The sequence below is a fragment of the Lepisosteus oculatus genome, chromosome 7 (genome assembly GCF_040954835.1).
Source record: "Lepisosteus oculatus isolate fLepOcu1 chromosome 7, fLepOcu1.hap2, whole genome shotgun sequence".
Lineage (NCBI taxonomy): Eukaryota > Metazoa > Chordata > Actinopteri > Semionotiformes > Lepisosteidae > Lepisosteus > Lepisosteus oculatus.
This window is the reverse complement of record NC_090702.1, coordinates 16,773,196-16,917,374: the sequence shown is the minus strand read 5'-3', so window position 1 is coordinate 16,917,374 and position 144,179 is coordinate 16,773,196. Positions and strand designations below refer to the sequence as shown.

General features: G+C 36.2%; 2 protein-coding genes across 8 annotated transcripts in view; both read right to left on the bottom strand.

Annotated features, from left to right (window-relative positions):
- The window catches only part of poc1b (POC1 centriolar protein B), a 44,594-nt gene extending 1,125 nt beyond the window's left edge, over nt 1-43,469 (bottom strand). The window contains exons 1-12 of the mRNA XM_006633554.3: nt 43,341-43,469; nt 41,978-42,062; nt 39,768-39,939; nt 38,867-39,046; nt 37,061-37,168; nt 36,417-36,535; nt 35,470-35,603; nt 34,517-34,585; nt 31,381-31,533; nt 30,837-30,914; nt 777-986; nt 1-57 (exon numbers count right to left, since the gene is read on the bottom strand). The exon at nt 1-57 is cut by the window's left edge and continues 1,125 nt beyond it. Coding sequence (XP_006633617.2) covers nt 1-57; nt 777-986; nt 30,837-30,914; nt 31,381-31,533; nt 34,517-34,585; nt 35,470-35,603; nt 36,417-36,535; nt 37,061-37,168; nt 38,867-39,046; nt 39,768-39,939; nt 41,978-42,062; nt 43,341-43,355 — 1,380 coding nt within the window. The 5' untranslated portion in view covers nt 43,356-43,469. The remainder of the gene's footprint in view (nt 58-776; nt 987-30,836; nt 30,915-31,380; nt 31,534-34,516; nt 34,586-35,469; nt 35,604-36,416; nt 36,536-37,060; nt 37,169-38,866; nt 39,047-39,767; nt 39,940-41,977; nt 42,063-43,340) is intronic.
- Nucleotides 43,470-51,098: 7,629 nt separating this feature from the next.
- On the bottom strand, nt 51,099-133,672 carry atp2b1a (ATPase plasma membrane Ca2+ transporting 1a). Of its 7 annotated transcripts, XM_069192222.1 has the most exons (23): nt 129,447-129,614; nt 128,567-128,645; nt 108,641-109,077; nt 93,459-93,656; nt 82,639-82,896; nt 82,048-82,173; nt 80,285-80,437; nt 79,261-79,299; nt 78,452-78,616; nt 78,097-78,311; nt 76,387-76,629; nt 70,910-71,151; nt 68,780-69,017; nt 67,518-67,697; nt 67,346-67,433; nt 65,062-65,168; nt 64,311-64,502; nt 63,755-63,968; nt 60,362-60,573; nt 60,018-60,125; nt 58,464-58,646; nt 57,777-57,863; nt 51,099-53,688 (listed from the first exon to the last, which is right to left on the bottom strand). In XM_069192222.1, exons 3-23 carry the CDS (start codon nt 108,837-108,839, stop codon nt 53,359-53,361), a joined length of 3,777 nt encoding a protein of 1,258 aa, XP_069048323.1. In that variant the 5' UTR covers nt 108,840-109,077; nt 128,567-128,645; nt 129,447-129,614; the 3' UTR covers nt 51,099-53,358. The 7 variants fall into 7 exon arrangements, with proteins under 7 accessions (XP_069048323.1, XP_015208302.1, XP_015208299.1 ...); XM_015352816.2 differs by lacking the exons at nt 128,567-128,645; nt 129,447-129,614 and adding an exon at nt 133,589-133,672; XM_015352813.2 differs by lacking the exon at nt 128,567-128,645.
- Between the last annotated feature and the right edge of the window lie 10,507 nt (nt 133,673-144,179).

Sequence of the window (144,179 nt, the reverse complement as noted above, 5' to 3'; positions counted from 1 at the left end):
GCATTCCTTCAGCTTGTCCTCTGTCAGTGTCAGCCGTTTTTCCAGCACAGCTACAGTCTGAAAAGGAAGACGTTTCTGTTGTCAGAAAGCACAGTACAAGGCCTGTTGCAGGCCTTTACATTTTTTTTTACTCTGCTTGGAACCATCTCAACATGCATGCCTTGAAATCAGGAAATATGGATGTTTAAAAGGCTTAAAACCGCATCAAGGTTGGCTCATCTTATGTGGGAATAACAGCTTCTTGAAATGATCGGAAGTTGAAGGCTGCCTTAATGTTGTTCAAGACAGTAATTTACTTATTTGGGGATTTCAGTCAACTACACTTTGGTTCAAAACAAGGTTCTGAAGGTTTTAGTGTTATCAAAGTTTGAAGCATGAAAATAGTTTTAATAATGATATGTAAGAGCACTCAGGAGTGTCACTTTGAAGGGGATACTGAGCAGAAAAATGGATTTACTTAGAAATGCAAGTTGGTGGTACGAACGGCAGCATTATTGCATAGAAAATGTACAGAATTTAGAGTAATAAAACAGCACCAAGTAAATTCAGTTGCTCAATTATGACCTGATTCATGTTCCTTGAACAAACAAGATGAAAAAAGTTTTTTGGACATTTGTAATTGGTATCTCTACTTTTGAAATTTGTAGTTAAAATACATTCCAAAGAACATTGACTCCCAGTAACACTTTTTGAACAACACAAAAACTTTTTCCATCCAGTAATGAATCCCCTGCCACCCAATTTCTGCTTCCCCTCTCATGGAAGTCACAACAGACCTGTGTCAAGACATCCAGTTGCTCCACAATGTGCTCCAGGGTGCTGGCAAAATTCGAAGGGAAGCCGGTGTGCTCCTCCAAGGGAAAGGTCACAGCACATGTCTCCCCTTCTTCCTCCTGCCCTCCGCTAGACCTGTGAGGCGGCTGGAAACTTCTGCCACCAGGCCAGCCCCTGCTGGCTGGTACTCCGTTCTCATGACTGCTTCCTCCCTGTAGCAGTAGAACAGAGAAGATGCATCTGAGCTGTTTTTCAGAACGGAAAGGCTAACAGAACAGACACATTTCCTCCAATTCTTCACTTCCATATGGATAAAATTCAAATTACTTCGGCCTTTTCGAATTATGATTTACTGATTATGAATCTACAGAATTTTTTCCATTTTTCTTATACTTTTGAGAGTAGGCAAACCCTACTTTCAAGAGCAAAAACCATCATAGCTTCAAAGCATCAGATCTAGAAAATCTCTCCTTGTTTAATCTTATTTGGGAACACATTTATTAAACATATTTTATGATCTTATCACGACACGCAAAACTCCATATTTACACAACGAAGCATTTAAAGTACCCATTTAAAAATAAGTAGCCTATATTATAATTACACAATGTAGAATTTGATTCTAAATTAATATGCATTTTATTTAATGTTATTATTCTTGCAATGACCTTTTTCCTTCTCAGAGCTGATATTCTCAAAATAATCATGTGATTATATGAGGTCCTTTTTCCGTTTCTGAAAATTTGATTACACACATTCACTTTGCTCCTCCCATATCAATTCAATTTGTTATATGAGTAAAAGGTACATTTTACTACCTACTGGAAAATATTCACAGTTTGGTGACAGTTTGATCAGACTGAATAAATAGCTGAAGCAATTGGAGGTTGCTTGGCCTGTTTAAACTTGCACTTCAAGGGATCCATTTTGTTACCAGGACTGGTTTGTCCAAGGCCTCAATGATATGATAGACCAAAAACAACATAAAATACAGCTTTTCACACTAAACAAAACATAACCTGGGAAAATTGGGGGGAAAAATCACTCCATACTACACGGAGAGGGAAACATTAAAACCACAGAGATACAGAGTTTGTTAAACATCAAGTATGTAGGAATACAGAAAATGCCACAAAAAATGCATTTGATAAAAATATAAGCGCACACACTCAAAAACAGTTACTGGAATTGGAATTAAAACTTAATTTATTTATTTTAGCACTCAAACTTCCTGAATTGAAACTTTATATTTACAAAAAAGCAAACCCATTCTAAATAATATTATATGACATGTTAAGATATTGATAATTTTAGGAAACAAATATTTTTTTTGAGAACAATTATTTGATTCATAACTCCTCTTACATTGATCAAGAAATACATTTTTTACTTTCCAATACATGAGTCAACCTGGCAGACCAGCAAATGCATTTGAGGAAATATCTTATTAAATGTATTAGCGCATTATGAGGTGATTTATTAACTGAGAAATTATGTTATTTATGCTATTTAAAAATGAGCAAAATTTGAATTGACTAGAACAATGGCTTAAGTCATGTCATTTACCAAACTGCTTTATGCCATACAGTGTCGTGGGAATCCGGAGCCTACCCAGCATGCAATGAGTGCAAGGCAGGGTGCACCCTGGACAGGACGCCAGTCCACTGCAGGGCAAGTGCAAGCCAATCACACATGGGGACAATTCGGAGGCCATGGTAAAGGGCGAGGGGAGAAATTTGGCCCGGATACCGAAATAACTCCCTACTCTTCTCGAGAATGCCCGGGGATCTTTAATGATCACTGAGAGTCAGGACCTCAGTTTAATGTCTCATCCGAAAAATGGTTCATCTGGTTATATATTACTTATTTTCCCATTATGTGTCATTACTTATTTTGGAAAGATAAGATTTATTGTCCCTGAGGGCAATGTTTTTGTGGACACACAGCACCTCTGTACATTTAAATATAATGCACACACCCCCCCAAAAAACAACAACATTGCACATCAGTCTATTGCACATGTATAACACATAACAACATATAACATTTATAACACATCCTTATATCCTTTCGTCTTCATCCGAAAGACAGCAATGGCTTAAGTTTAGATCTGAATTTCCAGAGATCAGGTGTCCTACCAAAACTGTTCCAATCTCCTTGAAGAATATGCATCTTATACCTTGTGTTTCCAGCCCCTTAACTTACTTGCCTAGGAGATCTGGAAAGGATGAGTAACTGGATATCAACTCTCATCCCTAAATTCTAAAGTGCACTGACACAAAACAGAATTGTACATCGTAGTCTTTTAAGATTTCTGAGAGTGCTGAAGTATGCCTTTTTTAAACAAAATCGTGCATTCCCACATAATGTGTGCAAAAATCAATTCCACTTTGGCTTCCTGTGCAATGTCTAAAGTTCAAAGTCACTTCAAACATCTATCGCAATCTGGAAAAGGCCAGCTCTGAGGTGAACAAAGCTGTTAGTGTGTGAATGGCGTCTCGCTGGGGCCAGCAGTGACTGTCCCGGCACATAGACCACATCTGGAAAACATCTGTTATAGCATTTACTGTCAATGGACCTGTGCAATTGCAGTCTTAAAGTTGAAATAAAATCATGCCATTTAAAGGATCTTACTTGTCATCATGACAATCAGAAAGGCATTCTAATTGTTTTTAATTCAGAAAACCATATGAACTAACCTGCTGTTCCTGAACCTTTGAGATCAAAATAATATTTGGAGACATGTAAAAGTTTGAACCTAGTGATATTTTTACAGGTTGTATTTTGCAGTTACTATTAAATTTTGGGCTAAGCTACTGACCAAAAACAGCCTAACCATGCATTTAAATAGCATATTTAAAAACCAAATACAGTTTTACTTAGACTAATTATTCCATATAGATTTGTAGCTATACACTTTAGCGAGATAGTCATAGGTATAAAAGGCAAGGTGATACTGTGGTGTAAATTTCCAAAAAAAGTTATCCAAAGAAAATTCTGCAATGTTTCACAGCCATATAAGGCAATATGTTTAGTAATATGAAATGTATTCAGTCAGTGAACCACATTGTTTCCACCTTATTTTCAAGTAGTCTCAGGCAGGTCATTAAAGCTTTAACAAATTCACCTAACTCAGGCCCATGGAAAACCTCATTATGCCAGCACTTTGTAATTTATTTCAACAGGCATCAGGGCTGCTAAGCATGCTCGCTGTCTCATTTGTGCAATTAAGAATATTTATGAGCTTCTTCTGCAGTTCGAAAAGAAAAAATAATCTTTGAACTTTTTGTTCTCTTATTATGAGCAAAGGAAATAAAGCATGTAAATCAGCTGCAAAGGAAGATCAGAGGGTTCTTGTATCGCTTTTGAGGCATGAGGAGTACTTCAGGTTCTGCACAGTAATGGGACACGCGGTCCTCTATTATCACTTCAAATCACAGATCCTTGGAACAAGCCATGGAGGCCCTGAAAACACTGCACACATACTCGATTCACAAAATGGCAGCAAAGTTTCCCATTTATTTCATCTGCGTAAACACATTATGACATTAAACCATATCATCTTGTCTTGTGACACTGAGCCACATTTCCTTGTCACAGGATCCTATGTAATGCTATTAAGTTAGTTCTCAGTACAAGGAAATCATTATTTAAATTTAAAAAAAAATCAGGACTACTGCATTTGTTTGCTTTTCTGTGCCTTTGTGCTGGGCTCACCACAGTGACTTTTGTAGTTCTGCCTCCTATCTATGCAAGTCTTTCAATTTATTATACTACAGTTAATTATCACATAGATGTTTCTAGCTTATAATATGACTGTATTTCTACTTTTTTAGGTAAAACAGTAATTATTCACCACTTTCTATTCTTCTGTTTATCTGTATGTCCATTCACCCTTTATTCAGTGTATGTGTAACCTAATCAGGGCACAAGAGCCAAATTGCAAGCTGAGCTCTCCTGAAAAGCATTTGCACAGCCTTCCCAGATCAAAGTGCAATAAAGCTTTCAAAAGCAAAATAGATACAGACACTAAGATAAAAGTCAAGGTAAGCCACAGTCCAAAAAAAAAGCATTGGGATAGCAAAGTCAAAACTCTTATTATTGCATTACAGTCAATCCTACTATGAATAATACATTTTGGACGGCTCTGTATGTGACCATGAATGATAATTACCATTTCCATCTTGAGGTATGAGTATGGTCAATATGGAATACCCATATGTATGACTGTCAATGGAAAACAGAAGACTAACTTAACCAATCCCAGAAGCACCCTACAATCAGTGGCTATCAGAAATAGTCACTCCCCTGGACTTTTTCACATTCTATCGAGCTACAATATGGAATCATGATGTATTTAATTGGCATTTTTGTCATTGATTGACATAAAGCACTCTGTGTCAAAATGAAAACAAAATTCTACAGATCATCATAAATTAATTATAAATATGAAAATAACTGAACAAGAATTCAAACACAAGTATTGAGTCAATATTTGGTAGTGGTTCCTTTGGCAGAAATTACAGTCTTCTTGGATAAATCTCTACCAGTTTTGCACATTGGAACAATTTACTTTGCAAAATTGTTCAAGCTCTCTCAAGTTGGATGCGAGGATTGTTAGAGAACAGCTTTTCAACAATTGTCAACTCCTGTCACAGATTCTAGATCAGATTGAGGTTTGGGCTTTGACTGAGCCAATTCAGAACACTGACCTGTTTGTTTTTAAACTACTCCAGGGTGGAGTATTCCCTGGCTGTACGTTTTGGGTCATTGTCCTCCTGGAAAATGGATCTCCTCCCAAGTCCCTTGTCTCTTGTAGACTGCAACAGATTTTCCCTCCAGGATTTCTCTGTACTTTGCTGCATCAATTTCTATCTTTTACCTTCAAAAGTCTTCTTGGCCCTGATGCAGTGAAGCATCCCCAGAGCATGATGCTGCCATTTCCATGCTGGGCAATAAAGATGGTATTCTCAGGATGATGTGCTATATTGCACTTGCTCCAAAAATGCTTAGAATTGAGGCGCAAAAGGTCAATTCTGGCCTCATCAGACCACAGAATCTTTTTCCAGTTTGTTTCAATATCTGCCATATGTGAATTATTTTGAGCAATGTTTTTTTTTTTGTTTTGCCACTCTCCAATGAATCCCAGTGAAGCACCTAAGCAATTGCAGTCGTTTCTCCCATGTTAGCCGTGGTTGACCGTAATTCCTTTAGTTGTCACGAGCCTCTTACTGGCCTCCCTGACTACTGCTCTTCTCACGCAGATGTTCAGTTTTTCTGAACGTCCTGTTCTACACAGATTAATAGTGTCATATTTTCACAATTTGTGCTTTATGGGATATTCAGTGCCTTGGAAATTTCCTTATACCATTCCCCTAATTGGTGATTTTCAATAATCCTATCCCAGATTTGCTGTGAATGTTCCCTTGTCCTCATGATGTAGTGTTTGTTGGGAGCTGTACTTATTAACAGTAGGGACTGTTTTACCTCAGTTTTACATCTGAAGGATGATGCCTTTTTACAGTATAGTGTCCCCATCACCTTAAGTGAACACAGGTGGACTCCATTCAACTAATGATTTGACTTCTAAAGACAAATGGTTGCACCAGAGCTATTTAGAGTCAAAGAGGTGAATACTTGTGCAATCATTTTGTTGATTACTTGTATACTTGTAATTCATTTAGGAGGGTCTGTACACTTTTGTTTTCATTTTTTGTTCCATAATTGAATAAATCCCAATTAAATATATTATGATTCCATATCTTAACACAATAAAATGTGAAAAAATCCTAGAGTGGTGAATACTTTTTGTAACCACTGCACTTTGTTTTTTTTTCACTTTAAGCACATTTTCATACTAGGTTAAAGGCTCGTTCCCAAAGACTTCTGACCAGCAATGAACCACATTAGTTTTTCCAGTTGCTATTAAAAAACAGAAAAAATAAGACAGGCAACATCTATGTTTAGCGGAAAATAAATGTATTATCTTACACTATTACTCTCACTGAAACCAAATAAGCCGACAATCCACTGTTAAGGTGCAAAACTTACATGCAAAACCGTAATGTAAATCAAATGCTTTACAGTTTACTCTGGCAATGGCTTGATATGTTTTTTTTTTTACATGTGAAAACATAATAATACAGTCAAACATTTAAGAATTAGTATTATTATGGTTAAAGGCAACAAAGACACAGAATGTTAAAGGGGAACTGCAGTCCCAAGTTCTCAGACTGGGTATGAAATCTCGATAACAAAATATCTCGATAACATTTGCCACATTCCAAATTAAGCACAAAACCCCAAACTTTGTGAAAGTAATTTATGGTCGCCATATTGTCACAAACCCTTGGTCTTGCCATTCCTACTCACTAGTCAGTTTAATGACTAATGTAATGTGATGTAGAACACTGCAGAATGTACCAAAGTGATCTGCATGTAGAGTTAACAAGTAAATTGTATTTTTATATTTATCCAGACTGTATGTTACATTTTCAAGAATGTCAACTACATTAACTGATAATATATAATAAAATGTCAAAACAGCTGATAAACAGAAATTCGATTAATATGAAAAACATAAAATAAGAGCTAAAAGCTGTTAAAGAAAATGAAGATCTGAGGGTCTGAAACTTACACTGTGATTTGAATGTAAAAATCAAATGTCTGTTTAAATGAATGATAAAACCAAATGGAATCTAACTGGGGAAATAACAAAAACACATTTTCTATATAATTAGAATACAAAAGGTAACCATATTGCTGGAATTAATAATTAAATCATGATCTTGCTATTTCTTTATATTTTAAACAGTTTTAGTCCTAACACCATCTACTGATTTAATCAAATCAGGAAATAGATGCATATCGTTTGATAAATTATATCACATTATTACAAAGAGGAGGTGGTTATTAAATCTAACCCTCATTTTCTGCACATCCTTAACTTGCAGTTAAATGAAACATGCAAGCTTTAAACAGGTCACTAATAAATTACAAACAGTTAAGTGCTGAAATGTATGGGATTGTTAAAAGGTTTAAATGAAAAAAAATTGAATAGTAACAGTTTGGATTAAATGTCAGCTATTTTATTATATTAATTTGAGTACATCTAAATTACAACCAAGCCTAATTACAACTCCTGTAAAAAAAAATCTACACAACAGCTTTCTGCTAATGTACTATTAATTTAATTATTTTTCCAATTAAATTCCAGTTAAATACAAAATTGCCAGTTATCTTTTCTTTTTATGCCCTTCAAATAAGAATAATCATTTTTTTTGGGAAATCATCAATATGGAACTTATTAACCAACTGAAAACACTTCTTGAAGGAGCTGTAGGGATGTAACGACGGTACGCAGTTTCCTCAGGAACTCTACACTTGTCAGAGCCATCTGCTATTTTTCAAGCTGCCCACAGTGCCCACATAAGATTGTTAAAACAAAACTGGAGAACCAATGAGGCTCATACTGAAACCATGACAAGTTCACAGGTGTCTGGAAAGTCCCAAGGGTTATACAGCAAAACGAGGGCACTTTGACGGCCTCATGGCCCACTGCTCCTAGCAATGCTTGGCCTGTTGCACGCATCTTACAAGGAATGCTGGTCACAGCTGGTTTATGACCCAGCCCAGACCGGGAGTAGCAAAGTCTGGGCTGTAGGACCCCTGTAGCTATACTGCTTACAGTTCCAGTACCACTGCAGTTCAAAGTTTTAATAGCTCCAAACAGGGGTACTTGTTTGGTCCCTTTTTACAGCAGCTAAAGAGAATGAACATAAATTAGTGAGACAATAGGCAGCTTAGATAAAAAGTGAAAAGTATTTTAAGTTTAGGACATAAAAGGAAAATTCGGAAACAAGGTGAGGAAGTGAGATCTATCAAGTGTGCTCCCGAATAGATTCAAAATAACATCAGAAATGAATAAGAAAAGAATGTTGGAATATTGATTTTATACAGCAGGAGTAGCATGTTAGAAAACTGCTGTTAACCACAGATTTCTGTTCAGATTCTTGTTGAACACAGAAGCTCTACGAAGAAAGTCCACTGAAGCACTGATTTTGTGAGCACCGATCTAACAGAAACAGACCAGCATTGATTGTAGGAAAGAGACTCCAGCGTATTTGGCAGGTCAGCATGTGATAACAGTTCATGGCAGATATAAATTACCAAACAGAGTGTATGCTTAATGCATCAATACAGGAAACTATTAGCATGGCATTATGAGGCGGATGTAGGGCAGGAAATTAAATTTTGTAGCCTCAGAAAATGATGTCACAGTCATCCTTGTCAGTAATTGATTATTATTGCTTCCTGTCAGAGAGGACAGATGAGGCTAGCTAGGCAGTAAGTGGCACAGTAGCCAGAATGGAAGACAGAAGATCAAAAATAATCCCCTTTTCACAACATTGCAGAAGGAGAAATGCTGTTTCAAGCTTGGCTCCCTGCTTCTACTCCTGCTTTTGTATTTTAAAACTCCAGGTTTTATTTGCTACAGGTCACAAACTCAGAGAATTTCTCAATTTTACTAATACGCAGGGAGCTACTCTTATTTTTAACTCCCTGTGCTCACTGAATCTGTTAGTACTTTATAGCCTTCCCAGATAATGGCAACATATACCTTTCACCTCTCTGAAATCCATGTCTGATTTACACTAACAATGGGGTTTTGCTATACAATGTAAGGAAACAATAATTGAGACACTTGTAAATGTAGTCTGCCTTCAATATTCCTGCAGTGAATCTGTTGCTTTAACAGTGTGAAACTAAACACTCAGCAGATCACAGTGAATCAAGCGCCTTCTCAGAAGATAACTGTTTTTAAGTGCAAGCCCGTAACAAATCACATTCTCAAATACAACAGGCACGCTGCAAACCACTGAACTATTATTATGCAAAAACGAAAGACAGTTAACACTGAAAAAAGGTTCATTAAACAATGGCACATCAGTGTTTTTTCTTTAATAAAACATTATTTGTTGCAGTTAAGTGTTTTCTTTTTCCTTTTTGAGAGCTTGAGACTAAAGGATTTTTGGTTCATGTACTACTGTTAAAACGACTTGAAAAATGCCCCAGGCTCCTTTTTTTTACTAAGAATTCTCCATTTGTGTCCTAAAAATATAGCAAACACCTCAGCAAAAACTCAGCAAGCCCTTACATCTGATCCTTGATTTGTAGCAACAACACACAATGTCTTTTTCTACACTGATCACTAACATGATACACTAGATGCCTACAAATATCCGCAAGCACAAAGGATACAAAGGAATGAGAAAATCTAAGCATGTCTGGTTAATTGGTAAACCCAAGAGAAAGTAGGCAAATCAATTCCATCTATAACAATAAAGTGATTCTGGAACTGCAGCATTTGTGCAGAAAGAAATGCAAAACTGAAAAAAAACTGCAGTTTTTTGGGATCAATGACTTCTTTATCCAAGTACTGTATGTAGTTATTTCAGAACTGAGCCCTTATTTACATTCTCATCGCATCTGTATTCATTTTTATTTTTATTCTGTATTTATTCTGTACTTTCCCTGTGCTTATCCTTCACTCCACACCTGCCAGCCCCCGAGCTTTTTTCATCTTTCCTGTATCCACTCCATTCAGTCTCACTCGGTACAATTTTGTTTTCTCTTTTTAAATTTAGATTCTTGAATTCACCAACTTCCCCTCATTCTGTTTTTATTTTGCAACTTTCTGTTCCTTTCTTCTCATGCCTTTCCGTGAATTGTGAAATATATTCAGCAGTCTCACTTCCTAGTGTTCTTCACTTTTGGTTCCATATTTTTCTTCTTCCTTCCCTGACAGGCTCGTGCTTTCTCTTCTTATATATAAATTCAAACACTCAATGTATGGTGCTGTTGTGTTGGGTGAAATGCAAAAGAATAAACAAAAATGTGCTTTGCACTCAGAAAATGTATAATTAGTGCAGGAATGAAATATCTAAAATACAAAAAAAGATTAGATGCCCTAAACATTTTACAGGTCTATCTATGCTGGTAACCATACCATTTAAGATATAGTTGTATATAACAACAACAACTTCCAACAGCTAGGGCAGGTCAATTCTTGTGTATCAATCCTATATGACACAAGCGCATTGTTCAATAGGTAAGTAAAGGCAGATAATACAGAACAGTAATAATAAGGGAGGTACTTCTTAGTTTCAATTGCACTCGAGTGGAATGTTTACAGAGAAACAAAGAATAACGATGATAATAACTGGGCGAAATTTTCCAGGCACTTCTCTTTTGTATTTCAAGTGAATCTGCAGATGGAGTGGGTTAGAGTAACGAAGCCCCAGTATTCAGTTACAACACAATAAAGAATTAAAATCAGGATGATTAGAGGTCTGTAGATTACCCAGTTTTTTTCAGTAAAGCTTGCATCAGTGTTTTTCATGTTTCACTGAGCCATCACTTAAATGGTTTCACCTCAGTCATGAATTCCAACCTTTAAAATAATTTAAATTACTAAGAGATGCTACTGCAAAGGAGGAGTGACACCTGGCTTGATAATTGGAGAGGAGTTTGAAAATAAACAGCTTAATACAAGGCCTATGAAATATAAATTGATATACTGTAAAACCTTAAGCAAAACTAGAAAAGGGCAAATAGGTTTGTGTTCTATGACAAAAAACTCTCTGAAGGCCTAAGCAATTACTTATCTTGGTTAGTGATAGCCAATAGTTAGTGACAGTGATACTGTATTATATTTAATTTGTATAACATATTTAACAATTCTTTCTTGTTCATCATAATTATCAGAGATGTGCTGGATGTGCATGCTGCCAAAAGGGTCTGAAAGCACAATTGTGTACTTTTCAAAGTGCAACAATGGAGATAAATTATGTCTAAAATAGACTTTTGACTATTGACTTTCGGGCAGTAAGGTGTTAAAAATCACAGCATATATTCATAAAGAACGGATTAGAAAAAACAAACAAACACAGGTTTCTGGACTAAGCTATTAAGTAGGTCCCTACTTTAATTTCTTAATTCATATAAAATAATACATTTTCAGTGTGACTAAATCAGATATGCTCAATCCACTTATCCAAAAGAATTAGAAAACTTTGAAAATGCCTTTAAAACAATAATAATGCTAAACCCAAATGATAAGAGTACTGGGTTTGCATATCTTGCAGTGATGGATACTGTGTGCCAGATGGGTTTTGTACTTATATGTATGTATATGTAAAAAGTGATTTATGATCCTTTGGGATTAAAAGCACTAAATACATATACATTTTTTTAAATTATCAGTAGTAGTGACATTCACTGATGCCAGTGTTACACTTGTGCACTGTTGTAAGTAAAGTCAATTTTTAAATAACTTACGAAATTGGCAATCAGATTGGATATATCATATCTTGGACACATTTACTGGACGTTTAGAGGATACATCTAACCCGGACAACAGGCCAAGCCTTGGGATCAATTAAAAAACAAATGATTGGCTATTGCTATTATCTGGATTTACCTTCAATGAAATTCAATTTAATTTACGTTTAACCACAAAACATTGTGCAGCATCACATTTTGTTACTTAAGAAGAGATGCAAGAGTACAAACTAGCTGACACAGACATCTGTCTCGCTGTCAGCTGACAGTGAAGTATTTTACTCAGTATATTACAATACTGTATTAAGAACAGAAAATATCTGCACTTGTAACAAGTATGCCTCAAACCCACCGTACAGTGGTCTACATAAAAAATCAGCTCGCACTTGTACAATAAACAAGTAAAACTTACCAAAAAAAGCATATGGTACACTAACTAATGTTTGAGACCATGGTTGTAATGTAGAGATGTTAACATTTGTAAATGTTTACTGCTAGATCTTTCATTCTCCAGGTGTCCCAGAAAAGCTATTGAACATGCATTAACACCAGTAACTTGCTCAAAGTCTGGGGTATCGACTGGCAGTGACAGTGTGAGATGGCGAATGGCAGAAATCTCACACTGTGTTTATATCTTCCTGCACATGCAGGGACACTGACCTTCAGGGAAGTAACGGGGCCTTTGAAAAGACTTGAGTGTTTCAGTATGTACTTTATCTGCCATACAGAGAACAAGAACAGAAAGAAAAGTGTTCTTTTTTTAACCACAGCAGATTACCAGCTCTCAGATAACAGTTACTTTAAAGGAAGGTGATTAGTTAATTTATGGGTTTAAAAAACTGAGTTTTGGAAGAAAACAACTATAGCTTTATTTTTTTTCTCTGTGACTCAATCTCAGGTCCATGCTATCCGTTATGTTTATTACATTCCTTTGCTACCTTTCAAGTGGACACCTCAGAAAAATCACAACTTACTGAACAATTACTTATTTTTTCACTGTACCATGTGGGGTTTTCTAGCTTCGGCATATAGCACAAACTTATGGATCCAAGTCAAATGACTGGAAAACCAGATTATAGGTAACTATAAATCTGACCCTGTATCCAAAAGAGGCATCCGGTTAACATATAAATACTAAAAAGAAAAATGTAAGGCTGTCTTTCTAGCTTTCTTGCCATATGAAGTCAAAACCTAGACATTGTAGACTCCACACTAAAGAGCTAAAAAGGGCTGACATCCGCTGCCTAAGATCTCTGACATCAAACAGCAGGATATGGATGTCAAGCACTGTGCATTCCCTGAACTAAAAGGCATGACCAGATCTGAGGCAGTGTGTACTGATGCATGATTCAGATGGAAAAGATAGATACATTTGTCTTTCTAAACTGAACAAGTAAAATATCACTAAACGTCTACAATACGAGAATAAGCATTATCCAGCTATACAGATAGTATAGTGGTAGGCAACTGAGCATTTGGTAGTGTATGTTTGGGGGCTAAATTAAAAACAAATAATCATTGCACAAAAAACTGCATAATAAATCTAATAACTAGCTTCAAAAATGTTCACAGAGTAATCAGGGATGGAGAGGGAAGAGGTGTAGAAAAGGCCAGAATAATTATTGAGTTCATACTATTTATATGGCACAAAGAATAGAAAGTAAAAGTAAAGTCAAAGTTAGTTGTATAACTAAAAAAGTCTTAAATATTAAAGTACACTGCCGTTAATATAGCCACCTTGAATTACTACGAAGTGAGCAGTGTACAGCCAAGCACAATGACTGGTGCTAAACAGACATAGTTCTATCAGTGATATCAAGCTGCGAAATGCTATATTTACTGTAACTATACAACTGGGAAACAACTTAAACAATGCTTTTGATGGTCTTATGATATAATACTCTAGATTAATGTCATAATAAGACATTAAGTAAATAATCTTTGGTATCAAAGAATCTTTTACTATATCCAGGATACATATTTCAAGACCATTAGGCAATCTGGACTGGCAGAGTTAACTAAAGCTCACAGCAGTTGTGAAAAAAGTTAAAAGAATCAAGTATAACAGTATAACAGATAAAAGAATCAAGTATAATCACAAAAGCAAATGACATTAGATATTACAATGGCTATGCATACTGGGTAGACTTCCTTCATTTTGATGATTCAGCATAACACTCTGATTTCAGAGTTTTGAACCTACATAAAGATGGATTTTGTTGTTTTGTTTATTGTTTTGGAAGGTGAAATAGCTTGTTACAAGCCTTGTATGTTTAACAAGTCAAACCATGTTGTCTTTAAAAACACTAAATAACTCTACAGGCGATAGGGGTGTAAGAATGCTTATTCATAAAAAAATTATTCAGTTCTCAGTTTTACTTGTACATTTGACACTGATTTAAAAAAAAGCAGCTCAGAGTATGACTTTTGGCAAGGAGACATATTCTAAACTGTCTTGAAATCCACTTTTCAGAGAAGTAAAACACATAATGTAACAACTCACCAGCACCATTTTAGAAACCCACCCTCAACACCAAATACCAGCCTAAAAGCCTCTGGCTATCAAATATGCCTCTGACTTGAAAAGGTGAGAAATTACCCCTATGGAGGGACTAATAATAGGTCTCCAAGAGGGATCAGCTTCACACACACTGTCGTAAATAACTGAGATACTGAGCAATCGGCAGGAGACGGAAAATAACAGGAAGAGGCCTACAGTAACAGTGTGGCATCCCAGGCATGTGGTAAAACATCAGCATGATGCCCGACACACAACTCCTCAGCTGACACATGGGACACCCGGTTACCTCTGTGATTGACAGGGGAGGGGAAAAGCACTGGACTCTGTCTTTTGGTTAACCATCAGTTTCTGCCTGTTCTCAAAAGAATTCCACAAATTCCTGAGGATTTGCTTTGAAAAGGACTGTTCATGCGGAGGATGGCCGGTTATTCAAGGTTACTTGCAGAAGGGGTGTCTGAGGAATGAAGAGGCCACTATCACAGAAGTCAGGATGCCTGGCGTGACCTGAAAATAATAATGATCTGTTCGCCGAGGAGTGAGAGGACTCTTTTCAGGTTGTAACAAATTCATCAAATCACTGGAGAAAATGAAAAGAAAAAAAGACACCCGTTGCTTTTCTGTACTTATCCTCCTCCACTAACAAACAGAATTTAATCAGCAAAATACTGAAGGTTGCATGACATTGTTCACCACAACGCACAAGTGAAAAAAGGAACAGTTCCTCACTTCTTGCAATACAGAAGTCTTTTTGTTTTGGGGTCAGAGCAGGTTATTTGTTATCATTGATGGTGCATTCAAAAGTATTATGTGATTTCAAAGGAATCAATTAATTCTCAGCTCTAGCTAACCTCACATCAGTAATAGCTATTTTCAATTACAAATAAATTCAAATGTCATTTTAGTTACGACTACATCCAAAACATACATCATCTAACACCAAATCAAGAAAATATGAAAAAGTGTGCATTGTATATGCTATTTCTTATCCCTGAAGGGTCAGAACCATCTGTCATGGCCAAAGTCATAAAATTTGACCATCACCAAAGTCATGTAGTTTTGATATGATACATTGAATTCAACACTCTATTAATTCCATCCAGTGACCTTCCACAATTTAAATTATATTTATATTCTCTGTAAAGGAAACAAGAAAAAAAATACAAAAAATAGCAAGGTTTAACTTTTCAGATTAACTTGTATGCTATCTGGGAAACATTTCTCTGTTGTTCTTTTGCTATTTATTGGCAATGCAATAATAAGTTTAACATGCAAGACAGAGTTTCCACTGCAATGCAAAGAAATATATACAGTATATCCAGTCTAACACGTATCGACAGCTAATCTAATAAGGCCTATCAATACCTGTTGGATTGGGAACAGAGTTCTCTCAGTTGGGTGAAAGGAACTAATATATACAAATGACCCAGACCTTCTAAGAATTCTCCATATCTCAGTATTTTAATACTGAAGCATAGAAATTGGCCTAATTTCATTGTACTTGAACATCAAGTAAAAGCAAGCAACCCTGTCTTTAAAATGATGTTTTCGTACTTTATGTGAAAGGTGATATAGGGAGTTAATATACAGTATGTAGCTTGGTGAGCTAAACACAATGACAAATAAGTGCTATGCACACCCAACCTTATGAATCAATTTGACTCTGTAATGTCAAAGCATATGAGAAATTTCTCTGAAATCACGACCTAAAATCACCTGAACTGAAAAGTGCCACACAATAATTTTGGAAGTATTTAATTCTATATAAGCAGACAAAATATTTCTGTCAACAACAGAATTAAGTCTGCTGTTGCCATCACTAGTTACAGTATGTCACTGATAAAAATGAGCCAATTCCAGAGGCTGCGGTTTTCTCCACCATGCTTCACAGGTGAGCTTGGTTCTTTGGAGCATCTGCATTTTCTTTCTTTAACCTTTCCAATCCTCTCCTGGTTCATCCTTGCACTTCTGAGGAAAGGGTACTAGTCTGGCTTTTCTGTTCTTGGTTTTGATGAGAGATTTAAATCTTGCAGTGCAGCCTTCATAATCCCCCTGTCTCAGTCTTCTGCGGACTGAGGATTTAGATACCTTTATCACTGTACTCCGGAGGTTAGTGATTTCTCTAACAGTTATATTTCGGTTTCCTTGACAGCTCTGACAATATTACGGTCATGAACTTTTTTGTTTTACCAAAATGATCTCAGCTGATTGATTATAACTGTTTTATAATCGATTTACTATGAATGCACAGTATCAATATCACAAGACAGCTATGTTGTACAGTTATGGATTTTATTCTGTCTTTGCCTTTACATGATCTATACACTAAGTAAATAATTTTTGTACAGTAAGATATTTTGATTAGTTCATTGTTCATTTGTACAATAGAGATTATGCTAATTTTATTTCTCCACATAACTGCTTCATAATACATTAAATCATAACATCTTGCCTTAAAAAAGCACTGTTGGTAAATTCTGCTCATTGTAGCATATACTTAGCAATATGCCAAACTATTCAAATAGATCAGGAAAGTACCTAAACTCAACTTGTTTATCCCCAGTTACAAGTACTTGGAATGAATCAGACTTTTACATGTATTTTAATTGAATTTTAGTGTCACTTTTCACCTACGAGCAGAAATTTTGGAATCAAATAGCAAAGGATGAGTACATTCTAAATTGCTGATAACTGATGGTATGACCGATTTCTATGCTTTTGTTCTTATCTGATTTTATTTCAGCTTCTGAAATGACTTTTTTAACCAAAAGGTCTTTGGTTTTTAACTAAATCATTCAGTCAAGTGAGACAGATTGATAGAATGTTCACAGCTATTATGAGCATTTTATTACCCAACAACAAGAGAGATCTCTCAGTCAATTGTTCCATTATTTGTACTTCTTCAAAATAAAGAGGTTCAACACAATCAAGGTGTTTAGTTGACCTATGACTGTAAAACTGAACGGACATTTTAACAAATTAAATATTTAGGAGTGGTACTTATCAGTCATTTTTATTAAAAATGTTTTTATTACTACAGTTCATAATTAAAATCCCAGTTTATACTTCACTGCCCTAAAAATTTAATGGCACTGCATTTTTCCTATAAAACCCTGCAAGTTTAAATAAGTAAACAGATGAATTCCAAATAAAAATAAATCCATGGGATAGGAGTGCCTGAAGAAGAACCATTCTTTGTGAAACACGAAGAAAGAGTCCAAGCAATGTAGCAATGCAAAATCTTATTTGATTTTTGCTGCTGATCTGATGAATCAATTATAGCATCTTTTATAAAAACATAAAAAATTCAAGCATAAAACACTACCTGTGGTAAAGTAAGATGTACAAAGAACTGTGAGAATCACAATCAAGCTCCGGTCAATAAAACCAAAAAATCTGCTGCATAAAACAAGGTTAATCTCAATGCACGATGTCTGCCAATAATTTCTGAACAGTGCATCAACTGTTTGGAGGCCTGTGCTGTAGATCAGACACAAACCTAAACCTTTTACATGTCAAGAGGTTATTTGAATTTAAGTGTTTTTTGTGAAGTACAATTTTTGTCTAGACCATCTGAATATAAACCTGTTCTCTAGTTATGTAAACAATGCAATGAGTCACGCTCTCCTTTGCACATACTGTACAGTTTAAACTAGATTTTTCAGCACCATCATTAATGCTATATGCCTTTTTCATGTTTGAACTGGAATTAAACAATTCAAAACCTTCAAAGGGAGAAGGCATGGGAAATAATCATAAATAATTATATGCCTACAAATAGTTATGAGTATAAGTATTAAAACCCTCTACGTCTAAAATGTTGAATTAAGTAATGGTATTTAACCAACACTTATGGTATCTCTTTTAGGTTTACCTAACAAAACCTAAGAAGATTATTCCACACAAAAATTAGGAAGGCCAATCTAGTTTGTCTTGTTGCTAGTAATGAACTAATACAAAGGATCAATTACTAGCGAGACATTTTATTGAAAAAAAGTCAACATATCATATTTACCAGAATGGTTAAATCACTGGACATCCACAACACTCTGTGTGAAAACTGACAACAGAAGGCATTTTCCCCTAGTTTCCCTATGCCTCCTCGTTTGTGTTTCACTGTTGATTCTGACTGGGCTGATTCTGTCACCGTCTTTGAGAATTTTGAATACATGAATCAGGTCAGCTTCTAATTTTCTCTGTTAAGGAGTAAAAAGACTTATTTCAGTATGTCAGCGAAGGCCATTCTGTTAAGCCCAGTAATGTGGTTTGTTACTCCTTTCTGAAATGATTGCAGAGTAGGAGTATTTTTTGTAGTGCTACCTTGCTACCTCTGCTTACACCGTGAAGAAGAATTGGATGCAGTGGAAATGTTTTGGGCGGCCCCTACAACAACCCCAGAAGGAGTGAAGTGTGAGAGTCGTGAGGAGAAGGTCATGAGATCATAAGTACAGGTACAAACAAGAGGAGGCCACTTGTGCCACCTTGCCTTGTGAAAAGGATCTTACCCAGCTGAAAGATGCCAGGGTTTCTGCTTTAACAATAGGCTGGGATGCTTGTTTCATTCTCTCACAATCATTTAGGTGAAGTACCTTATGCTCAGAAGTTTCCCCTTTTGTCCTTGTGTTTGAGTCCCACTGTTCATTCTGAAGACGTCTTCTAAGTGGATCCTGTTTTTCAGGATTTTGAATTCTTGTATCACGGCCACTCATAATTGTCTCTAATCAAGACTAAAAAGACTTACTCCATACGCTCCGTCAGTGTACAACATTCCTTTTAGCCTGGAATTGATTATGGTTGCTATTCTCTAGATTGAGCATCTCTGATATCTCTGTAATATTTTTTCTATTATATGGTGACCAAAATTCAATACAATATTCTATATGAGGCCTTTCTAGTGCATTACACAACTTCAACATATGATCCCTTTATTTGAATTTCATGTTTTTAATTATATATCCTGACATTGTGCCTTGTAATTGTTTCCTCATAATAACAGTGTGTAAACACAAATGCCCAAGACTTTTTCATCAGTAGTTTATGCTAGCTCAGTGTTTCAAATTTAGCATTTGTGATACAAGCATGCAAAAACCTGCACTTGTATACATTAAATGTAATCTGTCAGGTGTTGCTCCAGTCTTGAGTTATGTCTCCTGCATTTTATTTTTTTCTTCTGCTGCTTCCATAGTGTTTGCTAATCTTCCTGTTTTGGTATCATCTGTAAACCTGACTTGTTTACTACCTATACTAGATATTGATATACTGTAAATAAGAAGGTGTAACAGTCCTAGTACAGATCCCTGTGGCACTCCACTAATGGAACCCCAACAATCTTGGGGTTCAATTATCCTTGACCAAAAGGGATATCTAATGAAAGACAATTTTAGCACAATATCCTTTGATTGAAAAATATATTGAATCTGTAGAGTCCAGAGCAATGGTTTATAATTATAGGAAACCAGACTATGAAGAAATGAGATGGGAGTTTAGGAGCAGTAGAATAAAACATGATAGATACAGAAACAGCAGAAAATGAATGACAGAGGATTATCGTATGAAAAGAAGTTTTTCAAAATCTAAATCCTCCAGGATGGGCATATCAATCTTTCTTGGGATCTCCTAAAGTTTCAATTCCAAAATGAAATTAAAAAAAAATAAAGATTTAGTTAGGTATCAACTTGTACAAGAATGTAAAGGATTGGTGATACACAGTTCACACGATACTTTCCACATACATGTATAATAATCTGCTTTAAACTTGAGATAATACCACGTTAATTCTAAAGTAACTGTGGGAACTAGCTTAAGGCAGCAAACGTACTGCTAATCGCACCACAAATGAACAATGGAAGTCTAAAAGAGCTCCATTCTTTGGGATGAAAGATCAGCGTTCCCAGCTCAGTATTTAACTTGGTGGTTTTACAAGACAACACAACAAACAACTGATTTATGGACAAGATTTATGGACTCCTTCTAAATCCACCAGCACTTTTTAAAATGGGTCATTTTAATGTATTACAAGGAATCAGAATTTGTAAATACATTTTTAATCATTGTTTTAATCTGAACACCAGATGACAAGCCAGATATTTTACGGAGTGAAAAAAACATTAAAATTAATATAATAAAAAATAATAAACATTCAAATAAATTAAGTGTTTCAATAATTTAATTTAATAGCTGGTCTATATTTCCTGATTTTCACAACCTCAGGGCATACTGATGAAAATGTCTCTCTAAAACAAATTTGAACAAGAAAACTCATAGCGAATAAACAGAATTTCTATCTTTACAAATACTGTACACCAAAGGAGTTGAACAAATTATCAATAGTATAAAAATGCCAATTCAAATTCCACCTCATTCTAAAGAAGATTCAGAAGCATGATCCATTTATAACCATCTTCCAATCTGCTGTGACCTACAGAATTCATAACCATGGGATATGGGTATGGGATAATTAGTCCCAGCTATTCAACAACCCTCCGTTCAGCTCTGCCTTACACGTACTGAGACCCAGAGACAGGAAGGAAAGGGCTGTCTGGTTGTTTTCTGATGGATGTGGGATGATGGCTATGGGCATTCCCCTCATGCCTTCCTATCAGCTGTGGGGAACAACTGACGCCAAATGTTCTTTGGTCTCCATGGAAACAGGAAGCATGAGGTGCTTCAATGGGAAGCAGTGGGGAAGGAGCAAGAATTCCAGAAACATTGGCGCTAGCAGCTTCCGATGTTATAAGAAGCGGAAAAGGAGGCTGGGGACAAGGTACATTGAAACTAATAATAAAATTAAACCAATAACAATAACCTCAGAGAATCTACATAGTCTGTGCCTAGGATATTTATACCTTCCTACCTAACAGGTGGGCTGACCAGTGTGAGACCGATATGTCTGTCCCCTTTTTATATATCAAAATATTTTTTTTCTTTCATGCATCACGAAAACAACTCTCCATTCTCAACAAAGAGATCTCAGGAAGCCTGTCTGAACTTCATTGTCTCTTCACTTCACAGTAATATATACAAACATATATTAAACTTGTGTAAGAAGGGCTAAAAAATGTTGAATTCATTTTTCATAGCTTTCTAAATATACCCAAACTTAAGAACATGGCCACAAAACCATAACACAAAAGATAACAAAAAAGATCAAAGTTCACCTCAAACCATAACCTCCATTTATCTCGAACGTTCATTAACTCTACAGGAAAAAAAAAATGTTTCTCAAACGGAAAACTTAAATGGAGAAATCAAGAAAGATATATTTATTCTACATTCTATTTGGTTAAGGTCTTCAAAAGTGCAAGTGCCAAATACCACAATGTCCAAAACCCAGAGATCTCCCCTCTGCATTTGAAGAACCTGTGCAGGGGTCCAGAACTATGCTGTAAGGAGCAAAACCTAAATACTGTAATACAGCGTCCAATTCATTATAATTATTATTTAATCTTTTTTCCAAGTTAAACCAGGGCACAACTGTAGAGTGACAATGAGGCTTGAGTGCCATGGGCTGCAAGTTGTAGCTCCAGTTTCAGATTTGGGTTGTTATTGACTTATTTATGCATTTAAAAACTAGGCCTCTCTCGTGCATCAGCTATCATAGTCTAAGCCACACAATGTCTGTGCTGCCTAGCAACAAGGCTATGAACACTACCTTCCCTGCAGTTCAAAGCATATTTGCTGCTGCTTTGTGATGCCTGGAACCAGGTAATACAATGCAGTAGTGTGCTTTAGTAGGTAAAACAATCATTAAGGTTTGGAACATCTATTGAACAATAAATAACACGGGACTGTTGAGCAGTAGCTATGATTGAAAGGACACATATGTATTTCTGCACTTTCAAGATCTTTTGTTAAAACTGGTGTCGTCATTGTTTTTTTTCCCAATACCAAAAAAATGAAAAATATCCTATGAATGAGTTGAGCCTGCTCTAAGCTCCTCTTAGCCCTTAAAGGTCTGCATTTATGTTTTTGAGGGAAAAACAAGTAAAAACTCCTAAAATATTGTAAGCAACTATTCACTTCCGTGTCTCTCTTGATTCTGCAGTTTAATGTTATTATTCACTAAAGACCTTCTCTTTCTCTTATTTTTAATCCAGATTCAGTTTGTCATTGTTTTTTTTTACTAGTCCCAATGGATCATAAAGAGTTAAAACACCTAATACATTACACAATGACCAGCCATTGCAGAACATCTAATTCAAACTTCACTGAAAAGGTTTAAACAAATCACTTTCCTTCTCATTTAAGTGCAATTACCCTGTACTCTAACATGGGCAGCACAGTGGCAAAATGTTTAGCATAGTGGCTAGCACTGCTGCATCAAAACTCCAAAGTACTAGTTGTTTCCCAACTTTGGTGTCTGTCTGTGTGGAGTCTGCATGTCCTTTCTCGGTTTGTGTAGGCTTTTACCATGTACTCTGTTTATGCCCTCCTCATGAAGACAGGTTCTGCTGGCTTTATTGTTCACTGTAAATGGTTCCCCTGCAGATCATCCCCAGGAAAAAGATGTCTGAGCTCTCTCACTACTTGAGAAGAGAGGCTTCAGTACCTTTCTTCCTTACAAGTACTACACACGCAGATCTTATCATTTCCAATGTCATTTTTCATTAGCCGGCGAATTATATCTTCAAGGTTTCTAGGTCTTTCACTACATTGTGCTGGTTATATGTTTGTATGTAGGGGGAGTGAGAATGACTTGACTTCTTACTTATTCAATATTTACAGAAAAATTTAACTGTTCTTGCCTTGCACCAAAGACAGCCATCAAACAGTTGTTTCTTAGAACCATTATTTTTGTGTCTGATGCTATATATTCAGAACATCGAGGAGGCTCGCAGATAAAAAAAGAATGCACACTGTTTGCCTGTGAGGTGTCCCCATTCCTGTAACATACTGCAAAGTTATTTTTAGCTACTGTGTCAACTCTCTGTCAGTCTGTTCTTAGCTTCTCACAAAACCAGTATCCTTGAAAAGAACAAATAATAATCATCAGATGAAAATATCGAGTCACACACATTTTGCTGCTGAAACACAGTAAAATAAAAAGAGTAATAAAGGCCTACTTTTTGTACTGGGATTTGCACATATACTGTATACCCTGCTGAGGAAGAAAGACTATATCTAGCAACCAGGAAACAAACTAGCATGACTTTTGGGTTTTTCAGTCTTTGATTAGCTTTATGAAAAAAAGTTTGATAAACAGCTTATTTTTTACAGCTGTTTCCATCACTAGAATCTTCATCATGCCAAGTGCAGGCCACCAATGAACAAAAGGTTGCAATAAAATGAATTGCAAGGTCCTAAATTATGGGCACTCACAGTGACATTATACTGAAGAATGTAGCTAACAATGCAGCTTTAAAATTGTTAATATGAGATTCATCCTTCACATATCATTTTAAATAATCAATATGTAGACTATATGGAGTTTAGGAATATATATGGCTTTCTTGATGACAGAGAATGTGTCCACTGCACCTTATTTATCCTGTAGTAAAAATTAATTTTGCTGGCCAGATGCTATGATGAGACAGACTACAACTTCCACATGTAACTTCTGAACATTCCTGGTTTCTTTGAAGTAGTCCCTTCTTATTGCAGTCCATTTGGCTGTCTTATCTAATAGTATAGAATGAGAATCCAAATCACCCGTCTCAGGACAGAACAGTATTGGAGCACCAGATGTAAGATAAAAGGATAAACGAGTTCTATGCTGAAGTCAAAGCATAGCTACCATTAAAGACTTCATACAAACAAGCATAAATAATATCTGCTGTAGAGAACTGCATATCCCTGTCTACAAGCTATCTCTCAGCCATTACCTCCCAGTAAGGAAATATTGCACGTTAAGGTTGAACATGAAAAAGAATACCCCTAGAGGTTCTATCTTTAGAGATTTCTGTCATGTCTTGTCACATCAGCCTGCATGGGCACTTGAACCTGGTATCCACACCTCGAGGCCATTCAATATCCTGTACTTCACTTTACAGGAACTGACCATTTCCTTACATATGTTATTATATAAATTCCTGCTAAATTTATAGGCCAGACAGAGTGAACAGAGACATGTGGGTCAGAAACACAGATATAGCTTCCGTCATGACAGAGCTGCACCGTGTACCAAGAAGTAATAAATTAGTGGTGCTGTCAAAAAAGAAAGGAAATGAGAGATTCCAGGTTTGTCTTTTACATTCATATAAAAATTAAAGAAAAAGAGCTCTTAAAAATAGCTCTTAAAGATGAATTAATCTTTGAAAGATTATTATTTATACATACTCTCTTTAACAAGATGGACAATCAATAAATCTGGGAAAACTAAATGTGAACCATTTTATAATGACGAAAGGCCAGTTTTCTCATTCATCAAGAACAGTGTTAGACGGCATGGTATAAAATGAACGAAAAAGTGCATCCAAATGGAAGGAAAATTACAATTGTCTCTAGTACAGTAGCAGAAAATAGAAGTGCACCAGAATACCAATACAAAACACAAAATGCAGCATTTTGAAACAATGATATTAATAATTGCTTACACTTATATAGCACTTTTCTGGACACTCCACTCAAAGCGCTTTACATGTAACGGGGACTCTCCTCCACCACCACCAATGTGCAGCATCCACCTGGATGATGCGACGGCAGCCATAGTGCGCCAGAACGCTCACCACACACCAGCTATCAGTGGGGAGGAGAGCAGAGTAATGAAGCCAATTCATAGATGGGGATTATCAGGAGGCCATGATTGGTAAGGGCCAATGGGAAATTTGGACAGGACACCGGGGTTACACCCCTATTCTTTTTGAGAAACGCCCTGGGATTTTTATTGACCACAGAGAGTCAGGACTTCAGTTTTACATCCCATCCGAAGGACGGCGCCTTTTTACAACATACTGTCCCCATCACTACACTGGGGCATTAGGACCCACTCAGACTGCAGGGTGAGCGCCCCCTGCAGGCCCCACTAACACCTCTTCTAGCAGCAACCTTAGTTTTTCCCAGGTCTCCTATCCAGGTACCAGACTCACACCTGCTTAGCTTCAGTGGGCTGCCAGTTGTGAGTTGCAGGGTGAAATGGCTGCTGGCAAAAATGCTTATGAGTGACCTCATGGTGCATCGTCAATGGATTACTTCAAGTTCAAAACCAATATGAACACTTTTAAGGTCAAAATCAAATCTAAGTGTTTTATTCAGAACTGAAACAGGAGCTAGTTTTAATACCAAGAATGATACAAGGCTGAGCAAATTGCCTAACACTGTTGCAACAAGTGATTTTCAAGGATTCTTCACGAATCAGCTTGGATCAATAGGTTACGTGCAATTAAATAAACAAACATCAGAGAGACTACTTACTACTAAATGTGCCTTATACTCTCACTTTATGTCAACAGGTTCTCAAAATACCAGGAATTATAATGGAGAAAGCAACTCACAGGCAGACAAAAAGTACCTCATTCATGAATGGGCTCCACAATGGGAAAGCCATTCCAAAACCAGGATTTTACAGAGTGAAAATTGCATTTGCTGAAGGTCATACAGCAGTTTCATGTCACAAAAAGTTGAATGGCCAGTGGCACCTTGAAGAGATGATTGCTCTTGTGGTGCATAACTATATCTAGACAGATTACAGGCGTACGGTATTCTGCAGAAAAAGGTTTTCCTGTTAGCTTTCATCCCTAAGCAGATGAAGAAAGAAAGCTGTTATTGGACCCAAGATAGCACAGGTTCATTTCTGTCACATTACAGCAACACTTATAGTCAACTCTGATACAAGTGTTCTGATTGTAGAACTACTACAGCGTAGGAAAGCCCAAATGTAACAGATATTCTTCTGCAGAGAGGTTAAGCATTTGGCAGCAGTTTTAGGTTTTCAAAGGTATCTTTGAAATATCTAAGTGTTTCTGAAATCTGTCTGAAATATCTAGAGGCTAAACCGAAATGCTGGTCTTTTCTTTGTATACACTCAGTGCATTGTAAATCTAATGTTTTAGATGCTGAAGTATCCATTCATTTTTGAAAAATTGAAATTATTGTCCTCCTTAGTTTGAGGTATACATTTATGACATCATTAATGAAGATTTGGGGGTATTTAAAGAGTACAGTGAGCTTTATGACCTTTTTGTCATATATAAATTTTAGGAGAGAAATGTCTATGGGTCATCGGTATACTCCGCTAGTTAATTATCCTTTATAAGATTGCTTTATTTCAAGATTAGCTATGACAGCCTTTAATGCTGAAATCTACATTTCCCTACAGGTTGGGAGAAAAAATAAGAAAACTTCCCCTATAAAACATTTGATTCCTGTCAGTTAAACAGTTATTTGTATAAACAGAGACTGGTGAAAAAACATTTTCTTAGTATCTGCCTATAAATATGTATTCCAAAAATGCAACAAATTGGAATTATTCATAACCTGCATCTGGCTTATACCTGCAACGTTTAACAGTACTATTTTATCTGAATAATATCGGTTTCCATGTGATTTGAGAAAACATGAGACTCTCAAAAGGTAACATTTAAAACTAAAATTGATACTCAAATACTAGTTAAAGACTAAAAAAAGCTTCACTATAGCTATGTTCTCAAGGGTAAATTTCCACCCTTGTTCATGACAAGTAAATACTGCCCTGAAGTCAGTGTAAGTGTAAGCCGGACATTTCTGTGTAGCTCCTGTAATAGGATGTGACAGCCTACGGCTTTAACTGCACCAAACTAGGTTAGCTGTTAGAGTAACACTGGGCTGAGGAATAGCAGGCTAGAAGCAAGCATGCTTTAGGAAGACACCATGCTAAGGTATCTATAAATAGGAAAAGCTCTGTCTTTCTGAAGTCACTAATGCTCACTCAAGCACGTGCCTTCCTGCTTTCTGCAGGGAATCAGCTGATTGCAGAACTGTTGAAGCAGGATTTTGTATGAAGATGTGAAACAAATCAAATAATGCATATTTATACTGCACGAATGCATTAGAAGATATATATTACTTTCAACAAGAGTCCTAATTTCTCTAACCTAATTGTAGGCTACCATATGCTTTCCAGAAAGACATGCTTTAATTACGGTGTTCATTATTAAATTCTAAATTAAAAGCATGTCACGTGCCACAGTGTATATATGGAAAACACTTCATTATTAAGAATTCAATGAAGGGTTATAGGAACCAGTACGTCTTATTAAACCTTTGCAACATGTTATGCTTCTACTTCTTTTAAGCTGGTGGTGGAGGAGAGTCCCCATTACCTGTAAAGCGCTTTGAGTGGAGTGTCCAGAAAAGCGCTATATAAGTGTAAGCAATTATTATTATTATTATTATTATTATTATTATTATTATTATTATTAAGCTGTGCTTAATGAAATTTTACATAACTGAAAACTAAATCTGTCCTTCCCTGTACTGTAATTCAGGATTTGGAACCTAGAGTCTGTAGAACTGTATTGCTATGATTGCTTATTCCAAGATTTTCCTGTATTGTGTATCTGAAGGACATACAGGTACACAGAAAATTCCAAATATTATTTAGGGACAGACTGTATACTATATCATTGGTATACAAACCCAAACTTTTAGGGCCAAAGATTTCCATTCTATCTGGCATCTCAACAAGCGGATGCTTGAACTGCAAGATTAATAGGGAACAATTTAATATTTCTCTAAGGTCTAAAAATGGTGATAATTTACAGAGGTTGCAGAACTGCAGGTATGGATAACTTACATACACCACATCACCTGTCATGAAAGTTATGCAGACATGCTTATGGTGTACGTACATCTTCATGAACTCATCTTTTTTCTTAAATGTAGAAGAAAAGTGGGACTTTGTCTTTAACTGATGTCCAAGATCAAAACAATCAATGATCATTTACATTCAGAAAACTATTAGAGCACTGTAAAAAGGTATGCAAAGTTCCATTATGCTAAGTGGTAAAACAAACACAAACAATGTAATAATCTGCATTAAGCAGAGGTCACAGACTGGGTCCAGTGAAGATTATTAAATGGAGTTCATTTGTAATGTGTGGGAGAACATTCACCAAGGTGTTTTCTAGAAAATGTAATAAGATTTTTAAAATAAAAAAGTAAATCACTGATATGATGTTCTAGAAAACATACCTATGTTTTTTTAGTGTTAGCTGCCAAAGCTGTATTACTTTCTAAATTATTGCAAGCTTACACAAATAGGATAAATGAGGCCAAGAAGTAAAAAAAAAATCTTATCATCAATAATAATAATAATCAAATGCTTTTTTCAATATTACAGAAAAAGAACAGTACACCTTGATTTAAAGCATCTCAGAGATAACAATGGGAAACAATTACAAGTGGGTAACATATTAAATGAAAATTTCCCTCAGGGGTACCCTCACCAAGGAAGAAAACGCCAGCATACCTTAGGCTGAGCAAAGACAAAAGCTATGTTTTATTAGCAGAGAAGAAGTGTTTGAAGTATTAGAAGCACAGAAGATAAATCTTCAAAGCCTAATTAAGAAAAGAAGCAATGTTATTATTAGTTATACCTTTTCCAGCATCCAAAGGGTAATATTCCATTTGATGAAAAATGCCAACTGATCAAAAGCAAACACAAACCGAAACCAGGTGACCATATGCCATTAAATTTTACTTTGATTACATGTAAGGCACAGAAACAATAATTAGACCAAAATTAGTGGATAATCTCTGTAGAAATAAAGTTCTAGGGAACATTAAGATGATAATTAGAAAATGTATGTCTTAAACTTTTTTGAATAAGGAAAAGCAGTAATTGAAACACAGTATATAACAAAGTATATTTAGATTTTCACAAAGTATATTAAGATTTTTATAAGGAACATTTTCAAATATTAATCCTCAAATTGCAGGCATTAGACATCCAAGGCAATGTATGTCTTTGGATTGACAATAGGTAATTTTTAGATAACGATACAGAAAATAATAATAATAAAGTAGTAAATACAGCTCAAGCTGGGGTGATGTACTTAGTGTACTAGAGAGATCTGTATTAAAACCACTGCTTTTCTTAATATGCATATATATTAATGATATACTGTACATTGTGGTGCCATTTGTAATGCACAGCAAAGCCAATTGCAACCATGTAGGAAAAATTCAAGATGGGGCAAACACCTAGCAAATAACACGTAATGTAGACAAGTGAAGAATGTTTCATGCCGGTAACAGAAACATGAACTGCTAAAAGAAAATAGGAAACACTGGGCTTAAAAAAGCTACTCAAGGAAAAGACTCGGAACCACAAATACTAGTCACTCAGACAGCAGAGAGGGATACAGTCAGCACAAAAACCTGCAATTAACAAAACATTCATAGGTTCAAATCAGGAGTTATGTTCGTGTACAAGCTGCAAAGTCACATATGGAACCTAATTCCGGGCTGAAAGGAAAGAAAGAAGAAAGACAGTCGTTCTACAGCTGTGGAGCATTCTTCAGGTGAGTTTATGCATCATATTACAAAGTATAACTTTAAGGATTGTGCCGCCCTCTGCTGTTGTTTCTTATATTTTTCAGTAACACAGCAGAATTACAACTAAGCAGCGGTATGGCTTTCTGTGTTTTTCTTGTGTTATTCCTAAATCAATCCAGACTGTGCTCAGGAAGACCTCATTTTCCAAACATGACAGTATATGAAAACAAAGAGGAAAAATGAGATGTTAGTCACCACTTATTTTATTTTGGGGGGAATTCATTTCTAACGGCATCCAGGTCTTGTACTTTGTATTTATTAATCCAACTAAGGTTTTGCACTACTCATTAACTGTTACTAATCCTACACCAGCACATCAGAAACTATGCGTTTGAGGGCACCCCATTTTGTCCTAACCAGTAACTCTTCATAGATCATCATAGATGGTCAATACTGCCTAACAATAAGGTCAATGTTAGAAATAGGTAGAAGTTGGTGAGTTGGCGAAATTGCAAAGTACCTTAGGCTTCTTTTTTAAACCAAATTAATTGAAGCAGTTAAGAAAGACTTTAATAAGTTTAAGAATAAAGTCAGATCTCCATAACAAGAATAATAAATACATTTCTACATTTATTCTGAATAGATAAATAAATGTTCTCATTAACAACACACATTTTTCTCAAATCTAAAATAACCAATACTACCCCTAAAATATTTAAAGAAGAGTACATCTTAAAATAGTGCACTGCAACATCATATTTGTGTCACAAAATACAAATGTTCAACTTACCATCTTTGGATAAAGAGATTGTCCTATTTCAACAACATGTGGATCTACAGTCTGTGTATCTGCCACAGAAGGATTGACCTATATAAGAAAGAGAAGAAAAGCAAATTATAGAAGACTAAAATGTGTGCAAAAGCTTCAGACCAGCAGTTTTAATTATTTTATGTTTTCTCAGGGTCTTCTCATAAGCTTGGTAATTAGGGTAACATACTTGAGAAATGACAGAAGGCAATTGAGTGTTCATTTATGTAATTTCATAATCACTTCGATATAATTCCACTAAAATCAGAAAAGCTTTTCATTTTACACTAAACAGCACTTTCCGTAAATGTCACACAATCTCCTTATTCTGACTAGACCAAAAGAAATATATTAACAATTCTCCCCGACATTAAGAAGAACCAATCAGTGCAGTCTTGTGGATGAAGATCCCTGAGAATCCAATGTGAAAACAGTATTGAATTTCTTTCTTATTTAATTGGGCACGCAGTGTTCTTTATTCAAACACTGCGTGAGTGCAGCAGGGGAATTGGGGTGAGTTGTGCACCTGGATGGATGAAGGAGACACGGTATGCGAGTGGGGCGACCTGGGGTAGATGTTCGTCAGGTGTGGAGGGGGGTCTGGGTTGACACGGCTTCTGTTGTGCTTTAGAACGTCCTTGTAGTTAAACGCATCAAAGTTCGTTTTCCACACCAGAACCTGTGGGCAATAATTGCCAGGGGAAAAAAACAACAATGCTTTTACAGGTATATTTTTTTTTAATATACAGGGGTTGCGAAACCTAAGTACACCTCCTTTAAGAGTTTGTGGTTCAACGTATTTACACATCTTTGACCTCTTCTTAGTCCTCACTGTCTTGACTTTCATTCAGGTACTGTTTTGCAAACTTAGGCTGTACAGCAATGTTATTCTTGGAGAGCCAGGGTTTTGAATTTTCTCCTTTTGTAGATTCTCTTTCTTACCTCTTGGTGGAATCATGGACTTCATATTGTTCGGAAATGGCTTTGTTACCGTTCCCAGGCTAATATGCAACAACAACTATTTCTTTAAGAGTGTCACCGATTTCTTTTGATCATGATAATAATGATAATTAATGATTAATTAACGATAATGATCATGATCAGGTTAACCTGAGTGCTTCAGACCAGACTGACAAACTTTCTAATTTTATATACAGGTAGAATGACTGTATATAAATGACTCAGAGGGAAGGGGGGAGAAAAATGAGAAACCAGGATGACTGGTATCCTAAGCGATACTTCCAGCCTTCCTGAGACAGTGAGTTGTAAAAATCTCTGTAATAGACGGGAGCTGTAATCCAGTGATGGACTGGGCTGACCTGATCACCCTCTGTAACACCTTCCGGTCAGACAACAAGCTGCTGTCAAACCACACTGTAATACCACATGTGAGCTAGAGGTCTGCTACCCGAAGTATTCTCTTCCAACTGCGGGCTCGGGCCAGGTTTGGATTTGTTTTCTAATAAGTGAAAATGAATTATTATTATTTCATTTTTTAAATTAATTTTTAGTAGAAAAAATATGTATGTGTATGTGTGTAACAGAGCCACCTAGATAACTGTTCGCAATGGATGAAATAAAACAAAAACTCAAAAAGGGAGAACTACTCAAAATGCCAAATGAGTTGGGGACGGCTTAGTTATGGAAACATTATGACTTTGTGGTAACAACAGATAAAAAGCTCACTGGTCACAGTATAATAATGTAGGGCTTGCAATGCTATTTTGACTTCCAATAGACAAATGGTTTATTATACTCTGCTGTGCTGTGCTCATGGGCCACAGTGCCTTGTTAAGCTGTGTAGGTAGGCTGCTGTTTATTATCCCATATGTAAATAAAGTACAGCCTATTGCAGTATAATTATTGCCAGGAAGGATCATCAACTCCACAAAAATGTATAATAATAATGTGTGCTGGTGTTTTGGCTTGAATGACGTTACGACACGGAAGGTAGCTGGAACCAGTAATGCCTGCGAGCATATTCACTTTGCTTATAGCGCTAGCTTTTTAGTAGGCCTATTATGGTTATCAGCCATTCCCCACTTTCAAAAGTATTACAGATTTATAAAATACCAGTTTTTCTCAGCGCACAGCATTTTCTGTCTATCAACTCAAGCGCATAGCAGCCAAGCAAAGCACTGTAAAACCGTGTCTGTGACATTCCGTCTCCGTGTGTGCGTGTGTCCTCTCGCTCTGAGAGTAAAAGAGAGTGACTGATTTCGGGTTCAGGTTTCAAATTTGGCAGTACCAGTCGGGCTCAGTCGGGTCGGGTCTTAAAGTCTCGGGTACAGGCTTCAATTTCATGCCCGTGCAGACCTCTAATGTGAGCACACTCTCAATAGCGCACATGTAAAATGTGGTAAGGACAGTTGAAGACAGACCAAATTTTTTCAACTGTCTGAGGAAGTAAAGACATTGTTGTGCCTTCTCTGTAGCTCCAGTTACATGCTGGGACCACATTAAATAATTAGCGATGAAGGTACCCAGGAACTCAACAGCCACCCCATTGATGTGAATAGGGGTGTGGTCCCCACTCTGCTTTCTAAAATCAATGACCAGCTCCTTGGTTTTGCTGACATTGAGGGAGAGATTATTGTTAAGGCACCAGGTTCTTGACTCATCCCTGTAGGCTGTGTCATCGTTAGCAGTGTTTCAATGGCCAATGATGGTCGTGTCATCAGCATATTTGTAGATGGAATTGGAGCTGTGTCTGGCCACACAATCGTGGGTGAACAAGGAGAACAGCAGGGGGCTAAGCACACAGCCCTGAGGGCTATTGATGGTCAGCATGGAAGAAAGCTTTCCATCTAACCTCACAGTCTGTAGTCTGCTAGTCAGGAAATCCATAATCCACCTGCACAGAGAGGTGTTGATGCCCAGGTCATTAAGATTCCTGACTAGTCTGGAAGGAGCTATATGTTAAATGCAGAGCTGTTATCAATCAATAGCATTCTGACGTATGTGTCTTTATCATCCAAAAGAGCCAGGACAGTGTGAAGAGCCAGGGAAACAGCATTGTCAGTGGACCTGTTACGCCGGTATGCAAACTGCAGGGGGTCTAAGCATTCAGGTACCATTGTGTTAATGTGCCTCATGACCAAAGCATTTCATTATGGTGGATGTGAGTGCTACCGGACTGTAATCATTAAAACAGGTCACAGTATTTTTCTTTGCCAGTGGAATAATGGTACCCACATTCAAAGTTAAAATGGAATTTTTGCAAAGACAAAAAGAAAATGAATGAAATTTGAAGAACTGTAAAGAATGAAAAAGGCTCACTCCAGACTACCTGATAAGTTTGGTTAGATAGTGTGTATAGCAGAAATTCTATTTTGGATCTGCAGTGCATAAATAAGCAGTCAGCTTGACAGCTAGTCTCAGACAGCTCATGCATATGGCTCTGGTTTTCCTTGAGCTGAAGCGAATGGGACTTTGGCAAATTTACACAGAGGTACATACCAGGGGAGGGGATTTAAACAAGATATTTTAATGATTACAATAATTACACACATATTGGTTAGTCAATCTCTAATTTGCAGCGTATGTAACTTTTCTCTGAATGTAGGGACACATTAATTAAATACAGTGCAGCCTCATTGTAATGAGAGTTTTCATCCCTGAGGCAACTGTTTTACCTCATGACAAAAAATAATTCAACAAACCTGAGAATCAGTGCCACCAGAAGCAAAGTAGTCCCCTCCACGAGAAAAGGCTACAGCTAGAATAGGCCCCTAAGTCAAAAAGAAGAAAATGTTTATACATAACATCATCACTTTATTAGCCCAATACAATTTCTTGTATTAGGAATTTGTCTTTTTGGATACTCTCTCTCCATGAGACATAGACAGGGAGAGAGAAGCTTGGGGTCAGAGCTCAGGGTCAGCCATTGTACAGTGCCCCTGGAGCAGTTGGGGTTAAGGGCCTTGCTCAGGGGCCCAAAGGAGTAGGATTCCTCTGCTGGCTGTGGGATTTGAACCGGCAACCTTCCAGCCACAGGCGCAGATCCTTAGCCACAGAGCCACCGCTCCGCCCCATACAAAAAATCTAAAAGACTTAATGTTCAAGTTAAGCACCTTTCTTAAGCAAGTTGGAATTTCTTATACAGGGAAAACTGAATCAGTAACTGCACTAGCTATTTGGCATTTTCAAAATTGATTCTCTGTTAAAATAGTTTTGCTGAACATTAAATCTAGAGCCCTACTTTCTTACGAACAGAAAGCAGCACATTTGTGGATATGTATGTTTTCATGGACAAAGAAAAGAACACACATCACGGCTGATCCAACCTTCAGACCTGCCTATGCAATGTGAATCTCTTAATTAATCCCAGTGTGTCTATTTACAATCGTAGAGGCTCTTAACGGTCTCTAGTGGCAGGTAGGATGTTAAATAGTTCCCTCAAAACCGTCGTACCACAGCATGCATTTAAAAAATTGACTCTGCAAGTAGGGCAAACTAGCTCTGCTTGTTGTGATTTATCTACAGCAATTCTATTAAAAGTAAATCTAATGTTTCATTCTGAACAATCTGAATTTTTTTACATGGAGTCTTTTATACAGAATAAAACACCTTTTCGTTATTTGATATCTGTGAGTTAATGATTGGCTCTTCCAACCTGATGTCCATGTAGGGTGTAAATGAGTCTTCCTTCCAGAAGATCCACAATCTTCACAGTGCTGTCACTAGATGCGGTGATGAGGTAGTTACCAGAAGGATGGAAGGAAAAGCAATTGATCCCAGCGCTGTGAACTGCCGTAAATCAAATAAGCACAAACAATATAACTTGCAACGGCTCTTTTTTTTTCCTATACTGAGCATCACTCCATTACTGAAGAACATGATTGTAGTTTCATGTTGTTTCAAGATAGACAACATCTGCATTAAAAAAATAAGAAAGAATACAGATTTAGCCCAGATGTCTCCACATTCAACACTAACCTGAGCCATGTTACTAACTGAATGTGACTGGGATTGCCCAAGCAGTATAGCACCACTTGATGAGACGTGCAGGAGTAGATTGGCCATTAGGCTTCTTGGCTTTAATCTAAATGGAAACTCCTGGGATTTGCTCGATGCCAGCAAACTTGCAATAATGTTTTGGAGAGATACACTGTTACTCCAGTGTAGCTATCTCTCCAGAAACACACTGTGGAGCTTGCTTCAGCTAAAACGCTCCAATATATGGGAGTGTAGAAGGAGCGTGCCTACAGGTCTGCTTTTACCCTGTGTAGCCAAATGATGAGTTGCAGATCCTACTAACGATTCCAAATTGTGAATATATATAGTAAAAAATGGCAATTCCAAATTCAAATTCAATTTAAAAAATAACAATGATAACTCCCTTAACCTTTTTTTAAATAAAAATAACTTGCTTTGTCTCAACATGAAGAAAAGTTCTGTTTGATCTCTATCCTGTATGGCAGTAAAACAATTACAAAAAAGTAACAAATTAGAAAAGGAGCATACATTTTTTTTAATTGGATTTGTATTTCAGAACAGAATTTTTCATTTCTGTTGGTCATTTTAACCACTTTTGTATATGTGTTTAAAATCATTCCTTACTTTGGTAATGCTGCAATAGTTTGTTTGTCCGTATATCCCATATCTTCAAGGTGTTATCTGCACCCGAAGAGGCTATGCAGGTTCCACTGGAATTGAAGTCCACGAACGTTGCAGCAGACCTATATAAATATTTAGAATATAGTAATTAGCTAAAACAAACTTCCTGCACAACTTACACAATTTCACTTTGGATAGCGATCGGTTAGCTGCAAGAATTTCTTCTTGACTTAATCCTTTGAACCATTTCAGTAAGCGCAAAGCTGAGAACTTCCACCAAACTCATGTCATGAGATAAAATCAACGTTTATGTAATGTACACATACAACAAAAATTAAAAATGGATCAGCTTAGAAACAATGACCAATGTGACTAGGATTATGCAAGATCATCTGAACAAGTCAAGTTCTAAAATATAAACTAAAGAATAATTCCTTCACCAGTCATGTTTTGCAGAATTAAATAAAACAATACCCACTGGAATTCAAGCAGACCATGCCCATAGAATGTTAACTTAAGTTTGTTTGTCATGTAACCCTATATGAAACCAATAAAATAGTGTTGCACCTGAAGAAAGAAAACCTTGATATGGAGTTACCATATCGTTCACTAATAATAAAATCACATTCTAATGTTCCACAACCTACCCTCCATAGTCTGTGAAAGTGTTGATGCACTGTCGGCTTGTTGTGTCCCACAGCCGCACAGACCGGTCATCGCCACAGGAGACAATGAGCCTTCCGTCGGGTGAAAACCTCAAAGGAAACATATACTGGCACAACTAAAACTCTTTACTGCAATATTGCTGAAACCAACATAAGGATAATAATTGGATTGTAGCTGAACTTTTATAACGCATATCAGTTCTGTGTTGGGCCTCAAATCCCTACTAGACAAACGTCATAGACAAGAAAATGCAAGATACTGAAAACAATTTCTTTGGTTGAGGCTTGACCGTAGACCTGTCTAAAATGTATTCATTCATGACAAGGAATAGGAGAAAAAAGCCTGTCAATTAATCAAAAGAACAAGTGAATCTGTCATATTGACTGAAACCTGATGAACGATTCTGTCTGTTATTCGCTCTCTATAACACCTTGAAAATAACATATTTTGTCAATTTTCTCCATGACATTTCTTGCTTACATTTAAATAAAAAAATCATTTTGGAACTACCATTCACAAATAAACAATAAAATGGATAACATTTATGGCACTAGTAGTTCACTGATGCCAGCCAAAGTGGGGGAGGGAATCGTTGGATGAGCAGCCACTTGGTTCTGCATCTTTTCAGAAACCTATCGCCTGTTCACTACCATTATTTTATTGAATGATAATTCATATTTGAAACTGCCTATTTTGCAAAAAAGGATATGAATAGCAGGTACTATGGCTGCCAAAAAATAACAGCAGACTGTTGGCTGACACTTGATGTCATTTGGCCTTTTCATTTTTGGACATGTTATTTCTGGAACTTTCCACAGCCCATACCTACCGTGCCAAGATACAGACAATCAGATTATGAGAGTCAGCAATTGTCTTAAAGTAAGTTAAAATATTATTATAGGTTGTATAGATTTTTACATACTTTCAACCTCTATCATTGTTGCAAATGTAATCTGGCTGTTTGATTAGGTTTTGTTTTTCTGATTTTAAGGTGTGGATTGCTGTTGTATGGGAAGATGGAAAGGAGAGCATCAGGGGACATATTTTGTTTTTATTTATTTTTTTATACATCAATTTTCTAACCTCTTTATCCAATTCAGGGTTGCAAGGGAGCTAAAACCCATCGGGTGCAAGGCAGAATACATCCTGGAAAGGGTGCCAGCGCACACGCACACGCACACGCACATGCACACGCACACGCACACGCACACGCACACGCACACGCACACGCACACGCACACGCACACGCACACGCACACGCACACGCACACTGACACTGACACTGACACTGACACTGACACACTAGTTTGTCTTTGGAAACCCATGCTAACACAGGAAGAACATACAAACTCTACACAGAAACCTGGCCACAGCGCTACAAGACAGCAACGCTAACCACTGCACCACCACTCTGCCCACTACTGCTTTTTATTTCTAAAAATAATAATAATTAAAACACATAAAACCTATTCAATGGAAAATACTTTTTTTTAAAAAAAACAGGTCAGTCAGGATATCAACTTTGAAAGCATAAGCTTAAATGTAAGGTAAACTAGAAAAAAAACTCAGGTCACAACTCATTAGGTTAGGTTTTAAAAGGACCATAATGTCATAAGGACATTTATGGTACTTTTACAAAAATCTCAAATAATGAGTATAAGAGTTCTCAGCTTTAAATTTTAGACAAGTAGACCCTGAATACACCTTCTTAGTTTCTCTTCTAAATAATTTCAGAATTTTTAGTATAAAATAGTGAAATCAGTGAAAACTAATATCAAGCTTCTCACCTGGCACAACGAACCCAATTGGTGTGCTGGTTTAGAGAGAACAAGAAACGCTGGCGATGAACACTCCACACTTTTAGCGATTTGTCATCAGAAGCAGTAACCAGTTTCTGTCCATCCTGTGAGAAGCTGACACTGCGCACCGTAGCTGTATGAGCTGTGAACACTGTCGACTCACCTTTGCTGGATGAAAAAAAAAAAGTTATCTAATTTCATGCAACCTGCATCATTCATCTTAGGTGTAAGGATATAATAACAATCTCTTTAATACAGCACCTTATGGCAAGCACTTTATAAATTCATTTTAAATTTAATATAGTTTAAAAACAACCTTAACAGGCACCAAAGTTCTACACAACATGACATTAAAGGCTAGGACTTGGAATGACCAAGAAAATAGAAGCCTGCTTAATGTTAGGACATCATTATAAGGAGACGAGCTAAAGTCTTAATCATTGGATCCTACCAATTACTAACGCATGAATGGAATGGGAACTTAAAAACAGAGAGGTAAAATACTACCACTTCTGTATAAGAGGAAATTTTCTTCCATTCTCTTGCACTTAGTGATTAATGTTTTTTTTTTATTGTATCTAATATTTTACATTCCCAACTTCAGTGACTGAATCTTACAAGATTGTAAGAAAACGATGCCTTGGCAAGACCAGTTAGGTACTGTAGATAGTTTGGCCCAAATAGAGTTTGCATGCTTTCTAAGGGTCCATTTGCTTAAAATGACTTAACTGTGGTTCAGGTTTCCAGGTCTCGCTAAGTAAGGCTGTTGCACAGAACAGCCCTGTACATATTTTAAGTGTTTTTACATCTAACTTCAGTTCTTTTTTTTTGTTTTACATGCATCACTATGGTGAGCTACTGTATTATTTTCTTTACTCTCTTTACTCACATGCTTGGTGTCCACAGTCGTACCGTTCTGTCCCGAGACCCAGAAGCCACGAGGCTGCCAGATGGAGAGAACTGGACACTGGAGACAACATCTTTGTGACCAAAAAATCTGAACGCTCTGGCCTTGGGCTTCAGATTCCAAATCATAAGGAATGTGTCAGCTGATCCAGTAGCTTAAAAGAAGATAAGAAAATGCTTATATAAATAAAAACTTTTCAAAATTGATTAACGAGCAAAACATAATATAGAATGCACAATGCAGTATACTGTACATCCATCGACTTATTTTAAAGAATGATGCTTATTTTTGGTAAGGGTTGTAGCAAACCAGCATTGATATCAAAAGCATTAAACACAAGAGGCACTCCTGTTGGGTTGTCACCAAAACGGCAGACATACAGAGTCAATTTAGAGGCACCTAACCAGTTTGTGATTGGAAGGTGGGAGGACACCAGATCTATGAAGAAAAGACTTACACAGATATGGAAAAATCATGCAAATTCCTCACAGAAGGCATCCCAGTCCAGAATCAAAGCCAGGACCGGAGAGCTGTGAAGTAGTACTGTTATCTGCCATGCTTTTGTGCAACACCACAGTATAAATATTAGGAAGAATGCCTTTAATAGCGCTTTTAATTCCAAAGAATTCCAAAGTGCTTTGCATACAGTGCAGCACTTAGGAATACCTGGGAGGAATTAGGTACCAGCAGCCACACTACACTAAAAAAGACAACAAGTTGCTGAATAACATATAGACCATAGCGTTTTTAACTAGTGGTACATATATTATTTACACACATAACTGAACTGGGGTTCAAACTGAGCTCAAACGTTTCAAGCCAACATGAGAAGAAAAGCAGATAGAGACCCATACTGCGAGTTCTTCTTCACTGTATCCTCCATATTCCCTAACATGTTATCTTTGTATCCCTCAACAGGAAACAGACTTCCCTTTAAAAGCATTTTACAGGCACCAGTAAGGAAGTGTAATGCATCATCTTTTTTACTACAAAAGCCACACAACTGGGTACCCTGTGTGTGTACCATCTGAAGTGTTTAAATCTATACAAATTCTGGCTTTGACAAGCAGCGGTGCCCACTTGACAAAGTCCCAGGGCATATGGGTGGACTCAAGTTGGCCAGAGTATTGACTTGCATCACAACAGTCATTGCCCTGTTTTTCCAGCTGCCTGTGAGTGCACAGTGTTATCACTTCAGCTGTATTCACATTCCCCTGCCCTCCAATTCCCTAACTGTCTGGCTGGTGCTGCTGTCTTGACTAACAACTGCCAAGCTGGTATTTTGAGACCCCAAGTGAATACTCTTCATCTTTCCTGTACAAGAAAGATGACTGCGGCAGAGCACTAAAGAAAAAGCCGTTACAAATTCAAAGGCACAGAAAAAAAATGTCTAGGGAATTCTGAAAATAGAAAATAATAAATCAATAAGATTATTCTGGGCCAGTGACTATTCTGTACAGGCTTGACTTTCACATACAAAGAAGGCAGCTGGGGACATAAAGCACATACTGTAGTTGTGGGTGTGTTTGAAAACACAGAGAGGCTCAACATCGCCCTATTACTGTATTTTTACCTAAAATTGTGAGAGGGGGGGGGGGAATCTGAATTAGTAATAATTGGAACATTTCAATTAGGAAAGAACAACATAAAAAGTCAGAAGAGAACATCATCACAGAGCAGATAAGAAAGTGTTAAAAACTAGACAGAGTTACACATGCATTTGTCCTAAATATTACTAGTAAAGTCAGAATAAACAGAATGCAATAATTTGAAAATAGCTATTCTATTCTATTTTGGTCGACTCACAAAAAGATATAAAGAAGTAGAATTCCTTCTCTCTCACCAGATTAATTTCTTTCATTTCTTTCCAGAGTGCTGGCTTACCAATGCAAAATCATGCAGCTGTTCTCTAAGAGTGCATCTCCTCAGTCAATGCTATTCTTACACAAGCAAAGCAAGTACCCCCTGAGTAGATGAATCTTCATTAAACCCAACTCCTCTTCAGAGTTAAAATAATATTATAGTGTAGCTACTGTAAGTGAATCAATGAAAAGTAAATAAATGGACAATCTACAGTAAATTATACTACTTAAACCTTTATTAGAATTTTCTTTAAACTACTGATGGAACACTATACAGTTCTTGTAGCAAAGCATGCGGAGAACACTATTATTACAGAAAACTAGGCTTACCCAGCTGCTTGTTAGTGGGACTAAAATCTGCACAAGTAACTGCATCTTTGTGACCTTTGAAATGACGTTCAAGAGTAGGATCCTCCTATAACGAAAACAGGTTTAAGAAAAGCAAAAGAGCTTTATTTTTTTTACTGGGATGTTTTTAAGAAAGGAGTTTTGACAATCTACTTAATCAAATGACATCTCTTAAACATTCATAAGAAATATACTGCATAAGAAGTTGGAACAAAACAGGTAAATACAAAGCTGCAGTAAGAAAGAAATCCAGTATTTTTTTATGTAAAAAACAACGGGAGCTCACACTAAAATAAAGGGACCTACTTTTTTTTTAAATAGAAAACTGTAATGGAGTTGTCATTTAAATGTAGTTTAGTTGTTCTTCCTTTTATAAAACAAAACATTCAATGTAGAAATAAAAGGAATTAAAGCCTTCACGTTTCATAACAAATATTATTACATATTACATTATTACAACACATTGTGACAACCACCGTTTTGGCATGCCCTAATACTCATATTGGCCACTCTACACACAGGTGAATGAAGCGGAAGATAAGTGTGTAAGTGTACGTTTATAAGGAAGGAATTTAGATGAAAAATGAGTGTAGTGTATAAACAGTAAGTTCGAGTAGAAATGGTTATCGATTAAACCACTGGTAAGTTTTGCTTTCCGGGGTTTTATCAGCTCAGAAACGACTGTAGACTGGTGTGATGAATTTATTTCTGAAGATTACCCATTATTGTGCTTGCTGCACTTTCAATGCACTAAATAAATACATGAATTCTAGCCAACACGATTATCGAAAAGGTATATCCTGTTTGGGGAAAACGAAAATGTTACAACTTGACAGATGCATCCTATTTCCTACTTCTAGTTGAACTTGCTCGGAGATTAACACTGCAACAGTGAAATTTAAATACAAACAGCCAAAGTTTAAAACGCCCCCTAGTTAGCCTTTTTTTGGTTAGGCGCCACGTTTATTACTATCTTAAAACACAAAATAGCCGCACATTAGATTTTAGTATAAATGGTGTCATTTTAAATATATGTGTGAGGTTGGATAACGGGAAACCTTATTATACTATATGATTTACACTTTCGGTAGTGGTGTAAATTTAAAATCCTTATTTAAGTCTCGTTGTGCACAGCAACGCAACCGTTTGCACAAGTGCAACAACAGCACAGCACTTGTCTGAAGCCTGTTTTACATAATAATTTAACTATACTGTATCTCTGTGTTTCCATTACAGGAGTGAGCAATAAATTGCTCTTTAGATTGCAAGAAGGTACATTTTTACCTCCAAAAAGGAAATAATAAAATGGCCAAAAACATGCTTGTCAAAGCACATAATTTCTTACCAACACAGATGCCATTTGAAATTGGTCTCTCAATGAACTTTTTGTACTCTGCGAAAGCACAGTTTTTATTTGAAAAACAATCGGAAATCCCCCATCGTCTCTACCAGCCTTTTCCTCTGTCAAACCCTACAGTTTGAGACACAGACCCTGGCAGCAGAGTACCGAGGAATCTTTGCAAACTTAATGTGCATATCTAGATTTCTTTATTACTCTTGGTTTAAATTTCTTGTGAAATATCAACGATTTGTGCAACACAAATAAAAGATTGTTATTTGGACATAAAATGAAAGCAAGAATCATAAAGCTTTACGGAAAATATATTTAGCATCGCTTGCAGCCACACGATTGCAGATGTAATCGATCGGTCCTCGCGTAGTAGTAATAACACAGGACAGCAGCTACACAAAAGATTGTATTCGCCTGCGTTACGCTTCCTAGTTGCGAAAAAAAAAACGTTTTACTTTTGCTCAGTGTGTCTATAATTTAAATATATATATATACACATTCATTTTGTACCTTTATTGCATGAACAATATCAATAATTATTCTTTAAAAAGAAAAAAAAACATTCCCGGAATAAATGATTGACAGGTCCTGTTCAAAACAGACTAATGGACCCACTGTATTTAATCAATGCAAAAGGAACTGCAAATTTGCTTCCATTAGCCTGGTAAATACAGTGGAGCGCGCCTGTGGGAGTAGTTAAAGTGGTTTGCTTTACTGCGGCTCTCAACCTGACAGGATAATATACAATCTGATTTTTAAAGCAGGTAGGATTCAGTTGGGAGCTATGATTCATATTTTAAATATGCAACAGTTCTTGATCTTCGTTCAAATTGCAATCACTTAAGACACCCACAGACCTCTATTTTTCCCTTTTCTGAAATTCACAAGGGGGGTGGTAAAGAAACTTATATTTTTTTGTGAAGCACTTTAGCAGTGCAGTTTCTATCTTGTGCTGACAGGTAGCACAGAAATGTGCTGGTATAGCACAGATGTCCCTTTCGTTTGATATAGTTAATTAAAGAGCTCCTATATGTCTGCAGTATTGTCTGGTTCAATATTTTAATTTTATCTGGCAATTTACCTCCTGTCATTTTTGATTAAACTGAATGTATTTCATAATTTCTAATTATTAAAAGCACAGTGAAGTTATGATTTTTAAAATAGAAAACTGTAATGGAGTTGTCATTTAAATGTAGTTTAGTTGTTCTTCTTTTTGTAAAACAAAACATTCCATGTAGAAATAAAAGGAATTCAAGCCTTCACGTTTCATAACAAATATTATTACATATCACAACACATTGTGACAACCACCGTTTTGGCATGCCCTATTACTCATATTGGCCACTCTACACACAGGTGAATGAAGCGGCAGTTATGATTTAAAAGACACACTTGTAATAATATCACTTTATTAACCCTTTTCAATTTCTTGCATTAGGAATTTGTCTTTTTGCATACCCCAGCTTGCTCTCCATGAGACACACTGTCTGTGTCTGTGGGAGAGAGAAGCCTGGGGTCAGAGCACAGGGTCTGCCATTGTACAGCACCCCTGGAGCAGTTGGGGTTAAGGGCCTTGCTCAGGGGCCCAACAGAGTAGGATTCTTCTGTTGGCTGTGGGATTTGAACTGGCAACCTTTCAGCCACAGGCGCAGAACCACCGCTCCGCCCCACTTATTTCAATGGACCAGAGTCTAAAGACTGATAAAAATGTCAGCCTTGGATAGAAGTGTTTATTTTTCTGGATAATTACATAATTAGATCAGTGACACTTCCTAATTAGAAATAACACGGTTTCATACTTTCAGGAATTCCGTCTGAGTTTCTGGCAAATATGCAAAGCTCTATTCTTTGACAGCGTCTGCCTCAGAGCTTCAATATGAAGCATTCAAAAACCCATTTGGTAGAGACAAATGCAGAGACACTGTAATTATTATGTACCTAATAGACAAATATATGGTCTGACTAACTCACCCAGACCCGGGTTGTAGGAAATCTCGAAGGAAGCAGCTGTGGTTCCTCAGTTGCAGGGCCTGGATGAACTAAACAACCAATCACAAATTAACCCATTACTTAAACGTAGGATTCCTCTGGGTTAAGATGAGATCCTTGGCGGATGGGATTTCTTTTTTTTATTCTGTCCCATATTTTTAGATCCCTCATGGAAAATGGTTTTCACCTGGTCCAATTAAACGAATGTCAGGTATGATTAAACGGGACCAGAACCGTACAACCCTGCATTTAACACAGCAAATGCAAACCAGCGCATCATTCTGTCTTCAGGCTACTGATTCCTTTCAAACATCTAACTTAAGTGCTTGATCCCATTTCTTAAGAAACCCATCTGCAACCTGTTACTTGCGCTTTGATTTTCACATTTCCTGGTATTGCTGCATTCCAGGCTGTCCTACTCATAACTCATGTCCCTTTTGATTATTAGCAAGATAATGTCCTGCTCTGAATGTGAAAGATTTTCTGAATTGATTGAAATGTAAGATAAGAATGTTTTTTTTTATTTTCTGCTCATTCGTGTTGCTAAGATGTGTAACCACCATTAACAATAAACGGGAAGTATGCATTGTTTATGGCTTATGTTGTGAATGGAGAACATTGTAAACATACAGCAAAAAGCAGAATTCTGATTTAATGGCAGGCTATTCCAGTTTACCTTTTGGGATTGTAAGAGATTATTGTTTGGAGGTTTGCCTAAAAAGGTGCTTTGAATCTAAATTCTGATCACATCTGTCCAAAGACGTTACAATACAACATGTACATGGTCAGTAGCGCTAAAAGCTGCAAGTAATACTGTCAAAGCCAAAGACTTGGGTTTATTTTTCAATACCTGCAAGGTATGAAAAAGTGCTGGTGTGGAAGCAAAACAGAGTATTCTATTTGGTGTTTCAGTCCCAGTGCTGCTCCTTGTGCAATTCTAGACATTTATTTCAAAATCTTGCCTTGGAAGCCACTTTGGGACAATTGCACAGTACATGAAAACAAGCATGAACACAGAGACTATATATATATTATACTTTTCATGAAGATGGAAGAAGATCATTAAATGATCACAGGTTTTCAGTTAGTTGAAGGAAATAAATGTCAATTCTTTGTTGAGGTGTGATATTTCTATTGTAACGACCACAGGGTTAGGAAAAGGGGTTGAACAACACATTTATTAACTAGAACCGGGGACAGGTTCACCCACACTAACATAGACACGGAAGGGAAGAGGCCGTCTCATAGTCCCCGCTTCCTTATATACAGTCCGGTTCTCCCTCAGGCGCTGTTCCCAGCCCGCCTTGCGTGCTCATGGCCAAATGGGACGGACCAGCCGTTAAGCGGCCCACGTGGGCGCTACAAAAAGTTTCGTTTTCTGGTTATTAACAGCAGTTATATAATAATAATTGCTTACACTTATATAGCGCTTTTCTAGACACTCCACTCAAAGCGCTTTACAGGTAATGGGGACTCCCCTCCACCACCACCAATGTGCAGCATCTACCTGGATGATGCGACGGCAGCCATAGTGCGCCAGAACGCTCACCACACACCAGCTATCAGTGGGGAGGAGAGCAGAGTAATGTAGCCAATTCATAGATGGGGATTATTAAGAGGCCATGATTGGTAAGGGCCAATGGGAAATTTGGCCAGGACACCGGGGTTACACGCCTACTCTTTTCGAGAAACGCCTTGGATTTTTAATGACCACAGAGAGTCAGGACCTCGGTTTTACGTCTCATCCAAAGGAGTTAATTTGCTCAAATAAATACCCATTTTCATTAGTAGATTTAGTCTTTCTAATGAACCAAAAGACGTTCATGATGAAGTGTAGATGAAAAACAAAGATGCGTTCAATTTGATTGATCAAATTTCAGTTTGTCACGCCATTTTTGCAACACGTGTTACAAAATAAAATGCTTTTGTGAAGCAAAGAATGGAAGAACTGAAAGAACAAAAAGAAAGTGAACCTGCTACGTAACTTCATAAAAATAAAGCACCACTTTATTGATTCAAATGGCCAAAGATTGGGCACATGTTTAAACTAGTCCACTAGGTGGTGGTGTGGAGCTATACAACTGTGGTGGAAATTTGTCGCTGCTTTATGAGTTCAGAGCACATTTTAGAGCTGAGATGGGCAGTAATTGTCCTGGAGTGCTTCATTTATTTTCGGTTTCTTCTGTTTTCGTAATTACATGTCCTCTTGATGACAGTCTGAGCATAATTCCTAACTTGTTCTATTCTGAACATTATCGTTTCAATTATTGCCCTTTCTCTACATAATATCAAATTTCGTTTTAGGGAGTGAAATCGACGATATCTGGGAGTGGTGTTGATAGGCAGCAGAAAGCGGTATAACGGTTTTAAAAAAGCATTTAAAAGATGTGAAGATGTTATAAAAGTTAAAAACCCCTGACGACCAGGACTCCACATCATAATTCTACTGAAATCCCATTAGAAATACGAGACGTGAATACGGAGCATGACAATAACCATCAACCTATTGGAGTTTGGGGAGATCAGATTATTTGATTAGAGTCTTCAAATGAACTCATTTTGAGCCTTTAAAGCACTGGTATAATTTTTGGATGTTCCAGGCAGTTTCTTTCGTTGATCTAAACTTTCCACTGTGGGCTTTGAATTATTTTGTACTGAATACGTGCCTTTAAAGTTTCATTTCCTCTTTCTAAACCACTTTGCTGATGTTGGAGAAACAGCTGTAGACCTTTCCTTATGAAAGAGGTTTTGTTCTGTGATCTACATGGTTAAGGGAAAACTTAAAAAGTTCAGAATATGTGACGGAAGTCGTACTCAAACCTGTCCAACAACTAAAACATTTCTTTACGTGTTTTCATTTTCAATTACAGTGCTGTATACCATTTTAAATTTGAGCATTAAATTATGGTTAATTGTGGTACTTTATTTTCAAACATTGTTTATAAATCGGTGTCTTAAGACACTGATTTTCTGCTCGAATCTCCCTATAAATGAAAATAAAATGCTTTAGAGTCCAGTGGATGTAAGACATTTAAACAACGGTTTTCTCAGTTCTGTAGTACCTCTTTCTGAATTTTTTCCAATGAAATGAAAGCTATCAAAAAAGATCAGCCATTAGCAATGGATGTTACCATACAGTACTGGCAAAAAGATAATTGATTGTCCCCCTTACTTCACACAAACACATTTTGTTGTCACTTATACTTCCCCTTTATTTTCACATAAGTTAACCCACTGCTATCACACAAACTTTATTCTTACCCTTAAGAAATGTGTTAACACAATAAAACACTAAAATGAACGTTAGCATTACTCTTTGTAAAATTGCTCCTTTTAGTTCAAACCTAGGGGTTAGTCAACGTGGCTTTAGAAAAAGGTAGGTTTTGATCAGAGGCTGGATAAGATCATTGGATCCAAAATGCCAATTGTCTTCCTCTTGTTTGCAACATTTCTTAATAGATTAACCCATCCATTTTCTAAGTACTTTCTAAGTGCTTTATCCAATTCAGGGTCACGGATGAGACTGATGTTTGGTCAAATGTGTATTTTTATATATATATACACCATAGTACAGCTGTAATATACTTTATACCGATTATAGCAAAATTACTTATTAATGGCAGCGTTACCTCTTACCTTAAAACACTCTCATCCTTGTTGGTTGACTCACACATTTAGATGTGAACTAAAATTTAGCAATAGAAATGATAATTTTTTTTCATTTCAGCATTCAGTTTGCTGCCATTGCAGGGCAATTCAGGTAGTTTGTGCGATTGCAAGTAATGTATGATTTATTTTACCTAATGAAATATCTTAGAATGGTAAATTTCTTATTTTCTTTTCTGCTAGTTTGCCCAGTCATTTCCTTATAGTGACTTCATCCCATCCATGTTTTGAAGAACTGCAGTATAACTGATCAGTTTTGGACAACATAATTGCACAGAATTATTTCAAAATAGGAAAGTCATTGCCACCATCACAAAATATTTTGAGCATTAATAGAAACACCAGTTTCTATTCATTAGAAAAATAAAGCATAGCAAAAATTTGGGCTATTAATTGTACGGTGGAGTGGTGGTTAGCACTGCTGCCTCACATTTCTTGGTTCCTGGGTTTGATTCTGGTTTGGGGTACTATCAGTGTGGAGTTTGTATGTTCTTCCTATGACCACAGAGGGTTTCTCTCAGTGTATAGTCTTCCTTCATATGCCCAAAGACATCTGTCCAGGTTAATTCTCATTACTAAATTGTCCCCTTTAAGTGGGAAAAACAACATCTGACCCAAGGTTAAGAAATACATATTTTGGCCCACTTATGAAGAGAATGTCTGCATGCGCTCCCTGCTACTTGCCGTCTAGGATGAACAGGAGTCTTAATGAGATCGACTGATCCACCTGTTCCAATATATCAGAAACATGAAGTCACAGCTAGGACTGATGGTGACCTGAGTGGACAGCCTTATCTTGGTGGATGAGAATGTGATTCTTTTTGCCCACTTGCATAAAATAAAATGAAAGAAAAGCATTGCATATTTTAAACATACTACAATTATTGGACAACAGAATTTAAACAATTTCATGGCACATCTCATTTTCCTTAGCTAAAGTTGTATGAAATGAAATATCAAGTTAAGCAAAAAGAAAAAACACTGTATTCGAACTAAGGCATCAAGAAAGGTTGAGCGCAAGAGACAGGTACAACTGGATCTGTTCAGATATTTATGAAAGCAGAAATCCAAACTACTTCAGAGATCCTTAAACACCTTAACAGCCCTTACGACACCCCCACGTAACCATTTGGGGCTGAGCCTCATTGGGTTACATGGGTGGCAGGAAACCAAGTGCTTGCCAACAAACACCACCCTTAGGCCTGGCTCCGTGTGTCCCAGATCCAGGTAGGGTTCTCTGAGTACTTAAGGGAACCTAGTTTGGATTATTGTCTGACCTCTCACCTTAGAACAATTTGTCAAGGGTAAACCTACCAGGAGCAAAAGTTTCCCTAGGGCACTTAGAGGAGGGGCTTATGGAGCTCTGGGTTGTGACCGAAAGAATGAGATTGCAGGGACATGTGGCAGAAATGAGGTTTCTCTACAGGGCATCTGGGCTTATTCTCCATGACAGGGTGAGGAGCTCGGCAATCCGGGAAGACCTTGGAGCAGGGTTGTTGCTCCTGTCGATCAAAAAGAAACCGTTGAGATGCTTCAGCGATCTATTGAGGATGCCCCTGGGTGCCTCTTGCCGAGATGTACTGGTCATGGCCCACTGGGAAGAGACCCCGGAGAATATCCAGGACATGCTGGAGGTACTGTATCTGTCAAATGGCCAGGGAATTCCCAGACTGTTGCTGGAAAAAGGAATGTCAAGTCTGTGCTTCTCAGTCTGTTACCACTACAACTATCACCAGGCATAAGCAGTTAGAAAAAGAGACGAGAGAAGATGGAAAAATTAGCAGCATGAAGGTAGCTTTCAGCTTTTCAGTCTTGATTGTTGCTGTAAAATAGCATTTACAGCACATGTCCTCCAGGAGTGAAGGTGAGTGCATGTGGGCTTAAAGACTAACATTTATGAAACTGAATTTCAGTTCTGTGATGTGCTAAGGGAAACTCAATTGGTGACAGCTATGTGTAGTATACAGTACAATTTATATAATATGAATGTTAATCTCATTACCTAAAAGCTAATGAAATAGGTGATAATCATCTTACATTACAGGAATATTCCTTGTGGAGTGTAAATGATCCAAAATGCAAAGTCCATTACCCTAATAGGCTAAATATTCATTTATTTTTAAAAACCATACACATTACTCGACAAGTTTCAAATGTAAATCGAATCACAATAACCATTAACATTGCTGAAGATAAACAGACATTAAGTACTTTTATTTCCAAATGTTAAGATAAAAAAAAATAATAATCCATAAAACAGATGGATAAACATTCATTCCCGTAATAGGAAGAAGCTGCAGAATAAACATTTTATGGATCTTTTTCCATTTTTTGTTTTTTCAATCTCAAGCTATTTCTTATTTTTGTAAAACGAAGGAAAAAAGTCAATCCAAAATAAATTCGCAAATGAGCTGAGTGAAGAATTGCATTACATCCCCTCTCCCCTCCCTCCTTCCCTCGCAATACTAACATTTGGTTTGCAAGGTGTCCAGGAGGAGGGGAAAAAATCTGCATTTGAACCCTGCTGCAACACAAGAAAATAAAACAACCCACATGGTTAACAAGCTATATTTCACAACATAAAAAAATGTTAGTATTTTGACTGTAGGCTTTTATAAATACCTACTTCTAAAACATACTATTTGCCACCCTGAGAAAGATACTCCTATCAGAACCATCACACCCCACCCTCCCCGCTGACACCCAGTCCAACCCTGCAACTGACTCATTTCAAAAACCCAAACTATGGTTCTGTAGGTCAAAAAGTTTACTTCTGCATTTTTCATAAAAAATACAAAGGTACATTTTACACGGTCATCTGTATCAAATTTTCTAAATGGGAGGTGTTATGAAATAAAGTACCTTGTGCAGCAATACCAGTGTATATCTTTAATCGTTCTTTAAATCCATCAAAACTTTAGTGTTTCCAGTATATCAGGTGCCAAAATATCTACAAAACATGAAAATGCAGCAACATTTTAGAACTTTTAGGGGAATCTTAAGCAATTAGTATTAAGATGAAGAAAGAAAATGCTAACAGATATTTGATGTCTTCAAAAGTTCAATAACCTTAAAAATCTCAATGGGAAGTATTAAATATTTACTAGGAGGAAAAAAATCACCCACTTTTGACCAAGACAATACACTACCTAAACAAAACAAAAAGAGTAAGGTTAATATGCTTATCATTTGGATATTTACCTTTAAATTTGATTCTACGCCTGAGTTGTTTTAAAAAGTATTATTGTACATTGGCAGGGACTGAGTGAGGGGTAGATTACTGATGTTATGAATGTAGGTGTTTTCAAATAAAGGATTGTCTCCCAGTTTTCTTTCTCATGGCCAGTAATTGTCTCGACTACTATAGTGATTATACCCTTGGTTTTGGAGATCTGGACAGTGAAAACCCGATATTTACATCACTGCATCAATTTTTTTTAAAGAATCAACCCCTGAGCCCCACCCTCCCACCCTCAATTCAAAACATTACTCAATAAACAGTTCCCCAGGAACATGGGAAACTTAACTTTGAAAAAGTTTTAAAGCAATTAAAGTAGTAAATATTTATAGAAATGTAACTAGACAGAGGCCACTGTTCCCCTCCCCTGCCTCCCTCCCCAAACCTACTACAAACACCTCTGCTCATTGCTATACAAGCCTTAGTGTTATCTGTTTGGCTATAAGTATTAGCTATTTATCTACAAATATTTAACAAATACAACTTGCAGGCAAAAATAGTACAGTTTCAATAGAAACACCCTTATTCCTGAAAATACAGCAGTATCTGAAAGTTTACTTTCATTCCATTTTATTTTATATCATTGCATGACGTGTCAGGAAGCTTTTCACCTACAACAGAAAAAAGTATCTACAAACCTTGTAAACAGATCTGCTTTCTTCAAGAACATAAATAATTCAAAATATTAACAGCCAATGGCAGAAATTATATTTAAATGAGCAAAGGGCCAAAAAATAACACCATTCAGATTAAGAGTAACAAAAGCATTGGTAATCTCAGTTCTACCTTTACAGCTGTTTCTTCAGTAGAGGACAATCCCCATACCTCTCAAGAAGTCACCTTTAATCTGAGTTTAAACATCCCCCTTCCACCACGAAAGATTTATTGGGGAGGAAGAAGCAGAAATTAAGAGCCACCTTTGTTTTTTGAAGGGACACAAAGAACAAAAAAATACATCAAAACCAAACCCACATTCTTCTGAATGTTTTCTTCTTCTTCAGTCCAACACAAGCTATGAATACAGAGGATATTATCGAGCCACCCTCCTCAAAACATTTCTTTCCCCTGAAAAATGTTCAATTATGTAAAAAAAAGCAGTTGCTGTGTTCTGCGCTCCAATCAGAGTGATGTTTCCAGACTGTGAAGCGGGCTTCCTGGGGAAGAAGAGGTAGCCGATTTGCTTGTGTCGAGGGCGAGGTGGATACCACTGTCAACAGCGTTATTGTTTTTATTTGGTGAAGGTGGGGGAGAAGAATTGCGGGGTGATGAGGAGTTGCGCTTAGTAGGTGCATCATCCTCAGCATCTGTGTCATCAATGAGAGGGATGTGGGGCTCAGAATCTTCTATCCGGAATTCAGGATGGGTCATGAAGTTGTGGATGGAGCTCCTGGATTCTGGTTTCTCCAATCCCTCATATAGGGAACTGCGGAATGCATTCACTACTCGGATCTGTGATAGGGTGGGCGGAAATGGGTGGAAGAAAATGAAAAAGAAGTTAGTGTCACACTAAAAAAATAATGAAGAGGAAATATGTCCCCCGGAGTTTAATAAATGGTTTATTTTAAACATTAAAAAAAAAGAGATGAATTCCAGAATCGTGCAGTATGTAATGAACACTCGGAAATAGTGGTAGATACACAAAAACTCCTTTAAAGTCTAGCATTAATCCTACAAATGGGCAAATGCTAGATTTTAAAACCAGGATACAGACGAACATTTACTTACCAGAAGGTCCAACAAACAAAATAAGGGGATGTATACACATTTTACTGCAGTTAACATACATATATGTACCACTTATCTGCTTGAACATATCCGAAAATGCAAAAACATTTATGCTTAAAACAAAAGGTTATTTGATTATCATGCTTGGGAATTAGATCAGTAACTGACCATGAGGGGGTAAAAAATTAAGAAGCCAGGCAAACCTAAGCTTTACAACACAATGAACTCACAAATCACCAGAAACTGAACTCATGCAGAGCATCACTATTTTTGTAATATTTGTAAACCTTTGAGTATAGCCCATTGTTAATTTCACCACATCTAACAATATGCATTTTTTTATTATGCATTTAAGATTTGAATGTTGTCTAGTATATTAAAGCCAACAGATACTGCTTAATAAAACGATATTAACAATTTAATTTTTTCCATGACTTGACGTTTTTCCCTATTTCTGAATCAGTTCTCAATTTTATCACAGTTAAAAGCGCTTCCACTAATATCTTATCATGCTTCACAATCAAACCATGAACGTACCTATTATAAATATTCAAATATTTTACAAAGATTTTTGTTATTGAATGAATAACTCTCAGTGATCATTTTAAGAGACTGTTTTCTGGAAAACTGCACCTGAAAGGGAAAGAAATCTATTTTTCAAATTAACATTTTTGCCACCATTCCAACAAAAGAAAGGTAAAAGTACTGCCGCTGAAAGAGATTTTCAAGTTTTAGCTCATACAAGGTCATTAACTGGAATGTAACTTACATAATATTATATCTCAGAGTAGCCTCACAACAATATCTACAGGTAATGTCCATCATTAGTATATCCTCATCAAGGTAATGTTAGAAATCTGAGATTAGCTTCAGATACCCAACCCCCCAGAAAACAAAGTACATTACTATTCCTCAAATTGTTCCCAACTCTACTCCTGTGGGACCTTGTGGGACCCCTGTTTGAGCTTTCATTCCAATTAGGCTGTTAATCATTGGTGCTAATCCATGGGTTTAAACAATCTGCTTGTGTATTCAGTCCTTGGCTTCAACAACACATTTTATCACTTAAGAGAAACTTCCCTGTCCCTGTACAGAGAACATTAAAGTCTGTTCCTGGTCAGTAGAAAGCACTGTGGGTAGCACCATTCTGCCAAATGCTTTGCCCTGCTAAAATGGACAGCTAGTATTGAATTATTAAGTTTTAACTGTTTTTGAGAATGCAGTCACAAAAATACAGAAAATTGGTGTATGAATGCGAAAAGATAATTGATTTATATTAGGATAATGTGCATTTCTCTATATTTTCCTTATCAAACATTGTAATCCACTGTTAACATACTGTGCATAGAACAGAACGTTACCTTCATGAAATACTTCAAAACTCTTCCTAATGGTCTGAAAATTGCTACACTTGAGTAATAATTAAGCAAGTTAAACTGCATTTAAGATGTAAGAAGGGATGTGCTACAATATTATCAAGCTTAAAAAACATGAGCTGAAAAAATCTTGACAATTTTATCTGCTTACTATGAAACATGAATGTATTCCCAATATTTAAAAAACAGGTGTATGAACAGAAACATTTTACACCTGAATAAATCTTTATTATTTTGTTTCTGAAATTCAATTTTGCAATTTCCCGGCTCTTCAAGGACATAAAAAATCTACAATAGCATCTGTCAATTGTATAAATGCAAGGAGTTACAGTGCAGTTTTGTGAAGTAAAGTTTAAAGCAGTGATGTATTGAAAAGAGGCTTATTCTCTAAAAGCCTCCAGATCAGACCAACAGACTAATTTTCTTTATCTAATCTGCATACCATTGTTCACAAGCACCTTCTATACATATCCTTTAATGACTTTAAATGGCATTTGAAGAAGCACACATTTTAGGACCAGGACATTTCAAGATAATCTTTTGATCCTTTTTTCCATATATGTGAAACTATAGTATGCCTTGTTCGGCCTAGCTGTCAGGTTCTTTGGGGGATATAACAGTGGTCTATACAGCACGAGTGGCAGAGAAGAATATCCTATAATCAACATATTTTGCCGTTATTTTACTGTCATGGTATCAGTTTACATGCAGGCTACCATGGAAGGAAGGATCCAAGAAATATTATGATGTAATGCCCATTTATATTGTAAAGTACTAAGAAAGGTCTAGAAATGATAAGCAATATATTTCCAGAAGATGTCAAATTGTAATAAAATTCAAAATCTGAAAAGAAAAAAATCCTATCTCTAGGAATTATTTATAATTGACACCTGAAGAAGGCTCCAAGGCCGAAATGTTGTGTTTTTTCTTCTTTTTTTTCAGCATGGAATAACATTATTACTTGTTACACATTTGTAATACACTTTTCAGCAAATTCTAACTTACTTTAAATAACTTTTCTATAGTTCACAATCTTGCAATCTTGTATGTCTAATTTAGGGTCCATTTTGGCTATGTGGCTTGTGGTGTTGCTTATTCTACCTGCCCCGATAACAGAGGTAATAACTTTAATATGTTTTGGGAAATTTAGATGCAGACAAAATCTTATCTTTAAGTTTATTTTCTTATACCAAATGAACATGAAATCTAAAACACAAATTACCCAACCAAGAATCAGTGCCAGAAAATGTCAAACCTGGGCTCTAACAGTAAACTTTCAATGGGACCTCCTTGAAGGCAGACAAAACAAATACTGCAATGCAGATACTATGCAGTTGCAAACAGGATCATGTAACATTAAATGGGACTGTTAAAACCCATTTAACCCAACTGATGAAGTAAAAGTTTCAATAGAAATCCAGTAATTCTACATCCACAAATGGTATAGAAACAGATTCTGCATTTTTTGTTAATGGTTATTATAACCATTAAATATTTCATGGAAACTTTTGTGGAGACCAAATAAGAATTATTTTTAATGAGCAGACTTTTCTCTTCTCCTTAATTATACCTGCAAGAATAAAGGGTTAAACTGACAGAATCAGACAGTGGTTTCCCCTGAAGAACAAAAACATTAAGTTGGAAAAAATGAACGTTACAATATATAGTCATTATTCTTTGAAAGTGGCTTCAAAACCACTTTCATTAAAGGTCAGTAGACACCTCTTCCATGTCCAGCACATACACCTGCAAAATTCCTTTAAACGTAAGGATATATTTTGCTCTTGAGGCTATATGTTTAATTTCTAAGAGGAAAATCAGATCCTGGAGTAGTTAATTCTTTTTAGATTATGGAGGCAAAAAAAGAGTAAAAAGGTAGTTATCATATATCCAAATAAATAATAAAAAGTAACAAATCAACCTGAATTCAACAGCAGTGCTTTATTTCAAAAGGTTTCTGATTAGATTACTGTTAACATGGGCATATACTCAAATAATTTACACTGATGAGACATCGGCTTGCCATGACTAAATGCAAAAACCCCAGGAAACTGGGAACTCGAGGTACAGCAGCCACATACGTAACATACTTTTTGCCAAAACCTTTTTTTGCTGCTTCCGCTCCAACAATCCCTTTTAGAAAATGAGCCAAAGCAAAACATACGAATAACAATGTAACAAAAACCCTGAAGACTTTTGTGACCTTGTAAAAATATATACACATACCAGTATGTGTAGAAGCATTATGGAAATGTTTATTTTATTTTTAAAAAGGGAAGTTAGGAAAGAATGAGAAACGTTAGGCGAGTGGATCAGGTAATGTTAATTACATGCACTAAGAAACACACACTCACACCCCACAGTAGTAGAAGCAGTGGTGGCGGTAGCAGTAGAAGAAGAAAACACTACATGTGTAGGGCTAGAAATATTTGTTACATCATGATGTTGGCTGGCGATGGAGGGTTGCCGCCTTAGAGCCCCCTGAAAGGAACTTCCACTCTGGAAAGCATTCACTACATCCATCTGCAAGGAATCAGAGATTGTGACAGCTTGCTCAGCAAAAGAGAGAAAGAACAAGAGAAAGGACCATCCCATCTAAGACATCAAAAGCAAAAGAAAGAGAAAGGCACTTTTTAAGGGAAGTAAAATTGTTTTTCCACCCTAGCAGTACCCCAGGCTGATCTATACTGCCCTATTCTGCTTCTTTTGTACGACTAAAGATGTTCATTTAAGGACACTCCCAAATTGGCTTTTTCCCCATCAGCACCTGTAATAAATCAGTTCAACAGAGAAACGTTAAGCATTTTCAATCCAGCACGAATTTTCCATTTCTAGCCAAAACCTGCTATTATTTAACTGCGAGCCAAAATAACACAACAGTAATCCTACTAACAAACGACTAATCTTCTTGGAGCTCAATGTTGAACTTTCAACTGTAGTGGGCACTGCTAGGGTTAAAAAGTGGAAGAGCAGACGGAACTTAGAAAGGGCTTACGGCACAAGCCTGTCTTAAGTTGAAGCTGCAAAAGAGTAGGGAAGTAGGATAAAAATAGGTTTGAGTCACTAAGATGGTCAATGTGAGTGTAAAATTTAGGAGAGCTCATGTATGCAGAAAAACTTTACCTGAGTCTGAATTCGGTTGAGACCTCTGAACCAAAGTATCTGTCCTCGGCGCAACTCTCTCTCAGCATGATCAATCTCCTCCATGTCCTCTTCAAGCTCCTCATCTGGGATTTCTTCCTTCTGAGTGCCATGGCCTGCTTCTTTAAGGAATTTCAAACGGCTTGTAGGAATGGTAGCAATCAACTGAAAACCACAAAAAGGCACACTGTTTTGAGTTGCATGTTACTTTAGTTTAATTAGGAATTTCAATTTTTTTTAAATGGATGTAGAATTTATAGACGCACCTCTAGCTGCATAGGGTAATTCCAAACCTTTAGAATAGTAAAACTGGCTTAAGAGGTTCTACATGAGATAAATGGCTAACCTGTAAATCTACAGTTGTGAAAAGACTCCAGGTTGCTTCCAAGTAGCCAAAATTACTTAAAACTGGACAAGCAAAGGCATTTAATGTACAAAGAGAATTTATAAGTATGTAGGAGTGAAGAATGTGCAAACAGAATATCACTTCAAAATAAGTGTCAGTTTGGCCAGGGAACTATTTCCCAATCTGAATAATTTTTCCATTACAAAGCATGTGAATGCATTTCTCATGACAAATCAAGCTATACAAGCCTATCTTTTGTTAAAGGTCAAAATTAATTTGAAAATTGATTTCATGTCAGTGCAAAGGATTTGTACAACCACGGTCAGGATATTACCTAACACAACCACAATGTAATGCATAACTTTCACTATGTTATAAAAAACATTGCTGCTCTGGAAGCAGTCTAGAGCGGAGCAACCAGATGCATTGCAGGGATTAAGGGAACGTCCTGCACTGAAACCTTGAAGGAACAACCTTTTTAAGCTGAACAGACAAGAATGTCAGGGGACCTGAATCCTCAAAGGCATTGACAAAGCTAACTATTTTTTTTTTCCCCCACAGTGAACACTAAAGCATGAACCAGGGGATATGTGGAAACCTTAAGCAGAAGTACATTTAAAACTGAGAACAGGAGGCACTTTATTTCTCAAAGGTCTGTGGGGCTATGGAAGCTGCTCAACAATGTTCTCAAAGGTTACACCCTGACATCTTCAAAAACAAAATGCTGGATGGGATTCTTGGATCAGTGAGGTAAGAACTGCCAAATGAGCCAGATGGGCCAAAAAGTCTCCTGTCTTGTGTTCTTTTAGGAACAAAATTACCTTCTGGTAACAATTTTGCCAGATGACAAGGTAAATGTGATGATTTGTCTTCTTTGGAACAATTCCTAGTTTCATTGTTAAAGCCAAAATTAGATTCCAAATAACTGCACACACCTTTCGTATGTTAACCTTTCATTCCATCGGTTTTTACAATTGTATTAAATTATCAATAATATGTAGCAGAGTTCTCAAGAACTAAGTTCAACCTTAGCTAATGTTTACTGATTAGGATCAGAAGGGGTCAAATGATTGGTAACAAAGGTGGATCCCATTTATCTTTTTATAGCCATCTATAGCCACAGCTTAAAATACTCCATCTGACACTCAGTTTTATAGACATATCAATATATAAATAACACAACAGCATACCTGGCCCCAAAGAAGAGCACCAACTCCCAGGAAGATACACCAAAGCCACTGATCAATAGTGAGACCTGTACAGCTAAATGGTTTTCCTCCAAACTGGACGATAATTATCTGAAAGAATTTTAACAAATTACATAGTTTATTTTACAATACTACAGTCCAATGATGCTCTTGTTCATTGATGAATTCTCCCTAAGAACAAACTCTAATTTGTAGATGAAATACAACAGATTTAGTTATAGAGAACATGCAACTTCAACATTCTTCATGCTGCTCTTAAACAGGAAAACAAAACAACTTCAAATGTACATAGGTACTGTACATACTCAAGAGTCCTGAACACTTACTTGTATAATAAATGTCCCAAACACAATGCTACAGAAGATGAGGTTGTTGAAGATCCCATCGAAGACATTTCTCTCACCATGGATCTTACGAGCATTGATTTCATTGAATAGCTGCATCATGACAAATGTGTTGAAGACAATAGTGTAGTGCTCTGATGGGGGGGCATGGAGTGGTGCATTTCTTCCACTGTCAATGTCAAAGATTTTCTCACCTATCAACAGTTAAATAAACATTTTTTCTGAGGCAACATATATCTAGAGATAGAGAAGCATATAAAAATTTAAAGATCCATAACAGCATAAACATTGACAAACTTGCACAACTTATTTCACTGGAGAAAACTAAGTCAGATTAAACGGGCAGTCCCCGTTATGAGTCACAGTTAGGAACCAGAAAGTTATGTATAGAGAATCAACATATAAACACCCATTTTTACCCATAAGAACAATGGACAGTATGTTTTTACAGTCCTGAAAACGTTGTTCATGCAGCTTAAAGCTGGAGGCTTTTCCCATAATAATTAAACATAGTGTTCCTTAAGTTAAACACCTGAAGTTAGACTGTGTTCTACTTGTAGGTAACAAAATACAAGAAGAGGGTGCCATTATAAATCCAGGGTACCATTCCTAACAAAATTACAATTTATAGTGAATGACTAATGGGAATTAATATCCATAAGAAATGACATTATCTTTAGATATGGTCACTACACTCACTTCGGACAAGGGTGCATATGTTTAATTTACCTGTAACCCATAAAAAAGCAATATAAAGAAATGGATACATTTTGTCATCAATTTCTTTAGTTGTGGTCTTGTCGAAAATAGTCATCTGCTTATTCAAAGCAGATTTCCCCCCCATGCATTTTTTTATTTGCAATTAAACCTTAAGAAATGTAATGCTGGGGCATAATTATTCATCATCTAAGTCAAGTGTAACACTTATTTTCCAGAAGAATAATTTAAATGTTAGATTTTGCTCTTTGCTCATTTCCAGAACAAAATAATCCGTGAACCACGTACATTGCTACCTTCTGGTAACTTAGAAAATGTCAGGGATTTTTTTTATGTTGAGTTCCACAATTCATCAACGATATAACCACAAAACAACGTGCAGGGGGCAACTTAAGGAGACCACTTGTATTGTGACTGAATGTGTTCAATTTTGAAATTTATGACCCAGATGTTAGAAATACAAAAGTTGGCACATTTAACTTGTGTTACAAAATTAGGACATACAAGTAAAGGTTTTATAACAAGATTAAATATTCCACTGTAGTGCCTTTACCAGAGTAAATTACTTCAAATATCTTGCTGAATTTAAGTACAGTGCCTTGCGAAAGTATTCGGCCCCCTTGAACTTTTCAACCTTTTGCCACATTTCAGGCTTCAAACATAAAGATATAATTTTTTTTATTTTATGTGAAAAATCACCAACAAGTGGGACACAATTGTGAAGTGGAACGAAATCTATTGGATTTTTGAAACTTTAACTAATAAAAAAATTAAAAATTGGGGCGTGCAAAATTATTCGGCCCCCTTGCGTTAATACTTTGTAGAGCCACCTTTTGCTGCGATTACAGCTGCAAGTCGCTTGGGGTATGTCTCTATCAGTTTTGCACATCGAGAGACTGAAATTCTTGCCCATTCTTCCTTGCAAAACAGCTCGAGCTCAGTGAGGTTGGATGGAGAGTGTTTGTGAACAGCAGTTTTCAGCTCTTTCCACAGATTCTCGATTGGATTCAGGTCTGGACTTTGACTTGGCCATTCAAACACCTGGATACGTTTATTTGTGAACCATTCCTTTGTAGATTTTGCTGTATGTTTGGGATCATTGTCTTGTTGGAAGATAAATCTCCGTCCCAGTTTCAGGTCTTTTGCAGACTCCAACAGGTTTTCATCCAGAATGGTCCTGTATTTGGCTGCATCCATCTTCCCCTCAATTTTAACCATCTTCCCTGTCCCTGCTGAAGAAAAGCAGGCCCAAACCATGATGCTGCCACCACCATGTTTGACAGTGGGGATGGTGTGTTGAGGGTGATGAGCTGTGTTGCTTTTACGCCAAACATATCGTTTTGCATTGTGGCCAAAAAGTTCGATTTTGGTTTCATCTGACCAGAGCACCTTCTTCCACATGTTTGGGGTGTCTCCCAGGTGGCTTGTGGCAAACTTTAGACGAGACTTTTTATGGATATCTTTGAGAAATGGCTTTCTTCTTGCCACTCTTCCATAAAGGCCAGATTTGTGCAGTGTAAGACTGATTGTTGTCCTATGGACAGACTCTCCCACCTCAGCTGTAGTTCTCTGCAGTTCATCCAGAGTGATCATGGGCCTCTTGGCTGCATCTCTGATCAGTCTTCTCCTTGTCTGAGCTGAAAGTTTAGAGGGACGGCCAGGTCTTGGTAGATTTGCAGTGGTCTGATACTCCTTCCATTTCAAGACGATCGCTTGCACAGTGCTCCTTGGGATGTTTGAAGCTTGGGAAATCTTTTTGTATCCAAATCCGGCTTTAAACTTCTCCACAACAGTATTACGGACCTGCCTGGTGTGTTCCTTGGTCTTCATGATGCTCTCTGCGCTTTCAACAGAACCTTGAGACTATCACAGAGCAGGTGCATTTATACAGAGACTTGATTACACACAGGTGGATTCTATTTATCACCATCAGTCATTTAGGACAACATTGGATCATTCAGAGATCCTCGCTGAACTTCTGGAGTGAGTTTGCTGCACTGAAAGTAAAGGGGCCGAATAATTTTGCACGCCCCACTTTTCATTTTTTTATTAGTTAAAAAAGTTTCAAAAATCCAATAGATTTCGTTTCACTTCACAATTGTGTCCCACTTGTTGGTGATTCTTCACATAAAATAAAAAATTTATATCTTTATGTTTGAAGCCTGAAATGTGGCAAAAGGTTGAAAAGTTCAAGGGGGCCGAATACTTTCGCAAGGCACTGTAAATGCTTAGCTGTATAAGCTAAAAAGCCTTATCTGTAGCATTTAATTTTGATCTGAATCCATTATTCAGACTGGCTTATGTATCATAAAAATGTTTCACAAAACATTCCATTTACAATGTACAAATAAGCATTTTTAACTGATCAATCTATGTAGTGTACTGTCAAATTCAAATAAAGAAAATGACTAATAAAACACAACAAGCAAACTTAGTGATGGATTTCTCATTTTGTAATTTGATTTCAGCTTCATACTCTTAAGATCCAAAATATTAACAGCATGAGTATCTTCATTTACACTTCTACTGAAATAAAAAAAATACAGTGGTAGACATTACAATTATCTACTTGCACAATACGGTTTATATAAATATTGAGGAAGAAATCTTAGGACTGGGCTAAAAGGAAAAAACAATCAGACACCAACAACAGCTTACCAGCAAAAAGCAGCGTAAAAATTACAGTCAACTGATATACTCCATGCCCGAGAATGTTCTTCATCATCGTCCTAGAGATTAGAGGCTTGTTTCTGCCATAAGGTTTTCTCAGCAGAAGTGATTCAGTGGGTGGCTCAGTTGCCAAAGCCAAAGACGCAAATGTGTCCATGATCAGATTGACCCATAACATCTGTACAGCTTTTAGGGGAGAATCCTATGAATGTATAAAAATCAAGGCATTTAAAGAATAGTTACTACCTTAAAATCGAATGATACACAGACTGGAGACAAAACATTATGCAATTACTTTGAATACTTTTTTTTTGTCTGCATCTCTGAATAAACCATAATATGAATTCAGTATGGGTGATTTTTTATTTATTTTTCAAAGATTAAGAGAATAAAACAAAATGTTTACATAAAAACTAATGTCCTGCTGAAAACAAGCATCATGGACATTAAGAAAAAATACAGATATATTAGCATGAGATATACGTAATCAACAACCAACACAACCTGACACTTTATCTAAAGAATAAGACAACACACATCTTACCTGTGTAATACAGGCACCAGTGAAAGCAACAATTACAGCCACAACATTGACAGTAAGCTGGAACTGGAGAAACTTGGAGATGCTGTCATATACGTTTCTTCCCCACATCACAGCTCTGACAATGCTGCTAAAGTTGTCATCCGTAAGGATGATATCAGAAGCTTCTTTTGCTACATCTGTACCAGCAATGCCCTAGAAAACATTAGCCTGTCAGTTTGAAGACTGCCGAGCAGATTGGTTTAAATTGTTTGTATAAAAATAAAGAAGCTAAATACAATTAAACATTAATGTATCAAGCTTGATGTTTACATTTTATATTGTTTTACTTTGGTTATATAACTGGCAGACAAAGCAGTGTACCGTATTGGGTACCAAAATCTAAGTTAAGGCGAATGGGAGATTAATGTAACTTTACAGAGGTATACGAATAAACAATCCATGAATGACCTCAGGTCTTTAACAGATCTTACAATTTTTTTTTCTCAATAGCTGAAGAAAGTTATGCCCACAGGTCTATCTATGTACAGTAAATGCACTTGTACAAAGTTTGTCATTCAGTGGTAAGTACATAAAGGCATTAAAACAGAATTGGGAGGCTGAAGTAGTAAGGAAGAATGCAGCAAAAGTAGAATTTGTCTTCCATTTCATCCTGTTTAAAAACATTGAAGTTTTATTTAAAACCAGATAAATCACAAGAGTTTAAAGCTAAAATTTTATTAAAAAATTTTCTAGGAAGAAGTTGAAAATGTACCATCGCAAATCCAACATCTGCTTTCTTCAAGGCAGGGCCATCATTTGTACCATCCCCTGTTACTGCCACAACCTGCCTTTGTTCTACTACTGTGCTGTCAATGATACCTGTAAGAAAAATGAATGCAGCATTGTAATATCCTTCATTACATGACAACAAAAACAGATATATACATGTGTAAGCATGTGCTCATTTTTTCTGCAGGGGGCAGACAAATTTACTAAATGCTACCATGGTACATGAATGTAAGAGAAAAACTATACCCATTTATATTTACCATCACCCTTTGTCACTAAAGATAATGAGCAAAGAATTTCCATTTCATTTTTGGCATCTGTAATGGTAAACCATGTCGTTAAGAAATGGTTTGAGTAAATTAATCCATTTATGGTTTTATCTTTTTCCAAAGTTCATAATTACAACTGATGTTTAGACTACAGGCACAAAAGCCAAGTCTCTGGCCATTCTAGATAAAAGAACACAAGGACTACTAATAGCTTCTTTCGTGGCAAGTTTTAGGGGTGTGTGCTTTTGCTGTCATTTTACCGTCAGTTTTTCTTCTGCACCTTCATTTGTATTCACATTCTTTCAACATAGAATATAGACTCTGCCAGTGGCCTTTGAGAAAGTCAACACATTTTCAGCTGTCAATGATGGGCAGAAATATTCAAATACCATGCAGGGCAGGGTACGCATGCCAAGGAATGGGTATGACAGGGTATGGTTTAGATGTGATACAATATGATATGAGCCATGCCCTCAAACAGGCTGCTCATGCATATTCACAATTGACAATTTTGACATTACGTACTGATTGTAATGAGCTTGACAGTAAGTGAAAACATTGATTAGAGAAACGATGACATCAATGTAATATTGCACAGACAGGAAGAAAGTTGGACTTAACACTGACTCCCTTGATGCAATGCTATGTAATAATGAGGAAAAACTCAGGCTATAGTACAATTATTCCCCTGATTACTTCTTAAAGTCTTGAAGATTATTCCTTGCCGCCTACAAAAATGACATAAGACATGACAGGTTAGGCCGTTTTTAAAATTACTTCAAATTCAGTCATTTTGCCAAATTCCCGGGGGCTGTCAAATTACGTAAAAGTGTGAGTACTGAAACAAATAATGCTATTAAGGTATTAATTAAAATATGGAAGGAATATGGAAACTGATTAAATGTTTTTGAAGCTAATTTGATTAAGTGGTCATTCATGACTGAGACACTTCAGTGACTTTGATGCATAAACACTAATATGACATCATCATTGAGAAAGCTGATGGTGATTTTATCTGCTGAATGTGAAGCCTAACAAAAGACGAAATTAATCAATATGCTCCAATTATCAAGAGAAAAATGCTTTTGTGCAAGATGAGTCAACAAGACATCAAGATCGATAGGGAGGTCCATGTGTCTTGGTCTGGCCAGGAAGTTTGCCACAAAAATCTAAATCTTGCAGTGATGGCAACCTGACTGCAGTGCTATACTAATCAACTCCCAGACCCTCACTTGCTATACTGCCTGAGGGGCAATCCTGAAGTGACTACATTCTTAGAACAGACATCCACATGCTACTCATGTACCAACTTTCTTGCAAGATGAGAATTTTACAGTTATGCCAGGGATACCCCACTCACCACACTTCAGAGATATACATCTTGTATAGTTTTCAAAGGTGGTTACACCTGCTATTAGTACTTGATTTTCCACAGTAGAACTCCTGCTTATCAATCCAGTTAATGACAAATGTTAATTGGCCTAATTAAGTTACTTCTCATCCGTTTCACAAAATGCCACTGCACATGCCCCAGGAATAGTTATTATCCTCTTAGGTTTGTGATTTTTTTAACAGCTATACCGAATAGGCTTCTTTTGATGCGGAGTACAAAACAATCTTTTAAAATGAATCCAGATGATCATTTTTTCCTTTATTAAAGTTTGATGAACAACTCATTATGTTGCAAATATTCAAAGTGCTCCTGTTTTTGAGATAATGTCAACATTTTGACTTTAATTGACATTACAATCGGAAACTTCAAAATGCTTCTTAAATTTAAATTTAAAACTCGAAGTTGCTATGGAGGTCGAAAGAAATAACTTATTTTCTAGTCATCTATGGCGTGTCTATTAATAACATTACTTAAGCTAACTGCCAAAATAAATCAATTTTTTGCTCATCACCTTTAAATTGTCTATAACAAATTCCATCCATAGCTTGTTTATGTAATTGAAAAATAATCCACTAAAAAACTGTAAAATATAAATTCTGAAGTACCTTTCACTAACGTATGCTTATCAGTCGGAGATGATCTTGCTAGTACCCGAAGTTTAGGCCATATCTTATCAATGCGTTCTTGTTCAATCTGGAAAGAGCAAAGAGGTAAGCATTTTAAAAATAAACAATGAAGAATAAATAGCTGATTTTGTAAGACGCTGAACACACCCACCTCTCCTTTTTCATTCCGTATTCGCCTGTTGAACTCTTTACCTTCCAAGCATAAGAATTCATCCCCAGGATGTAAAATTCCACATTTTGTGGCAATTGCACGAGCTGTGTTTATATTGTCCCCAGTAACCATACGAACTGTGATCCCGGCTTGTTGACACCTTTTGATAGCATCCGGAACCTAATTTGCAATAAGAAACAAATTGAAAATTTAAAGGAAGATGTATAAAATTTGCCACTGAACTTTAAAAGGAGAAATATCCTTTCTAAATAATTGTGCTTTCAGCGTTGAATTACACTCAGAAGAACAAAGGAATACATGATACCTATTTACATTAAACCATGTAATAAAATGTTCAGCCAAAATCTTTAAGATTTGTTAATGGTACATCTATAGGCGCTTCAAAGAGCAAAGCACACTTCAAAGTGTCATAATAGCTGCTTATATCCTTTGATATTTAAATACTATATAATGGCATTTTAATAAACACAACCATAGCTCCTTAAAGGAAAATACCCACCTATTCAAACGTTTTTGTTAAATAAAACTAGTTTTGTCCCATAGATAACAGGCTCATTACCCCCCAAACACAAACAGTATAAATCACTATTACAAATGTACTTTGAACTATTAGAGGGCCTCCCGAATGGCCTAAGTATTAAGATTTTCAAATTGGCCACAGCTCTCTCAGCAAACAGCTCCTGTTATCTCCTGTGAACTTGCAGGTTTGCAGTGGCTTTGAACCTCCACTATATGACTATGTTGTCTGTGACATGTTCAAAGACTAGTGGCTTAAAGGTGGGTTAAGCTGAGGAGTCTGGCTATACCTTTTTATTCTCTACTGTGTGGTACTGCAGTGTTTGTATCCAAGGACCAAGATGTGAAATAATAATGGCAATTCTAAAAATCAAGTGGGTATGAAAATAACAGGCAATTTTAAGAGGACTTCAACTGTTACATCTGGTGTTTGACGAAGAGAAATGAGTGATGACCAGAATTAATTTTGATGCGTGTTGTTTGCAGCAGCAATCCAATCCCTATAGCAGATGTGAAAAAAATATCTATTTTCATTAACAATCCAGTGTTTTCCATGCTACCAGAAACTACTTTGTGATCTTCACTTCTCTTACGACCTAAACCAATTAAGCCTTCTGATATTCTGCACAAATGAACCAAGTGCAAGCCACTGGGTGGTATGGGAGTATAAATATAGTTACCATCTAATAATATTAATTAAAAAGTAACTTTCACACTGCTCTTACCTCTGGTCTTACTGGGTCCTCAATTCCTACCACACAGATACAGGTCAAACTTGTTAATATGTCATTCTCATTATCCCAGTCAGGCTCTGGTTCTCCAGCTGGGAAGTCTCTGTATGCCACGCAAATAGTTCTTAGTCCTTCTGAAGCCATGGGCTCAATAACTTTCTTCACCATATCATCCCGATCCCTGGGTCTGAAAACTTTGGCTTCACCATTCCCATTGAGAATTTTAAAACACCTAGAAAACAGCAGCACACCAGCATAAAGAAAAAAACTCAAAATACGGCTTGCACATCGGTAAGTAGTGCACAGATTTTATCTGTAAACAATGACAGAAAACAAAAAGACTTATTAAACATAAAAGCTATATACAATGGATATAAAAGGTCTACATATCCTTATTGAAATTGCAGGTGTTTGTGATGTAAAGCCAGAAATCAAGATAAATCATGTCAGACATTTTTCCATCGTTAATGTGAGCTTGCAACCAACAAAATAACGGAAATTAAAAAACCTACAATACCCTGGTTGCATAAGTGTGCACCCCACCCACCCACTTTGTGGAAGCACCTTTCACATTTATCATAGCAGTAAGTCTTTGTGAATAAGTCTCTATCAACTTTGCACACCTGGACTTTGCAATTTTATCCCACTCTTCCTTGCAAAAAAGTTCAAGCTCCTTCAAATTGCCAGAGCATCTCATGTGCACAGCCCTCTTTAAGTCATTCCACAGTGTGCACACCCTTTTATGATGGTGGCTGTAGCTGTGTTCATAGTTAACCAATCACAGTCAAAATCATGTCCAAAGGTAAGTAGCACAGCTGCCATCAATGAAAGTGATTCTGATTAACCCCAAATAAAAATCAGCTGTTCCTGTAGGATTTCCTTGAAACTTCCATGGTTGCATCCTACTGGAATAGCCATGGTCTGCAAAGAGCTGACAAAACATGTACGGGATCTTATTGTTGAAAGGTATCGATCAGGAGAGGGGTATAAAAGAATATCAAAGGCATTGGATGTACCATTGAGCACTGTGAAGACTCATCACTAAGTGGAGGAAATGTAGCACCACAGGGACATTGCCAAGATCAGGACGATGCTCCAAAGTGGATGACAGGACAAGGAGAAAACTTATCAGGGCAGCTACCAAGGGGCCTACAGCAACATTAAAGGAGCTGCAGGAATTTCTGGCAGGTACTGTTAACTCCTTGCATGGGACAGCAATCTCCCATATTCTGCACACATGGGCTATGGGGTACGGTGGTAAGACAGAAGCCTAAATCACCCCAAACCATGTGGGAAAATGTCTTATGGTCTGATGAGACAAAGATTGAACTTTTTGGCCATAATTCTAAAAGATATGTTTGGCGCAAAGACAACAAAGCTCATCATCCAAAGAACACCATACCTACTATGAAGCATGGTGGTGGCAGCATCATGCTTTGGGGCTGCTTCTCTTCAGCTGGGACAGGGACTGTAGTCATGATAGATGGGATAATGACTAGCTCGAAATATCAGTAAATTTTGGCACAAATCCTGCTTGCTTCTGTCAAAACTGAAGATGAAGAGGAACTTCACCTTCAAACAGCCAAAAGCACACATCCAAGTCAACTAAGGAATGGCTTCAGAAAAGGAAGATCAACGTCTTGGAATGGCCCAGTCAGAGCCCAGATCTCAATCCAATAGAAAACCTGTGGAATGACCTTAAGAGGGCTGTGCACATGAGATGCCCTGGCAATTTGAAGGAGCTTGAACCTTTTTGCAAGGAAGAGTGGGATAAAATTGGAAAGTCCAGGTTTGCAAAGTTGATAGAGACTAATTCACAAAGACTTACTGCTGTAATAAATGTAAAAGGTGCTTCCACAAAGTGGTAGTTGAGGGGGGAGGGGGTGCACACTTATATAACCAAGGTATTGTAGGTTTTTTAATTTCAATAATTTTTTGATCTATTTGTTTTTCTCTTGAATTTTGTTTGTTGCTAGGTCACATTAAAGATGGAAAACTGACTGACATGATTTATCTTGATTTCTGGCTTTACATCACAAAAACCTGCAATTTCAATAAGGGTGTGCAGATTTTTTATATACACTGTAGCTGCAATCACAAAACTGTGGAAAAAGTTACACATACTTCTTCAGTAGAATCTCTGATGCTCCTTTGCTAAACATGCGGTAACTTCCATCTACATTCTTAAGGACTGTGCTCATGGATTTTCTGACCGAGTTAAAAGTATAGACTTTGTAGAGCTTTTCTTCTGGGATTTCATTCCGTACTGCCTGGTAGTCTCTTTTTAAATCTGAAGCAAAGCACAGCAAGGCACATTCAGTTTTGTTCCCTACATGGCGTGGCAGGCCACCTTCTTTCTCAGGAGGCTGTAAGAATAAGAGAAAGAATTTATGCAGATTTTAAGCATCTTACACTTTTCAACCTGAAGACAAATCATTGGCTCAACTTTACTGCACTAAAAAGGGTCCACAGAAAATGTTATACCTCAATATATGTAGACATGCATTGCTTGGTGAACTTCAAATTCCTATTTTGAACTGATTGGAAGCATTTTATGAGAAGAAAAGTTGCTAGTTTAATGCTTTGAACAAAGAAATGTACCAGCTGCTCCCAAGATAAAAGGTATCCAGACATATATAAAGAGTAAACTCTTATCCTTTAAATATGAAGTAACACGGGTATGGAGTGGTATGGAATGTTAATTATTGATACTGGAGTAATTCTGGATCCTTTGGAGGAACATGTGCCACTGCGGATGGGACTTCCTTCCTCAAACACAGACGGGACCCGAAAAGGTATACTTATTCTGAGTGCTAGAGAGTCACATAGTCATAGAACTAGCACACACCTGAAACCATTGAGCAGAGCCTGCCTTCCGTGACTATGGTCTAAAATTCAGAAGTCATGTCAATACCTGTAGCATAGATTTTCAGATATCACTAATAAAAACTAAACAGATGAGTCTACGATGAACTATTTCAACTTTATAATTATTTTGTTCTAATCCTTTATTTTTCTGAATCTCCAATTGCGTTTTCTTTTCACATCGTTACGCATTCTGCTGCCCAGCCTGCCTTCAAGTCACTCATCTAAACACATCACATGCAACAGCCCCATACTGGAGGTACAGCACTGATAAGAGAGTCATATCCTTCACTGATGGTACTGCAAGTCTATAAAGTGGTCCAAATTTCAGAGGTCACACCAACAGGATACTCTCGGCACCACTCCATTTAGGGAAATCCTAGTCATAGTACGCTAATGACATGACCCAGACCCAGACCCATGATGCAACAGAGATCTTAATCTGTGCATGGACAAGTGCCTTCGTCAGATGAGGAGCTTGGCCTTTGCTTCAGAATCATAACAGATTAATAGCTATTCATCATTATACAGATCTTTAGGGGCGGTGCAGTGGCTCTGTGACTAAGGATCTGCGACTGTGGCTAGAAGGTTGCCGGTTCGTATCCCGCAGCCGGCAGAAGAATCCTACTTAGTTGGGCCCCTGAGCAAGGCCTTTAAACCCAACTGCTCCAGGGGCGCTTTATAAATGGCTATGCTCTGATCCCAAACTACTCTCCTTATGTCTCTCATGGAGAGCAAAGTTGGGGTATGCGAAAAGACAAATTCCTAATACAAGAAATTGTATATGGCCAATAAACTGATCTTATCTGATCTTTAGTATGGTGCAAGAAAGCAACATGAGCTTCTGCTTAAAAACATACCTTTAAATTCTTCTAAATGTATTTTTATTGAACCAGTGCTTAGAGCATCTTTAGAACTCCTAAGACAACACACACATAAGGCACACATGTTCCAAATGGAACTGTGCTGAGACTAGGTAAAACAGACCTCAATTCCCAGACTGCAATTTAGATACATCAGACACTGCCTCCCCAGATACAATTACTCAGTTCAAAACTCAGATACAAAAACAGTTCAAATGGAGAAGAAAACATTCTGTACTTATCATGATAGAGAGATCTTGAAGTTTGTCTTAGTCAAAACATCTCCAAACAGGGAAAGTCTCTAAAATGTGTGTCAAAATAACAGGAATCAGGAAAGATTCCTTGATAGTGCTGAAATTATACATACAAGAAAAACACAACAAGATTGCTTTGACTAAACAAAACAAAAAACTGGAATATGGTCTGGAAGCAGAAAACCGACCCTCCAAGTAGTGAGGAAATTGATCCTGGATAGAAGGGCAGCAATAGTGCTCCGTACATCAAACAGCAACCACAAAACAATTTAATTCTTCGAGCTTTGTCTTGTTAATTACACGTAGAGAGTAAATAAGGACCTATATACCTTACCGCTGAAGCACAAAGCAAAATATAAATATTACAGTCATACAAACTGCTCCAGGAGTCTTGCTGCCATTTATTAATTTATCAATTTAAATATTTTTCAAAGGGAGCTACATACATTTCTTATAGGGCACCAATACCACAAATGACGACTTCTGTGGCTTCTGTTCTTTGAGTTAACATGCAGCCAACACCATAAAACCATGCACACCTCAATAAGGGCAAATCTTATCTGAGCTGAACTGCATGAGGGAGAACCTTTATCCTCTAATCAGCAACAATGAAGATCAAAATGGCACCTTAGATATATCAAGTTAATCACTGGTAGAATTACATGAAGCATGGGAATACAAAAAAATCACTAGATCTTCATTCTCTACATTTCTCACCCAGACCCGTGAGTAAGTGTTCCTTTTCTACGCATGTCTTTCAAACATCTTTTTTACAATCATTCAAAAAGTCAAGTTTTTTTTAGTAGGAGCTAAACATGCAAAAAAGCAACAGAGTCACAAGCGTCTGGCAGGGAAGAGGCAACTTACATTGTTGTAACCATTTTTTGTTGAAACCCAAATCGATAAAAAAAAATCACAATCTATTAAACACCTAAAAAATTTCAAAAGAGCTACACGAATCCTGCACTTTTCAATTCTGTAAGAATAATGGAATGTATACAATGCATTGTCGCAAAATAATGAAGCCAACATACAGTGCTGTGAAAAAGTAAGTACACCCTATGAAAAGGTGTGTATTTTTCAACATATTTGCATTTACGGATATTTGATATGAATTTCAACAATATTAACAGATAAAGGTGATCTAACTTAACAAATAATGGAAATTCTTTGTAATCATTTATTCAACAAAAAAGTCAGAAATGCAATTGTCTGCTGTGGAAAAAATAAAGTACACCCCCTAGCTTCAATAGCTGGGTGTTACCCCCTTTGGATGAAATCACTTCTTGTAGGTGTTTCTTTTAATTGTTTATCAGTCTCCTAAATCAACTGGGAGAATTTTAAGCACACTCCTACTTACAGAACTCCTTCAAGTGTATGATGTTTGAGGGCTTTCTTGTACAGCCCACAGCATTTCTATCGGGTTATGATCTGGGCTTTGACTTGGCCATTCCATAATCCTCCATTTCTTCTTTTTGAGCCATTCTTTTGTGGATTTGCTTGAGTGTTTTGGGTCATTGTCTTGTTGCATGGTCCACTTACGGTTCAGCTTTTTGACAGATTGCCTCAGATTTTCCTCAAGTACTCTCTGCTACAATGTGGAATTCATGGTTGACTATGATGGCAAGCTGGCCTGGCCCTGAGGCATAAAAGCAGCCCCAATCCATAATGTGTCCACCACCATGCTTTACAGTTGGTATGAGCTTCTTTTGATCAATGGCAGTTTTTGGTTTTTGCCAAAAATGACATTTGGCATTATGGCCAAACAGCTCTACCTTTGTCTCATCCATCCAGAGCACATTGTTCCAATAGTCCTCCAATAGCAGCATCTTTCGGTCAGCTCTTGGGCTGAATTTGGTGGGGCGACCTGACCTGGATAGACTGCCAGTGGTTTGACATTTTCTCCATTTGTAGATGATCTTTCGGAAAGTGGAGTGATTGACTACAAATTGCGTGGAAATGGCTTTAAAACCCTTCCCAGACGCATAGGCATAATCTTTCTTCCAAGAGCCTCAGAGAACTCTTTTGATCTTGGCAGCAGCCATATCACCCTGCAACTCACAACTGGCAGCCCACTGAAACTAAACAGGTGTGAGCCTGGTTAGTACCTGGATGGAGACCTCCTAGGAAAATCTAAGGTTGCTGCTGGTAAAGATGTTAGTGGAGCCAGCAGGGGGTGCTCACCCTGCGGTCTGTGTGGGTCCTAATGGCCCATTATAGTGATGGGGACAATATACTGTAAAAAAGCACCATCCTTCGGATGGGATGTAAAACCGAAGTCCTGACTCTCTGTGGTCATTAAAAATCCCAGGGCATTTCTCGAAAAGAGTAGGGGTGTAACCCTGGGGTCGTGGCCAAATTTCCCATTGGCCCTTACCAATCATGGCCTCCTAATAATCCCTATCTACTGTATGAATTGGCTTCATTACTCTGTTGTCCTCCCCACTTATAGCTGATGTGTGGTGAGCATTCTGGCGCACTATGGCTGCCATCACATCATCCAGGTGGATGCTTTGAGTGGAGTGTCCAGAAAAGCACTATATAAGTGTAAGCAATTATTATTAATTATTATTGGCATGATGTAGCCACACACCTCAATTGTTAAGAACAAACCAGACCACAGGTTTCTAATGTTCATTTAAGGCATTGCCTTCCAAGTTACTCTCTAATGAACTTTCCCATCATTTGCTGTTTTGGTTCACCTGATTCTAATTTTAGGCATTTGATGCAATGATAAAGGTAGGGGTGTACTAACTTTTTTCACACATTGCATTTCTGTTGATTTAAATTGGAATTTTTCAATGTTATTTTTTTTAAATTAGATCATGTTTGTCTATCAGTATTGTTGGAATGATGTTCAAATATCCTTTTGTCCAAAAATGTAAAAAAAGACAAAAAGACTGTAAATGTGCACAGCAGTATAAAAGTGCTTCTGTGATCACAACCGGCTGTATAACACCGGAAGAGGGACTATGGCCCTATTAGCACATAAGTGCATATACATAACAGCGGTTTTCTAGTAAATATTCAGTTAAGCCAGAAAGTAGGTAGTAGTACGTACATATCCAGTTATAGATACTGTCACACTTTCTTTGAAATATTGTTACTCAAAAATGTATTCACTTTAATATATGGAGATGCAGATTTACATTAGGGTTCTCCTTTCTTAAACAGCATTGAACAGTTGGGAAATGTTACTGCTACTCACCTGGTTCAAACAATGTTTAATACAACCGGAAATTAGATGATTAATTGGTGTTGAACATAAATGTAGAAGTGAAAGTTAAGATATTCTTCAAACAAAGAATTCTAATATGGTTTACAGCTTTAAGGATATGCACAATACATTGTACCAGAAATCCAGATGGAATTTGGATATTTAAATATTAGCACAAATGTTGAAGCAAGCAAGAAATGAAGAAAGCATTTATTTTGCTTTTGTAACTTAAATCCAATGAATTTAGTGTATTTCAACAGCCTCTTGTATAATTAAAAGTAAAATACCTTTAAGATGAAGTTGCACATTTAATATTGAATTCAACATTGTCATTTCAAATTAGTGTTATAAACAAATATTGGAAAAAACAGAAATATTACATAAACATCAGTTCATACTTACCAGGATTTTAGTAGTGTAAGCACAGTTAACTCCAATCCCTGTAATAAGGAGGTCCAAAGTGTTCTCGGGGATAGCTTCTGGTTCAGGGATCTTTCTGTAATGCTTATCTGCAATGTATACTTGAACAACAGTCATTCGGTTCATGGTCAGAGTTCCAGTTTTATCAGAACAGATAGCTGTAGCATTACCCATGGTTTCACAGGCATCCAGATGCCTTACCAAATTATTATCATTCATCATTTTCTGAAATGAGTAAAAAAAAAAACAGGTCAATACAAGTTTGATTAATGTCATATACATTAAAACAAAGAAAAAAACCTTTCAACTTCACTGATTAAAACAGCAACAGAAATCACATTAACTTAATAATCCCTTTAGATGAGGTGATTGAGGATTCTGACATGAGAAATGAGCTGATGATTTTAAATACTCATGTAGTGAAACAACTGCTCATCTTCAAATTTATCATTGTGAAAATGTATACATTCTGGTAGTAATCATTAACAAACATTCAATACAAACTAAGTATTACCATTAACCTAGACTGGCAGGCTTCTTCTATACTAAGACACCAACTTCAAAATGTTTTTGCAATGTTAACTGATAAACCTATACATTTTCAGCTAGAAAATCTACCATTTCTTCTTCTACCAAGATTTACAGTATAATGGTCATATTTAATACTAGTTACATGTCTGAAGGTGGTAAGTAAATTTGTCAATCAGCATACAGAACAGAAGCAATGGCTAGACTGGCAGTTTCCTAACCATGAATGCATTTACCTGTAACATAGATGTTGCTCTGACAGTTCTCATGAAAAAGGATAAAAGTACCAAACTAAGTTCAGGTGAAAAAGTAAACACTAATTCAAAACTATTTAAATTGGAGTTGTTAATTTCCTGAACTGAATATGGATTATGGGATAAGGACAAAGACAACCTATAGTACTCGTTCATGCAGACAGGCATTTATGTTGAACCTTGCTCAAAGGAACAAAATAAAGACCTAGAATTTGGAATCTACAATCTTCAGCTCAGAGTCCAGAGCGCTAAATGTGATTTAAAAAACCAAGATGGAAGGCTGTGTTCTGCCCTCCATAAAGTCCTGATATGGATCTAGCTGTATCTTTGTGTGGGAATGCCCAGAGTCAGTGAAACTAAAGCATAAAAAGACTTCTTGCATAAAATTCCCATTGTTTGAATTTCACACTGGAAACCCGATTAAATATACATAGCCAAAAAACAGTGTGAAATAAGGCAAATCTTATTTTTTTTAATAATAAGACATTTATTAACATTAAACATTTCATTAACCCAAACCTATGTTCAATATAGAACATCAGGAACATTAATGTGCTTATTTGTCTTTACATCATACTGTGACAGCACAGGTAAACCCTTCCTCTTTTTATAAAAACATGGAGAATGTCATGACTTTCACTGCGTTCTTAATTCTTGTTTCATAAGCAGTTTTAAGTATAACCTGCACAGTGGTATATTTGAATGTTTAAATAAAACATTCAGAAAATGTACTTTGGGAAAATAAGATCCCAAAAGATTAGATATGGAGACATTTGTGGTCTATTCTGCAGACCTTGTTTTATCTAGAATGTGTAAGGCTAGGCACTTCTAAACACTCAACATTCACTTAAAAGATGTCAAGAAATGAACATTTCTTTTGTGTAAAAAGTAAAACAAGTCTGTCACCTACTTTGACAGAGTAAGCCAGAGAAATAGTAACAGCAAGAGGAAGACCCTCAGGTACTGCAACAACCAATACTGTGACACCAATGATGAAGAACTTGACAAAATATTGGATGTAAATTGGTGTGCACTCTTTAAGCCACGGACGTCCTTGGATCCAGAAGGTGTCAATGACAAAATACAGCACAAGGATAATGACAGTAATGGCAGACATCACAAGCCCTATGGAAGAGGAAAAGTGAAAAAAAAAGTTTACATGTTTGCAATATATCAGCACAAAAGAATTAATTGTCCTATTAAAATAAGTTATTTACTAAGACACTGTATAATACAAAATGGGTGTTTACTCCTTTGCAACTCACCTGCTTTGCCAATTTGGACAGCTAGTTTTGTGAGCTTCCCTTGAAGAACAGATTTCTCTTTCTTTGGCAAATTTGCTTTTCTTTTTTCCTTAGCATCATCACCATCCCCACCATCCTCACTCTTAAGAGGCTGCATTTCCATAGCAGCACCATCCTGAGCTTTAGCTGAGATAGAGAGTAAAGGACATTAAAATCACTCTTACCAAGTTAAGACTAACTTTGAAAAGTCTCAAAAAATTATTTAATATTCTGCATAGATTAAACACTCTTAAACACACTGCAAATAGTATGGAAAACTTACACAACTGACCCACATCTACCACAAAAAGACAAATTAATCTGGTCCAAATTATTATAATGAAACCACTTAAATCTTAATACATTACTCCCTATGACAAGACACAATTTGAAAACATCCTATACTAGAAAATTGAAACTTGGTGCGACATACACTTCCTGTATTTAGTTTTTCATTTTACATTTTGAGCACAAACGTAACGTGTATTTTTCATCATGACCTACTTGAAACTATATTGAAAAATATTTAAGCCTTCAAAAGCTTAGCTTTGCTTGTTCACTGCAACAAGTGGGAGCTCCTTTCTAGTAAAAAAAGAATGCAAAAAACATCTTTCATTCTTATTTGTTCTGGCAGCATATTCCTCGCCTACCTTTCTCAGCTGCAGAGCACATTTTTAAATTAAGAAAACAGTTATAAAATAACTTCTCAAAGTTCTTTCTACTACATTATTAAACACTGTATCTAAGAATCTGCTAATGCAACAAGAGCTTAAGCATATTTCAGGATTTACCTTTGTTGCGATTTTCAGTAGATCCATCTTGCTTTTTGTCTGAAAAGAGTATCAGTAATAAGTTATTACACAATGCAGGGAGTATGCATCAATGCAAACAGTTCAGACTTTTTTCAGCCAACATCTAGAACACTCCAGCAAAATGTTTTGAATGCAGATGCTCAGTCTAAAATTTCCCAAGTCCTTCAATAAGGATACTTAATTTCATTAAACTTTGTAAACAACACTAGAGCTCCTGTAGTCCTGATAAAAAGCTTACAGTTAAACATTACTCATTTTTTGGTACTTTTAAAGATCATTGTTATCAAGCAAGAATGTCAAAGAAAATCAGAACACTGATTACTAGGACTGTGCAGACTGTGCAATTTTACTGTTTGTGACAAATCCACCTTCAAAGGTCAGTGGGACAGTCCTCTCAATTTAGGCACAGACATGACAGTGTGTACAAGATGAATTCAACAACCTTAAAATTTCAGTTTCATTACAGAAAGGTATTGTATTTGTTCTGAAGACACAACTGTCAAATTAATCAGAAAAAAATCAGAAACCCAAAAAACAACAATTAGGAGGATTGTTTTGGGATCTATGACAAAGGGCACTATTTCAAATGCAATCAGGGAAAGGGAGCTTTTAATGTGTTCAATATTATTTTAGTACAAAATGAAGACTGTACATTAATCATCAAAAAAAGCAGCCCTACTGTCTAACATTATGGAACTTATCAATTTAAAATAAATGACACTTGCTTCCTTGAAAAAGCTAACCAAGTGTTCTTGCCTACTTCTTATTTTGCATTATACTAGATATCTTAAAACATTGTTAAACATGACAACTTTTTTACCTATCTTGCAACCTGCATTTCAAGAAACAATGGAAATATTGAAGACTGGGTGAAGATTAAAAATGTTATTAGCATTAAATTCTGTTTATACTCTTCATGAAAAGCTAGGACATAAATAACATTCACAAATGAATATCAGGAACATTTACACATTAGCAAGACATTAAGGAAACCTTAACATACTTTTTTTGTCTTTTTTCTTCTCTTTCTCATCCTTTTCTTTGTCTTTTTCATCTTCATCCCCAGCTCCAAGTAAAGTGAAGATTATTCCAGTTTGGGAGTTCACCCCTATAGCAGTGACTACCATTTTTCCAGAACCCTCCATTACATGGGTACCTAATGAGAAAATAAGCCTGCTCAAATTAAAATTGTCTTCAAACTCAAACCTAGGTGCCATATCACCCTGCAACTCACAACTAGCAACCCACTGAAGCGAGGCAGGTGTGAGCCTGGTTAGTACCTGGATGGGAGACCTCCTTGGAAAAACTAAGGTTGCCGCTGGAGGAGGTGTTAGTGGGGCCAGCAGGGGGCACTCACCCTGCGGTCTGTGTAGGTCCTAATGCCCCAGTATAGTGACTGGGACACTATACTGTAAATAAGCACCATCCTTCGGATGAGACATAAAAACGAAGTCCTGACTCTCTGCGGTCATTAAAAATCCCAGGGCGTTTCTCGAAAAGAGTAGGGGTGTAACCCCGGCGTCCTGGCCAAATTTCCCATTTGCCCTTACCAATCATGGCCTCCTAATAATCCCCATCTATGAATTGGCTTCATTACTCTGCTCTCCTCCCCACTGATAGCTGATGTGTGTGGAGCGCTCTGGCGCACTATGGCTGCCGTCGCTTCATTCAGGTGGATGCTGCACATTGGTGGTGGTGGAGGGAGTCCCCATTACCTGTAAAGCGCTTTGAGTGGAGTGTCCAGAAAAGCACTATATAAGTGTAAGCAATTATTATTATTATTATTATTATTTAATACCTTATTTTGCAGAAACTAAAGAACATGTACATGCAGTTTTACTTCATGTAAGATTTGTAGATTTTTTTATTTCTCTTGAAAAGTTAATTTGGACAAAAGTTAGATTTCCCTTTGAAAACTGTTAGTGTTGTGAGCTTACCAATTTATTTTTCCCACCACCAGTTGAATGTAATGCATTATGAAACAACTGGAAAACATAACTAGGGCTACAGTACATCTTCTAAAAAAGGAAGAATATGAAGTAGGAGAAGATTAAAAAATCCTAACTCATCAGCATCAAAAACTGCATTAATTGATAATTGCACTGAACAAGGGATTTGTTTCTATAAAATGAAACTGCAACTTTGATGTACAGTGAAACATAAGCAGCAAAGCAGAAAAGCCATAATTGCTTTAGATTTACACTAGTCTCAAATGCACAATACATTGGCATATCAAGCAAAATACCCCAATGCAGAATATTATTTTCTTCATCATTGTCGGATATCAAACAGCATGAAGTCTATTCATACAATTCACAGAAAATATGCCAAAAGTAGTGCACACAAAAAGAACTTCCTAAATAAACCGATCCATGTCAGATGCAGGACTTCCAAAGCTGAGCTCATTAAGCTACTCCCCTTACACACTGGCCTAGAGAGGTGCTTAAGTCTTTAGGCACCTCATTGAAACAATATACAAAGAGCTGAGTTATGGCAGGCAGCAATGAAATAGTTTTCTTTTTTCCAACAAATCAGGATCAGACAAAATGTGAGCTGAAGTAGGTGGCATTGTTGTCAATCGTCAGGTTCCAGAATACAGCACAGAATAGTGAATAAATTGTGCCTCATCAATAATCTTAATATACAATGTTCTTCAATGGGGAAGAACAGTATTATATATAGTCTTTAGTTGTAAGTTTTACCAGTCCAGTACAATTATCTGCATTCAAATCGTACTTTTACCTCCAAAAAAAAAATCCAAAATACCTGACAACAGCAATGGATCTTTTTCTATATTCTTCTTGACATGGTCAGACTCCCCAGTGAGTGAGCTTTCATCAATTTTTAGGTCATTTCCTTGAATCAGCACACCATCAGCAGGTAGGAGGTCACCTGGAACATGCATAGAACACATGTAAATCAATCAATATTTAGCTCAAACATCAGAAAAGCTGAACTCAAGATGTCAAAAATCATTTTGGAAATATGACTATAATAAGTGACTTTAGAAATATGTTTAAAGAAAAGCTCTAAGAAAAAATAGCCCTTTAGAGACAATGATAAAGGCAATAGAACAAAAAATGTAGAATGCTGCAAGGCAAAAACAGACATCTTTTTCATGTTGCTTCTTGTTCTGGCTTTACAGCAATGTACAGTTTCCAATGTTTTCTTGTTTACTTCTCAGTGTGGAATTAACCTGTCCTAGTTTATTTGCAGCTTGACATACAAGTCTACATTACTTGATTAGTTATTCCTGCAAACATTTAAAGCAACAAATATTAGAATATATTGTACTGTAGCTGTACTCAAATTACGCAGAAGCAGAAATGACAAGACTGTTGGAAATAAAATTCTTACCATATTTGACTTGTGCAATGTCACCAACAACAATTTCTGCAACAGGTATCTGGATGACCTGGCCACCCCTAACCACAGTAAACTTTTGTTCTTGTTCAATTCGGTTTTGTAATCCACGAAACTGTTTCTCTTTACTCCAGTCATTAAAAGCTGTTACTAGCACCACACATATAACAGACAACAGAATTGCTGCCCCTTCAATCCAGCCTGCCTCCGATTCCCCTTCATCTTCAACACCACCAGCTGCCGTACCACAGGCTGCAGGAAAAAAAGAAAGCATTGACTTCAGAACACAAAATGTAAATGTAAAAAAAGTTAAAAAACAAGCAAGCAACACATGTAGTAATAAGTGCAGCTTCTTCCCCTGCCAGGATTTGATCCGGCCACTTACAGGTCATTCCAGCTTCAAATCCTTACAGCACCCCTCCCAAGAACAAAATTCCACTAAACCAGAACACCAGGCCACCTGCCATGTGAGATTTCCACACTATCTAGGTTGCAAAACCATGACATCTACATGTGTTTCAGGTTCAGTACGAATGAGCCCCATTACATTCCTCTCAACTCCTTCTTGTCCACTGCAGCAGCAGGTTAAGGGGACTGACATACTATGTAATCCCAGTCATGACATCAACTTCATGAGTGCAATTTTACCCCCACCAGGATTCAATCATAGCTGTCCAGAGGCCACTCAAGCTACAAAGTCACACAGCAGACAATACCTTTATGCTTAGTAGTATTGTTGTAGCATTACAAATGAACAGATAAGGTTTACGCCATGCTGAAAGGAAGGAAGGAATAAACCTTTACCTGTTCCTTTGCAGCCTACGCAAGCTGACACAGCTACCTACTTGAGCTTGTTGTAGTATTGCTTTTTATTAAAAGTTAAGAAAGTGTAGCACAAGCTACTAGATGATCCCTAAAAATCAAAGGATTGGCCAAGGTGAATACTGCTGGTTTAACATTCGGGAAATAAACTAGCACCATTTCAGTAAGATAACATTCACTCATCATAATGTTTTGCCCAGTAAGCTGACAAAATACTATCATACCACAAAAATTTAAAAGACAACACTTTCTATATAATTGAAATTAATACAACTGCACTGAGATCACTTCTGATGAAACCTGCAAAACTAAAGCCTATATATATATTATATTGACATCTAGAGAATTATCCCACCCGAGATTTGTACAGCTAATCAAAAACCATACGCAATCATTTAAGATGCACTACTGAACAGGACTCAAGACACCTCATTAGAAGTCTTAGTTAAGATTTGACCCTGAGGTAAGACCCTTGCTGAGACATCATATGCATATACCAATACACACTTATTTTTACCACTTAACTGGTTTTAATTTTTTAGAAGTTTGAATATACATGAGATAACTTAATACAATATAGTCAATATAAAATGATTCATTAAATTTTGCATATCTTGAATATAGACAGTATAGTAAGTACTGAAATACTGTATTAAGCAGTATTGTGTTGTGGTTTTCATGTCAAGAGAAATACCATTAAGATTCTACTACACAAAATTTAGAGGCCAAACTTGCAGTAAAACTGGATATTATATAAACCTAATCCTCTCATTTTTTATTCCAACTGATCTCTTACTAATCAACTAGGGATGCAGGCCAAATTATGCAGACCGGTTATTCAATCTTGGTAATAAAAGAAATTCATTGACAGTATAGAAAAAAAAATCATATTTGTTAGAACTGTTGTGGAAGTACTGTAAGTCATCATGTTGTCACAAAGCCTTGGTCTCACCAAGGGCGAAAGTGCGCATTTGCGAGAACTGATATGAGGTGGCCCTTTCTGCTTGCTAGTCACTGTAATAACTAAAGTATTGCGATGTGCAAGTGAATTAAGTACAGGTTCTGCAGCAGATATCTCACCACAGAAAGTTTCCAAAGTGATCTACATGAGAGTTAACAAGTTCCATCTATCAGCAAAACTGTCTCAAGGTCAAGAGCAATATTTCTATTAGAGGAAAAGATTTATGCACATGCCTGCATGTTTACAATGTAATTGGGCTGCTTCACATCACTGGAAGTTTTGTTGCCTTTTTCTGAATCGCAGAATATGGCATTGCACATACCTGGACATTTTTGTCTTTTTTGTGGTGAAAATTTGAGATTTTACAAGTTACTGTGTACATTTAATTTTTACTGTGGTTTGATGAGAAATGCACTCATCAATGCTGATTCTTTCTAACTTCGAAATATAAAAATAGCATTGCAGTTCCTCTTTAAGATGCTTAAGAATTTGGTTGGCATCAAGCCTGGACCACTTTATGGATTTCACAACTCCTCTCACTCAAGTCTGTGAAATTGACATAACTGAAGCTCTGCACCAGTCAGGTTTTTGGTGGGAGTGCATCATGGCACCTTGCCCACCTGTGTCCGTACATCAGGACTGGAAAATTATGAGATTTTTAGACAGAAATAAGGCAACAATAACTTAAGCACATCCAGGAGATGGTTTGCTCCCTTTTTTTGCAACACATCTGCAGCAGACTACATCCAAAACCAAGTACAATTAAGAAACAAGTTAAATTAAAGGATTCATTTAGTCTCAGTTGTAAAAGTACAGGTTATAGAAATATTACTTCTCATTTCTCTTGACCATTGGATAGTATTAAATTTAACTAAATAAAAAGGCAGGGTTCACAAACCTGGAGAGAGCAGATGTCAGTTTGTCCTGCCTTAAATAGTTAAGCTTTATTTTCAACTAAGTACACAATTGCTAAAAGATTTGAAGAAAAAAAATCATGCAATTCAGGTTACCCCCAGATACATAGGTATACATACTGTATTTTCAGCTTACTTGTTTCAGTCTTTTTTACCAGCAAATCAAAATGACATTAACCTTTTATTTGCTCCTGGGAAACTGGGAGTTTGATAAATACAAAAAATTTAAATTGTATGGTGGTTCAGAGAACTCCAATTGTTAAATAAGGTTTTCTCAATTAAATATCTGCAACTAAACCAGCGTAGCATTTTCACAGTATATAGTGAGGGCCAATGAATGAAAGTCCACACAGATAAGTGTCATGGAGGAATCAGTGGTAAATCTTATGGAAAAATAGTACCATAGTACATTATGTTTTTCAACAATAGTTGTATAAGCAATATCACCACTATAGTCCAAGGAGAGTACACTATTTGTACGCCTAAATTCATGCAACACCTTGATGAAACAATTTACTTAGCATTCAAGTAATACATTTTTATTTAACTGTTTTAAGTAAGTCATAACCTTGTAATTTATTAATTGTATGGGAGTTTCTGCTGTGCAAGATCAAACTGCGTAAATGCAGTTGCTTATTTTTGCTTTATATTTACATATTCCTAGGTATTGCTGCTATGTAAGTAACTTCCCCACAGTGAATCATAATTGATTCTGTAATCATTGAAAACCCCTATAAGTTACCATTTTTTCATATACTGAATTTTTTTCATAAAGTACTGCATTGTCTACACTATTTTAACTTATTTATAAAGCGTCTTTTCAAACCCACAGATGCTGTACATAGTGATGAAGAAGAAAAAAAAACATTTAAAAGTACATAAAATGCCTAACAGTTTATCCTATATTTCAATCAGATTAGTAAAGCAAAAAGTACTCACCCAAATAAAGTTTTAAATTGAGATTTGAAGAGAGTAAAAATGTATTTCTCAAAGTGGCGGAGGAAGGGCATTACATAACAATGAAGGACTGACAAAAAAAGACCAGTCTAATCACAACAAGACATTTAGTCAAAAGATATTAAGTATTAGGTAAAGAGCGCTGAGGGCCAGCCTCAACTGAACAAAGCCTACAGGCCTTGTTAAGGGCTGTAGGCTTGAACAAAGCCTACATTTCTATTTGTAACTAATATTCTGCACTATGCAATACATTTGGGAGAAGAAGAGTAACCCTCCTGGTTTCTTTGGAGTGCCTTTCCCACCCATTCTTTGCCTCACGTCTGGCTCAGATTCAATCCCTTGATGGGGAGGGTACTACTGTAAATGCCCTGGTCCCTCCTGGGCAAGGAGGAGTGGGCAGACTGCCCACACAGCGGGTTGTAATTACAACAGGGCTGACACTAAAGGCCACCTAAAGACTCAACACACATAGACCACTGATGTAATGAAAATAACACATTGTAATTGACCCAATTGTATTCTAATCCGGCATTCTCAAATGGGATTTGGTTTGTACAAAAAGCTTGTCGCACAAAAAGGAAAAGGCAGGATGACAGAGATGTTTTGACCCAACATCCTGTAAATAAAGTCATTGTTTGAAAAGAGAAGCCATGGTCTGCGGCTAATCTGTTTGTCTAGGAATAAGTGCAGAGGTGCAATCCTGTCTAATAGTTTCACTCAAAATGCCTTTTTAAAGTCCTGCAAATTCATAACATTTGGCCTGTAAATATTACATGCTATTCTTTTACCCAGAAAATGCATCAGTAATTTTTTTTTTTGTCTTGCAACCACTAACAAAAATCAGTTGCTCTGTTACATTTTAAAACCTTAAAAATGTTTAATATATTTGTGGATGTCCAGATTAAATGGTCATTTTCAGATGGATTTTTGAAACCTTTGAAAATTCATTGCTATCTATAGTGGGTCGATAGTAAGGAAAAAACAGGTGATGCCGTAAGTTAAACCTAGGCTTTAGACATTCAGGTGGGTAGCTGCGTCAGCATGCGTAGGCTGCAAATGAACAAGTAATAGGTTTATTCCATGCTAAAAAAAAAGAAGAAAGAAAACATGTTTTGGCCGTGGAGCCTTCTTCAGGTGTCAGGTATTCAGGTGACACCTGAAGAAGGCTCCACGGCCGAAACGTTTTTTTTCTTTCTTCTATTTTTTAGCATGGAATAAACCTATTACTTGTTCCTAGGCTTTTAGACAGCTACTAAAATTTAAATACCATCAATAAACAAAGATCAATTAACATTAGAGGGAAAAATCACAACTAGTATACAGTTTTTCTACCTATGCTTACCTGAAATTAGAGTATTTCCTTAAAGAAACCTTTAAATGCATATATTTTTCACCATGTTCTTTTTACCAGCTGCAGCCTAAAACACTGAAACTTCTTTCAAACTGACTTACAATTAAAATGGCATCAAATACCTGGATATTTTTAATCAAGAAGCCAAACCAAAAGTTAAAAGTGCCTTTTACAAGAAGTTGCTGAGCTATTGTGTCACCAGGTTTGGAGGAGCACTTAGTAACTGGAACAGAAATGCATGGTGTGTTCATTCCTTCAGTGAGAACTTTGGCAAGAAAATCAACCCAGGAATTGCAAGAGCAAGGGGAATCATTGCTTTGATCTTGAATGCAGTTTTTCATATTTGGATTTTATTTCAAACTGTACTATCATGACACTAGCATGGTAAAACATTTATGTTTCATAATTAGTGAGGAACATCTTTTTTTATGGCAGTTTGTTTGAACTATCTCACTGGCCATAGTGGGGGCACTATTGTTGTTTATAATCGCCTTTTCTGTTTATGTGCTGTTACTCTCTACTTTTGAATATCTTGTTCTAAATCTGTCGTTTCCCTACTCTACTATTATTTTTACTGTCTACAGACCACCCCAAGCCTCATGACACCTTTTTAGGCGAGTTTGACGATTTACTTTCTTTTTTAGAATTTAACTATCGCCAGAGAAAAATTAAATGTGTCTTCATACTTTTGTTACCAAAAGAACAATATATTGATTAATTGTACCCATAAGAGTGATGCATCACTGGCTTACAAACCACCACTAACCCAGGCGTACTCCCGTGCCTGAGAGATCTTAACCTCGAAAGTCTTAGTGACTGTGGGAATCAATACAGCTTGAGCCAGTGATGTTACTTTGTTTAGGTTACAGACAGAAAATTAAGCTCAATAGACAAAAATGAACATTCAATAAAATGCAGTGATGGATAACCACTTGATCAGAACTACTCCACATGCCCTGTCAATATAAACTAATAAACTCTAGTAATTTTGCAGAATAGAGTTGTTTTCTTTACTTTTCACCACTGGTGCCAGCAACACCAAAATAGAATCTTTGTTTAGAAACATGCGGAATACTAAACAGTGAGAAAGGAGTGAGGGGTCAAGGAGTTAAGTGTCCAACAATTCGATTTGGTGCCCACAATTACTGGTCATGAAGCAAATGACTCTTTGGAGCTCAATCACTTTGTTCTTAAAATCACTGGGACAACATACAATGAAAAAAGATCTTTGTTAACAATGCATTTAATATGATGTATACCCATTTTCCAACATAATACCTGAAATCCTAAAAGGCATATTTTCCACCTTATATAAGGAATAATGTAATTTCTCCCTTAGTGAAGCCCATTCATGAATCCAGTTAATTCTTGATACTTTATATGCCACAGACACTGACTCTAAGAGCTTGAAGGACTGTTTCTCCTGGCTTTCATTTCACCACTGTTACTTAATGACTTGATATGAATTAACCCTTCACTTCATTTGCCCTTTATTACCCATGTCCTTAGGTCTCAACTCATTAAAGAATAGAAATTACCAATAAAACCTGCTGGACTGTACTCCTCCTTCCAAAAACCAGGAGTGTGTATCACACCGCTGTGTGGTTAATAACAGGACATTGAGCAGCCCATGAAATGTTTTCACTGTTCAGCTACTGTTTTAGGCAACTGACAGAGTTTTTTAATAATATACATCATCAGGTTGGGCGACATTCAGGCTCTCATCATAACAAGTTCCATAAACACTGCAATGTTTCTGGTTGGTCCAAATTAGATAATTGTTTAATCTAAAAAATTCCTTATCTCAAGTGGGTTTGATTAGTAAAACTCAAATCTACTTGTGTGTAATAAAAATACAAATTTATTACTGAACACTCAGAAAGGATATATTCTTAAAGTGAACCAATAATATTTGTGTTCAATATATGAGCAAGTACACTCAATTATGAGCATATATAGTAAAACATAAAGCATAATATGCCATTGCAGATTGCATCCATAAAGGATACAATTTAAGGTTACAGGAAATGGTGCTGCTACATAAACCCATGATATATATCACCTTTTAAACTGTAATTAATGCAACTTAGACCTGCTTTCCCTGCTTACATTTCTCTAAAATTAACTGTACATTATTCAGGATTTGGACCCTCATATCTATAGAACTGTTTATGACTGGTTATTCTATGCGTTTGCAGGACCTGCAAAACAAAGGTACGCAGGAAATTTACTGCATCGGTAGTGTATAAATCCAGACTTTTAGGGCCTCAGAGCCTTCTTGTTTCCATTCTACCTGAAATATTACCGAGCTAATTGCTTGAACTTTAATTGGAATCAATTTAAAACATCTCTAAGGTCTTAAATGCTGATAATTTATGGAGGTTGCAGGATTGAAGCACTGCACAGGAACTGCAATCATGGATAACCTACATATAGCACATGTCATGATACACTGCCTTCATTCAAGAAACACAGTAGCTTCCTTAGATCATTTTGATACTAACTACCAGACAGGCTGGATGAGCTGAATGGCCTCTTCTCATTTGCAACCTTTATGTTTTTACAATCTGGCAAAGCCTACAAGGTCCAGCTTTTGTTGAGACTTCTAAAAATCATGATTATATTGCTGAATACAGAGGTCTTAATGCAATGTTTGTTAAAAAGCCAACATTAAGTATTTGAACAGTTAAGCTTAACTAATGCGTTTCTAACAATGAAAAAAATAAATTTTAATCAGCCTAATAGGAGGTGAAACAATTAAGAACAATGAAAATTTATGGGGGAAAAAAACTTAACCATTTGTAGTCTGCTACCCACATAAAACTCACATTCTTGTCCATTAGTTTATCACATTTGTATGTAAATAAGGGCATATTTTCTTTTTCGTTTGTTAATCTCTATAGTGATGGCAAAAATGAGGAAGGGTATAATGAATTTGACAAGTTCAAAGACCAGCGGTTGGGTGAATATTTTTGTACAGAATATATTGGGAAATTGAATTGAGCAAGAAGCAATGATGAAGGAATTCACTGCTAGAAGACAATACAAAATAAATTATGAAGCAATGTAGAAGATGTAATCCAGAACAGAGTTGAGAAAAAGATGGAGACATCTCAGTACATTCTTTTAAAAATATGAGCTACTTGAATTACAGAAAGTAACTGTACAGCACAACTGTTGAAAGGGAATTTATAAAGTTTTTGCAAAAAACATTACATAATTTGAGAAAAAGGAATACGTTTCTAAATGTCCAACACCAGACAGACTAAACGAACCTAATGGCTTCCTCTCATTTGTAACGTTTATGTTATATTCATCTAGCAAGGAATACTGTACCCAACAAAACAGAGTTGGCCAGCAACATACGAGAGCGGTTGTATAAAAATACATTTCCATTTTATTCAGTTTGTGACCAAGTACTAACACTGCTCTGATTCTTTAGTAAAATATAGTGGTTAGTGATACTTATGCAGAAGAGCTTCTTGAGCTCCAGAGTCTGTTGCATAACAAAAGGTCTGATCAGTTACTGCTACAGTGTGCCAAGTTACCAGTTATAACAGATGGCACCCCAGCAATTATCAGCAAAATGGGCTGACAAATATAATTTGCAACACGGAGGTAGTTAGACTTTACTGCATCATTCATCAGCAACTCCTGTGAGCAAATGTGATACAAAAGGGAAACATACTACAAAGCTAAAGAATTTTAGCTAGTCATGATTACTTGAGCAAAGGTAATTTAGAAACTTTTGTCACTTGTGCAAACAGAATATGGAAATTAAAAAAAAACATGCCCATAAGCACTGGGTTCATGGATGATTAATAACAAAAAAAACTTTTCTTTCCCTTAAGATCGATGTCCCCGGGGAAGTAAATTAACCCAATAATACCCTCCATGAGAAATGGGGTATTGTTTCATAATTCAAATGTCGTGGTATTTCTAATAGCTGAGAATTATGTCAATGAGCAAAATGCAACACTCTTCTCATTAAAAATGCAAGGAAAGTAAACTATTTCAAAGTCAATTGAGAAATACAGTACATGGGTTTTAAATTAACCATAATTTCAGTTAAATACCTGCTTATTCCTTTACAGTACTATAGAAGAACAAGGACCTTTCAAACCAATTTAGTGATACATTTGTAGAAAAGTACACATGAAGAGAAAAAATTACTGAATTACACATCTATTTTATTGTATATGTATAACTTGTAACTTGAATCCTTGCTCATTTAACAAGGATAAGTGTACAGAAAAGTTACTGTATGTGATGATGTAGGGACTTTATGTCACCCAATGGTTTTGGATTGCATTATGATATAATACTAATCAGTACATCTCAATGGATGACAATCACAATGTGCAGTTGTGAGTTGCTAATCACAATGTGCAGTTCCTTCCAAAAATATTCAGGGCTCTATGCTTTCCAATTTTGTGAAAGGGTAATAACACTTATGTAATCATTACTATTTCTTATTGACACTGTTGTTGCTTTAAGTGTGGAGAAGGATTTTTACTTATTAAATATTCATTGCTAGTTCAAAGTGTCAGGATTGCAAATTTTAAAGAAATAAAATGTGAAAACTGTGCAAGGGTCTAAATACTTTTGTAAGGTACTACAATAGCCCATTTATAGGTTAAGGGAACCATAACATTTGCAGATTTTTTTCTCCCATGAAGATCGCATTTGATCAGTTGTGTGAGTAAATGTTTCATTGCGTTCTACTGACTCAGCTAGTCTAGTCTTTTTTGAAACATGTAAAAATAAAAATATAAAACAGTCAATGACATTATTCTGTGTGATTTGTAGTTTATAAACAACCAACATGGTATGATATGGTATGATGGCTTCAAATGGAATTCCACTCAAAGGACTTAATTTAAAGGTAATGCATCCTCTGTATACGAGTCAAGACAAAATTTAGGAACTTAGAAATTGTTGTTAAAGAGAAAGCACAAATCAACAGAACTCATAATAGACATAATAATGTGTCTAATATGTGCCATGCTTACAAGGGATGAAAAATGAAGAACCATTCAACTGTATCCATAGAAACAGAAGCCACATGTGTCAAGAGATAACGTTATTATATATATGGTGGTGTTCAATGCTGATATTTATGAACTGCCTGTTGTGGCTAGAGAATACTAGGTTAAATCTAGGTAAGACTAGGCACTTTAATATGACCATGACTCAATACTTCCAAAACACATGACCTTTGGTATAATTTAAGGGGGAGGGAGACTTCTCCCAGCACTACTAGCATGTAGCAGAAATGGATATGATTGTGGGAGGCACGGTGGCACAGAGGTTAGCATTGCTGCTCTGCATTCTGGGACCCTGGGTTCATTGCCTGCGGTGCTGTGTGGAATTTCTATCTTCTCCCTGTGTTCACGTTGGCTGCCTCCGGGTGTTCCAGTTTCCTCCCACCGTCCAATGACATATGGGTAATTGGTTTCTAAGAATATAGGCCCTGGAGTGATTGTGTGCCCTGTAAGAGACTGATGTCCCGTCCAGGGTATCCCGCCTTGTGCCCACTGCTTGCCGGGATAGGCCCCGGCTCCCTGACAACACTGTAATGGATACATGGATATGAAAGTGATCTTTAAAACAAAACTTACCTAGAAATGACTTCAAAAACGTATAGTATAATTAAGTCTATTCTATGTAAATGAATTTAAATTTAATGAATGTCAACTACATAAAGCATTTCCAGGATTAATCTTGTATGTACACCACAGAACTTTATAGTTTTTGGCCATCACAGGACTCAAGAACACAAAATATATGTATTTAAATTAGGTCTTACCTTCTGTGTTTCCACCTGGAGGTTTATAAAAAGAAAGGCCTAATGAAACTATGGCTGCAACTTCTAGAATAATTAGCGTTACATCTTGCAATGCTTCCCATACTAATTGTAGAAATGTTTTTGGCTTTTTTGGAGGTATAAAGTTCTTTCCAAACACTGCTTGTCTTTTCTCAATGTCTGCAGGATTGCCACTTAAACCTGAAAAAGAACATAAAAACTACAATTAACAAAACATGAAAGATCCACTTACATTTCTACAGAGTCATAAAACAAAGCAGAAAAATAATGCCAACAAAGCTATTCCGTACCTGATTTTGATCACTGACAACAATGCACACATTAACATCCTTTCAATGCTTTTGAACCAATTCACAACTACAACAGTTTTAATTTGAGCAGCATGTGAGAAAAATAAAACACCTGTCTATCTGTAAATTTTCACAAACAAATGTTACAGATCAGAAGTCCACAGGCTTGACTATGTCAATGCTTTTAAGGAATTTGAATATTTGGATCTGGTTCTTTCATTTTTTTCTTAAACCAAAAAGATTCCTTCTGCATGTCAATGCAGGGCATTTCTTTAAAGCTCCATGATTTATCTGAGGGCTCATCTGTGCACTTATTCTATAACATCAATACCTTTAATAACATTGGAAATTGTACACGATATTGAGGTTTTACTTAAATTCTACACTTCTATCTATATATTCTAATATTGCTTGTCTTTTATTTCTCTCACAGTGCAGAAGATTAAACAGCTTTGTATTTCATAAGCAGCCTCTTCAACTACAGTTTCTCATGTTTCAGTTGATATTTTTAATCACTTGTCTACATTAATCTGTATGTCATCTGCCAGGTGTTACCCAATCATAAAATTCAAGATTTAAATAAAATTCATGTGCTGGCCCTACAATAGTCTCCAATCTTTCAATTTTAGAGTTTTCTCTAAAAAACAGAATCTAGAGATTAAGATAACTTGATGAATTGGAAATAACCATAAATTATACTACACTTTAAATAGTGCACATCCCACAAATACATTGATACCATGACTTTGACATTAAGCCCATGCTCTAAATAACTGAACTAACCAGCCACATTAACGAAATATTGCAATTACATTTTTGAGCTACTACGATGGTAAAGTTTTTTTTAACATATCCTATGTAAAAGGGTTTACATGAAAAAGGCAGCAGGAACCTCTACATGTATGGAAAAAAGAAAATAAGGACTAGTATGCAACATATAGTTGAGAAATCTTTCAATACCATAAAAATACTAAGCAGTTTTTTACTTTAGCAAAAGACGCTGCTCACTTAAGATTTATAAAACATTGTATTGCTTTTAAATTAAAGAAATATCCTTTAAGAACTGCAAAGTATTCATTACTTATTATGAAAACATGAAATGTACATAAATCGGTAACTTATTTTTCTAAAACTATGACTTCACCATGTTATGTAGGAAATACTACATCCATAGAAGGAAATAAAATGCAGTAAAAACATGGTATCCACAAAGGTTAGGTTCCTTGAAGTCTCCACTAATACTGAATTTGCTAAAATGAAACGTAATACCTTATACAGAAATATAGGCTATATTCCATTATGCACACTTGCGGTCCTCTGCCATTCACATGAGCGTTCCCACTCATGTCTGCAAGGAGTTAGGCCGTCACATTTATCAATTTGTTTCACAAGGGCGCTCACAAGCGCCCCCAATGCACCCTTCTCTGACATCTGCATCAGAGCACACTTTGCTGAAGGGCATTACCCCAAATTCCTTGTGGAATGGGGACATGTTCTAACCTCTAAAAGCAAAGTGAAGCAATGGAAAATAAAATATTCATGTCAGTAGAATTTAACTTTTTTTTAGTGTTAAAATTCTATTTTATGTAAAATCAAAATTTCATTATCTTACTTTAGATTCATATATATTCCAGATATGAAGTGCTGACATTAAGGTATTATTTCTTTACCCCATTCCACCAAATGAATATTCGTTGATCGACTATGTATTTCAGACACAAAGAAAGTTTTGAGGTATTGCCAAGTTTATTTAGTTTTACTTTGTCCACTTTCAATCAATCCTGTCTAATGTGAATGAACACGTTATGTTCCTCGTACTGTACTTTTTATACTGTGACAGACGAGTTGAAATGTTTTTAATAGTACAAAGCTCTGAATAAACAGACCTCTACTTTGCCCGTTTTGAGTCAAGCCTGCTCATCGGGAACGAGCACGATATGTCATGAATTCTGTACCGGGACAGACAAGATGACATTCAATTTGATCAAACTATGAGCAAAGAACGAAAAAAAACTTTAAAACAATTCTCTCCTTGTGGAATTAGCCGCTGGAAAAGAAGCAACATGAAAGCAGCAAGGAAAGCCGTGTAACCAACGGTGCATGCTCGAAGGCTCATGCTATGTCACAGAACTATGGACTTGGAGGAAGGGCATAGGGCTTGATGCGGCATTTGGGACACAGTGTATAGCTCCACAGCTCGCAGAATCGTACATTTTGGTAGTAAAATGTGTTATTACAGTTCAGAAAGACTGTCAGTAATTATTTGTAGTATTTTTAATGAAAATGACTACTTCCCCCCTGCAATTAAAGTTATTACATGTGCAAACAACTAAACTAGACCACCGTTAAGATATTAAGAGTTTACCTCATATTAGAGTTAGTTTTTTTCATTCTTAGTAGAGTGTTTACTTTTTACGTCGTTATTATACATTATAAATGCAGATACTGTTATTACAAACTAACAGACAAGAAAATAAATTGTGCGATTCCTTCCCACCCAAACTCACTTTTGCTCTCGCAATTTGTCTTATTCTCTTATAATTTATTTTATCCTTTTCCATGAGGTAGTTTTAACATTTCTTTTATTTTGCAGCACAACACTGAGTCACATATCTGCATTACTCTGATCAGTCAGCAAACCATGCAAGATTAAAATGCTGTGGAATGGGGTCTCCACATTTACTCTCCTACTGTACAGCCTATATATAGACCAATTTGGTCTGCAGATGCAGAAAAAGTGGTTAATGACCCAATAGGGGAAATCACAAATATCGAATATCGAGGTCCTCAAAGCAATGCATGTTCCATATTTCACTACAAATTACCATTATACAAGTGCTAAAACAGCTAATATTAAATTAACTAAATGGTATTGTTTTCTATAACAGATACTGATGAAAACTGTATAAATAAGCAGTTAGTCCGTGTTATTGTTAATGCTATATTTTACTTCATTTGCCAAATGGGAATTTGTCTGTAATGTTCCATGCAACATTTGGTTGAAGACCACATTACTCAAAGCAGGCATCTTTAAAACAATAGGACAAGGTCCGTTGCTGAGTCATATAGAAAGATGTAAACTCCACTGTACATTAACAGTGATCTTCTAACATAATTGGGGAGGCGGAGGGATTTACTCTTCTGCTTATTCCCAAAGCAGATGAGTTTATGATGACTCATTCTTATCACTGAGCCAAAGGGCAAAGGTTTATCCTGCACTGCTGCAGTAATGTTCTTAGCCGTTTGCTTTGATTCCCAATGAAAACAAGCTGACAGCAAAGCATTTTATGAATATTGTACTGTCAAAACTATTTGTCAAAAACAACTCGCCATAGCAGTGAGTACTACAAAATGCACATCCAAAAGATACATATTGGTGCATGATTAAAATACATCTCCCTACTGCTATTTAAGATTATTTTAACTGAGCTTTTATGCTTAAATAAATCCCAAAACGCAGGCCCAATACTCTCTCCTGTACAGTACACAAGGACATCATGTGCTTTCATCTTTGACAGATCTCAGATGAACTGCAAGGATTAATCTGAATATTTGGTGATCACAAGCTTGCATGTAAAGACATTTATTTTCGCTAAACAAAAAAGCTTATTTAGGATTATAGTTTTAATCAAGAATTATTCAAATTATCATTGTTGGCAGACTTATTTTTATTTGACAAAATTTAACCTAGTACTAGTGAAACTCATTTTGAAACCCTAGTGCTGTTCATCAATATAAACTAGAAGAACTATAAAAAATCTAATTTCACTACTCTCAATTCTAAGACTCCCGAGAACCACCACAAAGAATGTGATATACACTTCTGTATATACCTCTACTATGCGCATAAATACGGCCTCTTACTATATCCTAATGTTCTCAATGCATTGTTTTGCTGGATAGTTTTAATATTCTAAATAAAAAATGTTGTCAGGAATGTTGTCACTGCAACAATAGGCAATATGTTCAGACAGAATGCATGCACAAGATCAAATGTTCAAATGACACATCATGATGGAATTATAAAATGTTCCCACCTCCCACCTGGCCATGTGAGAATTCCTCAGAATATTTACTACTTGACAAACTTTCAATTCTATACACAAAAGTATCTGCACTTTAATGTGGTGCGTTTTTAGAGATTAAAACATGAGTTTTAATGTATGACTGCATCAGTCATACTGAGGGCTAAGACCTGCTTGAGACCATGCAAGACACATCACTCCTGCAATAAACACTAACTCTTTGGTACACTACTGTAGTGCAAAACATCACAAGGCAGGTAGAGGGGTAGATGTCATATGCATAAATTCTCCTTCTCCCTGTGCTCTTCAGAGATTGATCTCTGAACTCAAACTGGCAATTCCAAATTGTGAGTAAACGCATAGAAAAAAAAGAGACCATTAGTTTGAAGAACATTACATAATTAAAACACAATTACAATGATAGTTCTAAACTGATGGGGAATTGCTTCATTCATTTTTAACCATACAAAGATTAAAATATCAATTAATTCAACGTTACAAAGCATAATTACTATTTATGAGCAAAGAATGCCATCGGTATTTCACCTAAGCGCCACATACAGAAGTTGCTGACCAAACAGCAGTAATCTTGTAAATAATTTCAAGTAGTTTCCGAGACTAGATAACATGCCATTTTCCAATGCAGGAAACAACAAACCAGCTCCCAATTTACAAGTTACGTATGGCAGGGTCGGATATGGACCCGGCCTCGTGATCATGGCAAATATGCTCCCTTTACTAGATCACCAAGGTGGTTTAGTTGAACAAAAAATGTAAATATCAGTTAGAAATTAACATTATCTCCATCAGAGGCATATATTCTATTTATCATTCTTGCTTTTAAGAGTATTTTTGGAAAACAGATAGCAAAAAAAAATTGGCTGTGTTAAACCTTTTTCACAAAGTTCAACTACTCTGTTAAGCCATCTCATTACTTTTTCATAACTGCAATAATGCTTTTATTAAGTATTATTTACTGGAACAGCAAAAATGAGCATTTTTGAGTTGTTCAAAGGACATTTATTACATGAATATCATCCTTGGTCAGCAAAAGTAATGCATATACTTATACCTAACCAAAGCAGGATTACAATGCTCAGACATTCATCCCTAACAAAAGGCATAACCTGGGCTAATTTAAACCTAGGTACTAATCTTCTCTGCCTAGTTATCCCTTTCACAAAGTAGGTTCATTCAGACCTGTAGATACATGATTTTATAAAGTAACGGCACTCAGCATGCACAATTATGAGCTAACGCAATCATATTTCAGCAACTGAAAACATGCCCTCCGTAGAAAAGTATATAACAGTAATTCATGAGAAAGTGATTTTTATTGAAAATGAAAACTGATTAGGCTGTTTTTGATGACATCACCTTCTTGCTTAGTCTAACAGCGTTCTGAGCAAAAGGATATTAATTTTCACTTCTGTTCTTAAAATACATTTTAATTTAATATTACAGAACTGACAGCGCAGAAGATTAAGTTGCAGGAACTGTGATGCATGCCAAGGTTTACACAGTTAATATAAAAAGCTTTTTTTCATCAGCATGTTTCATAGCAAGAATGACACTGGAAGTCATAACAGCAACAACTCATTATAAACAACACAAAGTTGTCAGTGTATTCTGTATTAAGAGAAATTATACCACTGACAATCTTTTAGTTCCTAATTCCAATATGCTGAAATTAATTTGACGGGGTACTGTGACTCATAAGATCATAAAAGCTTATGAACAAAAGGGAGTCATTTGATCCATTTAACTTGTTTGGCTGCTAGTAGCCGATTGATTCAAAGATCTCATCCACCTGTTTATTCACAGATGCCAGATCATCAGCTTCAACAAAATGGCTGATTATATATTCAAAAACACCAAAGTCATGAACAAAGGCAACCTGCTTTTCTTCAGAGTAACTATTTGGAAGTACATTTAAAATTGAACAGAAAATATTAATAAAAACATTAATTGGTACATTTTGTTTAATATGGCTGTAAATGAACAAGTAAAGGTCTATTCCACACTGAAAAAAGAAGAAAAACAATGTTTCGGCTGTGGATCCTTCTTCGGGTGCGTGTTATATTCAATATGTATAATTTATTCAATAGAAAATCCTTATATTTAAGTCTATTATATAACAACTTGTACAAAATTTTAAGTATAAAAAAGGGCTTTTTTCCCCATTTGGCGCATTCCATGGTCAAAGCTTACAGTTCACAGCTTACGGTTATAAAGCTTTAATGTAACAAAGGGAATATGGAACTGTTCTTGCAGATCTCCAACACCCTCTGTCAAAGATGACTAATTTAACAAACTGAAAGTTCCATAATGCTTTACATTTTTGATGCTTTAAAAAGGACAAAGTAATTACTGTAGGACTGGTGTATCTTGAATGGACATAACTGCCATTTTGTAGGTATGTGATGGATCTCTCCGGTTTCACTTTATCCGACTTACTGTAAATGACTTACGTGTATCAGAGAATTCCTAAATAACCTACCTTAAACAACGTCTAATGTAAAATGTAAAAATATGTATATTCCTGCTCTTTAAATGTTGAACTTTAAATCAAGTTTTGAAGTCATAATATTTAAATGGAAATGAAACCAAATTAAAGTCAGGCAAAGAATTGGATGTGCCAAATCGATCAACTTCTTTTGAGGATTTTATCAAATTCTCAGAAATGCTCATTAATGTAACATGAAACCAAATAACTATCCTTTTACAAAGTCGTTTGGCTTGTATAGAAAAGAAAATGCTAGATATGGATGAGTGGTGATGACAGCAAATACCACCATGCTGCTACACAGTTATGTAGTGATCTCAGGGATACAGGTAAATGCATCACTGACACACATTTAACTTGATTGGACTCTTGGGCTGGTAGTCGCCTGCATTCCTGGAACCCCTATATACCTGACGTCAATTTGTTTTTTTCTTCTTGTTTAACTTGAGCTGTCTATACATATTCACCGTCTGATGGAAAAGCTACGGGATGCATGCAGGCTCATAGACCTTCTAAAAAAGAAGATTATTAAATATAAGTATCAGAAATTGTATCAGAAATCACACCCAAAGAAGGCCGAAACATTGTGTTTTTCTTCTCTTTTCAGCATGGACTAAACTTTTACTTGTTCCAACTGAAAACATCCTGAGACACAAAGTTAATAGCATAGGCAAACAAATGACTGGAGTTTGAGAGCTGTTAGTCGCTTTTGAAGTTTAATGGGATACGCACTTTATCTTACAAATTTTAAGATGGCAAAAAACTGCAATAAATTGTGAATTGGAAGGAATTTTCAAAATTTCTGTTCGTTTCAAGTGCCTAGGGGTGCCAGAGATACCAGACCAAATTAGGGTTAGTCCAGACAGTTTTATCCTTTCCAGTTTTTTATGCTTTGATTTTAATAATCAGCATATTTAGAGTGCAAAATCCTCTGCCTCACAATGCTGGATAAGAGCCAACTGTCAGTGTCAGCAAACTTTCCGCATGAAAGAGGTATTTAGTTCACTGTGAAAGGGAAGCAGTACACAGCGACACAATATTCTGTACTAACACTCCCCAATTACTTGATAAATCTAAAAAAACAATGTGGTTGTGATTTAAAGTCACTTTTCCAAATCATTCAGAAACTCTACTTACTTGTAGTCACAAGTCAAATTACATTTTGCATTAACACAGTAATTATTTGGTTTGAGAAACAGCTTACATTATTAAACTATTTGAAATGTATGCCAATGGTAAAATGTCATAAAAAACCCAATAGTCTACTTTTCAAATTCAGCACCTTTGTGGACCTTGAGTAAGCCAATTTCATCTTGTTTTCTATTTAAGAAACTTTTTACCCAGAGGAAAGTGTTCATTTTGTTTATCATTAAGAGTAAATATGGGTGTAAAGCAAGGTAAGAAAAAGAACAAGCTCATTTAAGATTTCAATAATCATTCTAATTATTGTCCAAAAATGATAGGAAACAGCAGGGGTGTTCCTAAACACAGCAGTTTCACACTCAGTACAAACAGAAGTAAAATGAACGACAGGACTACATAAAAAGCATTAGGGAACATTAAAAACTACAGAGAGGAAATATACATATTAATATTAAAAACTGGGCTTATTCATTAATATTAATGAGGAGTATGTGCAGAAGCCAATTGACGCATTACAGATAAATACATATCCTACCTTTACAGAACAGGACTTCAGATTTTAAGTTAGTTCTACAAATATTTTCCTGGGGTTATTTTAAAGTGATAAAACTTAATGTATTGTCCAAATCCATTACATTAAAAAAAATCCTGCTACTTTGTATCTCACTTCCAACTGTTCTAAGTTACTAAGGGCTGTGAAGCCATGGACCAATGCTGCATTTAGAGCACTCCTTTAGAAACCAACAGCATAACACGCATACTGTAAATTCAAGTATAAAACAGACGTGCTGATTGTTCAATCTAAAAGTAATCTGTTAAAAAACGTTATACTGTATATTATTGAAATACAGAGCCACATATATTTTTGTAACTCTTAAAGACACTAGGGAAATTGTTCATGTCAGAGATGCACCATCTCCAGACCCCAACATGATACGTTTTTGTTAAGTTGTAGCTTTTCGGATCTGTGCTGTGGGCTTACAGACATTAAACAGAACACTGGAGACTAAAAAGCCCCCTCACAAACAGAAAACTAGCCATGTATGGTAATCCGACAGGGTCATGACATGTAAAGGCTTTAGAGATTAATTGCTTTAGTATAGTGTATCAACTGGTGTGCAGTTATGTGTCAAGTGTGGCAAAGAAGTTTGAAAATCATTTAAAGAAAAAATGATTAATGAAACTTTATAGGGTAGAAGGGACATATGCATCCAATATCAAGGCGATCTTCAAGGACCAGCAATGACCATTAATGTCAACAAAAGATGAATTATTTCTGTTCTAAGTACTTAACATTCCATGTTGTTGAATTGAGTAACTATTGAGTAATTACTCGGAAGACTTCATTTTGTTGAGCAGACTAACAAAAGTAGCAAGAATGATACAAAATGCAGCTGTGACCTTTGCAAGGATTCTGTTAAGAGTTACAGCATTTAATTCCACTGTTCAGTGTTAATTATATTACTGCAAAAAAACTAGGTGCATCAGATTTACACTTCTGCACATCTAATGGAGGCTGTAGTGAAATTACCAGAACCTTTTGTCACAAAAATACCAAATGCAAGACCATATGCAATTTCCATTCATAAAGCTCATAGGGTGTGCATTATTTTGGGTAATTGCTCCACAATATTGGTACAGGTGTCTGAGACTGCAAGACAAATTAACTTTCAGTGCACTTACAGAGGGGAGTGGCAACATTCACAATTAATAATTACTTTAATGAAAAGCCAGAGAAGCATTTTAAATATTTACAGTAATAGCTCAGTTGAAATTATCTTTCAAGGGGTAATGATACCTTCTCTTGATATAAATTCTGTAACTCCACAATGGAATACTGTCAAAGTATGATGGCATACAACCTCAAAAAGATACCATTTGCAATGAACTATACAAACATTAAGTCTATTCAAGGTATTCAAGAAATGGTACAAAAACACTACATTTTCTTTACTCTTGAAAATTATCACATTTTAATTTCATGACAAAAATCCTCAAGCAACGTGCAATCTGGTGTCCAATTAAAGCCCTTTAAAGTAGGAAATCTTGTATTATACACCACAATGGCTCTTACAGACATTTCTATAATTAACATTATAGTGGCAATCTTACTTGACAGATACATTTCAAAAACAGCATAAGATGGCATGCTGATAATCATTTTCACAAAATAATCCATTACTGAACTTACTGTGTAAAGGAGAAAAAAAAAGGCTATCTCCAAATGGCATGTTCACTTTATTGGGGATGAATACTACAGCTTTACAGCTTAAAAGGTTATAAAAAAGGCCTGCAAACCAGCAGGAGAAATGCCAAACTACTGTATTGCTTCACTCAACATATTGCTACACTCTTTTTTTTCCCATAGAGGAAACTCTGGCAGGGTATGTAATGATTCTAATTTTCATCTAAATCTATGGAAGAGATTCCATTCATCATTGTGTGAAAATCTTTGTAAATATTTTCCCTTTACAAAGCATTCTGCTAATAAACCCTGCACTCACTTACACACTACAGGTATTTATTTTTAAGCAACAAACACAAACAACTTGTGTGGTCTTCAAGTTTAATGTAAAATGAAACTATTGGTGCAGAAGTTAACAGCAGCATGCAAACAATATAGAAAGGCTGTAGCAAGAATGTACATTTAGAATTAATTTAATATAAATACTTCAATGCACTGAGACATCAAAAATTAAAGAGAACATTAAGCAGATTATATTTTGAATCCCTTCAGTATCACTGTTGAATTATAATTTTCACAAAGAAATCTATCAAGAACAGTTTGTAAGTCTAACAATAATACCTACACGGTGTAACTATGCAGCAACAGCATAGATTTCAGAGCACAGAGTGACTGATTAAAAAACAAACAGCCTGATTACGACATCAAAATAAAATAAGAGCCTTGTCTGTTACATATTACATCTCTAGTCGACTCGTAATTTATGTAAGGGTCAGGGATTTTGAGTAGGGTAAAAAACAAAGTTAGCCTAAACCTTTATGAAAACCTACCACTAACATTTTACAGTAACTCAAGATATTAAATATAAATATAAAAACAGTATCATAAGAGTAAATAAGATGACTGTATAAGCCCACTAACTCTAGTTGTTGTAGGCATGCTTGACAAAGTTCTCAAAGAATAAAGCATTTTTTTATTTTCCAATGCCAACCATGGAAATTGAGACCAAGTAAGTTGCAAGTTGACCATATACACAAAGAGAAAAATACACTTTAAGGTTATATTTTCTCTTATGCTCTCAGCATTCTAGTACCACTATGGTTGTGAAATATACTCTATGATATATCTTCAAGACAGATTTTATGCATTCCTTTACAAAAAGGGCACTAATTATATTCACTAGAATTACTTGTGCTACTTTTGAGGAAATTTATACCAACACTATTATGAAGGATTCACAAATTCCTTTATTTTAAACTGCAAAGGGGCACAGATTCTAGAAAAATGGTGAACATTTTTCTGCTAAGTTATGCTGAAAAATTAAGACACTTGTAAGAACAGAGTATCATTCAAGTACTTTCAGTTCTGTCATTGCAGAAACAAATCACTTTAAAAGAGATGAAAGAAATAAATTACATTACTACCTTGTAAGCTGATTGCATCAGATCTCAGAGACTAAGCATGGTAGTTCGCAAACTGGGATGAAAAACAGGTTTCCTGTTTTAAATGGTGCTATAGATTACATTCTTCCCACTGAACAAAGTTTTCTAAACCACTGTCTCAAAGTGACAGTGCTGCCGATGTTGCCCTTCAGATGAGACTGGTGCCCTGGTGAAATTTCACTTTGGGCTTGCACAGTCTGGCCTCCATAAATGTTTCCCATTAGATGAACTGGTGAAAGCATTTGCCACACCTTTATCTGATCTGTTGTTGAGCTGCTGTTATCTAATGACAGCTGTGCATCACTGATATGTTGCTGCTTTTCAGTGATCAAATATGCAGGCCTCCACCTATGTGAAGCGCTTTGTGATCCCTTTGGGATCAAAACATTCTGGTTTGCGAACTGGAATTTGTAATGAAAATCACTATAAATATGCAATCAATGTGTTATTAAAATTAAAGTGGAAGTCAAACGTCAAGAGTTGTAATCTAGGTTAATTTCCTTTGTAACATCAGGATACATCCATTAAATTTAATACTTGGTAATGACACTTAAACTTTTAAAAGTTTTTTTAAAGGAAGCTAGCAGATAGTTATTTGGGGGTAGTGAAGTGTCTTCACAGTATTTAGATATTCAAAATTAAACGTTTGACATTAGCACAGGAAAGATGAAAACAGATCTTAATATAAACTTCCAAACAAAATGTGACATCTCGTGTTGTCTAAAAGGTACATCGATTTATTGGATTTTTGCAATCAATCCTTCTATCAAATAAACTTGTTTTAGAATACTCTGTAGAGATCTCTCTCGATTTATAATAATCTTCTTCCATAATGATTCAATTAATGAATTTTTGTAGTCAAAAGTTTAAATACAAATAGACTAAAGTGTCCTCCTTTGATGGGAGTTATAGCTTGTTTTGAACTGTTGGCATTTGTCCTGTTTTGAAATGGTTTTCTTTAGATCAATGCACAACATTAGGTAAAAAGGAGAACAGTTATATTCAAGATGCTCCCATTGTATTAATGGAGTCAATCAAATCAGCAGTGAAATAAGTGGTTCCTTTTAACCTTCAAATAATTAAAACTTGAAAACTTTCACAACTTAATACTGACCTTTGCAAGATCAGCTTTAAAAACATTTTATAGAACAAAAAAATCTAACTATTATTCATGACTATTGGGTATTACTTTCATTTAATAGTCACAAAGCATTCATTTAATCACAACCAACAAATCTGTAAAACTGCCTAAAATTAATTGAAATTCTTGAATTTGCAAGGGACCTAATTCAAAAGTATTGATTATGAAACAAATGTTTACCCATATTTGAACAGGTAAATAAACAACGTTTTAATGCTTCAGAGCTGGAGCGGTTATTCCAAGAACCACCAGTGGTATCACAAGCATAACAATGATCAATATAGGACTTAAAATTTAGAAATGTACTTAAGTTGACATAGTACATTGACATTACACAAACATTGGATGTTTAAAATGACAAATGACAAACATACTTACTGAATATTTTGAAAACCTTTGATATTTTGTGGTGATATTCTCTACTAAAGCTGCATGGCAAAAATCCTTTAAAAATCGTGATATGAAATACTGCAATAATGTTCCTAATAAAGATGTTATACTTCGCTAGACATTTTAACTTTGAAAACTTGAAAAGTACATTTAACTTTATACAATGTATGGATCTAAATGGCAAACCACTGTAAAACATTAAAAGTCACAGAAATAACTGTGTGGGGACTGGGTTCAATACTGTGCTGATTTACATCCCTTTAAGCACTCCATTAATTAGCTTTCCATAAGGAAAAACTTCAACAAACTTAAGAGCTATTACATGAGGCTAAACATTTCCTTTGCAAACAGAGTGGAACATCCATCTAGTTCTCCAGAGGAAAGTGCTGTTTAACCAGAGCCATTATAACAAGTATTCCTAAGTCACAATAATCATGTACAAGTATAATATATTGTACAGGCTGTACAATTGTTCGCAATCCCCACAAGTCACCTTGGAGAAATGTTTGAACAAATAGCTTAACAATCACTAGAAACTGCTCAATTCTCAAATCACAGCATTTGTAAACTATAAATGTCCACAACATAAAAGGAAGCTTTTGTACAGTTTTTTGTTGGAACTAGTAATTGTTCTCTTTTGAATCAAAAAACACCTTGCTCTAAGGCACCTTTAAAAACTAATAAATAAACTGCATATCACTAGAACATTAATTTCTTGTTTCTTTTAAAAAGTAGTTTTTTAATTTTGCTGCAGAAACATTTACAAACTAAAAAAAATCCAAGCATGAACCAAGTTGCCAATTCAAACCATAATAGCATAACTAAATAAGGCATTTATGCTATATACGCAAGATAAAGTACTAGAATACAGCATAAATTATCAGGCAAAATTCCACTTTAAATCTAGATTAGGGAGTCTACGCTAAACACCACCTAAAATGTAAAAATGATCACAAAACAATACAAGAACACTTCTGCTGAAATTGTGCCATTTTAATCTGGGATGAAACTCAAATTCCCCCTCCCCTGCAGAGTTCAGTCAAGGGCATTCAGTAACAGTGATTAACTGAAATCTCCATGAAGAAGCTGTAAAATGTGGCATGGTTTAAAAAGGCCGTTAAAAAAATAATGGCTTAGTAAAACTCAAGTGGTTTAGAGCTATATTTTAAAGTAAAAGATTCAGTCAATAAAAAGGCAATTTAATTTGGCTAATTTAGTTAAGGTCTATTTCATACAGCAAACTGCATATGTGTTGACACTTAAATAGTACCTACTAGGCGAGAAAACAAAACTATACTGAATATTGTTCCCCCCACAAAAAAGTCCAGTAATTTTTCTTTTATCAATACAGAACTGTTGAATTAATATGAATAGCTCAGCTCTTCTCCACTATCAAATTTCCTAAAAAAAATCCAGTATCTTTCTGATACTCAAGGAAACAGAGAGACTGACAGCTATAAACTGAACCTCAGATTAATTTACCAAAACACAAGCACTGAGAGAGTGTACTTGCAGAAAAACTAAAATGATTGTACATTTACAAACAAGTTTTTGCCTTTGCTTAATCCAGTGTCAATCATATTTAAAAGGTTTTGTGAAAGGACATCTAAAGAAAAGATTAAATTACTACATTTAATTTAAGCTACAAATAATAAAACAAAAAACACTTCAATTTGGTTAACTGCCCGATGACTTCCTAAAATCCAAAGAGCGTGTGTGAAACCATTGGCTGCTATATGAAATCAATTTACTTTCGAATCACTAGCACTGGATGAGATCCAATGTCAATTTCAAATCATCTTCCAGTTATTACGAAGGGAAGAGATTGGCATTTAATAATATCCATAAAGATTAAGAAATCCACATTTGCAATTGTTTTGTTTCAGTAAACAATTTAAGGATGTTTTCAAAACCTCAAAGGTTATGGTCACACTTTTCACTTTGAATGCTTTTCCGATATGTTTTGCTAAATATGAAATATTGTCAAATACATATGACAAAACAACAATAAGGCTCTAATTTAATTACAAAAAAACAGTTACCTTCAATTGGTGATGTTTTCAATCTTGCACAAAGTCCTGGAACATCTCCATAACAATCCTGTATCTTATGTAATCCTTCGGCTCCACGCAGTTCCATAAGAACTCGTAAATCTTTAACTGTGCATCCAAACTCTCCTTCACAGTTGGCTTCAGCCACTGAGTTCTTCACACCACTGTATGCCACTGAATTATTCGCCATGGCTCCAGTACTATATGCAGCTGCAACTAGGACAGAAAAGTGCTTCCTCCGTGAAGAAAGAAATCCTTAGTGATCAAACCAGATCCTTTCCATACACCTGATCAAATCCTTCAAAGATGTATGAAATCAGATTCCAGGATGCATGATGTTAAATTAAAAGTCATTTTCTTCAGACTGTCATGGCTATTTTTCCATGGTGATGGGTATCTCAGTTCGTAAGGATGAACTTTGCAAGGACCTGAGAAGAGAAAAAAAAGTACTTAATTAACTGGTATTAAGATTAGCATCTGTGTGCACATCAAAGTGGGAAAGATTAAAATAAAGACTAAAATAAACCTTGTCAGTAAAATACATACCATTACTAAACCCACAATTTTTTGAGTGAATAGGATAAATGGAAATGCAAAATTACATCTTAAAAATGAGCTAAGACTACATTTTAAAATGGAATAATACATCTCTTCTTGCTGTATGATATCTGCTACAACTAAAAAGCCAGTCTTTTCCAAAGAAACATCATCATAAGTAAAAATCAGGTGAAAATACAATGTAGGGGTCCAAACAAGCTATTGGTCTGTTCTGAAAATAGCTTGGATATACATACTACTAGACACTGGCAAATGTTCAATATGAAATACTAGACTTTCGAAGGAAAGCCATCAGGACTAATATGAGGATCACCGTGGGAACCAGCATATCACTGCATACATATCATACAAGATATGAATTAAAATCACCTCAAACCACTAAGCCAATATTTCAAAATATTCTTTGCCTAATTGCAAATCACACCCATGATTCACATGACTTGTGCTTTTTTAAGAGAAATTGCAAAGATTTATTAAATTATATAACAATATAACTACCAAAAAAATAAAATGCAATAATTCGTACTCCATACCATTATAAAATGGTACACATCAGAAAAGGCACAGCTATAACTAACGGAACATTTTTAATTCTAATAAAAACAGAAGCAGGACTTGATTTGGTGGCTAAATAAAAAGAGAACAGATGTTTCCAAATCTTACAGCAATGAAAACCAATCAAAAATACTTCAGAAAAGTGTAAACAGGTTAATATTTGAGGCAAAGAACACATATACATTACACAAGACAAGAAATTCAACAGCTACTATACATGTAAAAAAAACTATTTGTGACAATTACTAAATTACTTACGTAACACATCTTCCTTCCCCCATAGCAACCAAAAAAGAATAGCCAGGGTCAAGAAATATAGAACCCCTTACATTCTTCCACAAAAACATTCATAGTACTTAACAGTTTTACTGACAATTAGTGGAAAAAAAAAACATGGATAGTCACTTTCCGAGTTAAGCTCATGCTGATATTCCTTCTTTAAAAACACTTTGACCTTCAACGCACACTCTCACCACTGCCTGCTTCATTACAGGAAAAGGCTCACTAAATGATTATCTCAGGAAAGCCTCTCGCTTAATCTAATTAGGCAATCCGAAGCTTCAGAAAAGATCCACAGCCTCTCCTGAGCTTCCTGCTCTCAAACATAACTCACAAAGAGTACAGAAAGGATTTTACTGTAAAAAATAATCAAAAGCCTACAGCCACTAAGCAATGCCTTGTTTAAACTTCGAAAATAAATCTTCACCATAAAGCAAAACAGTTGCCATTCTGTATAAGGAAAAATCTATTTGATTAATTTGTTGGAATCACTACCAAGGAATGTACCATGTTAAGGTGATGGGAGGGGGGAACACTGATATTGCATTCTCTAGAAATAGCTATTAAATTCTTCAGTAATGGTAAGGAATCATAATTGTTTTCATGATCTTGTTTTTTCAAGTAGCACAGAAAGACTGAAGGTTATTTGATATCTCTCCAGGATCAAAGCTTTACTAGCATAATACATTTCCTAGTCTAAGACTGTAGCCTTACTCACAGCAAGCTAACTTTTAGTTGCACTGCTGCATACATTTCCACTCTTTATATTCAGTGCATAGAAGTTTTATCATAAGCTAAACTTATTTTGTGTATTTCTTAGCACACTTTGTAAAATGTGATTGCATTATAGTTGGAAAATAGGCTCTCTTAATTGTACAGGTAAGAAAAATCAACTTCTAATCTCTACATCAAGAAAAATTCCAAGACAAAACCAAAACCTCCATACAGATCAAAGACAGATTTGTTTCTTCTGAAATTTGTAATTCAGGTGCACTTCCATTACAATTAACCTTGACAGTGTTAATTTTACAACACACTCTTTAGTTACAATGAATTGTGTACTATGTACAGTTTATTGCTGACAAGACAGATCTAAGTTGCTCAGATGATTAGTTATAAATACCTATGCAATCACTTAACGCAGTTTACAAAATTACAAATAACAATTTTAAAATTACTATTTTACAAAACAAGGTGTAATTCTATTGACTTCTGAGAGCTTGCGAGAAGGAAATGAAACGGTCTCAAAGGTAAATTCACATTTTAGGCCATTCTGCTGATTTTTCAGATGAAGGTCAAGAATTGTTCTTCCACTGTTTCCTAGCATGCTCAGCTCAAATTACCTTAAATTGAGTCCTTTAAAGCACATAAAGGAAAAAAGACATTGTTACTGGTAATTATATATTCTATAGCTCATAAAACATTTTCCGAAAGTACTTCTCATAGACTTTCACTGGACTGTATTAAAAGAAGGAATCATTTCAGAACTAAATATACAGACAGAATTTGGAACAAAAACCATAAAATCTGTCCTAAATCAAGCAATAACTAAAATATTTTTCAGAAACCCAAATGCATGCGAGTTATGTAACAAAGTGTTCTAAAAGTACAACGATTTGTCATATGACTGACAGCAGCAATTAAGGATTCCCAGAGCAGTTGGTAAAAAAGAAAAATTCCATCTCTGTATAAATTCTGGTTCTGACCTAATTCTACTGTATTTGACAGTTAAAAACAGTTATCAAACTGTTCTCTTCCTCACATATATTGCATTTTGATGCAAGTGCCCAAATGGAAGATGAAGGAAGTGCAAACATTTGCTATGCAGTGACAGTTTCAGGTTGCGGAACAGGTCACTTGTCTCAACAGTGGAAAATCATTGTGATCAGATCTCGGAGCACACAGCTGGCATGGGAGGGTAGTGCAAGGGGAAAGAAAATGTTGTTTTAACCCTTTCCTGACCCTGTTGAGGGAACACCTAAACTAATTTAGCTGCTTAGGTTATTTTAAAATACAATATCAACAGACAGAAGGCCAAATCAACTACAGCTTTAACCTGCTTGTTTCAAAAAGCATAGGCCAAAAAAGAACAGCATGAAATCATAATTTTGCAAACAAAAAAATCAGCTATCACAATCCCCTTCTTCCTTTACACATTTACTGTGGCCCACACAAATTTACTTCCTTTTCAAACAGAAAACTGGGAATCGAAATCCTAAAAGCCTGCTACTAAACTATTTTGCATAATTCTCTTTTGACCAATGTACATATTTATTGGACTTTTTTTCCCCCACATTGCTGTTGATCATTTCAGTCTTGGAGTACACATTTAGCTGTGTTTTTAATATACAAAAAGACAGCTAAATGCAACAAAAAATCAGATTTTGACTGAAAAATCCCCAGCACGTAGTGAGAAACATTCTAAAAGATTGGCTCAAATCTCAAAATGTAAATTAGATCATATGGAACTAAGAAAGCTATTCTATAAGCTTATGTACTAAAATACATTGAAATGTCAGTTACTGAAGTGTGCTTAGATAACATTCAGTAACTGGTACTAAGCAATCATTTTCAGCTTCAAAGTAATCAGTAGGTTGTTACACTGAAAAATAAACAATAAATACAAAAATAAAGGTAATTCCTCTCCTCCTTTTGTTTAAATAAAGGAAACACAGGGTACATGACTGGCAAACAGAGTCCATTTGCATGCCAAGACTTACCCAGTGCAAGTCAAGGACAGCAATTCCAGGGATCCCTCATTACTAGGCTGCTATGGCTGGTTATTTTTAGCAGCCCCTGTGCAAGTCAGTCCCCCACTACTCCTCCCCATCCCCCACTCTGGCAGTGCTTGTAACAATGTTCTGTGAATGTGACCCCCGTAAATGTACTGGATATGACGCATGGAGTTGTGTAACATACTCATAGAGTAGAGTACCACTGCTTCAGATGCAAAAACACGATACATGATCTTCTCCTTTACAACATGCAATTTTTAAGTTCAACTTATGAAAGTTACCTTAAATAGTTAAAACACGTTTCAAATGAAGGAAAAAAATCTGAGAAAGTTATATTTAATTGTAGAATATTAATTTACTTCAAACGATTAGGTATAATGAACTGCAAATCATTTAAAAGATTAGCAATAAAATACATAAAAGTTGGGAACCTAATTAGCTGAACAGCCTTGAATATAAGGCTTATTTAAGGATAGTATGTTTTAAAGAAGTTTTACACAGTGCAAAGGCTACAGAAACCTAAATGTAGGCAATGGGTGTAAGTTAAATTAAAACTTGGCTATCATGGGATTAATCTGCTAAATTAAGCCTGCTCAACTAAATTGCTGAAATAATTATCAGTGATATACAATGAAGGTCTTCTGGTTGTACTGGCAGAAAATTGATTCTAAAAAAGGTTTAGCATTCTAATTTAAGACATCTCCCCCATTTTTTAACAGTAGTTTCATGCAATAGCTGAGGTTCCGCTATACTTCAAGTCAAGCATACAGTATAATTTTAAATTTTAACTATGTGGAACTCCACAAGCAATCTACGCAGTTGCAGAAAATACAGTTTAGGTGACCTAAATGAAATTCCAAACACCAGGGGTAATGTCTTATCCCCAACTATGTAATTCATTAAATATTAAAAAAATCATAAAGGCTATAAACTCACTTGTAGAAAAGCAACCCCACCATGTCCATTTATCAATTAACATGGAACTGTAGTATGCAGCAAAAATGGAAATATCACTAAAGAACTATCCATCCACAGTACACTTTGTACATTGTTCAATACAACTAACAGCAAATTAAATGTTTTTAACAGATACTAGTAGACAAAGGGTACTGTTTTTTATATACCATGCCTTGCAAAAGTATTCCGACCATGGAATACTTAAGACATTTTATTACTTCCAAGCATGCAATCATGCTATTTTGAAAATAATTTGCTAAATATTTAAATTACACCACATATTCAAAGCAAAAGCAAAAATTAAATCATTGTATAAGTATTCTAACCTTTTAAAGAGGCAAAATAAAATTTAAATTTCAGTTAAATTCAGGTCTAAATCTAAAACTTTTAAAGAACTGAATGCATCATTTGGAAATTTCACAAAATGAGACACCATTGGAAAACAATGAATTCATTCATTTTGAAAATGAGTAATGTAACTCACAATAAGATGTTACACTATCATGCTGAAAACATCTACACAATATTATAAATATCTGTAGTCATTAACTAGCTCATTAACTGATGCAGATGGAAAAAAAATTCACCTACATTTTACATAATGTATGACAAATCATTTTAGTTTGTGCAAATGAACTGTATACGTCTTTTATTGTAATAAAGCATTTGCATTTTTTTCTGCAAGATATTTTACTTTCGAGAACAATAATATAATCTTAGATGGAGCGTTACCGATACCATTCATATTATACTATTACCCATTATTATAACAGCATAACTGAACACAGATTTTGAGTGCAACTGCTTAACTCTGGTCAAAATACAAAAAAAGCATGCTTAACTGAATTTCACACCAGTATCCTATAGACAAACAGGGTGCATGCTAAAAAAGTTTGGGATTTACAAACTGAACTACACCACTTCATATCACATCCAAAAAACATCTTAAATGAAAATGGGTACATTAAGCTACACAATTTCAAATTGCTGGAACAATTCACAATTTTGATGTACCTTAAATGCTATACATCATGCTAGTTTAAAAAATGCACACGTAAATCAGTTTGTTTTGTAAGCATTCTTGTGCTTCTGCCTTAATGGGAATTCAGTCTCACTCAAACACACAAAGATTAACTTCTGTGACAACAGAGCTATTGAATATTAGGTAACAGGAGTGGAAATAATTAAAGTGGGTGAACATAAAGGAAATGAAAATGGTATTGTCCCACACTTTAATACTTAAGCAGGATACATAGTTGAGGAATAGACTATAAAACAGTAGCTTCCATTATATTTCGAATCCAATGTGTAGCACTACTGCCAGTTACACAGAATTAATTGCTATCTTATTACTTCCATGTACACAGTAATGGTCAGATTGATTCAATTATATTAAAAGTTCTGGACAGAACAACTAAAGATATTTTAGTTTTAATCAAGACTGTCATCACTGCAGAGTCTTAGTGTCCCATTAGGATCTCACCCATTACATTTTAGAGCAAAAATAAAATTAAGTGTGCCTGTGCTTTTCAGTGAGAAAGTTTTAAATTAAATGCATTTTAAAATGTTACTACCATTTCTGCCATTAATGACTGTTTGTGTCGATTCAAGTTGGTAATTTCAGAATACATTCTGTATTGGATTCAACAATGAATGCTGAAGCATTAAGCTTAAGGCACAAATATGAAAGGATTTATAGAAATTATTTGTGAGAAATTAAGTCTGGACACAAAAGATTCACAGAGAACAAAAATGTAAAATACAGAAAATCAGTGCTTTAGGTACCATTTCAACCACTGGTTTTTAAAACCCGGTTTTAAAAGGTGTTTGAAATCATGTGCTCTAAGCTCTGTTGCTCTTTTACATCAAGATCTCATAGCAACTGACAGCAGTAACCCTTAAGTTACTGGCTACATTTTGTTAAGTAGCCTCATATCCTAAAACAAGCCCTTAAAAGTGACAGTATGCGTTTAAAAACACCACTAAGTATTTTGTGGGTAAAAGACTGTTGTTAATCACTTTTTTAAATTTTGATTTTATAACAAAGCTGATACTTCGATAGATCCACGCATTATTTTTAACTAATGGATGACAATGCATCATTGCTAGTACATTAATAAACTGAATTACACCATGCCACTTGCACTCACAACAGAGCAGGAACTCCCCCCCCCCCAGATAAAACCCTTCTAACATAAAACCTATTTATAGAACAAATATCCACTTTTTACTAATGATAGCAGAAGAGCAATGGTTTTGAAAACAAAAAACATTATTCACACTACGTACTAATATATGGTGGCAAATAGATACAGAAAGCTGTAGAACTAACCACTGGGGGAAAATGACAGGGATGTTGTAATTAAATGATGTTTTAAAAACAGCAAATCATGAAATGTAGATGATATCCAATATCCAATTTAAAAACCTTCTGACCTTAGTAGCCTATAATACAGCTCGGCATTTGTCAATAGAAAATGGTACACATGATTGCCTGTACTGTATTTTGTTGATACAGTTTTCCAAATGCATGCCCCCGTGCCTGAGGCAAAACAATTCAGATGTTCTACAAAGCATCCCACAACTACAGAACTGCAACACCTATTCCAGTGACATTTTAGATGCATCTAAAACCGAAATTTTATAAAAATTGATCTAAGGATAACCAAATGTTTTTCAAATCAAAATACACATTATTCCTCCACAGGACTGCACCATAGTTACCGTTAGATAACATTAACTTCAGCACCTGAAATTAAACTGTTAAAAGATATCCCCCTCCTACAGAAGTTAAATGGCACAATGGTAAGGGCTCTAACAATACCAGAAAGCCATTTCAGCTGCCGATCAACAAAGAGGTTCATGCAAAATTCATTGAAAAGCCCAAATGGAAACATAACACGTTCAATAACAGATGTTAAAACAGCACATCCAAAGAAATGACAGTACAAAAGAATGGACATCTAATAAAACCATTATCATTAGAACTTTCTACTCATTTGAATTCAGGTCATACACTATCGTTTGATATTAGAATCTGTTCTAGACAGAAACAAATATAAATAATAAGCTGAAGCATTCTTATTATACAATGAATTTACAAAAAAATTTAACAGATTTACTATGGATCATACACAAGAATTAATCCCCACCCACTAGATAGTTTGGGTTTTCTTTTTACAACACCAAAAGAAACATAACAGTCAATTGAAAAGGATTTCAAGAAAACGGCAATGCAATCTTGAACTAGGTACAGTATGTTCACGTTTTAAGACAAAGTCATGTTAATATTTATTGACAACCGAGCTGATCAAAAGGGAGTTTTTATGTGAAACTCACAGGCTTGATACATTGATTAAATGATTTAGTGAGTGGCATGTGTTTGCTGCAGAGAAATAAGGAAAAGTTAATCTAAAACAGAAAAATGTTTTAAGATATACCTGAAGAAGCCAAAAGTTTTTTTTTTGTTTTTTTTTTTACAGTCTATAGCCACAACACTTTTTCCCACTTCTTAGCATGGAATTAACCTCACCTTGTTCCTACTGATTAAAAGATACTAATATATACTGCATATAAGATACTGATTATCCAATTGTCATCAATTTGATTAATTGATCACTCATGACAACCCCTGATGCAGTCTCATGACTTTGACTTTAAGTTACCTTATTAGAGATGACTGGATACAGATGAGGTGATATAACCTGGAAAATGTAAAGCCTGGTGAAAAAGCAACAGGGAATAACACAAAGGAACTTTGTGCCCCACTTATCAAATTATCACCTTAATAACATTAGTATATTGGTGTACAAAATTGTGGACATACACCTTCTTATGGATAAATCAAGGTTTCAAAAAATAATTGATTTCTGGCCTGATGAATGTCAGTGAGTGTGTACAAATGTTCTAATAATCCTTGAGTATAACAGACCACTCTATGAAGGAAGACCAAGTGTGGTGTGAACAAGACTGTCTAGTCTCTACAGAACTGCACTCGTGACAGCAACCTGGTTATACAGCATTCATCGGGTCTTGAGAAGTTACTTGCTGTCCCATTCTGGGCTCTTTCTGAAGCAACATTTCAGCAGGACAATGCACATTCTCATATCATGTGAAAATGACATGTCATGTGACATGTGAAAACAATAGTTTTCACATGTCAGAGGAGAATCAGATGGTTATACTGTGACATATCTGCTACACCTGAGCCCCAGTGAATATATTATATACTAGGAAGACATAGTATTTAGGGCTCAGGTACCAATGAACAATCACGTGCTCTCATCTGACTGTTCTCTAAGTGGCTAAAACAAAAGTTTGGCAAAGCATCTCATGATGACAGTTTGGTGAGCTCAATACAATGAAGATTTCATGCAGCCATTGCCTCAAAGGATTTGTCAACCACATTCTAACTTTCACATTATGAAATTTACATAAATGAATATAACCCAATACCTAAGGTCAGTGGAAATCATTGGGTTTAATACAATCAATGTTTGCGTTTGTTTTAATTTGACCAAATATATAAATGGAATAACCTAAAATTAAATATGTATATTATCTTCTCTATAATTCCTAATTTCATTAACAAACAAATTTATTGACTGCAAAGCAAAAATAAATTTGACTTGACACAGTGCTTAGTAAACATTGTTACTGTAAAGACAGGCATTAAAAATGCAATAGATTAGTATTGGAAACAAAAATCTTTTACATTTTTCAAGTCTTAGCAGATGCACTTACACATTTTTCTTTTATCACTCACACTTCCAGCCAGTTTACCATAACTACCACCCTTAAAACAGAGACAGCAATAAATTAAAAATGCGAGCTATATATGCAGGTTAGGATTCTTTCGCATGAAGATTAACTAGTACAGTTCCTGTTGTATACTATAGAGAGCATGATCAACTAAAAACCTAATTAATGAAACCTGTTATAAAAAGTTGAGGTATCTGTTAAAGTCTAAATCGTTATTAGCACTAACATATTATTAATGATTTTAATTATTTGGTAATGTGTTGTAAATTTGTTAAGAATATCTTTCAAAGGCTATACACAATACTAGGTCAAACAGGATGTTTCACAGATATAGTATCATTTTATGCTTGGAACCAATACATTCAGCCTGAAAGAGCTGCATCTCAAACCAATTTTTAAACCCTAATTCAGTATATGTGTTTGTGTAAACATGTACTGAACTACAAAGTTTCAATGAACTTGTAACTTGTGTACTAGAATAACCATGAGGCACCTGCACTCTGTAAGGGGTTATAAGATCTACCCTTAATGGGCAAGATTATTTTTTACTAGGGCACTGTCTTCTACAGTAACCATGATCCTTTCTGCACTTATTAAAGATTTAGAAGCCACATTTTCATTTGACAAAAAGAGGTTGTATATGGCTGATAACATCATGTGACCAATCAGATGTTTTAAGCTATGGACTACAACTCCAATCATCACATATTCCTCTTGCAAGCCTGCAATAGTCACCTCTAAATGTTGAAACACATTAATAATAATAATAATCATCATCATCATTGCTTACACTTATATAGTGCTTTTTCTGGACACTCCACTCAAAGTGCTTTACAGGTAATGGGGACTCCCCTCCAATGTGCAGCCCCACCTGAATGAAGCGACGGCAGCCATAGTGCGCCAGAGCGCTCCACACACATCAGCTATCAGTGGGGAGGAGAGCAGAGTAATGAAGCCAATTCATAGATGGGGATTATTAGGAGGCCATGATTCGTAAGGGCAAATGGGAAATTTGGCCAGGACGCCGGGGTTACACCCCTACTCTTTTCGAGAAACGCCCTGGGATTTTTTAATGACCACAGAGAGTCAGGACCTCAGTTTTACGTCTCATCTGAAGGACGGCGCCTCTTTACAGTATAGTGTCCCCGTCACTATACTGGGGCATTAGGACCCACATGGACCGCAGGGTGAGCACCCCCTGCTGGCCTCACTAACACCTCTTCCAGCAGCAACCTTAGTTTTTCCCAGGAGGTCTCACATCCAGGTACTGACCAAGCTCACACCTGCTTAACTTCAGTGGGTTGCCAGTTGTGAGTTGCAGGGTGATATGACTTCTGGCAAATGCTCATTAAGATAAGCATTTTAAGCAAACCTTTGATTACCTAAATTTGACTAGCTGGTTTTATGGCTCCTTGAGACCTAGTTTACTGACCTTACCTTGGATTCACCCAAGTTCATTCCAATCTGTCATGCAAGGTTGAATGGTTGAGGAATCAAATGTGGAGGTCAAACTATATATCCTGAAAATTGAAATATTTCTGAAAACTCACTTAGGGCTGTGTACAAACTGTGAGACTGACATTCACCCAATTTGAATGGCATGTTTTCAAGAAAGCAACTTGTCATGAATCTTGACAGCCAACTACCTGCTTTAAGCACTACCTTTGGCTTCATTTAGCTTTAAGATTTTTGTCTGAGACATTTCCTCAAACTGTCTAAAAACTAAGATGTCAAAAACATATGTGGCAAAGTAGAATTGTTTAACCGTCACAACTTCAAAGGCCTTTGCAATCCTGGAAGACTCCATGAGCTTTTATCCAGGGCTTTAGATTTCATTTACATTTTCAAATAATGGCAGAAGACAAAACAGTCATAAAAATTGAGTTCCAGAAACTTTGTTGCTCGGACCCTGAATTTCAAAATTGTTGAAGTACCACAATTAATAGTAATTGTTCATGTTGTACCACCAGCACCCTACACTGGAGGAAAGGATTCTAATCATGAGGCCAACCCACCATTGAGAGTTCATAGGTTGGCAATTAACTAGTAGCTTGCAAGCCCAGTAAGGCAAATAACTGCATATTAAAAGACATCAGGCAAATATTCCTCTCCCAAAAACCAAATAGAATTTTACAGATTTAGTCTCCAAGAACAACTTTGTATTTCACAGCAGCAAAAATATCTTTGCTGATTTTATCACAGTGAAAAAGCTGTTGGTACTTTGCTTGAAACATCAGTGATCTCATTCTTAACTTAAGATCCTGGCTTTTCTAATTATATGGAGCTTTTTACTGCTTGTATTCATGATTTCAGGAGACTGTGGTAGAGTGTTTTTGATATGCTCTAAAACTGTAATGAAAAAGGTTCACATAAATGTTATTTCAATTTTGCTCTTTACTGAATTATCTTTTACAACCATTTATTTGCAATACCCTACACTATGTGATCATCTCCCATTCACAACAATTCTTTGGCTTTTTTTTCATTGGCAACACTAACTTTGCACAAAGATTGAAAAAACCTGAGGGCATTCTAAGCTTTGTGGGAGTTAGAAATGTTTTTTAAAAAGCACAAAATGGAATGCAAATCATGATGGAGCAAGATTCTATAGATTTTTAAAAAGCTGTTGATTGCACAGTTTAGCATTTTAAGATTGTTATTCACAAGTGTATTACATCTTTAAGGAAGGACAACGTGAAAATAGGGAAGCTGGTAAACTAACGATTGCCATGGACTGGTTGCACCTGAGGTACAAAAATTGTTTTAAACAGTACAAAATGTGAAATATAACAGCAAAATAATAAAACATTCCAAAATAGTCACTATGTAGGCCTATGAAAACTTTTACAAAGAAAAAAAGGAAAGACACACATAAGTGACAGTATGAGCATTATTTAAAACCTCTCCAATCCAAGGGGATCACCCCTAGACACATTCGGGGTTTTGTATACTTCTATAAAGGCCAGGAAGGCAGCCTGGCTAAAAATCAGCACCATCTGACCAAACAAATGTTGACAAAATCTACACAGGAACCCATATAGTAATACTGTTATGTAACAGCATAACTCTCAAGTCTCACGCATTAGTACCAACTATCAGTCTAATAATTTGTCTGAAAATCTCACTTTTGTATAAAATCTAGGTAGATTTAAAAAAATGAAGCAGCAAACAAAAATTAGAAAAAGTTACAGAACCCATTAATGTTTTTTGACTTGAAGAAAATAAATCTACACAAATAGTATGCAATCTAAATTTTAGATGGAAAACCTCACACATTAGGGTTTTGGATCCTTGAGAACTGTGTTAGTAATCAATGACCCCCCAAAATATTCAGTCTTTCCTCACAGGTGAATCATCAGGTCACAAAAATACTGTCTATGCTTCCCACTTCATTTTCAAAGTGGTGGAAAAAAAAAAAGACATCTTGCCTGAGTGAGCGCAACATAATAAACAGCCTCTCAATAGTAATTAGAACACAATGGCTTGGCACATACAGAAAATAGCAAATAGCTCTCAAGCATAAAAACCTTCCTAAGGCAGCATCTTGTCAGCCTATATTTTTTACTAAGATACTAGTTAACTAGTTTCTAATAAGACACCAGTAGAAACTAGTTAGTTCACAAGATAGTACAACAACCTATTGAAGGGGGGTTAGGTTACCACCTGGTCTAAGCTTTTTCCTGCAGGGGAGCGCTGTATACCAATCAACTGAAGAAACGGGTGTACTTTTTCTACAAATTTTTTAAGAGTTAATGAACTCCACCAGACAAAAAGCATTTAATACTGAAACTGATAAAAGAATCAAGTGAACAGCCACACAAGTTTGACAGAAGACCTGTTTGTTCAAGTATATGTTAGCTCAAACAAAATTTGAACAAGAATCGTGTAGCACAAGTTCGACATCCTCCTATTGCCAAGTGTTACCAGCTACACGAGTGAGATCTAAAACTTACAAGTATGTAATGCAATTTTCTTTTAAAATATTGATATTTGAAAAGGGTGATTTCCTAATATAATGCTGAGTGCTGTCTGTTCTATAGCTATAAGGTAAAATGCTAAAATAAGAGGTTCTCGGCCTGTATGAAGCCAGGGACCAGCTCATCTAGCCGCCTTGGTTAACTGTTGCAGACCACAGCCCTTTTAAAGCTAAGCTATTGCTACCCTCTGTCATTTCTGTAAGTTTTGTGTACATTAATTTTTAAGCATAAGGCCTGTCTGTAGTGTTTTACATGAACTGAAAGCGCACACACTGGGGTTCTATTAAAAGGTCAAAGTCTGGAACTCACCCTGTTCAAGACAGATAAGAAAGGCAATGGCATAAACCTAGTACTGGGAAAACAAGAGCACAACACACATTTATGGTTTTGTGTACATCCTTTTTAGATTAACATAACTGTGTTTACCCAGTCTTTTTTTAAACATTTGACAACCCACCCTACTATAGACTCACAAGGCATTGTATTGCTTAGGAATAAAATAATACAAAATTGTGCAAAAAAACTAGTGGAATCGTTAAATGAAGAAGCAGATTAACAGATGTAAAGTGCAATCTAGGCATTGCTAATATAAATCATATATACCTGAAAATAATGACAAAATATACAAAAAGGCTAAAAGAATTTAACAATATACAGCTATTAATGCATCACCTAACATAAAACATACATTTAGCAATATCCTATTTTATAGACTTGTTATAGACATTTCAGTTTTTGCTTTGGCAACTAACAATGAAACTTCAACATGAAGAAAACTTTTATAAACTGGATAGAAATTACACATTGCACTGATGAGCTATTGGTTCAAATATCTGTTGTGCTGGCTCTCGGCATTGTACAGTGAGAATGTGAAACCAAATATTTAAGCAGGGAATTCATCTAGTTACAGAAATATTTTAGGTATTCTACTTTTGTATTCTTACTGTAGCTTAAACAAAATGGAGGTAAATTACTTACACATAACACATGGAGCAGAGCTAATACAGCAGCATATAAAATTACTAAAAATGAGCATAATTTTGCAACATTGTGCTCCCTTAACTCATATTCATTAAATATAAAAACTATTTTTCTGTAAAAAATGAAGGGTACAAGGTGAAGGTCCACAATCCATACGGTACCAATAAAAAATACCCTTTGAGGTGCAGATGCGTAACTAAACGTCCACTCGAAAAATCTGATTACTGTTAAAGACATTACTCCAAATTAACCACTCAAATCAGTACAAGACCTCTCCTAGAAAAGCCAACTGAAAATTGTTTTTAGCACTAACTAGCTCGAACACCTATGAAACACCACACACAAGAATATATTGCCAAAGAATATAAATATATCAATTCTAGAAGAAAATGAACTCTAAAACCTTTATATAAAAAGTACTGCAAATAAGATTTTGGATGGTCCAATGTAATGAAATTAGAGTATGTCACGTACAAATACGTTTTTAACAAGTGATGCTCAAGAGATCACTTATCCAGTTAATATACACACATACAAACTGAGCAGTCAAGACTATCTGAAGATAGTAGACTATTACTTATAATGGGCAAGACATATGCGTGACAATCAAATTATGTTAAAACTCACAAAGTAAGCAAAAGCTAGATCAAGGTGAAAAGGTTCCTGGGTATTTAAATAAGTACAGTAAAAACTAAGCAATACACATTGAAGAGGCAAGGGGCAAACTCATTTCATAGATTGAATAGCGTGTAAAAACAGGAAAACGAAACAGCTTACAGCCCAAACTGTCTAAAGGATTCTTTGGGAAGAATATAAAGAAAAAGTTCAAAACCATTTGCAACAGTAATATGCAGAATATCAATGGTCATGACTAAGATGTAAACTTCATCAAGACAATTCAAATAAACAGGATATTACATTATACAGTGCAAGGCAGGCTCTTTACACTCTACAGTCAGAAACAGAACAGTGTCTAAAGCACAAACCAAAGGTGAAACAGACTTTTTTGTCTATAGAGGTCTATAATTAGCATTCTTCTTGCATACTGTGAAGTACTGAGTTGAAGTACCTTCAACAAATTCATTAGCAAATCAGAGACTTTTCAACCTTTGCACAATTGAAGAAACCTCAAATGCAGCAGAACTTCATCAAATAAAGCAGACAGACATAACACCAGGTAAGTTAGTCCTGCATCTTCAGACTTCTGCAGTTACAAGCACACAACTTCATTTCCTTTAAGGAGAAAGATCATACTGATTACACTGGCAGTGCTATATTTCCCTTTTCCAAATGGAGAATTATTTCTAAAGAACATTGCTAGCAAAAAGCCCACTTTCATTAACACAGTAGAGTTTCTAACATTCATGCAAAACTTTCACAGTACATATGAATGAAATGTGCTCAAATGTAAACAAATGCATTTAAATAAAAGTAAGGAAGACTTCCAAAGTCCTGTGAGTTTGTAAATACCTCAGATTTAGTTGAAAGATGGCAGCAAATATGATGGTTCTACTATATGGCAGACCTTCATTGAACTGAATGAGACAAATTACAATTACTGTAGCTAACAAGAAACCTTGGCAGCTTATGTGCTAAATCTTAAGAATTCAATAACTAGTTTATTGTAGTTACTTCAATCTGTAAATATTACAGATTCTCATACTTATACTCTTACCCATTTCCCTAACATATCAATTATATAAATATAAATATACATAATACTTTCTAAACCACCACAGGAAAATGTTATGTTAACTATAGCTGCTGTAATGCAGTTCACAATCATACCAAATATCTGAATACTGTATTTTAGATTGTACTTTGATGCTAATTCTGTTCAATGCCACCTCTGATAATTACATAACCTATTTTAAAAAATGAACGACAATACAAAAAATATACCTTTGCTAAATCTTAAGTCCTCAAAAGAGCTGTAATTTTCATGTATTTTATTAATTTACATTTCTTTAATAGAATCTCATGTTAGAATGCATTGTGTAGTTATTCAGACTTAAAGGGCAAGTCACATTCATTACTGTGCAACAGACCTAATTGAGTCCAAATTCTGCAGAAACCTAGTCTTCCAGGTCAAGTTAAACATAACCCTGCTTCAATGCTTTAACTGGAAATCCATAATTCAAAGCTCAGTGAAATATTAGATGTGAGCTTCACATGTCAATTCCCAAAACAATTTTATCTACACTGAATGAATTTTGATTCAAATATCTTCAACTTAAATGCAAAATTATCACTTCATTGTTAAAAAGTATCACTGTTCCATTCATCAATACAGTTGCAAGAAAACAAAATAGTTGATTTTCCATTAACGGCAACTGATTTAACCAAAGCATTTTAATTTCAAATAACTAAAACAAAAAGGTTAAATGATCCTTCTCAAGAGAATACCATTTTGATTTGTTTGTGACTAGCAGCAAACATGTTCCTTTCAACATTGTGAATCCCAAATAAAACAGTATCCAAGTTTTCCATGTAAGGAGAACAGAAACACAAGAAATGTAGATGAAAAATGGATACAGATACAACCACTTGATGTTTAGTCTTAATAATATAAACACCTTTGAGAAAAAAATTAAAATATTTGCCTTTTACCAACTGAAAATTTACATACTTTAAAATTCAACAAATCCAGGACATTTATTATCCATTACACTGCTCACCATTATTTAAATTCCAATCTTCTATACTTTGATTTTGGCACTGACAAGATGCTTATGATTTAATTACTTGATCATTTCCCCATCTATCTAAAACAGGATCATATTAAACATTAAAATATTTCAGGTCCTTAAATTCTTGAAATAGCAAGCACAACTTGTGGTACCATTTTTTAAATCTAAATGTTTAAGAACAGTTGTATATGTTACCAGATAATGCAAATCGCATACATCTTTTCATTAATATCTGAGGATGTGGTTATTTCCGTGGGCCCCTATAAAAATGTACAGAAGGACGATACTTATTTTTGCACAGTTTGTCATGTTGCCGTTTCCTGATTGTGAAACCTGATGAAATCTATCAAGCCTGCTTTTGTGCAATCAAGCCACAAGTGAAATTAGTTTTGGTCCAAAAGCCTCCATAACCTCATTTGGCAATTATGTAGTTAAAGGTTATTCTATGTGATGGATGAGGTATTCATTAATGAAAGCATCCATCAAAAGAGGAAAAAGTATTTTTAAATACTAGGAAAGAAGGTATGAACTGAGTTTTACAGAGTGCAATGTGGTTAACATTCTATATCCTACTTCAGATCATAAAAATGTTTTTTCTCTACTTTATTGCATGCAGGTAACATTCAGATGTAATTTAATATTTAAGAACACTGATTAACATTCTGAACCATCTGACACTTAGGTTAATTAAATAGCCTGTACTGTGTGCATTTCTTTCTTGTGAACAATTCGATTAAACTGCTCTTCCAACAAGCACATTTATGGCACACAACACTCAAAAGAAGGCAATGTAGTTTTAATTACATGAACAAAGTGCTTCCGAAGTTAAAAAAAACTAACACGTGAACACTGTAAGAGTGAAGCGTTAATGACAGAACTTGGTGAACTTTTTCAGGCACAACTTGCGGTTAACTTTGTACCTCCCAGCTCGCATCGGCCCTTTAATGCACAAGTTACAAGAGCAGTTCAAGATATTCCTGCAGAGAGAACCAGGGATGCCATCGGACCGCTGATAAATGAGCTTTTATATATATACACACACACATTTTAATATGGTAGATGGGGGATGGGGTGGCGATCTGCATAAAACAGAGTCGTCTTCTAGCAGCAAAGTCTCTTAAACATCTATATTTGGCGCGTTGAGTCACTTAGCTAGCCGATATCACACGCCTATTACCTGGCGACAAGAACAAGTGCATTGCCATTTAAAGTACATTTTTTGTCCGTGAATAGACTTAACCAGCTGTTGATTTTGATGGTTCTTTCTCTTGCATGTTAAACAAGCGTTGCTGTTTTTTTCCTAAATCTTTGAAATTAACTGATATTATACCAGCATATACAGTCAGCCTTATTAATATGGACGGAAAAATACGACTCTTTTAGCAGTCAGGAAGCGCTCGTGCAAGTTGCCTTTATAACCGATTGACAAGACTTCAGCGATGAAGTCAATAGGCTTCCTATAAGCAATACAAGCCCCTTCAAGAAAGAGGGACCGAGGTACTGGACAGCAAGTGTCAATGAACAGTTATCCCTCGACTGTCAGCACGGCGGAACGCAGATCCTGTAACTGAAGGCGAGTTTGGTCGGAACAGCTGACAAACAGGATACCAAACTCTTCCCCATCGGAACATGTTCTGCAGCTGCAAGCCGACGATGTACGGCCGTTTGTGCTCGGTGCATTTGCAAAGAAAAGACTCTTTGGAGAATATAAACTCAAGGTCAAAGGCGCGTTGTTTCTCTTATTGCAAACAAATTAATAGGATTGAAGCGCGCCATCGACGAAGCCGGAAAAAAAATCAAGTAAGGCAAAATAAAAATAGGTCATCATTCCCATTAACATCCATTACAGACTCTTTCCTGCACACCGGGGACCTCGACAACGGAGGTAATCTGGCTATAAAATTAAAGCTTTCTGACAGGAATTGTATTTCTTCCGACTCCTGATGCTACCGGGGCGCAGACTGGATTTCTGGGTTTATTATTCCTTTAAACTACGACTCCCGCAGACTGCACCTAGACAGATTTGGCTCTGGGGTTTCGAAAAATAAAGTTTCTATACTGCGAGGAAGGCAAAAATCAGTGAGCTAGGGGTATTTTAAAACCTCGGCCTATGAACCCCGAGGAAGAAAAGCTGGTGTTATATTGATTTTCCTTTACTTCCCATAGTTATCTTTGCTCAGATCACGTACAAAATTCATACAGCGGAGAAAACGAGCGAAGCAAAGTGAAAAGATACGCAAGACAAACAAAATATCATTCATATTTCAGTACCCTAACGTAGGTTAGATTGAAATGCAACTGAAGGCGAATCCTGCTTCATTACATAAGAAATGTCTGAAAGTGCAAAATTACGAGTTACCTAATTAATCGGACTCAAGATTGAACATAATCACGTCACGAACCTATAGAGAAACGTAGACTTACCTCCATCCAATAAATCCTCTCCAGAGTGCACGAAAATTACGCTTGACAATGACAGCTGAAGCGAGTCTTCCCTTTCAACCTTTTTTCCCCAAATAAAAATAAATAAATAAAATTCAGCCGAGTCAGAGAAAAGTGTGTCTTCCTTACGTGAAGAGAAAAACTTCACTTTTTTTTCTTGATTTACTCACTCCGGCGTGAGCGAGTGGCTTATGAGCTTAAGAGCAAAAAAAAAATCTATGCACGCGTCTATCTAAAAACGTTGCCTCTTTTCAGATAATGACCGATGATGATCCTTCTCAACGGAAGCTCAACAGGACAAAAAAAAAGGAGCCTGTCAATTTAATCGCCGAACAACTCAATTAGGGTTTCCAAATGCAACCTAAGCTAAGCGAGTTTTCCGCTACTCTGCTCGACTCCTCATGCAGTGTGTCGGGTAGGTGAAGGGAGGGGAGGGGGGTCTTCCCAAAAAACACCGATTTTAAAAAAACCAGCGCGACGTCACCCCCCACCTCCGGCCCCGCCCTCCCAGAACCGCGGCGCGCGCCGCGGAACCGCTTTCAAAATAACCACCGGCTGTCCGCCTGCGACTCACCGGCCTGCACGGACACTCCCCTTGCATTGACCCCACGCACAACTACCACAGAAAACACGCTGTGTCCTCTCCCTTCTCCTTCTTTCTTTCTGAAATCTCAGGAAACCCACTTTTTGCGGCTCGGCACAGGAGGCAGGCAACAGGGGTGCTGTGGACCTCACGCGGTCGTGCGGGGAGCAGGAGAGATGGTGGTGGTGGGTGGGGGGGGGCTGTATTCTAAATAAGGCACTCTTGCCTCGGTGAGCAAAATAAAGATAAAAAAAATGAAAGAGGGGGGTTAACACTCACTCTTCTCTCCTGTATGCTCTCTCTGTCCCCTTTCCCCTCTCTTTCTCTCTCACTCTCCCCTAGCGCTCTCTCCCAGTCTGTCTTCGGCTCCCGCCCCTCTCAGAGCGTCGCTTCGGGCATGTGACGAACGTCAGGAGGAAGGAGTGCGAGTGCTCATGTAGCGGATCCCTATTGGCTGAAGTGCAAAAAAAAAACCGTCGCCTGTGGAAACGGTTACGTCACCAACTCGCTACCCGGATGGAGATTCTCCGTCTCCTCCTGTCTGTCTACTGGTTTGCTGTGTAGTGTACTGAGCCTTTAAAAAATCTGCATAGCTGTGCTTGGTTCAGCCTGTTTTGTTATGCAAACCCCACCCACAGTCTGGGACAAAGTCTTTCCCGGCGGCTAATTAGACCTGACGTCATTATTTCCATGACGTAGCTTTTTTCTTTAAACCCTTCTTTCTGCAATGCTGCAGCTTTGCTCCAAATGAACTTTTTCTATTCTGTTCCGTTGAATTGCAGCGCAAAAAGTTCTTGGTGAAAAAGCATTTAACTTTGAGTTAAAAAAGCTTTACTCATTTTGCATGGACTTTCGCGAAGACAAAATATAGGTTGCATCAAATATGTGGAGATTAATGCTTGTGATATGTTTGTTCTGTCTAGATTTGACAACGCCTTACTTTGCTCAAAATCTAGCGATGTAGCCTTTACATTACACAAACGGATTTAGCTCCAAGATATTAAAAATACACATAACACCAACTGACAAATCACTATGCAAACTATGTTATATATAAGAAGTGTTTCTTTTAAGTGTTTAAATGGATGTCTGTACCTCAGCTTGTATCTAATAGAGGCTTTAACACCTTCTGTTTATGTCTTTGAAGTCATCATTAGATGAGTATCAAACGTGGTTTCCAGGGGGAAAACATCCAGTAAGCCTTTCAGGAAGACAGTGAATGACATGTTAGGCTGACGTGTAAGATGGATGAATAAAAAATATTTTACATTGTGTTTGTTACGAACCTAAATCCTACACAAATTAAAATGTATCTATTTTATTTTAGTCATTGCGTTGAAATGCAACACACATTTCAATATTTTCAGTATTGCTTCTGACCTGGAATAACCTTGCAGTTTTATAGTATTAAACCTACGATGGTGGAAAGTAGGCGCAGACATTTGGGGTTTAGTTGTGCATTATTACATTAGGTTTTCTGTGTTATATTTGTCTGCATGCAGACGAAGGGAAAAAAGACTCACCACAACCCCTCTGTGTAAACATGTCAAATACTGTACATTCTCATTCTTGCTTTGACTTCCTCTTCTCTTGAGTTATATCCTGTTTTGAAGGTGAAGAGCTTTCTAGCATGATAAGATTAATCAGGGTGCACAGATGCAGTGACATATATACAGTATAAAGAATACCAAGATAAGCAGATGCTTTAATAAAATGTTCAAAAATTGTGACATTTCTCAAACGTCATCTGATTATCCCACTTTGACTTTGTACTGGTTAACTATACTGGTTGCATGTTACAAATAACAGACAAGCCAATCAACTACACTTAATCAGGTATTATTATTAAGTAATGGATTTACTATATTTGCACCAGGGTCTAAGCTTTAAAAAGTATCAGTACTTTGTGATCAGTGAAGCCTTTCACTTCCTGAGGCCTGGGCTAAGCTACACCCCAGATCAGAAGTATTATGAATTATAATATTTCCTCTTTGCACTATGGGGACACTAGTTCATGTAATAAAATAAGTAAAATTTATATTTTTTAGATTTTTCTTTTCTGATTAATTTTTAATTAATTGCTGTTATTATAATTATTTGTACTGTAATAGATTATGTCATTTTCAGGAATTCATCTCAAAGCCGGTCTTTTAGCCTTTTTCCATTCTCACAGTCACGGATGACTCTCTTCCATGAACCCGAAGGTGAGTGAAGATACTAATATGGGATCTGCACATTTTGTGGTAGTTTAAATAGGTACTGTTAAGTCATATACTGTGCACCCCAGTCATAATGAGCTGTTTGTTTTGCTTCCTAATTCTATCATCTTTTACTCTCAAAGTGACTGGCTTCCCAAATCTTCTTCCTCCATCTAATTAAAGTCAAGGGCCATAAGCTCCTGCACATTTATAAAGAAGTTGCAGTTCTTCATGCTTGCTTTGTACTGCATGCTGGAGCATATTATCATCTCCAGCATCTTATTTCTCAGCTGGCTTCAGTTTGTTTAATGAAGACAGCACTAGTAGGCAGTCCCGTTTCCTTAAAATGACACCACTATGTTTGAGTGGTGTCATTTTAAGGAAAAAATGACACCTCTCTCTCCCTCTCCTTCTCCCTCTGTTGTGGTCGCTGTACTGGACGAACATCTACTTACAAAGCACCCTGCAATTTCCCTCACGTGATCAATAAAGTATCTATCTATCTTTATCTTAAGTTCTACCTGTTGACACGATCAGCGTTCATTTGTACATCTAAGGAGTGAGTTTCTCCTTAATAGATACTTTTTATACAAACACTTGTATTTGTATTACAATTCTACAGGTGACATATGAGCAGTTCTGAACATTTTAAGATCGATTCAATATTGCATCAAGAATTGATGGTTTCCTACTTAACAAACAGAAGCTTTCTTTTTACCTAGATGTATCTCCCAAAGGTAATAATTCTAATACTAAAGTGTGGGAAAAAAACAATGCCAAATCACACAGTGCACAATTACCCTAATGGATTTATAATCAACACCAGAACAATTTCCTCACACTAGTAAAACGTCAATTCACCATGGATTGTTAACCAGACTAAGAGTTGAATGTGTAATTTATTATACTACAGCTTGTTATTTATTCATTTGGTGTAAACGGGTTACTTTAAACTGCCTGTGGAGAGGACATAATGTACTGCCTCAAAACAGGGGAAAAAAAACAGTATAAAGATTTATTTTAAAAGTAATTGCTTTGTTTTATCATTTGTTGCATCTAAAAAATCAATGACATCATTTTGACCTCCTACATTTACATAAGTTCCCCTTTTGAGGATTTGACATACAGAAGTATGTCAAATCCATCCATTTATCCAATACAGGGGCGAGGGAGAGCAAGGTCCTATCCTGGTAAGCAATGGGCAGCAGCCAGCAGCCGTATCACCCTGCAACTCACAACTGGCAGCCCACTGAAGCTAAGCAGGTGTGAGCCTGGTCAGTACCTGGATGGGAGACCTCCTGGGAAAAACTAAGGTTGCTGCTGGAAGAGGTGTTAGTGAGGCCAGCAGGGGGTGCTCACCCTGTGGTCCATGTGGGTCCTAATGCCCCAGTAAAGTGACGGGGACACTATACTGTAAACAAGCGCTGTCCTTCGGATAAGATATAAAAATAAAAATCCCAGGGTGTTTCTTGTAAAGAGCCAAATTTCCCATTGGCCCTCCTAATAATCCCCATCTATGAATTGGTTTCATTACTCTGCTCTCCTCCCCACTGATAGCTGATGTGTGGTGAGCGTTCTGGTGCACTATGGCTGCCGTCGCACCATCCATTGGTGGTGGTGGAGGGGAGTTCCCATTACCTGTAAAGCGCTTGCGTGGAGTGTCCAGAAAAAGCACTATATAAATGTAAGCAATTATTATTATTATTATCATGCAGGTACACTCTGGATGGGACAACAGTCCATCTCTGGGCACACAGTCACAAAGACACACACACTTTCACCAGAGCCCATTTTCCTACAAGCCAATTAACATAACAGTATGATTTCAGACTGTGGAAGGAAACTGGAGCACCCAAAACCCATGCAAACACTGAGAAAATTTACAAACTCCAAACAGACAGCACACCAGATCCAGAGATGATCTGAGGACCCCTGCACCACACAAGTAAAATTAAAAGTAAAATTACCTACTGTATATTATTCATTAATGAGAAGTGTTTATGAAATGCAGAGATCTGTAATTTAATAATTTAATTTTCAAGTCCAAACCCATATTTAAAGCTTCTTATCTGCTTTTTCACTTACCCTAACCTCCACTGACAGTCATATCTCACAGTCAGACTGTAAGAATTCTGCATGTATGAAACTGAGAACTGACCATCAGATATTTAATTTGGATTTCATATTAAGTTACAAAATATGAAGTGAACAGCAAAAACTCACCAATAAAACAGTTTATGCATTCACGGCTCTACAGGGAAGATTTTCCCATTCTCCAAAATCTTCAGAAAGAGGCACAGCCCTGCTAAACTGCCTGTCCTAAATGACACATGCTGAATCAACATTCGTTGCTCTGACACTGGTATTTGTGTGGAGAGGACAGGGTGATGCAACATGTAACATGGTTTGCCTACTTATGTGTCATCTTGAATCCTTTATCAGGATCACTTTGTTTGGGGGGATTTTCATCTGCAGTCCACCAAATCCGTTATACACAGCCCCGTTTCAAAATTCAGATCATAAGAGTTGTGCATTAGTCACTTTAGCTATAAATACTGTGAGGACAGTTGGAAACAGCTAACTTTGCTTTCCTTATTTCAGTTTGGTGGGTCACATGATATTTCTTCTGCCTTTTTTTACCATTATTCAGCAGGGCTATTTTTTCCTCTTTTTTCCCTGCCTGAATGTCTATTTGTGCTTTTGCTGGAGAATTGGTTGTGTGGCGTTTTCAGTCTGGAGGGAGAAATCAAAGCAATTACATAGAGATGACAATTCATCCAGAACCTGATGCGTATTAATAAAAAGCTTGTAACCCATTGTACCATCAAAAGAAGCTCAGGAGACTTGGTGACAAGGATGAGACACTTAAATAAATTTGGGCTGCTCCTGCCTTCCACATCTCTTTGTTTTATGAGTGGCTTATTATACACATTTCCTAATCTCATCAGGCAATGTAATTACAATCTAGCTTCAAAACAGTTTCATATAGTCATCTCTTTGGCATCATATGTGTTTAGCTCTCCGCATACTGTACTGCATCTCCTGACATGGTCTGCCACAGACCAGTTGCAGAATATAAAAAAGAAAATGCTCTGGATTCACTATTATGTTAAATTCACTATCAATGTTGTAATAGGGTACGACCTTGTATTTGATTTCTACTGAAATCAAAACAAAACACTTAAGAAGGAAGAATATGTAAGGCCATAACTTTTCCAGAAAGGCAAGATAAAATTATTACTCTGCTAAAAAGTGTTGGTAAGGAAAGAGCAGAGTAAAATTTAGATTTTAAAGGATACTCATTATTTTTTGGAATATTGTTATCGATTCTGTCCTTTCTATTCTAGAGCAAATCACAAATCTAAGCAATGAAAATGCTTTCATATACAATATTATTAAGCCCTTTGGGTACCATGGCACAGAGCACCAAATTTAAAACAAGAAAAAATGTATTTTCTGAGAATTAAGTCAGGCTATAAGATTTTAATGTAATAGTAGCACGGTGTCTAAGGATACCTTGGATACCATGAAGGAACCACATTTCTTTACATGCAGAATCTAAGAAGCCATGAACAGTTGGTATAAAAAGCTGATTAAAACACAAAAATATTAAATAAGATCATTACACACTGAGTTGTTATGGCAACTATCAGGCAGCAATTTCATTATCACTTTACCCAAACAACCATTTAATTCTGAGAGGTTAATAATCAATTATTTGGTTTTGTTAAACTGGAAACATTTCTCAGTCAAAGACCACCTGTGAGAATTTAACATCTAACTAATCAACGTTACATCTTTAATATAATGATCACAATCACTATCTTTGTGCTTCCATTCTTTGTTCAATTACTGTGTGAACCCAAAATGGCAGAAAGTAATCTTATTGTGGCAGGATATACTACTATCACAGGGTATTCAGGTACTTAATTTTATTCTACTTTCTTTTTATATTTATGAAAGTAAAAAAAAAATCTGGTAGCACTACAATCCTTTATTGAAGCCTGATACAGAAAAGAACAAGGCTCTATCTGACCTGGTGCTTTTGTTCCTGGTGTACAAATGACTAAGATAATACATCTGAAGACTGCAAGAGAGGTAACTTTGACAACAGACATCCATGTCCTTGAAAGAAAGAACATTTGGGCAACACTGTGCAAATAAGATTGATAAGAAATGCAATAATATTTTTTACCATTTCTGTAAACTGTACAGGTAGGTTTGTTGGACTGTCAGATACACATTAGAGTATAAACCACCGAAGATGACTTCCATGTCCTTCAGTTTATATAGACTTGTATCAGCTCATACAAGCTCTCATACTGAGAGATTCCTATTGCTCTCCAAAAACCACCAATCTCTACAATGTCCATGTCTGCCACCTATATAATTGCTAATGTTCAATAATTATTAGCCATATTATTATGGCTAATATATTATTTTCGACAGCCTCATAATCCAAACAGTATTGCAGTGCGAATAATGCTTCTTAGTATTTCTTTGAAATTTGTCATTAAAAAATATCCTCCAGTCCTTGAGGGCAGCAGGGTTTAAAAGTTCCTTTTCTATCTCTGTCCACATATTTTCCTTAATCAGTAACTAATTAATTGATCATTTGATCTCTAAGACCTCCGGAAGTGTGGAACTTAAGGACTAGAGTAGTCCACCCAACATGAATCCACCTACATAGCAGAGTGGTGCTACATGAAATTGCTCACTTTAATGCAGGAAGATATAATTTGTGCTTTTGGACATGATATTTTGCCAGCAACACATGGTTCTATGATTTAATGACAGTACTGCAATAGTTTCCAAATGTAACAACATTAGCCTAACATGACACCAAATATTGAGAAAAGCTGAGAGCAGTAATGAAAATTTGTAATCTACCAGATAAATTCCTTCGGCAGAAAGGGAAGCAGTATTTGCTTAACTGATTAAGAAACATGACAGTGGATGTGCTTTGCTTTCAAAGGCTGATGAAAGAAGAAGAGGCCGATTCTCAGTGTCCCTGGGTATGTGCAGCTGCTTGACAACAATGATCTATTTTCATCCCCCTTGTTAACACTGTCTTTATAAAACTGTCACAAGTGTTTTCACTCCTATTATGATCCTCTACTGGGGACTATGAAGAGGTCTTTCTCTCTAAGCCCGATAGAAGTACCTCTCCACAATATAAAGTACCAAATAATTGCCTCATTTAGGTATGTTAGTCTGGTGGGGAAGAACTTTAGATCAACCTGTGTAATTTCACAACCATGCTTAAAAGGTCAGCTAAATGCAATGCTTGTGAAAGTCCCTACAGAGCTCTTTATAAACTGTGATATAGAGTAGTAGAGATGGGAAAGAATTTATGAGGGAAACCCCTCTTGTTGGCCAGTTGTCTAACAGATCCAAATGTTGTCTCGACGGGGCTGACAAAACTCTCACTGATAGGATATGGAAAAACATGGTGAAACACGTGGCAACATGGCTGTTCTCCTTTCTCTAAAGATGTCTGTCAGCAGTTTTAGTTTTCCGTGGTAAGATGAAAGTTTAAAGCGACAAGCCCAGTCCCATAAAAAGTTCTTTGGTTCAACACTTGGGCTGTTACCACACTTGTTAAAGAAACAGAGCTGAGCTGGTTTAATTGATATTTTATGCAGCTTTGATCTCTAGGCTTTGTCAAAATGTTTTCGCTGCTGCACATATTTCATATTTATACATTTAAAGGCATTCCTTAATGGTGCTTTTAACAACTCTTTCAGGAACTATTATTAAGCCAGGAAAGAAGAATGTGGTTCAGCAGTTGTAACAGCAATTGACACCCACTAAGTTTGGGTGGAGCCACAGTTTCATTTTTCATTTTAGTAATTGACCCCTTGACTGCACACTTCATTCTCAAAGAGAGCTGCTGCAGGATCAGGCTGCCTAACTCACTGCTGTTTTTTTTACTAGCTACTACACTGTTCTATCAACTACAGTAGTCAAGGCTGGGACTGAACATCAGAAACCACCGCTATTCAGAATACTGTATGTGCTCTTACTGATATGCAACAGCCCATTTGAAAAATGTCCATTGTTATATCTCTCAGAATTAAATATCGTGTCATAAACAACATTTTAAAAGATTTGTGGCTTCTCTCATAGCAATCTATAACATTAGGGTCCTGAGAAACAAAAGGTTGGGCTGTGTGGAAATCCATGCTAGGCATTTCCACGTCCATTGCCAGGACCTTATGTAGTAAAACACACCTGGATGAGCACCTTCTTATCTGCGTGCACATAATCAGTCTCCATTTGAGAGTGGGTTTACTTTTTTGGAGATGCCACACATTGAAAAACATGACACAGTTATTCTCCATGGGCATATGTTCAGAGTGCTTTACTATGAAAACCAAAATCAATTTGTCTGAAACTCAAAATGAAAAATACATCTGCGTTTGATTTATTTTCTTAGCACTTGGAATCCTTCCCTAACATATCAAAAAACAACAAAATAAAGCAAACAAAAAAAAACTTAAATTGAACACTAACTGAAACTACAGTACCACTAAATTAATTTCCAGAGTGTATCCTGCTTTGTACCTGTTTCTTGTTCCCCTATGACCCTGACTTGGAAGAAACTTTAAGAAAAGGGATGACTGCATCTGACAGGTCTACAAGGAATGAGTTATGGTTTTCAAGTAATTGTTCTATATTCTTTACTTTAACAGAAAAGGCTTTTGAGAACAAATCCTGATTTAAAATAGTGACTCAGAGACCCATTTATAAGGCAGTGTTATTTAATAGAGCAATCTCAGTGCAGTAAAATGCATTCATACAGCAGCAGAGTCCCAGACTGGAATCTGAACCCACCACTCTGCAGTCTGGTATCCAGAGGCCTAACTGCTACTGCAGACACTGCTGTCAATAATTAAGATGCACGCAGTGAAAATCATTATAATTATACAGCTGTGCTGATGTATAATTATCTTTGTCAAAACCTTGTAAATACTGTATAATAGAACGCAAAAATACATGTCTGTATACCATATAAAACTACACTGATTCCCTGCTGAATCTATTGAGAAATACAAGAATGCAATATGAAATAACATTTTATATGTGAATATATGAGAAGTACAGTATGCAAGAATATACAAGTATTTATTTTATCTATATGTAATTTGAGTTTGAGTGTATAGCTGTGTAATGCAAAACAGATATGAAACAAAGAACAAAACAGAAACAGAAACAACATGAAAGAAACGACAAATTCCATTTTCTCACCACTTTATCCAATACAGGATCACTGGGGAGCTGGAGCCTTTCCTAGCATGCAATGGGCACAAGGCAGGGTACTCGCTACACCTTGGACAGGACGCAAGTCTATCGCAGAACATGCACAGACACAGATACACACACACTCACAACAGGGCCAGTTTGCCAGAAGCCACTTAACTTGCCAGCATGTCTTTGGACTCTGGGATGAAAACCTGGAGGAAACCCATGCAAACACGAAGAGAACACAGACAGCACATCAGCATCCGAATCCAGGATCCCAAAGCTGCAAGACAACTGCACTGCACCCGCTGAAAGAAATTAGTGCTATTCATTCTAAAAAATCTAACTGCCAGCACGTATGCTTGAAAACACTGTAAAAAAGTTAAAGATGCAAATTTCTCAAAGAATAACTGAAGAAGAGCTCACAAGTATCTTTTGAGGATCTCTTCATTCTACCCTGTACTGCGAGTTCAGCAAACCTGTTGCATTAGGTGAATAATAAATGTGTCACTCCAATTTGTTAGTCCACTTTCACTTTATAATTTTACATGTACATGTTTAGAATATTTAATTACAGATAGAAATGTGTCATTATTATTAATTGAATGAATAATCAACATTATCAACATGAGGGTAATCCACATGGATACAAATATCAACTCGTTTATCAGTCATTAATTAATTTACTTTCAATGATTAAATAAACAAATGGTGATATTTACTGTTAGAAGCTCAGCGAGTGAGTAATAAATAGGAAATTGTTGGTTCAGTTAATGCATTGAGTAAGTTATGTGTTTCAGGTCAGGCAGATTACAGAGTGAAAAGTATATTTAAGTTAGAAGAGAGGAGTGAGTAGGACCTGTGAAGACAGAGACAGAGGTCCAACTATGAGTAAGATAAAGCAGTCTAGTTTTGTTTGTTAGTCATTAATATCCATAAATTACTTTAAGTCCTTCAGAGGATTTCAAAAACAAGAATCCTGCAGTCTGTAATGCTCCCCTTTGTAGCTGAAGCCCAGTAAATGTTGGTCTCAAAGGGGCCTGACTCCATTTTAAAGTGTGTGAGAAGGGTGGAGGGGCCCAACAATTTACGTTACAGAGTGCACAGATAATGTGGTCTAGCACACACCCCCATCTGAGAAACAACCAGGTTGGACTGGCTGTGACGCCAGCCACTTTCTTTATGCCAAGACACTGAAAAATTAAAACAATAACAACGCCCTCAATTCCAAATAATTTACCAACACAGTTCAGTATATATTATTATTATCATCAACATTAAGACGTTTTTTGGCAAATGGTTGTGGTGTGGCTGGTTTAATTCTGGTACTGGCACCAATTACACCCACTGAGGCATTGATGCTGCTTACTGGATCATCTCCTACAGTATGTGTAGTCCTCTTCTAAAAAAAAACAACTAACAGCTTGTGTGAGGCAACCTTTATAAATATAGCTTTAGCTACATTGTGATTGTTATCATAAACACAACATGAATAGAATAATTTGCAACCAGTATTTTAGGTTTGTTTTATCGGTTAAGACAATTTTGCAGCTTCTTTGTTGTTTTTTATATTTAATTATTTAATATTCTTTTGTTCGTATATGGCAGTATAGTGATGCCTTGGTTAGCATTGCTGCCTCAGAGCACTGGGGCCCTGGATTCAATTCTGGATCTGGGGTGGTATCTGCCTGGTGTTCTCCCCGTGTTTGTGTGGGATTCTTTCAGGAGCTCTGATTTTCTCCCACAGTCTGAAAGGCATACTGGTAGGTTCATTGGGTTCTGGGAAAATCGTTCCAGGTGCATATGTACAGGTCTGTGTCTGTCTGTGCCCTGGGACTGACTGGCTTCCAGTCTGGGGTGTGCCCTGCCTCGTGCCCATTGCTTTCCGAGATAGTTTCCCAGTGACCCTGAATTGAGTCCCTTTTAGCAGTAAGAAAACGGATAGACATTTACACATTTTAAAATATTGTTTTAAAGTTTAATATTTTAATATTTTAATATTGAATATAATATTTCATGTTTTCTCTTGTAATGAGGCAATATATTGTAATAATAAAAAAATACTTTGGAAGTTAATGTGTAATATTTATAATAGTGAATGGAAAGAATACTGTATGTGTGTAATGCACACGAAGGGAATTTGCCCCTCCTAAATTTAAAGTGTGTGAGCATTTTCCCCCTTTGCACTATGTGTTAGGCAGCTGCTCTGCGGCTAGGCATCCATTTGTACACATGGGTATATTGATTGAGCAGTAGCTGAATCAGAACTGAATGGGTGCCCAAATCATTCCTGTTATTTATATGTCCTAACTTGTATTCTGCACTGTCCTCCATAACATTGTGAAGATAAATTTTAAAGTTCAAATACTTTATTTTAGTTTTAAGCTTTGATGGCTTGCGTTCGTTCGAAGTTGCTTCCACCCTTTTAAAAAATGTCCAGTCCGTAAACGTATTTATATCAGTATCACAAAACAGCAGAACGCCAGCTTTAACCCCTGACAAAATTAATATTTACATTCACAAAATACAGGGATATGTACTTTATATGAGAATTTTGTGTCATGTAAATTTGCGTTATTTAACCACATGCCAAATAACAATGAAATAAAAAGACAAAAAGAAACTTGAAATATGTCAAAAGAACTAAAATAACGGGATGAAAACATAACAATGCTACAATATCTGATATTTGTATGTGTGGCTTTTTGTCTTGTGACGCACAAGCAGTCTTGAGCAACAGGGAAGCACATATGTAGTCATCTGTTTATCAGTAGTCGAATTTCACAAGAGAAGGTAATTCATGTTTAAGTATGTACTTTGAGGTCACAGGGCTTTCTCAATCTTTTTTCCTTCTTATACAGCTTTTTTTTCCACTGATTCAGTATTTTAGGGTGCCAATGGAAAATAGTGTGCTCTATTGGTTAATGTATACAAGTCATGCTCAGATTTGAATGTCAATACAATCACCTGATCTATGTCAAAACACATAACAAGAGATAAAGTAAGACTTAGGATAAAATGGACTAGTAGAAGAGTGAAAAAGTTATTTGGCCTAAATTTATGGGAGCTCTTAATAGGTGATCAATAGATAATTCTGTCCACTGGAAATTAACTCAAATTTGTATTATTGCCCACTGGTTGTACTTCATAGTCCTATCAAAACTGATGAATACTTCTTGTCACACTAATCAAATATTGCTGGCATACAACATGTACTATCAGCCAGACATAATTACAGTAATCAAATTTCCTTGAAATCCTAGATGTTGTTTTCAGGTTATTTTATTGCAAGATTATCCCATTATATTATGTAATAAAGTTTTATACTGTGCTGACTTATGACAAATTATACATCACTTCAGTCCCAAATGTAACTTGAAGGAACATGATTATGGTCTTTTTTCTCATTTTTTCTCAAAACAAAGGCCTTTTACAGTGCTAGTCATGCTAGTACTGAAATCAAAGGACAGTGAAATAAAATGAAGCAAAAAGAACCTCTAGCTCTGCAGAACCTGGGAAGGATCCCACACTGGAATGCCAGGCCAGCGCTGTTTGTGTTTCCAGACATTTCAGGAATTTCCCACTACAGCTGGGCTTGGAAGAACCTTGAGGTGAACAGCTCTCCCGAATGAAAGCTGTTGTTGTGCTAGAGCTGTGCTGCACTGTACTTAGTCAGCACTTGAAAGGGCTTTTATCAAGCCAAGTTTCCATCCACAAACAATAATTCTACTCATACTGCCACAATGCTTATTCAGGGGACCTTCCCTGTATAAGAGCAGGAAAAATAAATCAAGGTGAGGTGAGCTCAGTGAAATGAAATACATTTTCTTTTCCAAAAGGATCTTTTTCTATGTCCCCAAAATCCATACTGTTTTTTGTCATGGATAGGCTGCAGTTTTAGAAGGATTTTGAACGACCGTGGCACTTTTATTACGATTCTGTTCCAATCTTTTTTTTGCTGCACTCTCTGGACTAGCTTTAGAGTCAGAGTCATACTTTTGCGTTCATGTAATTTGAAAAAACTTCTGTTTCACAGACGTGAGTTAAAAAGAATTAGGCTTTCTGGTTATCTTACGGGGCAAATTAGTATAGACAAGTCAAAGCTTTTGAATAAGTCTAATCTGTGCTAAAAGAAGAGTAAAAAGTGAAAACATACTTTAATCCATTAATCTATCCATTATCAGAAAGCCACTTATTCCCGGCAGTGGACACAGCAACCCATAACCTAACCGTGAAGCACAGGGTGCAAGGCAGGACTTTATCCCGGGCATGACACCAGTCCAACATATGGGACACACACACAAACAGGGATAACAATTAACGTCTTTAGAAAGTGCGAAGAAACATAAGCCCTTTGCAAAATTCCACATGAACACGAGGAGTACAAAAAAAACTTTAATTCACACAAAATTAGGGTCATCTTGATGCATTTTAAAATATCTAGATATAGCTTGAGATGTTGAAGATGAAAGTTGACTTGCTCAAGAATTTGGCAATCCTCTGACTCTCATTTTATCTTGTGCTTTTAATGTTTAATGTTGAAGTCACTACCTGAAAGACAAGCTGTATACTATGAAGACTATGTAAAGGAACATTTTGCCCCTGGTAGCTATTAACCAAAGAAGAATTGGATTATCTAAATAAGTTATTGGTTCTCAGTCATCGTCCTGGAGTTACCCTGCATAAGCTGGTTTTGTTCCAAATGAGCCCTTAATCACCACTGCTAATTAGTGCCTATAACTGATCTGCTTGCTGGTTAAGAAGTGTTTTTGCACTCATTTATTGGTTTCAAAGGTACCCTAATTAAAGTCTATTATTTATAAGAACTTTAACACACACACTTACAGTATATGCAATCTCTCTTCAGCTTGCTGATATGGAATTTACTCCTTTATTTCTGATTAAACAGCTCTTAATAAGTGATCAATTGATGATGAACACAAGAGGGAATGACACTGTATCAGACAATTCACACAGTGAGTCACTTTTTCCGTCTGATGAAGTCCAGTTGTGAATAAATACACTCACCCAATTCATCCCTAAACAACAGAAGCTACTGATTACTTCTCACTTCAGAAAAACTCTGTCAGTATTAAGGGAACATGCAAACTCCAAACAGGCAGATTCCGTAGGCAATAACTGAATCCAAGACCCTGTAGCTGTGAGGCAGGACTGCTAACCACACTACCACAGTGCCTCTCTAATACCTGATATTAAACAATAGAATTCTCTTTGAACTCTCACTTGCACTCATTTGATTGCTTCTACTGGTTGACCTGTGCACTTTTTATCCAACATGCTTAAGATAAGCACTTTTGATTTATTGTGAAAGTGTAAACCTATTAACATATTGTTGTTTTTTAACAAAAAGTCAGTTCAGAAAGGCTCAGAGTGACTCTGGGTGTTTATGTTGTCCAAATCATTCAAAGGGGGAAAAAAAGGCCTTGTTTGCTTGAAATTGTTGTTAGTGCAATCAATTATCCATTTTTCTCTTCCCTTTTATATTTTCATATTCCCAATAACATTTCCATTATTAAGCTGAACCTTCCAATGGGAACCGGCTGACCTT

Excerpts from the sequence above, each read along its gene's own strand:
- atp2b1a (XM_015352816.2), bottom strand. The coding sequence starts at position 108,839 with ATGGCGAATAATTCAGTGGCATACAGTGGTGTGAAGAACTCAGTGGCT. Across the intron at positions 71,152-76,386 it reads CTTACACTACTAAAATCCTG|CCTCCTGAGAAAGAAGGTGG; the intron begins GTAAGTATGAAC and ends TTATTCTTACAG. Across the intron at positions 63,969-64,310 it reads CTGGTGCCTGTATTACACAG|GATTCTCCCCTAAAAGCTGT; the intron begins GTAAGATGTGTG and ends ATACATTCATAG.